Below are 106,878 nucleotides of genomic sequence, written 5' to 3' on the forward strand. Positions count from 1 at the left end.
GGTTATTTAGAAATCGGTTTTATATATTCGAGTGTGTGTGTCCCCACAGAAAATGCTCTAAGTGCATTAACTCGGCGGAGTGCTTCCACAGTACCGAGGCAAGCGTCGACTTCCGGAGCATTGCACTGTGGATAGCTATCCCACAGTTCCCGCAGTCTCCGCTGCCCATTGGAATTCTGGGTTGAGATCCCAATGCCTGATGGGGCTAAAACATTGTCGCGGGTGGTTCTGGGTACATATCGTCAGGCCCCCCTTCCCTCCCTCCCTCCGTGAAAGCAAGGGCAGACAATCGTTTCGCGCCTTTTTTCCTGAGTTACCTGTGCAGACGCCATACCACGGGAAACATGGAGCCCGCTCAGGTAACCGTCACCCTATGTCTCCTGGGTGCTGGCAGACGCGGTACGGCATTGCTACACAGTAGCAGCAACCCCTTGCCTTGTGGCAGCAGATGGTACAATCTGACTGGTAGGCGTCATCATCATGTCCGAGGTGCTCCTGGCCAGACATGGGCGCAGGGACTAAATTTGGAGTGACTTGACCAGGTCATTCTCTTTAGTCCTGCAGTCAGTCCTATTGAACCGTCTTATGGTGAGCAGGCAGGTGATATGGATTGCTAGCAGTCGTACTGTACCATCTTCTGCTGGACAGGGAAGAGATGAGGATGGCTAGCAGTCGTACTGTACCATCTTCTGCCGAGCAGCCATGAGATGTGGATGGCAAGCAGTCCTTCTGCACTGTCTGCTGCCAGCCAAAGATGTAAAAGATAGATGGAGTGGATCAAAACAAGAAATAGACCAGATTTGTTTTGTATTCATTTGCTTCCCTCCCTCCCCCTTCTAGGGGACTCATTCCTCTAGGTCACAGTGCAGTCACTCACAGAGAAGGTGCAGCGAGGTAAATCCAGCCATGTATCAATCAGAGGCTAGGCTAACCTCCTTGTTCCAATAAGAACAATAACTTAGGTGCACCATTTCTTATTGGAACCCTCCGTGAAGTCCTGCCTGAAATACTCCTTGATGTAAAGCCAACCCCTTTGTTTATTTTAGCTCCCTGAAGCCAACCCTGTAAGCCGTGTCGTCAGTCACCCCTGCCTGCGTCAGAGCAACAGCAAACAATCGTGCATCTGAGAGTGCTGTCCAGAGCAGTCACAATGGAGCACTCTGATGGGGCTAAAACATTGTTGAGGGTGGTTCTGGGTACATATTGTCAGGCCCCCGTTCCCTCCCTCCCTCTGTGAAAGCAAGGGCAGACAATCGTTTCGTGCCTTTTTTCCTGAGTTACCTGTGAAGATGCCATACCACGGCAAGCGTGGAGCCCGCTCAGGTAACCGTCACCGTATGTCTCCTGGGTGCTGGCAGACGTGGTATGGCATTGCTACACAGTAGCAGCAACCCATTGCCTTCTGGCAGCAGACGGTGCAATAGGACTGGTAGCCGTCCTCATGTGTGAGGTGCTCCTGGCCTCGTCGGCTGGGAGCGCCTGGGCAGACATGGGCGCAGGGACTAAATTTGGAGTGACTTGACCAGGTCATTCTCTTTAGTCCTGCAGTCAGTCCTATTGAACCGTCTTATGGTGAGCAGGCAGGAGATACGGATTGCTAGCAGTCGTACTGTACCATCTTCTGCCGGGCAGGCAAGAGATGAGGATTGCTAGCAGTCGTATTGTACCATCTTCTGCCGAGCAGCCATGAGATGTGGATGGCAAGCAGTCCTTCTGCACTGTCTGCTGCCAGCCAAAGATGTAAAAGATAGATGGAGTGCATCAAAACAAGAAATAGACCAGATTTGTTTTGTACACATTTGCCTCCTCCCCTGTCTAGGGGACTCATTCCTCTAGGTCACAGTGCAGTCACTCACAGAGAAGGTGCAGCGAGGTAAATCTAGCCATGTATCAATCAGAGGCCAGACTCACCTCATTGTTCCAATAAGAACAGTAACTTAGGTGCACCATTTCTTATTGGAACCCTCCATGAAGTCCTGTCTGAAATACTCCTTGATGTAAAGACACCCCCTTTGTTGATTTTAGCTCCCTGAAGCCAACCCTGTAAGCCGTGTCCTCAGTCGCCCCTCCCTCCATCAGAGCAACGGCAGACAATCGTTCCGCGCCTTTTTTCTGTGCGGACACCATATCAAGGCAAGCATGGAGGCAGCTCAGCTCACTTTGGCAATTAGGAGCACATTAAACACCACACGCATTATCCAGCAGTATATGCAGCACCAAAACCTGGCAAAGCGATACCGGGCGAGGAGGCAACGTCAGCGCAGTCACGTGAGTGATCAGGACATTGACACAGATTTCTCTGAAAGCATGGGCCCTGCCAATGCATGCATCATGGTGCTAATGGGGCAGATTCATGCTGTGGAACGCCGATTCTGGGCTCGGGAAACAAGCACAGACTGGTGGGACCGCATAGTGTTGCAGGTCTAGGACGATTCCCAGTGGCTGCGAAACTTTCGCATGCGTAAGGGCACTTTCATGGAACTTTGTGACTTGCTTTCCCCTGCCCTGAGGTGCATGAATACCAAGATGAGAGCAGCCCTCACAGTTGAGAAGCGAGTGGCGATAGCCCTGCGGAAGCTTGCAAAGCCAGACAGCTACCGGTCAGTTGGGAATCAATTTGGAGTGGGCAAATCTACTGTGGGGGCTGCTGTGATGCAAGTAGCCCACGCAATCAAACATCTGCTGATATCAAGGGTAGTGACCCTGGGAAATGTGCAGGTCATAGTGGATGGCTTTGCTGCAATGGGATTCCCTAAGTGTGGTGGGGCCATAGACGGAACCCATATCCCTATCTTGGCACTGGAGCACCAAGCTAGTGAGTACATAAACCGCAAGGGGTATTTTTCAATAGTGCTGCAAGCTCTGGTGGATCACAAGGGACGTTTCACCAACGTCAGCGTGGGATGGCCGGGAAAGGTACATGACGCTCGCATCTTCAGGAACTCTGGTCTGTTTCAAAAGCTGCAGGAAGGGACTTTCTTCCCAGACCAGAAAATAACCGTTGGGGATGTTGAAATGCCTATATGTATCCTTGGGGACCCGGCCTACCCCTTAATGCCATGGCTCATGAAGCCGTACACAGGCAGCCTGGACAGTAGTCAGGAGCTGTTCAACGACAGGCTGAGCAAGTGCAGAATGGTGGTAGAATGTGCATTTGGATGTTTAAAGGGTCGCTGGTGCAGTTTACTGACTCGCTTAGACCTCAACGAAACCAATATTCCCACTGTTATTACTGCTTGCTGTGTGCTCCACAATATCTGTGAGAGTAAGTGGGAGACGTTTATGGCGGGGTGGGAGCTTGAGGCAAATCGCCTGGCTGCTTTTTACGTGCAGCCAGACACCAGGGCGGTTAGAAGAGCACAGGAGGGCGCGGTACGCATCAGAGAAGCTTTGAAAACCAGTTTCATGACTGGCCAGGCTACGGTGTGAAAGTTCTGTTTGTTTCTCCTTGATGAAACCCCCCGCCCCTTGGTTCACTCTACTTCCCTGTAAGCTAACCACCCGCCCCTCCTCCCTTCAATCACCACTTGCAGAGGCAATAAAGTCATTGTTGCTTCACATTCATGCATTCTTTATTCATTCATCACACAAATAGGGGAATGACTACCAAGGTAGCCCAGGAGGGGTGGTGGAGGAGGGAAGGAAAATGCCACACAGCACTTTAAATGTTTACAACTTTAAAATTTATTGTATGACAGCCTTCTTTTTTTTGGGCAATCCTCTGTGGTGGAGTGGCTGGTTGGCCGGAGGCCCCCCCCCCGCGTTCTTGGGCGTCTGGGTGTGGAGGCTATGGAACTTGGGGAGGCGGGCGGTTGGTTACACAGGGGCTGTAGTGGCAGTCTGTGCTCCAGCTGCCTTTGCTGCAGCTCAACCATACACTGGAGCATACTGGTTTGGACCTCCAGCAGCCTCAGCATTGAATCCTGCCTCCTCTCATCACGCTGCCGCCACATTTGAGCTTCAGCCCTATCTTCAGCCCACCACTTACTCTCTTCAGCCCACCACCTCTCCTCCCGGTCATTTTGTGCTTTCCTGCACTCTGACATTATTTGCCTCCACGCATTCGTCTGTGCTCTGTCAGTGTGGGAGGACAGCATGAGCTCGGAGAACATTTCATCGCGAGTGCGTTTTTTTTTCTTTCTAAGCTTCACTAGCCTCTGGGAAGGAGAAGATCCTGTGATCCTTGAAACACATGCAGCTGGTGGAGAAAACAAAAGGGACAGCGGTATTTAAAAAGACACATTTTATGAAACAGTGGCTACACTCTTTCAGGGTAAACCTTGCTGTTAACATTACATACATAGCACATGTGCTTTCATTACAAGGTTGCATTTTGCCTCCCCCCACCGCGTGGCTACCCCCCTCAACCTTCCCCCCTCCCCATGGCTAACAGCAGGGAACATTTCTGTTTAGCCACAGGTAAACAGCCCAGCAGGAATGGGCTCCTCTGAGTGTCCCCTGAAGAAAAGCACTCTATTTCAACCAGGTGACCATGAACTATATCTCACTCTCCTGAGGATAACACAGAGAGATAAAGAACGGATGTTGTTTGAACGCCATCAAACATACACTGCAATGCTTTGTTGTACAATGATTCCCGAGTACGTGTTACTGGCCTGGAGTGGTAAAGTGTCCTACCATGAAGGACACAATAAGGCTGCCCTCCCCAGAAACCTTTTGTAAAGGCTTTGGGAGTACATCCAGGAGAAACGCGAATGCCAGGGCAAAGTAATCCTTTCACATGCTTGCTTTTAAACCATGTATAGTATTTTGAAAGGTACACTCACTGGAGGTCCCTTCTCCGCCTGCCCAGTCCAGGAGGCAGCCTTGGGTGGGTTCGGGGGGTACTGGCTCCAGGTCCAGGGTGAGAAACAGTTCCTGGCTGTTGGGAAAACCGGTTTCTCCGCTTGCTTGCCATGAGCTATCTACAACCTCCTCCTCCTCATCATCATCATCATCTTCTTCGTCCCCAAAACCTGCTTCCGTATTGCCTCCATCTCCATTGAAGGAGTCAAACAACACGGCTGGGGTAGTGGTGGCTGAACCCCCTAAAATGGCATGCAGCTCATCATAGAAGCGGCATGTTTGGGGCTCTGACCCGGAGCGGCCGTTCACCTCTCTGGTTTTCTGGTAGGCTTGCCTCAGCTCCTTCAGTTTCACAAGCCTCAGCTCCTTCAGTTTCATGCGGCACTGCTTCGGGTCCCTGTTATGACCTCTGTCCTTCATGCCCTGCGAGATTTTGACAAAGGTTTTGGCATTTCGAAATCTGGAACGGAGTTCTGATAGCACGGATTCCTCTCCCCAAACAGCAATCAGATCCCATACCTCCCATTCGGTCCATGCTGGAGCTCTTTTGCGATTCTGGGACTCCATCATGGTCACCTCTGCTGATGAGCTCTGCATGGTCACCTGCAGCTTGCCACGCTGGCCAAACAGGAAATGAGATTCAAAAGTTCGCAGTTCTTTTCCTTTCTACCTGGCCAGTGCATCTGAGTTGAGAGTGCTGTCCAGAGCGGTCACAATGGAGCACTCTGGGATAGCTCCCGGAGGCCAATACCGTCGAATTGTGTCCACAGTACCCCAAATTCGAGCCGGCAAGGCCGATTTAAGCACTAATCCACTTGTCAGGGGTGGAGTAAGGAAATCGATTTTAAGAGCCCTTTAAGTCGAAATAAAGGGCTTCATCGTGTGGATGGGTGCAGGTTTACATCAATTTAATGCTGCTAAATTCGACCTAAAGTCCTAGTGTAGACCAGGGCTGAGACTCAAGGAGCTCAATGTATTTAGCTTAACACAGAGAAGGTTAAGGGGTGATTTGATCACAATCTATAAGTACATGGCACAAGGAACAAGTATTTGATAATGAGCTCTTTGATCTTGTAGACAAATATTTAGCAAGATCCATTGGCTGGAAGTTGAAGCTAGACAAATTCAAATGGGAACTAAGTCACCGATTTTAAAGTGAGGGTAATTAGCCATTGGAACAATTTACCAAGGCTCGTGCAACTGATTGGGGTTTTGTTTTCATATTTCTTCCAGAAAACAGCACCTCTGCCAGCAGAGAGCCCCCTATCTCAAGGGCAGTGAATGGGCTCAGAATTTAGAGACTCACCCACACTCGAGACTCACCAGCTGCACATGGATAATCATGTTTAAGTATCAGCCTAAACTGGCTCTCTTTAGAATCTGAGCTCTGATAAATGCGAAGATGGTACATCTGCAACCACTTAAAATGAACAAGCCATTCCATTTAGCATTTGCCAGTCACAACTTGTTATAGTTAAGGAGATAACATTACAACCCTGTTTTTACTTGCTCATAAGTTACCAAAAAGTCTCAAATTTCCTCATTCTGCTCAAAAGAGAGTGATGAGAGAAAGTTTAAGGAAAAAACCCTTGTTGTTCTAGTCATATGAAGGTAAAGTTGAAGGTTGGAACAATCAACGTTCCAAGGCAGGGGCTTAGTTTTAACCACCACCTCAAATGACCTGTTGGCTAGATTATCGACACAGTAATTACTAGGTCTGTACTTCTTGTTCTCCACCAACTGCCACTCTTTTTTCTCCAGGCAAGAATAAAACCGGCCATCTTTGTACAAGGCATCCTTGATGGTCTCCCCTTCTGGGGCAAAGACACACAACTTGCTCTGGTCTTTAGCAAGCTGCTGGCACCAAAGAATTCTGTATCAAGCATTGTTCTCCCATCTACTGCCAAGAGAGGAGACATAAAATGTTATGCATTTCTTTCCCTTGCTCTCATACTGTCGGTGTCCCACCGCACCTATTTTCTGATTCAAATTCACTTTGTAAAATTTCATTTCAAAGTGGGAATTCTCAGGAATGTACTTGAGAGGCATCCCCAAATTAACATACCCCTCAATCCCTTTATTCCCCAGTAGATGCATCTCCTTGCCCTTCTCTTTTTTCATCCGAGCACAGATGTCTGGTAGCGCCGTCAGGGCTTTGTAGATGCTGTCATGGGTTCTGCCTTTCACCACATGCTCCTTGCCACCATCACCCAAGTTGACGGTGAATTCTTGCTCCTCTTCAGTGGATTTCTGACTGATTAAAAGGCTCTCTCTTGTCTGTCTCTTACTGGTGTCACCCAGAGGAGGTGTGCTGTTCACAGATCTCTTCCTTTTGGGAGGTGGGTTTTTCAAGGGAGAGTTTTGCTTATTCCTCTCATTGCGCTAAACAAAACAAAACAAAAATAACTGAAATAGCACCTTTCTGTGGGGACACCTGGTAAGGACTCCATCCCACTACTGCCCAAAACTCCATCCCAAAATTGTTGATCAAACAGCCCTCTGCCCAGCCACATGGAGCTACAGGTTCCTCACCCTACCGCCACCTAGGAGCAGCTGAGAGAAGGAACCATCAGATCCTCATGTGTCACTGTGACAGGACTTTTAAAAATAACAAGGACTTGGATAATGGCAGCATTTGAAACTAGTAAGAGATAAATGGGGACAAATGGGGAACTGTTAAGTTCTTCCATCTTTTGACAGGCAGCACTGGAGGAGTGCGTGTATATATATATATATATATATACACATTTATATCCCGTTTCAAGCCTTGCCCAGACTACAGCTAAGCTTTGTTTTGAGCAGTGGTCCCCAAACTGTGGGATGCACCCTCCCTAGGGGTCACAGAGGAACGTTAGGGGAGGCACAGTGGGACCGGGTATGGCCCAGACCCTACTCGGGGGGAGGGGTGGGGCAAGGAAGAGAGTGCCACCCACCCCAGCTCTGCCCCTGCCCCCCCGCCCAGCCCTCATTCTCTCTCAGTCCCCATCCCCAGTTCTGCCTTCAGCCCAAGCTCCTCTGCTGAGCCAACTGTGCAGTAAGGGGGGGGGCGCGCGCAGAGAGATTCCATTACTGGTAAGTGGGGGCGCAACTGGAAAAGTTTGGGCACTACCGGTTTTGAGTCTAAGCCAGCCCGGGCTCAAGGAATCCTCAAACATGGCTACAGATGTAGATTCTTGCGTGAGAAGTACTGTGAGATATAGGGAGTGGGAGAGCCACAGAACATGCTGAGGCAGGGAAAGGGACAAAAAGAATAAGCAGAAATAGCGTAACATCCAAGGTTGTTAAAAAGCTAGCACTGAGCGTGGAAAGACTCCAGCATTCAACTGCTCATTCCCTGTGCTGCTGGGACTGCCTCACTGCAGTGGAAAATAAATCTGGCATCCAAGAATCAAAGTACAGTCTGAGAACCACCTCAGTTCTTTAAGAACTCAGGTTTAATGATGACCTGCAGAGTAAGTTTAGAAAAATGGACTTCTGTTTTGCTTCCTTAGGAGTCACAAGGGCAGCCTGATTAGAAAAATAAAAAATGTAAAGTTCAGTCTTTCCTGGAAGAAATATTGGGACTCTTACAGCATGTGTATTTCAATTGCTCATATCTTAGGTGAAAAAACAAGGCTTCCTTTATCCAAAAAGTCAGTTATTTAAGTTAAGAATTGACAACAATAAAGGAAGGAATTTTTAGAACCCCTTTGTATTAATTACCTTTCTTTCATTCTCCTGGCTCTTATGATGTTCTACTTTCTCTAGTTTTCCAGTCACCACCAAGTTTTCCAACATAAACTGGATCTGAATTTATAATATAAAATAAAACAGAAAAAAATCTTAGGAAAAACCCTTCAGGCTTTCTTTATCATTTATAAAGGCACAAACTCATTTCTTCTTTTGCAACTTACTTAACAGTGCTTATGTACAGTTGAGAAGAAAAATGGAATAGCACAGGTGCAGGTGGTTAGGACTATGACAAGTGTCTTATGGGTGGAGGGGGAGAGTTACACCTCCTACTGAAGATCCAGTATAGACCCGTGTTGGAAAGAGGATACTGGGCTACATGGGCCACTAGTGTGATCCAATGTAGCATTTCCTGCATTCTGTGTGTGCATATTTTAGGAAGGGTGGCTGGTATACCAATCCCTCTTCTTGTAGGATGGTTACTGGGGGTTGTGATGGGGTAGCCCTGCTCAGAATAAGCCAATATTAATATACCGGAACATATTTCAGGATATTTCCATCTCTGCCCGATTTTCCATTCTGGGAGAGCTTCTTCCCATCAACTTGCTTCTTGGGTCCCATATTGACTCAAAGAAGATGTAACTGAGAACATGTAAAAGACAGTTTTCAGTGTCTGGAGACAGCACACTATAAAGGAGAGCACAGGGTATGTTAATAACAAGGTGTCTGTCTCTTGTGTTGCTACCTCACACTATTACCACCACTCTTTTGATATTTGGTGTTGAAAGCGTGAAAATGTGAACCCCAAAGGCTTATACCCCTCAGAAGACAAATAAAAAAAAACTGGGAGGGGTTTTTAATGTCATGATTTTTAAACCAATCTATGATTTGGGGGCCTGACACGCTGTCTGAATGTTTGCGGTTGGCAATATTGCTACCAAATCAGTTTGTATTTAAAGTTGATCTGAAAGGACAGATGATAGGTAAAGAAGGGGCAGGGGTGCTGAGGAGGCTCGCAAAGTTTATTTAAAGAAAAAATATATAAATTAAAAAGACTTGAAGAGCTGTGTGTAAGTTCAGAAGCTTGTCTGTTTCACCAACATCAGTTGGCTCCATAAAATATATTACAGTAACTCCTCACTTAAAGTTGTCTGGTTAAAGTTGTTTCATTATTATGTCATTGTTCTACTAGAGAACATGCTCGTTTAAAGTTGCACAATGTTCTAACATGTCCCCCCTCCAGTGCCTTCCACCCACCGGCGGGCCCCAAGGATCAGCGCCTCCCCACTCCCACTCCCGCCCCACACCTCCTGCCAGCTGCAATCAGCTGTCTTGCGGCATGCAGGGAGGCTGAGGCGGGGTGGGGGGAGGAGTAAGGACGTGGTGCGCTCGGGGGAAGGGGTGGAACTGGGCGGGAAGAGGTTGGGTGGGGATGGAGCCTTAGCGGAAGGGGTGGAGTGGGGGTGGGGCCCAGGGCAGAGCCGGGGGTTGAGTACCCCCAAGCAGTTTCAAAAATCAGTGCCTGTGGCCCCAGAAGCCTATGGCTGTCTCCAGCTCTGCAGGGATCTAGAGGCCCAGTGCCTCTGCGTTGTGCATCCCAAGTGTACCATGCAACCTGGCAGATTGGTTCCCTTAGGAGACGACTGGTCTCTCCAGCATCCCAGGGGGTAGGGGAGGGGCGGTCAGTGGCTAACTGGAGCAGGCATTTGTGTGATCTGCTGCTCAGAGGCCAGCAGAGACATCCCCATCAGGTGCTGCGGAAGGATGCAGAACAGTGTCTCTTCCTACATGGCACTTGCCTGCGCTATCATGCCCAAACCTTTGGAGCTTGCATGGGGAGGAGTCTGCAGGCCTAGGAGTGGGGGTATTGTTGGCCGACACCCTCACCAGAGCTCTGGGGCCAGAGGATATTCAATTACCTAGTCAGAGCTGTGAGTCAAACCGCATATGATGTCTTTTGTCTGGTGAAAGAAAATTTCCCTGGAACCTCTGCAGCCCCCGACACACAGGGACAGGCTACTTGGCATCGATGGCCACACGATGCTGTTTGCATAACAAGCTGTCAAACTATATAGACATTCCCCCGCCCCTCCTCACTCCCCAACTCCCGCCCCCTCTCCTCCCCACAACTCTCCCCTCCCCCAACTCCCGCCCCCACCACTCCCTCCCCCTCTCCTTCCCCCTCCCCCAACTTCTGCCCCCTCTTCTCCCCCCAAGTCTCCCCTCCCCCAACTCCCGCCCCCACCACTCCCTCCTCCCCCAACTCCCACCCCCCACCGCTCCTCTCAGCCCCACCGCTCGCCTCGCACGGGTCAGGGGGTGTCTCGTTCCCAGCCAGCTGAGTCCCGCTCAGGCAGCCTGCGCCCCACCCCACTCGATCCGTCTCAAACAAAAACTTTCCGCTTCCTCCCCCCGCGTCACGGGAGGGGGCGGGGCACAGTCTGTCCCGCCTCCTCCCCACCCCCACTTCCCCCCACCCCCTATATCTCAGCTGCGCCCCCCGAACCCCACCCCCACTGCCCTTCACCGCACATCCCAGCCACTCCCCCACCCACCTCCCAAATCCCCCTTCTTACCCAACCCCTCACCAATCCAGCCCCCCACATCCCAGCCCTCCCACTGTCCCCACATACCCCATCCCTGCTTCTCACCTGCCCCACCCCCTATATCTCAGCCCCTTCTCCCCGAACCCCACTCCCACTGCCCCTCATGGAACATCCCAGCCACTCCCCCACCCACCCCCCCAAATCCCCCTCCCTACCCAACCCCTCACTAATCCAGCCCTCCACATCCCAGCCCTCCCTCTGCCCCCACATACCCCATCCCTGCTTCTCACCTGCCCCTCCCCCATATCCCAGGCCCTTCTCCCTGAACCCCACCCCCACTGCCCCTCACCGCACATCCCAGCCACTCCCCCACCCACCCCCCAAATTCCCCTCCCTACCCAACCCCTCACCAATCCAGCCCCCCATATCCCAGCCCTCCCACTGCCCCCACATACCCCCATCCCTGCTTCTCACCTGCCCCACCCCCATATCTCAGCCCCTTCTCTGCGAACCCCATCCCCACTGCCCCTCACGGCACATCCCAGCCACTCCCCCCCCACCCCCACCCCCAAATCCCCCTCCCTACCCAACCCCTCACCAATCCAGCCCCCCATATCCCAGCCCTCCCCCTCCCATCAGTTCCTACTAGCTGTTATGATTGTAGGGGTTAAAAAACGCCCTCAAGAAGGTGACCTGTGAGTAATGGATGCAGAGAGCCCAAGGCAACAATTCGGAGAGATGTGAACAGCCCCATCCACCCTAGTTAGCTCAGATGCCCAGCAATGGTCATTTAAATGCCAATATTGGTAACTATTTCATTGTGTTGTAAAGTGACTTTGGTGCCACCAGGATGTTATGTTTGGGAGATGCCATATTATTTCCCCTCAAACAAGTAGCCAGCCTCAAGGAGCCCAGCAGAGACAATCCCCCTATCCAAGCCCCACCGAGGGGGAGCCAACCTGAAGGAGCCCAGCAGAGCTCAGAGATACACACAGTGCTGCTATCTGCTGTGAGCAGCATCTCATTCTGGCAACTCACAGGGGCAGAGCACACTGGAAGAGGCAATGCTGTAGTCCCTTGAAAATTAAAAATTACAAGCTGCCACTTTAAATTTCACAGGTCTTTCCTGGTCCTGCTTCCAGGGCAGGGGATTCTAGGGAAAAGTGTGATCTGTGTCTGTAGTAGTCAGTCTGCAGACAGACAGCCTCCAAGAAGGTGGGGTGAGCCATGCCCTTTAAAGGAGCAGCCTGGTTTGTTTCTCTCTGGTTTGGGGCTCTGGTGGGTTATTGCTCTGAATTCTAAGAAATAAAGGTGTGTTACCTTGCAACGTTCCAACAAGAGTCTTATGTTCTTTATCTAACTTCTCTGTGTATATGCCATAAGCATAAAAATCACCACCTTGTTTTTCCCAATCTGACCCCTGCAAACGTACCCAGCTTCAGGTCAGCTATTTCAGTGCACATCAATCCTATTTCACAACTCTCACAGCTATGTCAGCTGGCTGGAACCCCTCACAGCTCTGTGGATGACCCACAGTTCTGCCCTGCAGCCCCCCGGCTATTCCAGCTTTGAGCTCCCCACTCAGAAAGCTCTGCAGATGCCCCTTAATCCCAACCTGCATCCCTCTGCTATCTCAGCCCTGGGCTCAGCATACACACACTTCTCTGCCAATATACCTTCAGTCCCAACCTACTCTCCCCCTTCCCAGAAACAATGTGACTAAACTGTCTTTCCTCAGCAGTGAGTCAATTTAATGGGAGAAAGTGACAAGAGGCTGGAAGACCTCAAGAGGAATTGGAGGAAAAGACCTGGGGAAATTTGGCAGCATGTGACCTCCAGAAGAAGAAAGGGGAGTGTCCATGTACCAGCAACACAGATACAGGTAAGTAACCATTTTCATGTTCATGTTCAGCATGGTGTGGCCAACGATGCCAAGTAGCCTGTCCCTGTGTGTCAGGGGGCTGTAGAGGTTCCAGGGAAATTTTCTTTCACCAGACAAAAGACATCATATGCGGTTTGACTCACAGCTCTGACTAGGTAATTGAATATCCACAGGTACTAATGCAGAGAGTGGACTAGATGATACATCTGAGGGAAGGGAACAGAAGGAGACTCCGCCGATTGAAAGGCATGAGATGCACTATCCTAGGGTTGAGGGTTCCATGACCACCGCTCCCAAGAGAAGGTGGTGGTTGGGGACTCCCTCCTCAGGGGGACTGAGTCATTGATCTACCACCCCGACCGGGAAAACCGAGAAGTCTGCTGCTTGCCAGGAGCTAGGATTCACGATGTGACAGAGAGACTGCCGAGACTCATCAAGCCCTCGGATCGCTACCCCTTCCTGCTTCTCCACGTGGGCACCAATGATACTGCCAAGAATGACCTTGAGCAGATCACTGCAGACTACGTGGCTCTGGGAAGAAGGATAAAGGAGTTTGAGGTGCAAGTGGTGTTTTCGTCCATCCTCCCCGTGGAAGGAAAAGGCCTGGGTAGAGACCGTCGAATCGTGGAAGTCAACGAATGGCTACGCAGGTGGTGTCGGAGAGAAGGACTTTGGATTCTTTGACCATGGGATGGTGTTCCAAGAAGGAGGAGTGCTAGGCAGAGACGGGCTCCACCTAATGAAGAGAGGGAACAGCATCTTTGCAAGCAGGCTGGCTAACCTAGTGAGGAGGGCTTTAAACTAGGTTCAACCGGGGGAAGGAGACCAAAGCCCTGAGGTTAGTGGGGAAGTGGGATACTGGGAGGAAGCATGAGCAGGAGCGCGCAAGAGGGGAGGGCTCCTGCCTCATACTGAGAAAGAGGGATGATCAGCGAGTTATCTCAAGTGCCTATACACAAATGCAAGAAGCCTGGGAAACAAGCAGGGAGAACTGGAAGTCCAGGCACAGTCAAGGAATTATGATGTGATTGGAATAACAGAGACTTGGTGGGATAACTCACATGACTGAAGTACTGTCATGGATGGATAGAAACTGTTCAGGCAGGCAGGGCAGAAAAGGTGGGGGAGTTGCACTGTATGTAAGGGAGCAGTATGATTGCTCAGAGCTCTGGTAGGAAACTGAAGAAAAACCTGAGAGTCTCTGGATTAAGTTTAGAAGTGTGAGCAACAAGGGTGATGTCGTGGTGGGAGTCTGCTATAGACCACTGGACCAGGGGGATGAGGTGGACGAGGCTTTTTTCCGGCAGCTCATGGAAGTTATTAGATCGCAGGCCCTGGTTCTCATGGGAGACTTCAATCACCCTGATATCTGCTGGGAGAACAGTACAGTGGTGCACAGACAATCCAGGAAGTTTTTGGAAAGTGTAGGGGACAGTATCCTGGTGCAAGTGCTGGAGGAACCAACTAGGGGCAGAGCTCTTCTTGACCTGCTGCTCACAAATCGGGAAGAATTAGTAGGGGAAGCAAAAGTGGATGGGAACCTGGGAGGCAGTGACCATGAGATGGTTGAGTTCAGGATCCTGACGCAGGGAAGAAAGGTAAGCAGCAGGATACGGACCCTGGACTTCAGGAAAGCAGACTTCGACTCCCTCAGGGAACGGATGGCCAGGATCCCCTGGGGGACTAATTTGAAGGGGAAAGGAGTCCAGGAGAGCTGGCTCTATTTTAAAGAATCCTTATTGAGGTTACAGGGACAAACCATCCCCATGTGTAGAAAGACTATAAATATGGCAGGCAACAAGCTTGGCTTAACAGTGAAATCCTTGCTGATCTTAAACACAAAAAAGAAGCTTACAAGAAGTGGAAGATTGGACAAACGACGAGGGAAGAGTATAAAAATATTGCTCAGGCATGCAGGAGTGAAATCAGGAAGGCCAAATCACACCTGGAGTTGTAGCTAGCAAGAGATGTTAAGAGTAACAAGAAGAGTTTCTTCAGGTATGTTAGCAACAAGAAGAAAGTCAAGGAAAGTGTGGGCCCCTTACTGAATGAGGGAGGCAACCTAGTGACAGAGGATGTGGAAAAAGCTAATGTACTCAATGCTTTTTTTGCCTCTGTCTTCACGAACCAGGTCAGCTCCCAGACTGCTGCGCTGGGCATCACAAAATGCGGAAGAGATGGCCAGCCCTCTGTGGAGATAGAGGCGGTTAGGGACTATTTAGAAAAGCTGGACGTGCACAAGTCCATGGGGCCGGACGAGTTGCATCCGAGAGTGCTGAAGGAATTGGCGGCTGTGATTGCAGAGCCACTGGCCATTATCTTTGAAAACTCGTGGCGAACGGGGGAAGTCCCAGATGACTGGAAAAAGGGTAATGTAGTGCCAATCTTTAAAAAAGGGAAGAAGGAGGATCCTGGGAACTACAGGCCAGTCAGCCTCACCTCAGTCCCCGGAAAAATCATGGAGCAGGTCCTCAAGGAATCAATCCTGAAGCACTTACACAAGAGGAAAGTGATCAGGAACAGTCAGCATGGATTCACCAAGGGCAAGTCATGCCTGACTAATCTAATTGCCTTCTATGACGAGATAACTGGCTCTGTGGATGAGGGGAAAGCAGTGGACGTGTTGTTCCTTGACTTTAGCAAAGCTTTTGACACGGTCTCCCACAGTATTCTTGCCAGCAAGTTAAGGAAGTATGGGCTGGATGGATGGACTATAAGGTGGATAGAAAGTTGGCTAGATTGTCGGGCTTAACGGGTAGTGATCAATGGCTCCATGTCTAGTTGGCAGCCGGTATCAATGTTGTACCAATAAAATAAAAACCAGCAGGATCTTATTAAAGGGAAAAAGGCAAAATACCACATTTATTGTGAGTACAGAAAGAATCATAGTAAGCAGTTAGTTACAGCTGTAACATTCCATTCAATCTCATATTTATTCACACATTCGTTCATACACACACACACACACACACACACACAGGTTCTGCAAGGTTGTTATCATAGTTATCATATCATCTATTCGACATGTGTGAGGCCTCATCTGGAGTACTGTGTCCAGTTTTGGGCCCCACACTTCAAGAAGGATGCGGATAAATTGGAGAGAGTCCAGCGAAGGGCAACAAAAATGATTAGGGGACTGGAACACATGAGTTATGAGGAGAGGCTGAGGGAGCTGGGATTGTTTAGCCTGCAGAAGAGAAGAATGAGGGGGGATTTGATAGCTGCTTTCAACTACCTGAAAGGGGGTTCCAAAGAGGATGGCTCTAGACTGTTCTCAATGGTAGCAGATGACAGAACGAGGAGTAATGGTCTCAAGTTGCAGTGGGGGAGGTTTCGATTGGATATTAGGAAAAACTTTTTCACTAAGAGGGTGGTGAAACACTGGAATGAGTTACCTAGGGAGGTGGTAGAATCTCCTTCCTTAGAGGTTTTTAAGGTCAGGCTTGACAAAGCCCTGGCTGGGATGATTTAACTGGGAATTGGTCCTGCTTTGAGCAGGGGGTTGGACTAGATGACCTTCTGGGGTCCCTTCCAACCCTGATATTCTATGATTCTATGATTCTATAGTTACCAGCCTTAGAGTTGCTCATGCCAAGCCACTGGCCAGGTGGCCTGGACATGAGGAGGGAGCAGGGCCTTGTCAGATACTCATCTGATGCTCCTGGAAGTTGGTTTGCAGAATCAGACCCCAAAGTTCTCACTTTTTAGAGTCTATTTTTATAGGAATTTCTTCCTATGCCAGTCTATGGGAATTGCTTCATCATGCTGTTGCTGAATCAATCAGCAGATAGCACATTCCTGACGGCTCCGTGCTGCTAGATGTTATCTTGTTCTTTGGTTCTCCCATTCTTGAGGCTGTTGGGTGGATTCCAGTCTGCCCTCCGGGGGGTCCTCTGGTTATTTCCACTTGACGCCTTCTTCAGCCGATGGACACTGGATTCTTAGGCTGGCACCTCCCTGATCATTCAGTTATTATCCACACCAAGCATCCATCCACATACATCCTCTATCTCTATTTTAATCACAATTGTTAATACAACAAAAGGGCGGGGAGTCTCTGGGTGCTATTTCTGTTGTTCGAGTATTGCTTTGAGTCTCTCTCTCTGTGAATTGCTTTGAGAACAGACTCTGTCTTAGAATGTACTAACACAATTAGCAGCTTGCAAGTTTCACACATAGAGGGAGAGAAACAGTACCAAAAACCAAGAGACCTCTTAATTAGTAATACCCTGGAATTTAAACTCTGGGGAATCAAACTCATTTGTGATTTTAATACAGAACTTCTTTAATATGATCCAACATCAAGTGGAGTGCCCCAGGGGTCGGTCCTGGGGCCGGTTTTGTTCAATATCTTCATAAATGATCTGGAGGATGGTGTGGATTGCACCCTCAGCAGATGACACTAAACTGGGAGGAGTGGTAGATATGCTGGAGGGTAGGGATAGGATACAGAGGGCCCTAGACAAATTGGAGGATTGAGCCAAAAGAAATCTGATGAGGTTCAACAAGGACAAGTGCAGAATCCTGCACTTAGGACAGAAGAATCCCATGCACCGCTACAGACTAGGGACCGAATGGCTAGGCAGCAGTTCTGCGGAAAAGGACCTAGGGGTGACAGTGGACAAGAAGCTGGATATGAGTCAGCAGTGTGCCCTTGTTGCCAAGAAGGCCAATGGCATTTTGGGATGTATAAGTAGGGGCATTGCCAGCAGATTGAGGGATGTGATTGTTCCCCTCTATTCGACATTGGTGAGGCCTCATTTGGAGTACTGTGTCCAGTTTTGGGCCCCACACTACAAGAAGGATGTGGAAAAATTGGAAAATGTCCAGCGGAGGGCAACAAAAATGATTCGGGGACTGGAACACATGAGTTATGAGGAGAGGCTGAGGGAACTGGGATTGTTTAGTCTGCGGAAGAGAAGAATGAGGGGGGATTTGATAGCTGCTTTCAACTACCTGAAAGGGGGTTCCAAAGAGGATGGATCTAGACTGTTCTCAGTGGTAGCAGATGACAGAACAAGGAGTAATGGTCTCAAGTTTCAGTGGGGGAGGTTTAGGTTGGATATTAGGAAAAACTTTTTCACTAGGAGGGTGGTGAAACACTGGAATGCGTTATCTAGGGAGGTGGTGAAATCTCCTTCCTTAGAAGTTTTTAAGGTCAGGCTTGATAAAGCCCTGGCTGGGATGATTTAGTTGGGGATTGGTCCTGCTTTGTGCAGGGGGTTGGACTAGATGACCTCCTGAGGTCCCTTCCAACCCTGAAATTCTATGATTCTATGATTCTAAGTGGATGGGATCAGGAGCTTCACTGGCAGCAGAAGCCTGAGATATGTCCTATGCCGCAGCCACCACCATAGGACATAGGGTTTGAAGGCGACTCCATGCAATGAAGCTATCAGCTGGGATGTGGAGGGACTTCACTGCACCCAACTACAGCAGCTGCAAGTGCATTCCCTCCTGAGCTCCATGGACAGCAAGATGGCAAAGGGTGCAGGATCATCCCCTGTGCAACTGGCACTAGTGGAAGCATGTGCCAGGCTCCCTGTGACCCCACAACACCTGGCCTGGCTGGGGTCGTGGGGCTGATCTGGCTATGTGGATGCTGAGCCCTCAAAACCACTCTGGAGAGAACAGCCCCAGTGCTGTGCATGATGGAGGGCAATAGGTCAGAATGTAGAAGGGCCAGTGGGGCAGGGGTTCAGATCAGAGAGAAATGAGGGGCAATACAGCAGGAAGGAGAAGGGGGACTGGGAAAATTGCAGACCTGGTGAGATCCAGCTGATAGAGAGAGATGACTACTTGTGAGCAGGCTGCACAGACCCAGAACCAGCCCGTAGAGGTCCCCTCGGGCATAGAGTTAAGGATGGGTGGCTCAGTCTGTGTGGCCTACCCTAGATCCCCAGATCTGCTCACTGGCTGTGATTCCGCCTTTGTGATCTGATCCCTCTTTCAAAACAGATGTTTAAATGCTCTCTGGTATAAAAAAATTGGTTCCAGCAACCCAACCCCACCCCCACACCCAGTGTTTTCAGCCCCAGTGCCAAAGAGAGAGACCCTACAATAACAAATCAGTGTTTACAGCCCCAGTGCTGAACAGACATCCAACAAAAAACAAACCAGCGTTTTCAGCCCCAGCACCAAAGAGAGATCCTACAATAACATACCAGTGTGCAGGGCCCCAGTACTCCTATCTAGATGAACCTGTACTACTAACCAACCAGTGTCTACAGCCCCAGTGCTCATGAAAAACCCTACAATAACATACCAGTTGTGGTAAGATGAGGCCCTGAAACACAAACTCTTGTATCAGAGGCCTGGAATGAGACCTAAGGCCTGAACTAAAATAACGGTCAAGACTTTGCTAACATAAAGCAAAGTTAAGCTGTGAGCCAGAGGCAGAAGCTGGCAAGAAGGCGGCTGATGTTGCAAATATACACATACCTAAAAGGTACTAAGCACTAGTAATATACACATGTGCCAGGATGGTACCAGAACATTCCGGTACTAGCACATTCCACATAGATAGCAAGGAACATGCTGACCCATCCTAAAGACAGGGGCAGGAGGGTAATATGATGGATAGAGTTGTTTCGTTTGCACCAACATGTACAAGGTGAGAGGCGGCACTCCAACATGTAGAGGGGTTGCACCTCTATACGTCGGGAGTGATGTGTAACTTGTTTGTACCTGTGTATAAAAGCGTACCCCTGAAGGGTTGTCTTTGTCTGGCCTAGGGGGCAATGGAGAATTCTGCCCCTGGCTGAGCCGGTCCATTGTCAGGGGGCACATATTCGTAGTATGTCCTGTCATAGGCGCCAACTTCTCCTGGCGCCAGTGGGTGCTCACGCCCCCTGCCCCTGGCCCTGCCCTGACTCCACCCCTTCCCTGCCCCCATTCCAACCCTTTCCCCAAATCTCCACCCCAACTCCGCCCCTTCCCTGCCCCACTGGACTCCTTCCCCAAATCCCCGCCCCGGCCCCGCCTCCTCCCCTGAGCATGCCACGTTCCTGCTCCTCCCACAGCTTGTTACACCGTTTCGCGGCAGCAAGTGCTGGGAGGAGAAGCGGGGAAGGCGCACTCAGAGGAGGAGGCGGAGGTGAGCTGGGGAGGGGTGGGGCGGGGAGCTGCCAGTGGGTGCAGCGCACCCACAGAGTCAGCTCCTATGTGCCCTGTAGAGTCTGCGGGAAACTATTACTGTGCTTTGTTTGACAATACACCTGGCCGGGTGCCTTCATACCTTATCAGAGTCTGTGATAATTGGGGGTTCTCTCGGGGTCTGCTGTGTCAGCTATCTGCAGAGCCGGGGCAGCACACAGAGGGAACACACACATGCAGCTGACTGTTACCATCATTGAACAGATCAGAGCACCACACCGGTGATGTGTGATGACAGACACCAGTGGCCCAAGAACAAGTGAGTGACCTTCACAAGCCACTACGTGCAACCCCAGCACTCACAATTGACAATGTGATAACAAACCAGTATAAATAACTCAGTGAACTGGGGAGCAGGGTGAAACCTGGACAAAGGCTCCCTCTGAAATGGGGAAGCCCTAGAGCAATGGGATTTGTGTGTAGAGACAGTACACCCCTGGAGCTCTGACAAAGATGGGGAGCAGCCTCGGGGGTGAAAAGTGGGGTTAGGATGTTACCCTGGGCTCTGATAGGTATGCGGAGGCCCCCACGCATCCTGGGAAAGGGGAAACTGTCAGATCAGGAAATGGAACTAACTCAACCACCACCGCAAAGGGACTAGGAACCTTGATTAAATAACCTAGCCCTGCCCGCTGCTGGGAGAACCTGAGGGCGGGACCAGGAGCAATGGGTGCTGGGAGACCCTGGGAAGGCTCAGGGGCCAGTTCTGTGGTGTTCAGTGAACACTTAGGTGCAGATCCTCAATGGAATTTAGGCCCCTAACTCCTGCTGAAATCAGTGGGAGTTAAGCACCTAAATACCTTTGAGGATCTGGGCCTCAGTGCTTAAGGGGCTTGCCAGAGCTCTGCTTCCCGCTGTGTCCCGTTCCAGCTGGCTGTGTAAGAAAAGCTTCCCAGCACCCTACCCAGGTTTTCTGTCTGAGAAGCTCAGTCCTTAAAGGCACAGTGCCCAATAACACAGGTTCCAAGTCTGTTTGGTCCACAAGGGATCACGGGGGTCACACCAGGGCCTCCCAAGGAAATTCCACACCCTCCAGCTGTAGTAGAGAGAGAGAGAGACTGGAGCACCGGGCCTAGTGCTAGACCTGAGATCTGAACCAAAGTCAGCAAAAGCCAGGCTATGAGTGTAACCCTTCTGCCCGTCAGAGTTGGCAGCAACAAGGGCCGGGTTCAATATCTAGGGGTTCCATTCCAATAACACAATGCAAACCGGCTCGAGCTCCCACCCAGTGACCTGGGACAAATATATACCACCCCCGCTGGGCGCCTCCAAGAGGCAATACTTCCCCTCTCGCAAGCACATAGTCTGAGTGTAGCAAAAGTCTTTTAATAACAGAGAGAAACAATGTGGCATTATGTTGAGGAAACACCACCAACAGGATTCATAACACAACCCATGAGCAAAAAAAAACCCACCCCAGGCAAATTGGGGCATGCCCTTTTCCCTTTGGTTCTTGAGTCCAGCAACCCCAAATCACCCAAAGTCCCAAAAGTCCAATGCCCCAAAAGTCTCTGTCCCTGGTCAGGGCAGCCCCAGAGTTCAAAAGTTTATCTGCGGAGCTTTACCTTCCAACCTGGGTGGAAATGGGACAGGGGTAAGAGGCACCTTACGTGATCTGAAGCTGACCGCCCCATAGCTCCATAGTGGCGCTCCGCTCCGCCAGCCGCCCCACGAACTCCTTCGCTCAGCTGCGCTCCGCTCCGCCAGCCGCCCCACGAACTCCTTCGCTCAGCTGCGCTCCGCTCCGCCAGCCGCCCCACGAACTCCTTCACTCAGCTCCACAGCCCACAAGCAGCTCCTGCCATCCACACACTGCGCCGCATCGAACTGCTCCACAATATATCTTCAGGCTCCCCCACTACTTAACACAACACTCAGTGATTTCAGCTCTTAGGTGAATTCAGCTTATAATAGGGGAGCCCCAGTGCTGGTGCACTGTCAGCCCAAAGTGAGCTCAGCAGCCTATAACTAGACTTCTAACGAAATCAAAATTAGCTCTGATGTTCCACAGTGGAGAGAGGAGGAAGTGCAATTAGCATGTAAGGCCCCCACCAAGGGGCCCATGCCACCAAGTATTAATACTTGTCCCCAGCCTCTCTCCATTCACACAGTTTTGGAACCCATGACCCTTGCCTAGCGAGTGCTACTTAGTTGATGGTGAATCCCTCCATCATAACAAAAGGCCACATGCAGTTCCAAGCACAGTTCCCATAATCAGAGTAATAACAATTTATTCTTCCCTCCCCAATAACAGAGACACTGGGGATCCCACAACAGCCAAAGTGACCATTTGGGCAGCTATGGTCTCATTCTAGGCGTGGTGGGTGTGCCTATGCAAATGAGATCGGCCCCTGAAGTTCTTTTCCACAACTTGCCACACCTCACCACCAGATGTCAGGGTGGAGCTCATCCTGACTCTGCTTACATGAGCAGAAGTCAGGCCCTGTCATCAAGCAGACTCTTGCTTACAAGTTTGCTGTCCATTACATGAACTTGGCAAAGGCATGGTGAGCATTACTAAAATACAAGCACTCCCAAGAAGTACCAGGCACTGGATAGGGTTGGTAACATGCCAGGAGTGTAATACATAATTTGTTTGTCTCAATGTATAAAAGAGAAATCACAGGGGAGCACCTTTGTCTGGCTTAGGGGGCAGCAGACAGTCCCGCTGCTGACTGAGCTGAGTCCATTGTACGGGGCATACATGTAGCACGCTTCATTGGCAATAAACCCAGCCAAGTGCCTTCGCCACCGAACGGAGTCTGTGGTTTTTCTGGGTAGTACTACTGAGGACTGCTAAGCCCGCTCTCTGTGGGGTTGGTACAGCATACGGAGAGAGCACACATGCACACCATCTGACAACAGCAGCCAAAGCAGGGAGCACCTTTCACAGCTGCATAAGTGGCTTTGTGGGGAACTCCTCACCAACCCTCCCCGCTCCATCCTTCCTCACTGAAGGCGAGAGGTCTATGATCTAGACTGTGCAGAAAAGCCATGGCGGGTGGCTGATGTGCTCTCTGCTCTGGGGACCACCCTCTTTGCAGACCAGCAATTCACACACGCACATGTCTCTGAATCAAAGCCAGGGGAGATTGTTTTCATCCAGCTGCATCACAGACAATAGCCTGGTTGTTCAGTGGGCCATGGGAAGCCCTTGAAATGTAGCAAGAAGGTCAGGGGCTGTGCTGGAGAGAATGAGTGAGGCCACCGGACAGGAGGGAGGGTGAGCAATTTCCTGTGGGGTAAGCCTTAGAGCAGATCTGAGTTAACGATGCCACCTTCCCAGCCTGACCGACCCTCGGCCACATTCAGGCTCTGGCTGCACTGGGATGCTTTCACCTGCCACCCTAAAACAAAACTGTTGTTGTTCTGGGGGAGCAATTGCACAGTCATAAAAGAGATCTCCAGCTGGTATCAATCGGCCATAGCTCCATTGGAGTCCATGGGCCAGATCCCAGCTGGAGTCAATCAGTGAAGTCTGTTGGATTCATTGCAGCTGAGCTGCAGTGGAACTATGTTGAATTACACCAGCTGAGGATCTGGTCCCCAGTTTTACTTTTCTGTTGGAAGCTTCATTTTAGATCCCCCCGCTTCACACCTATGCATGCGCACACATAAATCTCCAGATAAACCCCCTTTCACCTTCAAATGTTTTTTAACCAAAGCTGAGCAGGGTCGGGTCCAGTGATGTGGCTCAGACACACCATAGTTGCTCATCAGAGTTTGGACAATTCTTGTACCACAGCTGGGCCACATCTTATCCACAAAGCCACTCAGCCTGCAGAGGATGTTGCTGACACGAGGCTCTCAGAAGGACTTTTCCCTCTCAGGACTCAGTGCTGCACTCACAATCTTTCCTCGACTTTTTTCAGTTCCAGCCAATGAGACTCTATCGGCAGCAGGAGCCAGACCAGTGGTGACAAAGTGTAAGAACAAGGCTACGCTACCATGTTAGGATATAGCTATTCAGGCCTGTCTAGAAAGGCCTATACTTTAAGAATTTAGGTGTATTCTTATCACTTAGCTAGTTATAGAGGTACAAAACAAGAATTAAAATCACTGTCTGCCTGTGTAAGGACCTTTTCTCACTGTGACAGTCTGAGGCTCTGTTCTTAAACTAAGGCCTTTGGCTAAGCAGCAGGGGCAGCCATAAGCTGGGAAATTTATGGTCACATCCTCACATTTCAAACTAGTCACATGGAAATAAGGCAATCTGGGGCTGTTAGAAAGGTGATTCGATTTATCACCTTCAGAGAAAGGGGAGAGCCTAAAAGATTTAAAGAAAACTTAGTTTGATAGCATCCTGCTGGCAAGAACTTACTTATCGATAGCTAAGCTGTGAAATCCTTATTTCTTTGTTGTTCTACCACTGTAGTCCCCACTTCTTTAGCCCACAGAAGCTTATGCTCAAATAAATTTGTTAGTCTTTAAGGTGCCACAAGTTCTCCTCCTTTTCATTTCTCTATTGTTTTTCTGAATAATCTCTGCCTGGTTCTGTGATTGTTTCTGTCTGCTGTATAATTAATTTTGTTGGGTGTAAACCAATTAAGGTGGTGGGATATAATTGGTTAGATAATCATGTTACAATATGTTAGGATTGGTGAGTTAAATTTCAGGAAAATGATTGGTTAAGGTATAGCTAAGCAGAACTCAACGTTTTACTGTATAGTCTGCAGTCAATCAGGAAGTAAGGGGGGGAATTGGAATTACGTTTTGCTAAGGTGGTGGGAATGGGAAGAGGGCCACAGGTAAGGCTCTGTGGTGTCAGAGCTGGGAAGGGGGACACTAAGGAAGGAAACTGGATTCATACTTGCTGGAAGTTCACCCCAATAAACATTGAATTGTTTGCACCTTTGGACTTTGGGTATTGTTGTTCTCTGTTCATGTGAGAAGAACCAGGAAAGTGAGAGGGTGAAGGAATAAGCCCCCTAACATACCACCCTCTGGTGTCTCTGCTAAGCCACCTCCAGCCCCCAGGACTGGAGATGGGGGAGGTTTGCAGGATGTGACCCCATGTCTGTTCCAGTCACAGGTCGCTGTGGAAAATACACTGTGTTTTTAGCTTGAGACTTTACTGAAAACAGCAGGTTGGAAGCCCACACAGGAGTTACCATATTGATTATTTTAGGGCTCTCTCACTGGACTATTGAGGGGCACCAGCAGAGCTGGGGAAGGGAAGCCAAAGGTTGGGCTAGCAGGGAGCTGTGGGTTGGGATTGAGGGGCACCGTTAGAGCTGTGTGTGTGGAGAGGCCAGGGCTGGGATAGCAGGGGGCTGCGGATCAGAATTGAGAGGCACTGTTAGAGCTGTGGAGTAGATCAGCAAGGCCAGGAAATTCCCCGGCAATGGCTGTCCTAGGGTCAGGCTCGTGCACCAGTCTGCCCCTCAGTGCTCACCTCCCCAGCAATTGTTTGCACCGCGTACTCCCTCTCTTGCCCCGGACCCAGGGCCTCTCACCCGCGGCCCCATGCAGCCATGTGCAAGGAAACCCAACTGCTCTTTCACACTAAGGCACAGCCCATGACCTCTGGGCCAGGCCTTGATTGTCTGCCAGAAAGAGGCAGCTGTGGGGAGGAGGGGAGCAAGGAAAGGGTGTGGTGCCTGGGCCCCACTCTGGACAGTCATGGGAGATATTACTGAGCAGGAGGTCTGCTCCCCAGGACTCCTCTTCTACCATGCTCAGCGCAGGAGAAGGGTAGAATTTTGCTAGCTATCCACGTCCCTTTAGGGCGCAGGCACTCCCACTTTGGGGCTTAACCCCTCCACAGGCAGAGCCCAGGGCGCACTGTGCTCAAGGTGGGCAGAGATCTGGGGCACTGCCCTAGTGGGTAGGGTCAGAGCAAGGCAGTGGACAACTGAGCCTGCAACATCACACCACTTTCCCATCTTCCTCCTCCCCCCTGCAGCCCTACAGGAGCCCCCCCATCCCCCTCAGCTGACATCAGCAAAGGGCTGCCAGATGCCTCCCCACCCTCTGCTTCCCAGCCCCACAGCTCTAGGTCTTCCTGCTCCAGGCGTGGCTGCTCCACACTGTGCAACTCTTTCAGTTTTGCTCTGGCATGGGGCCTCCTCAGCCTAGGGAAATTCCTCAGCTGGAAAAGCCAAGGCAGGCTGAGTTTGCAGCAGCCAGGGAATCCCCTTTTCTCTGTGTCCCAGCCACAGGCAGGTTCCGACTGGCCTATGATGGGGGCTGGAAATTCCAAGGACTGACACCAGTCTATTTTCATCTGCTCTTCAGGGGATGGTGCTGTGGGGAACTTTCTGAAAGCATCTGTGGCAGGGCTGGTGAGTGTGGATGGGCAGGGGAGTGTGTGGGCTGGGGATGCAGAGATCGTTGTGTTTTCGCTGGGGAACTTTTCAGGGGTAGGTTTCTCTTCCTCTTTTGTGGGGATGGTAAGTCAGATGATGACTCTGGTGACTTAGCTCTGGGCACGCCCAGAGGCCTTGCCTCCACGAAGGCCATTGGACAGTCTAACAGTTCCTTCTTTTTGGTGCACATTTAAAAATCAGAGACTTCCTGGAAAAGGAACCTCACTGGGGAAAGAGTCAAGCCAGCGTTTGGGAGAGAGAGGAGCCGGGAGAGAACACAAGAGGAGCAGGGGCCGCGTCCCACTGAAGGAAGCTCGGCTACAGGACGGCGCAGCCATGGTGCCTTGGCTCTGGGCTCTGCTGGTGGCAGCTGGGGTGGGCGCCTTGGAGGATGGCTTCCAAGCTTGCAAGAGGGCCCTGAACGTAAGTGTGCTGGAGGTGCTGCCAGGCGGGGGCTGGGACAACCTGCGCAACATGGAGGTGGGGCGAGTGATGAGCCTCAACTATTCGCAATGCCGCACCACAGAGGATGGCGAGTACCTGCTGCCGGATGAGGTGGAAGTGGTGCCGCTCCGGGAGAGCAGGGTGGAGGTGAATGCCGAGCTGATCGAGGACTGGCTCTCCTACACCGACGCTTTTGCCCACTCCATCAATGCTGAGGCCTCCTTCCTGGGCATCCTCAATGGAAAGTTCTCTTCTGGGTGCCAGGAGACCAAGACCCACAATGTCTATGACCAGACGGTCACCACCCGGGTGCAAGTGCGGCACCACATCTACTCGGTGAAGGCCCAGCCGGCCTTCACCCTCCACCCCAGCTTCCGGCACCAGCTCCTGGCCATCGGCAACCAGCTGGAGAACAACCACAGCCAGGCGGCCACGTACCTCGCTGAGCTGCTGGTGCTGAACTATGGCACCCATGTCCTGACCAGGCTGGAGGCTGGAGCCAGCCTTATCCAGGAGGACCAGGTCAAACTGACCTTCCTGCAGGACAAGGTAGCCGAGAAGGCGAGCATCACCGCCTCGGCCTCCGCTTCCTTTTTCGGTAAGGTCAACGTGGGGATCGGTGCCGCTGCACAGGTCCAGGATGAGCTGACCAAGAGCTATCTAGAAAACACGGTGGACTCGCGCATCGAGAGCCGGGGCAGCATGCCCTTCTACCCGGGCATCACGCTCCAGAAGTGGCAGGAGGGGATCCCCAACCACCTAGTGGCCATCGGTAGGGCCGGCCTGCCCCTGCCCTTCTTCATCAGCCCGGAAGCCCTGCCGGAGCTGCCGGCACCCACAGCCAAGAGGGTGACAGCTGTGGTGGACAAGGCCATTCATCTTTATTACGCCATCAACACCCACCCAGGCTGTGTCAAGGCCGACGCCAGCAACTTCAACTTCCAGGCCAACGTGGATGATGGCTCGTGCCTGGGGGCCAGCACCAACTTCACCTTCGGGGGTGTCTTCCAAGAATGCCGCGGGGTGTCGGGCCTGGACGGGGAGGAGATGTGCCAGCCATATAGCACCCAGAACCCACTGACGGGGGGCTTCTCCTGCCCAGAAGGCTTCACACCCATCCCGCTGCACAGCGAGGAGCGCACGGCCAGTAAGCCCCAAGCTGAGTGCCACGAGCAGTGCCACTCCTGCTGGCTCTTCTTCTCCTGCTGCCATAAGGAGTGCGGCGTCCGCTACTACTCCACCACGGTGCGCTTCACAGCCTACTGGTGTGCTGCCACCGGCCCTGTGGCCCAAGACTCTGGCTTCCTCTTCGGGGGGCTGTACAGCGCCGGGGAGGAGAATCCACTCACCGGGGCCCATGCCTGCCCATCCTACTTCTACCCGCTCTCGCTCTTCGGTGGGCTGAAGGTGTGCGTGAGCGACGACTACGAGATGGGCGCCCGCTTCGGCCTGCCCTTCGGTGGCTTCTTCAGCTGCCAGGCCGGCAACCCCTTGGCTGGGCCCCTGAAGGGACAGAGCCCTGGGCTCCTCCAGGATTTCTTCTACCAGGATTCTGACACTGCCTACCCCATGAAGTGCCCCCAGGGGTACAGCCAGCACAAAGCCTATCTGAGTGACGGCTGCCAGATCCTCTACTGCCTTCAGGCTGGGAGCCTCTTTGCCCAGCAGCTGGCTCCCATCAAGCTCCCGCCCTTCCTCCGCCGGCCGTCCCGCAATGTCAGCGTGGCCGAGACCATCCTGGTTCTGGGAGAGGGCAGCCAGGCCTGGGTGAAGCTGCAGGGCAGTGGACGCTGGCGGCCAGCCAATGTCACCGATGAAAGGGAGATGGCCCAGCTCTTCCAGGCTCAGTCCAGCGCGGGGCCCACAGGGGGCGCTGTGGCTGGCATCTCAGTGGCTGTGACGCTTGTCCTGGCAGCGGCTATTGCGGGGGCTGTCTATGGCACCCGGAGGTACAAGAGCAGGGGGTACCAGGAGGTACAGCCCCCCAGCCATCTAGCAGAAGAGCAAGGGACCTACGGATCCACCACAATGTCTCTTGGGACTAGCTCAGCCTGAGACCCTGGGAACTGGGCCAAGGACTCTCCCTGGGGTGAGTTGTGAATGGCTCACACCTCCTGGGTGAGGGGTATGGGGCGTGGCAAGGCTGGGGGAGCAGTAGCTTTTAATCACATGAATGCATTAGTGTTGCAGGCTGCGCTCAGGCAGCTCTCTGATGCACCCAGGGACGGTAGCGGCATCTTTAAGAGAAGCCCCATCTGTCTAGAACAGCCCTAGGAACCCCCTATCAACTGGAAGGAAGTTCCTATGTTTAGCGGAAGGGGGGCACTGTTCCACCCACCAACAGGGACAAAGGAAAGTAAGTGTCTACCAGTGAGAAAATCTCTCTCTTAAAGGGGAAGGGGCCACATATGGATCCCAGGATTGCCAAATCCCCAGGTTCAAAAATCATGAGATTGATTAAAATACTGTTTTGAGGGATTTGTTTTTCTTTTGTCTTCCTGGGGGTTGCCAGCGTTGTGGGGTCACGGTTCTGAGCACTTCCCTGCCACCCTCAGGGCTGGAAACGTTATTAAAAAACGAAAGCTGAGAATCTCAGGGACTCTTGGGCCTCCAGGAGCTGGGCCTTGATAAATGTACTAAATAGCGTAATGAAACCAGTGAGCGTTGGCCATGTGGGGATCCCGCCCGCCCCCACCATCCCAGAACAGCCTCTAGGGGATTCTGAGCCTGGCCAGAGACCTTCACCCCAGCTCAGAACTTCACCCTCTCTCTTGGGGCTGCCATTCTGCACAACAGCTGCCCACAAGCCTCTGCTGTAGGGCAGGGCTGAGCCTGCAGACACTTACAGCAATGCTGAGGTTCCAGATGGAGGAAAACTGGGCGGATTTGGCAGCTGGGGGGAAATTGTGGGATGGTTGGGATGGGGGATCAGGGTTACTTGTCAGCAGTTTACAGGAAGATTGGGACAGTGCTGGGGAGAGGAGGGGGTTAGGGGCTGTGATGGAGGTTGCATTTTGTGGGGGAGGGGGAGGTGGTGGGGAACAGAAGGATTTTCAGTTGCTTGCTGATAACCGGAGGAGGTAATGGCGAGGCGGGGGGGGGGGGGGATATGAGCGGCCAGTAACAGAAGAGCCATCAGCTTGAGGTAGGTGGCAACCAGCTATGGGGGCTTGGTAGGGAAACGGGAAGGGGGGAGTTTGCAGCAGGGGATGTTGGGAGACATGGGCCCTGGTGGGATGGGGGTGGGGAGCAAGTTAGCAAGCCTGAGGAGGCCAAACTGCAGCAGTCTAATGGTTAATGTTCCAGGCTCACCCCACCAAGCAGTTTCAGGGCTTTCATTATAGTTCTCTCTCTTCCTTTTATGTTTGGTTGTTTTTTCTTGTGTGTGGGCAGCAGGGACAAATGGATGCTGTGGTGTAATTTGGGGGTGGGGAGGACAGCTCAAACCCAATTACATTGCCATACACCCGCCCTTATACCTCTTCCCCCACAGAGTAGAGTGTGTGTGTCTGTCTGTCTCTCTCTCTCAAACCCGTCCTTGGGTCATGCATGGTTGGTTTTTTGCTAACCAAATAAATGCTGCACACATATGGATGTATCCCTTTACATTACTGCCCCCTGTGCTAAGGGAGGGTCTGACAGAGGCCCCAACCACAAGCAGGCAGCACAGGTCCTGGCCCCCTGCCAAACCCTTTCCAGGAGGCTGCACAGGCTAGTGGTTAGTGCTGAGAGCTGGGAAGCAGGAGTTTCCTTCTGGTCCCAGCTCTGAGTTGCTCAGCAGCCCCTTGACCACTAACCTTTGTGTCTCAGTTTTCCCCATTAACCATGGGGTGATACTTGGGCAGGGCTGTGAGGCAGATTCACTCCTTGTATTTGTAAAGTGTTTTGAGAGGTTGCACTGCAGAAATTTTCATCTTTTCCCCAGCACCCACCAGGGCAGTGATCCCTGTGAATATGGCACAGGGTGGAAAATTTTAGGAACCACTGTTCTAGGCTGACTATTCTGCATTCCCATGTGTAGACAGGGGACATGGTGGGCTAAGGCAGGCCCAGCACTGCGGTCCAGGGGAGGTATTAAAACCCCGCCCACCTGTATTTTCCCCACCTTCCTTTCCCCAAGCCACCAAAAGTTTTGTTTGGTACATTCCATGTCTTATTTCCCCAGTATGAAACAGCTGACAGCAATGATCTCCCCAAACTACACTAAACATTTCAACTCCTGCTAAGTCTAAAATATTGTATGTGTTCACAAAAACTAAACAAACCCCCCCAAAAACAAAAAAGTACTCTGTCTCTAACAAAAATTGGTAAAGCAATGTTTTGGGGAGTGAAAAAGCAAAATCATGATATGCCATTTAGGTTCAATTTCTTTCTGCATCTGTTTGTTACATTCAGGAAAATATAAGAAAACATTCTACAGGCCCAAACAAATCACTCCAAGATCCCCTCTACAAGAAGCAGAGATCGTGAAGTGAGATTGTAAAATTACAGAGCGCCAAGTTTCATGGGTCATTATTAAAATATCGCCAGTCACAGATTAAATTATTCCTTCTAATTTTTCGAAAGCAAAAAGCCAAAAACCAGTCAGATCTAGACCATCTCACATGTGTCAAAATATTTCATAGAACAGTTCAACCACATAGTACAAACCCAGCCATGGTAGAAGGATAGTGGTTAAAGGTGAGAGGAGGAGGAGGAGGAGGAGGAGAGTGGGCGAGTGAATGTGTGGCAAGGTGGTATGGTCTCTTTTACTTCTTTGTAGAAAAACACATTGGTAGCACATTGTAAGGGATGAAAACTAGAGAAAACCCTTTGTTAGTTACATAGATTTAAAGGCCTGAAAGGGCTGTTTTTCCATATAAAGAAACAATGCAAACTTTATTTTTCTGCTTGTGTTTTACCTTCCAAATATCAGGATCAAAGTGGTGTATCTGGTTGGGCACGATAGCTGGAAGGAAGGCGCAGATCTGGATTTCCAGCTCTCAGCCCTCAGTTGAATTTATTTTTAACAGAGCTCTTCTCTCCCACCTGTTTGCAAAGCGCTTGAGTTAAATGCATGCTTAAAACAACAACCCACAGTCTGGATAAAAGTCATTTCTTTTCATGCTTAATCTGGATCTTTCATGCCAGATCCTACCACTGTTCACCATCTGTTCAAGGAGGCAGTCAGGAAAACCAGGGCAAACGAAACAGAACATGCTTTTCAAGCCTTCTCTACACATTGGGAGGCTGCTCTTGCCCTGTCTCCAGAGCAGATGCAGGAGGGTGTGTGTGGGGGTGGGGTGGGGGAGGGGTATAGGCTGAGAACAGTCTTCCTGGGAGCCTCAATGGAATTTACTGAGGGCTACACCCACTTTGGGACCCTGAGGGTTGCCCAAAACAAACACAGCAGGGGTCTCCTGGCAGTTGCTCCTCCCTGTTCACAGATCCCACGTGGGAGTGTCCGACCCCAAAGCAGCCAGATCAATCAGTCCAGTTTTGTGGGTCACATGGTTAAGGGGCAGGACAGGTGGGCAGATCTCAGCTCCCCTCCTGTGGCTGATGCAAGCTTCTTGTGTGACCTTGCCCAATGCCATGCCTCAGTTTTCTCACCTGGAAAATGGGGATCAGAGTCTGGAAAGAGCTTAAGGTCCTAGCCAGACAGTTCTCACGGTTCAGCGAGCCAGCTCCTATAGCATCTTCAACCACCTGCCCTACGTCAGGCAGAATGGGTCAGCTGCTCACTTGACTTTCACACCCTTGAAGCATCCACCTCTGGGTTTTATCCTGGTGTCCATCACCATAGCTTCTGGGCATCATGTCAAACCAACAGCAACAGCACAGGCCCTAGTGGGTTTCATGGAGTATCTGCTGCAGCCGCACGTGGCCCCCAGCTCAGGAGCGCCACCAGTCTTGGGCCCCCGTCTCCCCGTTAAGCAGGAGCCATTACTTCCTGGTAGCTCTCCAAGTGCCAATACACTGGTTAAATGCAGCCAAGGCTGGGAGGGGCGGGAGAGGAGACCCCAACTTCCATGGTCGGGGGGGCAGTGAGATGAAGAAGCTTGTCTGGCCTTCTTCCCTTAAGAGCTCAGCCCCCGGTAGCAAGACCATCAAATAGAACAACTGTAATCTCAGGGCAGGGAACACGTGGTGCTAGGTGGGTACTCGGTGATGGCCTCAGCTGGCCTCAAACCATGTGGGAGGTGGGTAGAACGCCCTGCAACAGCTCCAGGTTCCTCCCCAGCCTTCTACCCTTCTCCCTCTGTCTCAGAGAAGCCCCCCATTTCCCTCTCACTGCCCTGGAAGACATTGCTTCCCGCCCCCCCCCCCAAGTAGAGATTTCACTCCACTCCCGCCTACATCCGATCTGCTCTGAGCTGTGTCTCCTTCTCATGCCTGCCTCCCCAGTGCCAGGGCTCAGCCTGAGCCCATGGCTGGGATCAGCTGCGGGGCAAGCTGTGTTTTCCCCCAGGAATTGAAATAGGGTGGGGGGGTCAGAGCTGATGAGGGGTGAGACCGTGAGGGTGAAGGGGGGCTGTATGGCACCATAGTAAAAACTGAAAAATGTTTCATGACCATTTTATTAGATTTTAAAATCATCACACAAATTAAAGCTGGCTACTCAAGCCTTCCATGAAGCACGACATCTACATCCTTCTTGGTTTCTTGTTATAATTTTGCACAACTCTTATTGAACTTCTTGAATGCAATGCATTCATCTTTGGTGGCTTCTCCGGTACTTCCATTCCTTCATAGAATCATAGAATATCAGGGTTGGAAGGGACCTCAGGAGATCATCTAGTCCAACCCCCTGCTCAAAGCAGGACAAATCCCCAATTTTTGCCTCAGAACCCTAAATGCAATCTGGTCCTGAAGCCTTTCCCCCCAGCCCCCAGCTCATCACTAGCTGTCAGGGAGAACTCATTTAGACTTTGCTTATAAATCATAATTTGAAATTATTAGGTTGGCCAACATCACTGAAATGAATGCTCTGACATGGTCATAAAAAACAAGAGCTGTATAAAGAAGCTAGTCTATGTTCATACTTTTCAAATCTATTTTACTTTTTCAGATACACATATTTTATGATACACGTTCTATGCTTTTAAAGTGTGTATTAATGTTTCAATTTTAATTCAAATTTCCAAACAATCACTGCATGTAACTAGTTCACAAAACTGTGGGGGGTGTTGGGGAAATTGGGGTGTGTGGGGGGGTAAACACCCCTGTGGGGGGTGTAGGGAAATCCCTGAGAGGGAGGCAGCTCAGTGGGAGAGGGAAGAGGGGGATCCCAGCTGGGACATATGGGGGATCCCTGCAGCAGCCCTGCCTCCTCTTCCCAGCAGGGCAGCCCCTGCCCCCACCCCTGAGGAGCTGCTCCAGGCTCCAGCCACTTCACAGCTCCCTCCCCACAGTGAGCAAATGGGGCCATCGGCTTCTAAGGTGAGAAGTGGGAGTCAGGAGACACCTCCTGTCCCCCTCTCTCCACACACATACCCTTCCCCACCCTGTGCTGAGCCACCCCAGAGCCAGAGCCATCCCACCTTCCCATCTGAAGAGGAGGGGGGAATGGACAGAGCAGGCACATCAGGGATTTGAGCTCCCCCACCCCCACCTGGCCATCCTGCCTCTTGCCACAGCAGCCCATTAGCCCTTTGGCACTGGCCAGTGCCCACTTGGTGCCTGCCCCCCCCCACGAAGAGCCAGCTGGCTTGCAGAGCTAGCAGGGATGGTTTGGGAATAGGTTCCGCCTATGGCCCAGCTGGCCACGCTGTCGAGGAGGCTGAGCGGGATGCCAGAGTCTAGACTTGGCCCTTGGGTGGCAGAGCACCCCTCCCCCCCTCGCCAAACCAGCTCTTGGCTTGCTGAAGGGAGGGGGGATGGGGAGGCCCCATCTACCCCAGTGGCAGGGAGGCAGACAGCCTCATTCCTTCTGGGACTGGTTCCCATGGGCAGTGCCAGAGCCCTGGCTGTGCTTGGCAACCTGGCGCAGGTCTCGCACGGACCGCACAGTCCAGTGAGCCAGCTCCTGCAGCACCTTCAGCCCCCACAGCTTCATCTCAAACAAGCTGCGATGGCCTGGGGCCGGCTGCCTCCCAGGCTGGCCTGCCGTGACTCAGCAGCGCCAGCAGCTCCTCCAGCTGGTAGGCCAGGGCCGCCACCTGCAGCAGGATGGACTGGATGGAGGCGTGGAAGTCCATGTCCAGCGGGGTCAGGTGAAACCCCTGCTCTTCCAGGACCTCACCCAGCAATGTCTGGAGTGCCCGGTAGGCCTGCAGGTTGGCGCCCAACCGCACAGCCACCGTCAGCTCGCCCCCTTGCTCCATGGCCGGACCTGGCACACCCTCCACTGAGTCCAGGCTGATGGTCCTGTCTAGCCCCTGCCTCTCCACCTGAGGGGGGAGGTTCAGTAACAGAAAGATCAGCCCTCCACTCTCCCCTATTAGCCCCACCCACTCCCCTCCCTTCTCCACCTCATCAGCTCCCCTTTTCCCCACACCATCACCCCAGAACCACCCACTCCACCTCACCAGCCCCCGCAGCCAAACCCACTCACTTGTCCTCACCACGCCAACCACTCACTCCTTTCCTCATAACCAGAACCCATGCCAGGGAGAAGAGAAATCCCAGTGTCACTGAGACAGACTGTACCCCAAGTTCACCCTTTTCACAAGACCATGATAAATTTTGTACAAAGTATGCCTTGTGAGATGGTATTTAAAAATCATAATCTGCTGAACATTATTGTCCAGGTAAAATGTGTGGCAACATTGTATGTAAAGTTATAAGATTCTACTGTGTAACATTGCTGTGATATGTTCCAGAGTTAGAAATGCAGGCCCAAACCAGTTCTACAGAGACAAAGACACACTGGCACCCCGGCCACGTGTCAGCATAATCAATTGGACAGTCACCTAGTTAAATGGCCATTCTGTGGCAGGAAGAAGGGTGTAAGCATACTTTACATATTGACAATAGGACAACTGGGAGCTTCCATGTAAACAGACTGCCTGTTGCCTGAACCCCAGTTAGAGGTAATCCTCCAAGAGGGGAGAAGGGTATAAGAATGGAGAGGACACACAACACAAATCACCTCTCTCCCCCACATCTCTACTCAGGACAGCTACAAAGCTTGAAAGACAAAGGAAACATCTTTGAACTGGGGGAAGGGTCCTGGCTGGGAGGCTTTTCAGCCAAACCAGACTGCTGTAAGCATATACTGAGAAAAATCTTTTGTTTTTAAGTTCACTCCATTTGTTAGGTATTAGCTGGTGTTACGTTTTTATTTTCTTTGTAACCAATTCTGAATTCTATGCCTCATTACTTGTAATCACTGAAAATCTCTCTCTTTCTTTAGTTAATAAACTTGTTTTATCTAAACCATTGTTGTTTGGATTGAAGTGTTTGGGAACATCCACTTGAGATAGCAGGGTCTGTGCATATCATTGTCCTTTGATGAAATTACAACCTTTCTATGAGCTTGTATCATCCAGTGGGTGTTGGGCTGTACAAGATGTACATTTTTGGTGAAAGGTCTGCCACTAGGAATTGGCTGGTGTTACCCTGTATGTAATTCATGAGTGGCTGGCCAGAGCAATCATGTAAAACAGCTGGGGGTGATTTTGTATGCTAAAGGCTGTGTGTGAACAGACCAGGAGTGGTGGCTCTCACATCAAAACAGTGTAAAAGGCACCCCAGGCTGGAGTATTGAGGGGAAACAATTGTTTAGCAGTCCAAATTGTACCCTGGGCAATGGCACAGTCACCAATCACTCGTACACCAAGGCAGACCACAGTAGGGCCAGTGAACGAAGAGGAATCTTTATTATGAACCAGCTTGCTACCATCATTGCCCTGGGCCTTGGCTGCTCCACATTGTCTGAATAATGGAGAACTGAGCAAGGAGGAGACAAGAGTTTGCAAAATTGTTGCTAGTAAACCCAGCAGAAGGGACAGAATAGCCTGCCCTTGGCCTAGCTTCTGCTGTTCTGGGTTTGCTTTAGTCAGCCCTTAGATGGGACAGCTAGGAGGTAGCCACTGGCCAGTGTTGTGTGTCCCTCTGTCTCTGATTCACAGAGGAGATGGGTCTGCTACAGTCTCTACCTACCCAGGCTGGTTCTTTAGCTGAAGATGTAGCAGGTCACGGGTTTAGCTCTGGAAGTCTCTGTTTCAAGGCCTATTGTCAGAGAAAACAGTAGCCAGCCCCTAGGTGCTGCCCATGGCGGTACTGGCCATACATACAGGATAGAGGCCTCTGAAAAAAATTTGTGGAGTGGTGCTGGATAATCAACTGAATAGAAGCTCCCAGGGCGATGCTGTGTCCACAAGAGGTAATGCAAGCCTGGGATGTACAAATGGACTCTCGAGGAGAGGGGTTATTTTACCTCTGTATTTGACACTGGTACAATCATTGCTGGAATACCATGTCTGGTTCCAGAGCCCACAATTCAAGAAGGATGTTGATAAATTGGAGAGGGATTAAAGAGGAGCCAAGAGAATGATTAAGGGATTGGAAAACCTGCCTTACAGTGAGCAAGGAGTAAGACTCCAGGAGCAAGATCTATTTAGCTTAACAAAAACAAGATTAAGGGGTGACTTGATCACAGTCTAAGTACCCACATGGAGAACAAATACTAAATAATGGGCTCTTAAATCTAGCAGAGAAAGGTCTAACAACGGCTGCAAGTTGAAGCTAGACAAATTCAGGCTGGAAATAAGGAGTACATTTTTACTGATTAGAGTAATTAACCACTGGAACAATTTACCAAGGGTTGTGGTGGATTCTCCATCACCGACCGTTTTTAAATCAAGACGGGATATTTTTCTCACAGCTCTGCTCCAGGAATGATTTCGGGGCAGTCCTCTGGCCTGTGTTTTGCAGGAGTCCGACTAAATGATCACGATGGTCCCTTCCAGTGTAATCTATGAATTTGGGGGTCACTCCTCTCCTAAGCAAGCACCAAACCAATGGAAAAGCAGAATTGCAGGAGCTCTGCAGGAGTTGCCCTCTAGAACTGGCTAGAAAATCCCTGCTGGAAAGCTCTCTGATGAAAAGTCAGGAGCATTCAAGGAAGGTGTGAGGATTAGGGAAACTTACACCAGGGCTTTTCCAGAGCTTGGCACCCCGTGCTCCTGTGATAGTACCAGCCCAGATCACCAATGTGCTGGTGGAAAGCGGATTCAGGACTGACGCAGATTCCATGAACCATCAGCACTGTTTCTTTCTCTAGCGGCGCCCACAAGGAGGTGCCATGCCTGAGGCACCTTGAATATTAGCATCCACCTTCCCCCCCACCAAGCTCTACCATCTGTTGAGAAAAACTCAAGGTCCTTCGCCTCCCCCCCCCAAACCTCCCACTGCATTTTGGGGCGAAGGGCAGGAATTTTAACCCATACCCCACCTGAATTTCCACATTGCCCACAGATGCGCATTCCCTCCCACGGAGACCGCTTCAACTTCTGCGCAAGGGAAACATGCGCCATGTCCTCTCTCCCTGATCCAGAGGGTGGTGATGAGGCCGTAGCAATCTCTATCTCGCTAGTTCAGTCCCCAGAAGGGTGCGCGTGATGCTTGCTTTTAAGCATTAGTCCCATTCTACCTTAGAGGTGGCTGTGTTTCTGCTTCAGGGGTGATAAAAAAAGAACAGAACCTGCACTAGAGGTGCAGTCGGACAAAGGAGAAGAGCCTGGATTCTCTGCAACAGGTGGAAGAGACATTGATTACTCATCTCCCTACCAACACGGAGAGGGGAAAAGCACAGGAGGAATTCAGTCTACACCCTACCTCTATGAGGCTGCACAAGGACTCTTTTGCTCACCTGGCAAATCCCATCCACTGGCTGAGCTGATTGACTGAATACCCCGCGCCCCAGCTCGTTATAAACCTGTACCCAACATGCATCCGTATCCAGTATGGGAAGATGACCTCCCTGTCTGGGGGTTGGGTGTAAACTAGAGCCACTCCCTTTGCTTTTAAAGACCGTGTTGGAGCAAGGTGCCACCGTGCTCAGCTGCCAGGCGAGATGTCGCAGTTTGAGCAGCTGACGGATCGGCCTAAGAGGAAGAGACTCACGTAGGACTCCAAGAGTCTGGCCACGTTGGAGCGGATCTTCCCAGCCAGGAGGATGGCGTGGCTGCAGAGGTTGTGGTGTTGGAGGGTCACAGGGGGTTGCTCGGCCAAAGCCGGCTGTCCCAGATGCAGATGGCAGCTAAGCCACAGAGCTCACACAGGGCTGTTTGTGCCACGGCCAAGCCAGAAAAATCCCTTGCTCAGCTCACACATTCCAGTTCTAGAGAGCATTAGTCACTCACGCGCCTCTCCCCCCCCCTCTTCTGTCTCTGAGGCCTGGGGAGAGACTGAACACATCTGCATTGGACAAAGGCAGATTTTTCATCTCTTACCATGTCCCTCCTCCACACACCTTCAAGTTGTCTGGCCCAGAATCAGTCTCCCACTCACTCCACCCTTCCTCCCCCACAGCCCGTCTCCCTACAGCTCTAGTCCACTCATCTGCAACTACATCCGTCCCTCACAACTTGTATGAGGGGTAGTCTATTTTTTGTCAAGGTCCAAATTTCTTGGTCAAGGTAAAGTCAAGGTCCAAACTCCAGAGAAAAGAATAAAAAAAGTAAATAAAAAGATTCTGGAGTCTGTTCAAAAGCATCTGGCAATTGGGAGTTGGCCCACGGTCCTATTGACTACCCCTGTTGTATACAGTTGCCAAATGGGATTCCTGATAATCCCTCACTGAGATGTGAGACGAAGCCTGATACGATCTGTTATTTCCTGCATCCTCCTGGTTCTGTCTGGGAAGTTCTCACTCTTTTCTATCACGCTGAGCCAGGTCTAGTGCCCATAACCCTCTTCCCAGACCTGTAGTCATTTCACTAGCTAATGTTAAGCAACGACAAATCACAGCCAGATAAATGAATATAAGAGAAAATAAGCATGCATGCTGCATCCACACTTGAATTTTCTTGTTCAGCAAAGGTGGTCTGATCAACAGCCAGAGACCACAACCATTACACAGGGACCAAGATTTGCAAATATAGGTATCTAAATAAGTGACTTGATTTTCCAAAATGCTGAGCACCTGATAACTTCCCATGGCAGTCCACAGGAGCTAGTGGCTGCTCAGCAGTTTGAAAAACCAAGCCATCCCTTTTAGGCTGGTTTTACAATCTTGGCCAGTGCTCCCCACTAGGTTCTTCTCCTGAGCCCGTCATTGCAGAGGCAAGGTATGTTTTCTATCACCATGGGCTGCTTCCCTCTCCTTGAGCTGAGACTGGAGAGCACCACTCACATTGTGGGAGCTCAGGCCCACAGCCCCCAGCTGAGGGCTCGCAAATCCAGGACAGCATGTGCAGCTCTGTTTCTGCACACCTGCAGGAGTTTATTTGCACCCAGATATGCACTTGGAAAGCTTGTCTCTCTCCTGAGATTCAAAGGGCCCCAATGCTTTTAGTGGTGACTGTGTCCTTCCAGGCAGAAGACAGCCCCTGCACACTCATGTCACCAAATAGCAGACAGCTCAACCCGATTTCCAGACTTTTGACCATGATGCAAACCCCTGATGCAAAGGGAGAAAGCCCCATCCAGCAGGCATGGTACTAGTGTCATCCATCCTTACCACCCACATCCCTGCTTATCTGCAGTCCTCTGGGAATTGAATCGGGTATTTACCCTGCTCAAATGTAACTGAAAACTAATGGCTCCCACACTGCTTATACATAACCATGCCCTACCCCTGTGATCCCAGGATAATCCACTACAACCACTGCAGACAAGCTGCATGCACCAAGACAAAACTTTTATTGTGTTTTCCTTTATACATTTATTTTGGTTATGTCTTACCCAGTTTAAGAGAAAATGAGTTGAAAAGCAGAGTATCCCTTTATTATTACATTTTACATTACCCTTTCCCCAAGTTGGGTTCAGGTAGCTACCTGGGCTCCCCCTCTCCCTGTGGAGATTGCTGTGGGACAAGACTTATAGCAATCAAAGGTTTGTCAGCTTATGCATCTCCTCTCCCCAGCTTCCCCCCCCCCGACTAGAGGGGTGTGCCAATGCAACAGCTGTGTTGCCACCTGGTGGCTACTGCAGGTAGTGCTGCTAAGCAGTATCAAGTTTAACCCCCCTCCCCATTGGCAGGTTTCATGCAAATCAAGGTTGTGTCCCCTGCCTCCCCTCCTGTCCCAGGAGCTGAAGAATGCCCAGCCAGCTTTCAGGAAGCATCAATGCCAGATGGAGTGGCAGCAGAGTGACAGCGGGCAGCTGACGCCCCATGCACAAAGCAAAAGCCCCTCTGCACAATTCCGTGTCCCGCTATCAAGGTTAAGCTTGCGCGGAAGAGGCAACTCCAATTGCGGAGAGTGCAGCTTACATGAGCGCCCACATTGAATACTAAAAGGAAGGGGTGGGGAGTGATGTTAAGTCAGTCACCACAAACCAGTTTACGTGAAAGGGGAAAGAAGCACTCTAAGCCCAGCTCCCCAACGTGCTCCCACCGCCGGAGAAAAAATAAATACATGGGGGAAAAAATACAAAAATGTTTATTGCAAACTACTACAATAATTTATTGAAGCAAACTGCATGCGAGTGGTGGGAGAGACATGGAAGGGGAGAAGCAGCAGGAAGGCATTGAGTGTCAGTTTTCATTTTTTAAACCCGGGGCTGGAAGTTACACAGGTCTCTCCTGCCCTGGAGGTTAGAAGGCTGTGTTTAAGGACAGAAACAATTGGATGAGACCAAAGGGGGAGGGAGGGAGGGAGAAAGGCTAAAACCAGGAGAGTGTGTGGGATGACAGCAAGGAAGTGACAGGGATAGGAAGGACTTCAGAGGTGAATTACCCACTCATTGCTGCCTGCTGGAAATGTGAGAAACTTTCCCTCTACTGGAGAAGTTGAGCAGCCCACATTCTTATTTCCCATGCTAGGTGACTGGGCTGCATCATTCTGTAGGTAAGTCATGGGGCAGTCTCCACAGCACGCTGTCTAGCTATTGCACCACCCCAGAGTGAGATTTCCACCCAACACAGCATTTTAGTGCCATCCTTAGAAATAAAAGGAAATTGATAAGGCTAAGTTCTCCTTTTAGTGTTCCCTGGAAGGCCCGGTCTACACCAGACTTCAAACCAAGTGATGGAGGGTTTCCACAGAGTTCCCGCAGAACTGGTCTGTAGCAGGGTCTGGCTGGCTGACCAGCTAGCCAAAGCTAAACTGCACCACAACAGCTTTTAATCATGCAAAGTCAGGACCTAGACTAGAAGAGTTTTGAACACAGGTGTCAGGAATTGGCCACAGCCATGCTGGCCAGCAAAACCACATATCTAGGGCTAGTTGAAAGCTCTCCATCAAAACTGGTTTTGAGCAAATTATTTAGTTCAATTTTCTGCAGAAAATTTCAGCTTCCTGCTCAAAATCCAAAATCATCAATTTGGAAATGTTAAAATTGTTTTGATATTTATAACTGAAATGAGACATTTCAACATTCCAAATGAAAGTTGGTTTGGTCTCATTTCAACATTAAAGCACATCTTCCTGGGCTGCTGCAAGTTGTAGGTCTGATGCCTTAAGCCCTCATTCCATTCTTAACTACTCATGTTCTCAGCTGGACTACATCTCCCATGATGCACCACAATCATGTCACTAGATGACACACAACCAATCAATCAGAAAGAGGGAAGAACATAGTGCATCAAGGGAGATTTAGTCTGACCAGGGAACCGAGCCCATAGGGTGACCTGCAGCAGCTCAGGTAAACAGTTTAATGTTGAACTGACCCAAACTGAAGTGAATTGTTTCACAATATGTTTGACATATGTGGGTCGACCTGACCAGAAACAAGACAGTTTGCTGTGATTTTTCCAAAAGATTTCAGCGGTCAGCCTGTTTCCAGTTTTCAGACAAAATCAAAACGTTCTGTGGTAAATTTCCAATGCAAATGAAATTCTTCTAGTTCGTCAAAATTTTCTGCAGAAAAACTCCATTTTCCAACCAGCTCTACAAACAAGTTTTACTGGCTCGGTGTTTAAACAGGGTATTGTAACTTCCTTCCAAACCACATTGACATGACCAAACAGATTCCTTGCTTTTTCCAAAAAGCAAACAACTGTAAGGTCACTGGGTCACTGCACAAAGTTTGACAACGGACAGAGCAAAGATCTGCGCTCAAAACTTAAGATACATTATGTCCTAAACCTTTCTGAGGGACAACAACTGTCTTAATTACAAGGCTATGCATGCCCATCTCTCGCTCTTCGGCAAAACCACACCACCATGTCTCATAGAAACAAAGAACATTTGTGAAAGCTGGCCTTGTAAGGAGCATGTGTAGAGGGAACACACCTCATGCTCTGTCCCCAGGGGTGTCCATGCAGGGAGACAAGTTGCCATTCCCACAACCAGATGTCAGTCAGTCTGCCTCTATTCAAATCAAGTGCAAGATAACTAAGCCCAGTTTCTTCCCCCTATAGCTGTATCTCTTTCAGGAAAGGAGAGGCAGAATTGGATAGGGAATGTGATATCCTGCACCACTTAGTTACACATCTGTCAAAAGACTGGAACAAGTTCCTTGGCTAACAGCGCTAATTCTTCCCACGGCAGGGAGTGAGGATGAATCAGTGAGAAAAAAGGGTTAATGCAAGGAGCTTGGAATAAACTGGGGAGGGAGACACACCACTATATAAGTTGTTTCTGCAGTTCAGAGCCCTAAACTAAGCTAGTCATTCCTCACCACCTACCCCACCCCAAAGCAAACAACTGCTCCAAAACTCCACAATACAAATGGAGTTCCTCCCATGGGGTCTATCACACTGACCTGTTTACAAACAGCTACTCGGCTTCCCTAGTGCTTTCTTCACCCTGATTATCTTTGTGGTGGGGATCAGCCCTACAGCTGCTGCTCCAGCATGGCTTACCCCTATGAGTTCCACTGATGTAAAGGAGCCCCCTCTGGAATAGCCCAATCCACCCCAAATGTAATTAAAAATACCAGACCCTCTGATCAATAAATAAGGACTTTCGTTACCACCACACAAAAACGAAACATGTTCAAAGTGCAAATGACTGTCACCAATTGGAGACTTCTCACTGCCTCTCCAACACAGGGCTCTCGTACAGAGCCAAGCCCCAGCATTTCAGCAAGCGAGCACCATCTGAGCGCCAGGGCGTGCCCTCTACTTCCCATCAGTGACAGAGAGGAAGGGTGTGAGAGGCGGGGACAGGTGCTGTTTTACAGCTCACCCTGCTGAGGGGCCCTAAAGTGCCAAGCCAAACTCCCAGACCCAGGAGGAAGAAGACAAGACTGCAAGGATCAGAATGCAGCAATGCATAGAAGTTGGGCAGAGGGAGTCCTAGGAACGAGAAGCTGGTCCACAGCCCAAACTCCTTCAAGTTTGCAAACAGGGATTTGTTGAGGAGCAGGGAAGGCGCCTGGGTTTGGGGTGAGTGAGGGCCTCTGGCTGCTTCCCTTCACTCGGAGAATTCCTTTGCTCTGTCTCCCTCCAGTAACTGTGGCATCCCTTTCTGAAAAGGGACAGGAGGACAGAGAAGGGGTCAGGAAGAGGGGGATGCTGTGATCCACACTGGAGAGGAGCAGGCCCTTCTCTTATTTACTAGTATTTTAAATTTGTTTAACTTCTCTCTCTTTTTTTTTTTTTAATAAGTTTCTCCATTTTTTCTTTTAAATACAAAGTCCGAGCTGTCCCAACAACCACGTGCTCCCTGCCTGCTAAGGTCCGGTAGAGTCAGAATCTTCAATCAGAACCTCTGTGGTGGCTCCCAGAATCTCTGTGTTCATGACCAGCCCTTCCGTGCTCCCGCTGCTACCGCCACCAACGAAGAGCTTGCCATCGGCCATCAGGCTCATGCGCTCAGCCCCACTGCAGTACGCCTTTGGCATCCCGTCGGGGTTCAGCAGTAGGCACTCGCCAGGAGCAGTGCTTCCCAGGGGGTCAGGGAGGAGGGGAAGGCCCTGGCCATCGGTGGGTGGGGCAATGGACTCTGGACTAGTGCCTAGGATGTCGGTGCTGGTGATTAGGGCGCCTGCATTGGCGGCTAGTGCTTCAGCAATAAGCACCTCTGGGTGGCTCTTGGCCTTATGTGCCACCACGCTGTCCTTCTTCTCAAACTTCTTGCCACAAATGTTGCAGGAGAACTGGTAGAAAGAGTCTGCATCATGCTTTTTCATGTGCCAGTTCAGAGAGGCCTTCTGCCGGCAGGTGAAGCCGCAGATCTCACACCTGGTGAGTGGGAGAGAAAAAAAGAAACGTCAATATGGGAACAGGTCACACAAGGAGGTGCAACAGAGAATGCAGGCATATGATTCTATGATATGAAACAGAATCACAGACAGGCACATGAGGCAGAGTCAGCTGTGGCCAGGGAAATGTGGCCAGCTGAAGGAGGAAGAGGCATATTTCAAAAGGCAAGACAATGCAGGACTATACTCACTGTAAAGGCTTCTCGCCTGTGTGGATCATCCGGTGCACAGCCAAGTTGTGGGAACTCTTAAATGCCCGGGCACAGTATTCACAGATATAATCCCTTTGATCTGTAAAGCAGCACACACATCTCATCTTAATACTTGCATCTGGATCAGAACCACATGCTTGGGTTGAAAGTCCACTCATCTGAAAGTTGCCCTATGACCCCACTTTTAATTTTGAAGGTTCTTGGGTGAAGCTACCTGAAAGTGAGGCAGCAATTTGAGTGTTAAGAACTGTCTGATCCCACCAGGACTAATGAAGGAGGAAGCATCTCAGGTAGAGCTGATGGGCTTGAATGGGAGTCCTGACCAATCCCACATGCTTGACAAGGTGAAGCTTGAAAAGAGCATCTTAAATGTGGAGAAAACAGGATGACACTGTTGCAAAAAGGCAACCTATATGCCAATAAAATACTGCTACAGTACAAACGCAGAGGCTTATTTCCACCTACTTGCACTGTCTAATGGGTGTGCACAAGCAATTCGACAGCAGTCCCAGCAGGAAGGGAATAACCACCAGCCACATGCGCTCCCTAGGTTAGACTCTTCCTCACCTCAGGAGAGGTGAGTGTTTTCCCCTCTCCATCCATCCATGGGATGATGGGTTGGATTCAAGTCTCCCCATCTTTCCCAGTACCTGTGTGGTGTTTGGCATGCCGTAGCAGCTGCTTCTGGAGCCGGAAAAGCCGTCCACAAGAGGGATGGGGACACACATATTTCTTCTTCAGCAGATGCTGGTATTTGATGTGATGCTAGGAAAGACGACGAAAAAGTTACAAACCCTCTCCCTGTCTGACTAAAGGAACTGCTGAAAATCAGATCCCAGGTTACAAGGTAAGTTAAGCAATGTGACAGACCGTAAGGGCTACAATCTACCTCCTTGTGCATTGCAGGAGAGCTAACAGGATGCAATTATACCAGGCTCTGAGGTCTGATGAAAAGCAGAAATCATAGAATCATAGAATATCAGGGTTGGAAAGGACCTCAGGAGGTCATCTAGTCCAACCCCCTGCTCAAAGCAGGACCAATCCCCAACTAAATCATCCCAGCCAGGGCTTTGTCAAGCCTGACCTTAAAAACTTCTAAGGAAGGAGATTCTACCACCTCCCTAGGTAACGCATTCTAGTGTTAATACAGGTGAAGAGGCACATACGGTACAGTTACAACTGGGCTGGGCTTAGCTTCATTACTTGTTACTGGCTAGTAATAACACCTAAAAAGAAAAGGAGTACTTGTGGCACCTACAGCTCACGAAAGTTCATGCTCAAATAAATTGGTTAGTCTCTAAGGTGCCACAAGTACTCCTTTTCTTTTTCGAATACAGAACAACACCTAGCTCTTCTATAGTGCTTTTCATCAGTAGATCTCAAAGCACTTTACAAAAAGAGGTCAGCATATTATCCCCATTTTACAGACAGGGAAACTGAGGCACAGGGAGGGAAAGTGACTTGCCCAAGGTCACCCAATGGGCCTCTGCCAGAGCTAGGAACAGAACCCAAAACTCCTGAGTCCCAGTGCAGTGCACCACCTCCTAAACCAGTGCCTCCCTTAGCAAACTACATTAAAAAGGAACACTGCAGTGAAAGATGAAAGAGTGGCAGCTCCTTGACCCCAGATCCAAACGAGTGGAAGAGCCTGACTGACCTGCAAATAGCGAGGGTGGGCGAGGACTGTGCCGCAGCCTTCCATCTCACACCGTACATACTGTATTGGAGGCTTCTTCCTAAGAAGTACATGGGAGAGTAATGCACAGGGAGGTTAGTTGGAAAATGTGAAGTAGATGCAGTACTAGATTAAACAAGAAAGCCATTGCAGTTCACCAAAAATGTGGAAGTGACATGGTCTCCGGATCAACCATCTTGTGAGTCAGCACATTTCAGCTTGTGCTCTCCCCTGTAGCTCTCCACCCCTAGGACTGCTCATGGGTTTTAGCCACGTGCTCATCACCTAAGAGATGACAGTGACAGAGCACCTGTAGCCTTATCATTGGCTTCTGCCATGCTACCGACCAACTCAAAATGACCTGACTGCAAGAATCCATCATGGTGGTTTTAGAGAGAGCTACAATTATTTCTAAACTATGCTCAATAAAAACATGTATGAAAATAGCTGGTTCTGAGGGGGTTCTCCACACAAGAAATGGAAAGGACTAAAATCTATAGTAAGGAAGGTGGAGAAAAGTAAGTCACACTCACCTTCTTTTAGGCAGCCGTGGGCTCTTGTCATCTTTTCTCCTCCTTCCCCTCCTGTGACAGGATTACAGAGATAGGATTAAAAATTATTCTCCTTTGCAAGGCACACCTGAGATGGAATAGGGAAGCCTTCTCCACATGAGCAATCCAGAGCACGGCTCTGTGTCATGGAAGAAATACACCATTTCAAAGCCCCAGAAAGTCTCAGTCGGGGGGGGAAGGGGGGGGGGAGAGCAGGGAATAGCTTCCACAGGCCTGATCCAAAGCCCACAGAGGTCAATGAGAGTCTTTGCACTTACCTCCACAGCCTTTGGATCAGGGTCATATAGCGTATATGACCTCAGATAACCAGCATCTATCCAAACTTTAAGACATGTTTCAGCCCCCAGCACGCTACACTAGAGGATCTCCAAGTGATAGGGGTTTTTCTTCCAGTGGGAATGTCCCACTCACACAGGGATGTTCCCTCCATAAGAACTATTAACAAGAACTTTGGTTTTTGTATTCTTATGCCACTAGAGGGTGCCAAACCCACCAATCCAGCTATGTTCAGTCCGCGTAGCTAGCTTCTATACCCACTGCTCTGGATCTCAAGCAGAACGAAGGGTTGAAAGATCAAAAAAGGTCCTCAGGAAATTGTGCTTTTTCCATCTGTTTTTCCCTGCAGCCAAGTATTCATGTCATATAGATCAATTATTTGTTGTGTAGCACTCAGAGGCCATCAAGATGCTAGATACCATATAAACACGTAGAAAAGACTGTGCCTGTACCGAAGAGCTCACAGAGAAACTTTAAAACATATATGAATAGTCACAAAACATTTCTGTGTAGTGAAAAAGAAATAAAAGCTGTTAACACACAGGCACCACAGAGAAGCAACGAAATCGGAGCCTGCACTGACAGTGGTGAAGGGTATGGCTTAGATGACCTAACAGAAGAGGTCGCTCTGATTCAGGATTCTCTGATGTGACAGTACCTGGGACCGTCAAGCTTCTCAATGACACTATCAAGTTTGCTCAGTTTATAGGAGGTGTTTTTAACTGTCCAGAAAACAAATTGGGATCTGAAAGTTAAGTAAGGTCCCTTTTGGCTTGTATATAAGCACAAGAGCTTCTGCTCTCAGTGAATGTTAATAGCCAAGCTAATCTACAGAAGCCAGCTCACTCTTCATTGCTATCTGCTCCGCACAGCTAACAGTCATAAAAAAAATAGCAAAAACCTTGTCTCAGAAAAGCAATCAGGTGTGACTTGGACACAAGAAGATTTGGAGTAAGACAGCTCTTTTGTGAAAGAGATATATTAAAGGATTGATATGATGTATGTCGTAAGAATCTTTTCCACTCTAATGGTGTTTTGTTGCTTTTCTCTCAGCACCCTCTAGTTTACAATAATCGAGCACTCAAGAATTGAACACTGTTGCTCACATGATTGTCCAACTGTGACGAAGTGGGGTTTTATTCACCTTGTTATGTTGTACGTGAGTCTTACTGTCCTATACTAATACTGTGTGTACCTCAGTTTCCCTGTTTACTGCACCGATACTGCCGTGGTGGGAATTGGGTGTGTGATTTTTACTGAGGCCCTCAGGACAGGTGAGGCTGCCCAGCTGTTTGCACCTATGTAATCTGAAACCCAGGAGCGGGGATATAACCAGGTGACAAAGAGAAGGAGGAGGAGCAACAAGGGGGTTGTCGGGAGGTCAGGTCACTGAAAGTCTGCATAGGGGGACTGGAAGAGGGGGAATTTAGGGCATCTGGCCCAGGATTTCCAAGATGGACTTGCCTGAAAGTCACTGATTTCCGTCATAGCAAAATCTATTCTATGCTGTGTTCTTGTTGATTGATAAACCTTCTGTTTACCGGCTGGCTGAGAGTCACATCTGACTGCAGAGTTGAGGTGCAGGGCCCTCTGGCTTCCCCAGGAGCCCTGTCTGTGCGGACTTGCTACGGGAAGCGCACGGCGTGCAAGGGGATGCTGAATGCTCCAAGGTCAGACCTAGGAAGGTCAAAGCTGTGCAAGCTTCTTGCTCTGGAGACAGTATGTTCAGAGAGAGGAGGCATGCTCCCCCAGAGTCCCGACTGGCTACATACAGAGTAGTTCCAGGGGCATTGACCCGGTGACTCCGTGACACCAACACACATCCAGACACAAAAAGCTTTAAGTGTGGTTCTGCTCTGAAGAACAACTGTATAAAAACGGCACCACCTTATGCAACAGACCTGCCTAAAGTAACTTGTTACTTCTGTTAACACTGCAGCACAAGCACATTTATAGCAGCGAGATGGATTCTTTCCTGGCTCACAAAGCAGAATTGTTAATAACATTGTGTTTGCTGAATTTTTATTGTTGGTGGTATGTGAGCTAGTAAGAACCCACAGGGACTGTTAGATCTCAGAATGAGCTCACAGGAATGGCATAATTTTAATTCCTCAAACTGAGCATATTTGATCTGGAGTCACTGAAGATATCAGGGAGCCACACAAAGCCAGGGTTTAGAAGAGTTACTTTTCTGAGGCCTACTGTACTTCAATATTAGAGTTGCAGAAATATAATCAACCACAGCTTAACAGATACCACAGCTGGGGACTAAACTCCACAAACAGCTGATTTTTTGGCAGTGTAGTCCAGCAGAGGGAGACCTGCTCTTCTTCCTCTCCCATCTAGAAGTTCTCTCGAGATTACGTCATGCTAGAGCAGGGGTCGGCATCCTTTCAGAAGTAGTGTGCCGAGTCTTCATTTATTCACTCTAATTTAAAGTTTTGCGTGCCAGTAATACATTTTAATGTTTTTAGGTCTCTTTCTAGAAGTCTATAATATACAACTAAACGATTCTTGTATGTAAAGTAAATAAGGTTTTTAAAATGTTTAAGAAGCTTCATTTAAAATTACATTAAAACGCAGAGCCCCCCGGACTGGTGACCAGGACCGGGGCAGTGTGAGTGCCACTGAAAATCAGCTTGTGTGCCGCTTTTGGCACATGTGACATAGGTTGCCTACCCCTGTGCTAAAGTGAGGCCTTGACTTAGACCAGCGGATCCCAAATTTATTGGTTCATGCACCACCTTCTTAAATTGTTGGGAAGTGAACTGATGGAACACTAAGCTCGCGTACCTCCAGTGGCACATACACTCCAGTTTGGAAACCCCTGAACCTAGATCAGTGGTTTTCAACCTGTGGTCTGCGGACCCCTGGGGGTCTGCAGACTATGTCAATTTCTAAAGGGGTCTGGCACTTCCATTCAAAATTTTTTAGGGGTCTGCAAATTCAAGGGAAAAAAAAGGTTGCAAACCACAGCCCTAGATGCATCCCAGCTGATTTCACTCAGTTGCTAAAGAGAAGAGCTTCTTAATGTTTAGCTGAAGAAGCCACAGGGCAAGGAAAACAATTCTTGAAGCTTCTGAGGTCTAAAACAGAGTGCTTGCAAGTTACTTTTATGTTTACTTTTTTTAAACAACGGGATCCTGCCTGCTTGTTGCGAAATTTTATTTGCCTCAAGACAATTTGGAAAAGTCTAGACAAACAGTGCATGGCAAGCAGGGGGCAAGCAGCATACCAGCCTTCTGAGTACTAACTGGCCATGGAGACCCAGGTGCCATGTACTAAAAGTTCCCTAGTGCATTCTGATTTACCCCACTTTGAAAATGGAGTCAATCAAAGTGCACTAGAACTGTTAGTGCACTGCAGCTGGGTCCGTGCAGCTGACTAGTGCAAAGGAGATTTATACCCTAGCTTGATACAAACTATTTGTTCATCTAGGGCAGTGGTTTTCAATCTTTTTTCATTTGCGGATCCCTAAAAAATTTAGGCCATGAATACTACGTGCAGTTCTGGTTGCCCCAACTTGAAAAAGATACATTAGAAATGGAAAACGTACAGAGAAAAGCTACAAAAATGATTAAGGGTATGGAAAATTTAAAAAGACTGGGACTATTCACCTATGACAGAGGTCTGTGAAACCATGGTGTGGAGAAAGTTAATAAGGAAATATTTACCCCTTCACAGGAATCACCTAATGAAATTCATAGACAGCAGGTTTAAAACAAACAAAAGGAAGTATTTCACATAACACAGTGTTAACTGGTGGAACTCATTGCTGGGGATGCTGTGAAGGCCAAAAGTATAACTGGATTAAAAAAAGAATTAGATAAATTCATGGAGGATAGGTCCATCAGTGGCTATTAGCCACAATGGTCAGGGATACAACCGCATGCTCTGTCCCCCTAAGCCTCTGATTGCCAACTTCTGGGACTGGATGACAGAGGATGGATCACCTGATGATTGCTCTGTTCTGTTCATTCCCTTTAAAGCACCTGGCATTGGCCACTGTTGGAAGACAGGATATTGGGCTAGATGGACCATTGGTCTTACCCAGTACGGTCATTGTTATGTTCTCTGCTTTCCCACATCCAAGCATGCCTGCCTCAGATATGAAAGAGAGGCACCTCTCCCATAGCAGTGTGTAAACAATACTCATGTCTTCCTGGATGCACATTACAGAAATAGATCGGACTCTTCCAGACTAGTTTCTTTAGGCAGTCTCTTCTGCATTGGGCTTAAAAATGAGCTAAGGAGCCACTGAATAACTGCTCCATCTAACATGGCTTCTAATATAGTTTAGATGACCAGCAAAGACAGGGCCAATAGAAATGTGTTTAAAAAACACACAACTTAAAAAAACAATAAGCCACTTTTCATACTATGCTGCCTCATCCAGACTGTCTGTTAACATGGCGTGGCCAGCCAATTTAGCTTGAACCATACTGAAATAGTGTTCTTTGATGCCTCCTTGCCCAGCAGAGACAGGATCTTAGAAGAGGTGATTCCCCAACAATGGTAAGGAATTTTGATCCTTTCATCCTACTGATTTCAATCACTTTTCAGGTGAAGGGGAAAGAACCACTCCTGCCTCCCACAAAACTCTGAGGGGAAGCATAAGACACTGGCCAGAATGCCTAGGCAAAAACATACATGCAGGAATAGCTGTTCCTGGAATCTTTTACTCACTTCCTGGGTGGCTCCTCATCTCCCCGAAACTCACTTTCTTCTTTCACCTCCACCTCCACTTTAATCTCCTTCTGTTTCTCTTTTTCTTCCTTCCCCTTGCCCGCTTTCCTCCTTGGCTTTGGAGCATCCCTGCAAAGATACAAATATGATACACTCTAGTACTCAGCAGAAATCCTCCATCTGTCTTAATGCCCTCTGCATTTACACTGCAACACCACTGCTCTCCCTCTCGCCCCACCTGAGCAATCCCTGGAAACTGCACAACTTTAGTAAAAACAATGAGGAGTCCAGTGGCACCTAAAGACTAAGATTTATTTGGGCATAAGCTTTCGTGGGTAAAAAAAAACTTCTTCAGATGCATGGAATGAAAATTACAGATACAGGCATAAATATATATTGGCACATGAAGAGTTACCTTACAAGTGGAGAACCAATGTTGAAGGCCAATTTATTAGCCAGGGTGGATGTAGTCCACTCCCAATAATTGATGAGGAGGTGTCATTACCAAGAGAGGGAAAATTGCTTTTGCAGTGAGCCAGCCACTTCCAGTCCCTATTCAAGCCCAAATTGATGGTGTTAACTTTTCATATGAATTGTAGTAACCATACCTAGTGCCTCCCCCTGTCATATTCCTTCTGACCTATGCTTTTAATTAAGGATGATGAGGGGAGGGAGTTCAATAGGCAACTTTGGACTCCTATACAAAATGTTACATACACCTCCCTGCAGAGACAGGGATATCTCAAACCAAGGTTCAGGGACAAGCTGGTAGACAGCGGCACTCAAACCCAAGTCACCTGAGCTGTTCAATAAGATAACTGTCCTGTTAGCTCTAAGCAGTGGAGACTCATCAATCTGGACTAAAAGAGAACCATCTTTCTTTCAAAATATATGCTATAGCTCGAATAAAGTTCTAGACTTGATGTAGATACTATGTGGAGAGGTTCTTTGGCCTGTTTTCTGCAGGATGTCAGAGTAGATGATCATAATGGTCCCTTCTGGTCTTGCAAACTATGCATGTATATAATCCAGCATACCTTTCTAAATGGGGTTTGTAGGTTTCGTCTCTTGGGTCATCTTTGAAGGGAATCTCTTCTTCACTGATCAGCATCTCCTCCTCTTCATCACTGCTATGATGGAGAAGGCAAAAGAAGAGGTAGTAGAACGGCTTATATATGAAATAAGTCATTGTATGACACTCCCTGGAATAGGGGAGGATATCCTTCAGCCAAGACTGTTTAGGGAAAATGAACAGACTATACAGAATAAGGAAGGGGACATGTGACACGACAATTTCCTCCTATATCCTGGCCAAAACTTATGGAATTAAGTTGAACCTTACTGAATTAGGTTTAAGTATCTTAGGAGTTCACCGTGTTGAAAATACACCTGTATTATTATGAAACATCTCTGCAGGGGGGGGTGGGGAATGGGAGGTGGGATGACTAATTGAAGTCAGAACCCCTCCCAGAGCTTACAAGGACTATCTGAAATAATGTGAATTTTTTAAAGTGGGTTTCCCAGGAAGTCCCTAGGGGGAGGTGTGTGCAACTGTAAACTCCTCTGGAGATGCACTGAACTCATGCACTGAGGGGAGAAGACCTTTTGTCTGCTGACCACTTATGAGAGGACAGATTAAAAGGCCCAAAGTGGATAAGAGAATGACTCTTAGATTCATGGGAGTCCTTGTTCTGAGTCAATGTGGTTATGAATTTGTAACCACTGGGGAAAAAAAAATAATCCTGGTGTGGTCTGAAGAACTGCCAGAGCCCTTGTTAGGGTTGGGGAATCTCTGGTAAGCTTGTTAGCATGCATGTAAGTTCTCCTATTGTTTTCATGTTCTAGGGAATGCTTTTAACTGAAGAATATATGTGGCTGCTTAGAAAGAGCAATGTGGTAACTTAATTGTGGCAGTGACATTGCTTACAACCTCTGAAGAGAAAGCCAAAGCGGCCTGCTAAGGCAGTCTGCCTTTGGGGGAAATTCAGCGTAGTCAGGGAGCTGTGCAGCCTGGGAATACCCCAGAGTTGGGAGGGAAAGCAATATGGGTCTCCTGCAGGAGAGATGACAGATAGGGAGCCAAAAGCCTGAGAGTGCGTTCCCTTTGTGGACCATGGAGGGGGACTAGAGATGCAGTTGCCCTGCACTGTGACAGTATGCAGAGACAGCTTCAAAATAGACCCTCTAGGTACAGCACATCAGACTCTGACTAAACAGCCTGATGGGAACACGAGCCTGCTTTACCTTTTCAAGATTTACTAGGCTCTAGCAACAATGGGCCACCAAGCAACCTGATTATAGGATCTATTGAAGAAGGAGCCCCATTGCTATGTAGTAAGCCTGGATAAAATCCACGCTGTATTATTTACATCCCCACACCATCACCTCGTCCTCTACGTCAGTGGTTTTAAAACTGCGGGTTGCAACCCAGTACTGGATCATGGAATGTAAGGCACTGGGTCACGGCGGCTCTGGTCAGCACCACCGACCGGGCCGTTAAAAGTCCTGTGGGTGGTGCTGACAGGCAAAGGCAGGCTAGTCCCTACCTGTTTTCACAATGTGCTGTGCCCCGGAAGTATCCAGCAGCAGGTCTGGCTCCTAGGTGGGGGGACCACGGGGCTCTGCATGCTGCCCCCGCCCCGACTCAGAGTTTGGGAGCGGGCAGGGGAGAGTGTGTCTGCGGGTGAGAGCTGAGCAGAGCTGCTTGCGCACCTCCACATAGGAGCCAGACCTGCTGCTGGCCACTTCCAGGACACAGTGTGGTCTGCAGAGCCAGGATAGGCAGAAAGCCTGCCTTAGCACCCCCACTATGCCACTGACTGGGAGCCGCCCAAGGTAACCCCGCACTCCAACCCCGTGCCCCAGCCCTGAACCCCCAACCCAGAGCCCCTTCCTGCACACCAAACTCCTCATCCCTGGCCCCACTCCAGAGCCTGCACCCCCAGCCCAGACCCCACCCCCTGCCCCAGCCCTGAGCCTCCCCAAACCGAGCCCCCTCCTGCAACCCAAACGCCTCATCCCTGGCCCCAACCCAGAGTCCTGACCTCCTCCTGCAACCCAACCCCCCCTGCCCTAGCCCTGAGCACCTCCCACACCCCAAACCCCTCATCCCAGCTCTGTTGGGTCACAGGGATCAATAATTTTCTTCAACCTTGTTGCCAGAAAAAAGCTTGAAAACCACTGCTCCACTTTATAAAGATGTCACCACCAATCCAGGGAAATGAGGAAAGATGCAAAATTGAATGAAAATGGAAACTGAACAGGTCCTTCCACAGAAAGCTCAGGATCCTTTAGATTGAAGAGTTATCACTTTGAATGGTTCCAAAGTTACCACATCTTTTCCCATAGCCTTAACCAAAAAGAAAAAGGCCCAAACCAGAGTATCCTACCTGATTCCAGTTGGAGACTGATGCTCTTCCGTGATCTCTGAAAAGAAAAGCCATTAGGTTTTTAATCACTGTTCACAAGGGACACAGACCAGACTGCAATGTGCATATACATTTGGAAGTATTTCTGCCAATCTTCAGCACTAGGATGTGCTGCAGTTTATGAGAATATGCTCAGGATAGCAAGGCACCATGCTTTTTGCCAGTGGTCTCTAATACATTGCTTGTGTTTTGGCACCAGTCTCCCACACTTAACTTATCAGCCTCAAACTGTCCTGCTGGCATTGTTCACACTTTAATCCCAATATTTCCCACTCCCCTAATTGCTACATACCATACTCAAGCTGATCAGTGTTTGGTTCTGACTTGCAGATGAGCTGCAGGGATCCAGTCTTGGACCTGGAGCTGCGTGAATTTTCTGTGTCACGTTGGCGAGCAGCAGCAGCTGTCCTGCTGCTGCGCCAGCCTCGGCCGGGCCTGGCTGTACTGACGGGAGACCCGTGGGTGAGGATGGTGGAAACCTCTTCCTCCTCCCTCTCTTCTTTGGGATCTATGCGGGAAACACACAAAACAATTCCTAGGTTAACAATGAACACAAACCCATCTCTACACTTTGCTGGCCATATCTCCACCAGTTTGTTGCTTATTCTATAATGGAGATGTCCCTCTATGTTCAGTAAGTGGGTGGAAGGCTGAGGATCTGGACTGTAACACTGCAAAGTGATACAGATAGGCTACAGGCCATATCCTTCACCTCACAGAGAAGAACTCTTTGCACAGCATATAAACAGAGTCTTATCACACTTTTCTACCCATAAAAAGAAAAGGAGTACTTGTGGCACCTTAGAGACTACCAAATTTAGTTGAGCATAAGCTTTTGTTTTTTGTTTGTTTGCTTTTTCCACTATATGCATCCGATGAAGTGAGTTGTAGCTCACGAAAGCTTATGCTGAAATAAATGTGTTAGTCTCTAAGGTGCCACAAGTGCTCCTTTTCTTTTTGTGGATACAGACTAACATGGCTGCTACTCAAACTTTTCTACCCATGTATTTTCTCTGGAAGCCATCCTGATCTCTAACTCAGACTAAAGAAAACAAAATAATCTGATGTTTTTAAAAATTAAGTTTCTCAAGCTAAGGCTCACATGAAAAAGACTTAACACAAAACCTGCCACACTGGGTCAGAAAAATCATCCATCTAGCCCAGTATCCTGTCTCTGACAGTACCAGAGCTTCAAGGTGAGTGTACAGAACAGGGAAATTTTGGAGAGATCCACCGATCTTCCACTCCCAGCTTCTGACAGTCAGAGGTTTAGGGTCACACAAAGCATAAGGTTGGGGTACCTGACCACCTTGGCTAATACCCATTGATGGGCCTATCCTCCATGAACTTATCTAGTTCTTTTTTTAACCCAGTTATACTTTTTGGCCACTACAGCATCCCCTGGTAATGAGTTCTGTAACTGTGCATTGTATGAAAAGTACCTCCTCCTGTTTGTATTAAAATCGCTGCCTATTAATTTCACTGGGTGGCCTGTGGTTTTTGTATTGAGGGAAAGGGTAAACAAAACCCCTCTATTTACTTTTTCAAAACCATTCATGATGTTAGAAACTGCTATCATATGCCTCCTTAGTTGTGTCTTTTCTAAGCCAAACAGCCTTAGTCTTTTTAGTTTCTCCTCGTATGGAAGCCATTCCATGCCCATGATCATCTTTGTTGCCCTTTGTCCTCAACCATCACTCTATAATTTATTATAAAGCACTAAAATAACAGATTTCAGTAAGCAAGTTTTATGAAAGACCTGCAAAAGTTTGGCCCACATTGAAAATCTTATTCATAGAATCCCCAAACACTGCTGTTTAAACTGAAATTTACACATTGCAAACATCGAAGAATCTGAGCTGAGTGAGACTTGCTGGTTTCTATGCAAAAACAAGCAACAACAAAATCACCTGTAACAATTTTAACAAGCCCTCACATTCTTAACCTGCATTTTCACTCCTTTATAACTACTACAAGTTGTTCCTTTTGGGCTGATGCATTTCAGATTGATCCCCATATGTAAATGTTTGGGAAGTCAATAAAACTGGTAGAACAGTTGTGGGAGCAACTTTCAGAAAAACCTTTTGTGCCCCAGTAACTCAAAGATTTTTTTTTTTCATTTCCCACTTGCCATCAGATTAGCCCCATTGAAGCCATGTGCTTCTTCACAATTAGTGAATCCTGATGTGCAGAAGAAACGAATTGCTGGCTATGCTCAGGTATTGTATTACTATTTTAGAACAAAGTGCAGCTCTCCGAGAGACCTGCAATCCAAATTGAGCATCCATCCTTTCCTTTTTACTTGTCCATTTTAGCTGATTTGTACGTACTGTCTTTTCTAGGAAAGTCTGGCAAAGCAAGTAAATAACCTAGCTAAGTATGTAATTTAGTTGCCCAACTATAAATACCTAAAAGTGTTTTCCATTTGGACCTGCAGAAGAGGCAGTCCTAATTTTGTAACGATAGGCCGAGACAGGATACCTGATCGAATTGGCCCTGTCAACACTGGTTCTCCACTTGTGAGGTAACTCCTTTCTCTTCATGTGTCAGTATAATAATGCCTGCATCTGTAATTTTCACTCCATGCACCTGAAGTGGGTTTTTTACCCACGAAAGCTTATACCCAAATAAAACTGTTAGTCTTTAAAATGCCACTGAACTCCTTGTTGTTTCTGTGGATACAGACTAACATGGCTACCCCCCAATACTTGACAGTTATTAAGTGCATCTCTCCCTGACAGTCAGCCTCTCTTGATATGAGGGCTGAATTCTAATAGGAAAACAGCAGCCCATATGCATGTGGGCGTGAAAACCATCAAAAGCACCATTCTGATATCTTAATTCAGAGTCCCAGAATTAATGAAGTCTGATGGGCAAAGTGAACCAACTATTATATCATTGTCCCCCCACCCAACCATCATGGATCTTCAATATATTCGTGTTCTTCTGCACTGCAACAGATTTGTCCAATAATTCAAGAGAGTCAGGTCTCCTGTGAGAAACCTGTGTTCCATAAGCACCAGCTGGGATTTCTACCAGGATGCTGTCTCTGGAGTCCCTATGTGAGGTATTATCTGTTATATCAGCCTCTGGCTAAGAGTGGTCTGATAAAACTTGAAGCTCTACTTCTCTCCAGATATTCGAAAAAGGCACTTACTGATTTCTCCTATTCCAGGGCCTCCTTCTTGTTGTAGAGGAGGTTTGTAGGAGTACTTCTCTACTGTATTCATTTTGCAGTCTCTTTTTTGGAGTCCTCCACAGATAATAGCTCAAATGCTTGTCTCTACTGCTACTCAGAAAGCTTTCTTGACAACAGCAGTACTGTTAAACTGACCTGATTCTTGACAGTTTCACTGCTGTCCAGAAGTAGGGAATAGCAACTGTGAAACAGACAAGTGTTGGTAACTTCACTCTGCTGCTGGTTAAAGTTTAAGCAGCAACACAATAGTTCCCTCTGCATCCTTAGGATACAGCCCCACAGAGAGTCATATTCAAAAGTCCCCACCTAGCCACCCAGACATAAGGTTGAGAAATACTTTTTTTCCTAAAAGGATGAAGACTTGGATTCTGCAGAAATTGTGGCTTAACACTTCCACCCCGACCAGGCAAAATTTCCCTTGATCTCCGGCAAGCGGATTTTTCAAGCCCCGCCGCCAATGGTTAGAATAAGTAATCAATGACTGGGGCTTAGACTGTATGAAGTATTGCAAGTTTACTGTGAAACAGTGAAAAAGATTTATCTGCTGCTCAGTTTATGTTAAGATCTCTAGCCCTATTCTGCTTTACTTCTGTCTCAATTCAAAACGCTCTCATTTTGGTGCAGTTACCAAACAGTCCCTTCATTTAAATACTTTAGGGGAATCTCAAATTATTCCATATCAAGTGCCACTTCTATATAAATGTTAACCCTTGTTCTGCTGCTTGAAAAATGTTTAACCACATTGTAGATTGGACGTATGTCCTACACATTTATTTGGCTGGCAGGCTAGCAAAAGCTAGTATTTTAAACTTTAATCCAGTGAATCAAGTTGAAACAGGCCTCAGAGTTACCATGTATAAAGTACACTCAAAACAACACATGTGGCAATTTCATGGCACTTGTTCAAAATAAAAAATGTTTAATAAGCCATTTCCTGATTTCTCATTTCCATACGGTCCTCTGCTTTGGTATCACTGTCTAGCAAATTCATTGCTCTTTGCATGTTAAGCTGGCTTCTGTACAGCCAAAACACAAATATTTGATGAATACTGGGAAATTATGATAAGTCAAATATTCTGTTTTATATTAAAAGCTGTTGTGAACTAATGTACATCTATTAGTTTAAAATCATTATAAACCCCAGAATTCACTATCCTGGATACATACAGAGCCATGTGTGTAAAAGTCACAGTTGTGTCATGCAAGGTGCAGCTGCAACAAACATTCAGCCTTACTAATAGATGAACTCAGAACAGATGTTCACTGCAATTCATCAGTCCTAAAGAAGAGATCCCAATGAACCACAGTAGGAGTAAGCGTTTTCTCCTCACAGTGCTTAGCCATTTCTGTAGAGGAAAAGAGTGGTTCTTTTGAAGAAGCCAGCCTTTCAATTCAGTATTCATGTGCCCCTAACAATTACAACTCTGCAATCAGTGTCTATAGATCTGAGAATCCTTTAAAGGAAAAAGCAGCACCTTCTTCCACTGTCATATTCTTGTCTAGCTCACATAACCCAATGTGTTAGAGGAAGCTATTACCTTTTCTCTGGAGGTGCTGCAGATATATTACAACTCCACCTGGTACTCCTTCTCTGCTTTGAGATTCACCTACCCCTGGACTGGGCCCTGGGCTACAGCATCCTGTGTATCAACCATGCTTACCAGGAAGGTCTGAGTGAGTTTGGCACCCATGGTTCTTCCCTTCCGGAGTCTATGACCATTTGTGTATAGTGACCAAACAGCCTTTTTAAACTAAAGGATTGTTTATTTTAACAGTAGGAACAAAGCATTTAGAGAAATTTTTTTTAAAACAAACAGTCTATACTCATGTTTAGTCTTACCCAAAGGCTTCCCATCTCCTGATGCTGACCTGGGCATTTGGTGACCTTCTTCAGACACCTCCACAGGTGCCTTACTTTGGTTCTCCTGGACAACTACCCCAAACACCTATCCTTGTCTCCTGACAGAGTCCCTTGTTTAAATTCTGTCTCAGTTTTTTTGGTTTCCAGGTCTTTCCCTATCCTGGCATTATCTCTTAAGTGTTTGCTGAGAAGCAGCTTTCATCTTGAGCCATTCCTCCCTTTCCACTTGTTTACCCTTACAGTCCCCTATTACAAATACATTCACATAGTAAACATCCCAATAATCAGGTCAACATACTGCATTTGTAATTTACTGAGTAGCTCCACTTCCATCACAATAACCATTAAACTGTTTTAAATATTACTACAAGCAAAGAAAATGCCATCCACTGAAAATAAGGGAGTTAGCTGCAAAGATTTGTTATGAAATTTTTATTGTTCCATGCCACGCTAACAAAGCGGACAGAGCTCTGGACATTCAGTGTTTCACTTCTCTCAACTGAATGCGCTCAAATAACCCTCCATACTCAATACAACATCTGCTGGGCATCATGAGTCCCAACTCTAGATGCACAAGGTAAACAGTTTTCTTCACTGTGCAAGTTCTGATTTTGGGGCATTTTTCACAGAGATCAGGAAGTCCTCTCCTTCAAACCCCAAATCATAGAGTTATTCAGTTTATTTTAAATGTATGTAAGGGTAGCTGAAGCAGCCAGATATCAAAAGGGTTAAATGCTAAAGTACTTCTGGCAGCCCTCCACTCTGCTATTGCTTGAGACAACTTTTTCCTTCTGAACTTCAGCTTTCTGCAGCATGGCAAAAAAAAAAAAAAAATCTAATTCCCACAGCTCTCATGACAATTCACTGGAAGGCAACAGTGAAATTTCCACAAGTTTAGTACACTCTCTTATCCATCAGTAGCGTACCATTGTCCGATACCAGCTTTTTCCTTAAGAGGAGTTTTCCAGGAGCTTGGTCTATCTACATTCTTGATCTCTTCAACCATGTCTAGTTGGCAGCCAGTGTCAAGTGGAGTGCCCCAGGGGTCGGTCCTGGGGCCGGTTTTGTTCAATATCTTCATAAATGATCTGGAGGATGGTGTGGACTGCACTCTCAGCAAAATTGCGGATGATACTAAACTGGGAGGCGTGGTAGATACGCTGGAGGGCAGGGATAGGATACAGAGGGACCTAGAGAAATTGGAGGATTGGGCCAAAAGAAATTTGATGAGGTTCAATAAGGATAAGTGCAGGGTCCTGCACTTAGGACGGAAGAACCCAATGCACAGCTACAGACTAGGGACCGAATGGCTAGGCAGCAGTTCTGCGGAAAAGGACCTAGGGGTGACAGTGGACGAGAAGCTGGATATGAGTCAGCAGTGTGCCCTTGTTGCCAAGAAGGCCAATAGTATTTTGGGATGTATAAGTAGGGGCATAGCGAGCAGATCGAGGGACGTGATTGTCCCCCTCTATTCGACATTGGTGAGGCCTCATCTGGAGTACTGTGTCCAGTTTTGGGCCCCACACTACAAGAAGGATGTGGATAAACTGGAGAGAGTCCAGCTAAGGGCAACAAAAATGATTAGGGGTCTGGAACACATGACTTATGAGGAGAGGCTGAGGGAACTGGGATTGTTTAGTCTGCGGAAGAGAAGAATGAGGGGGGATTTGATAGCTGCTTTCAACTACCTGAGAGGTGGTTCCAGAGAGGATGGTTCTAGACTATTCTCAGTGGTGGAAGAGGACAGGACAAGGAGTAATGGTCTCAAGTTGCAGTGGGGGAGGTTTAGGTTGGATATTAGGAAAAACTTTTTCACTAGGAGGGTGGTGAAACACTGGAATGCATTGCCTAGGGAGGTGGTGGAATCTCCTTCCTTAGAAGTTTTTAAGGTCAGGCTTGACAAAGCCCTGGCTGGGATGATTTAATTGGGGATGGGTCCTGCTTTTGAGCAGGGGGTTGGACTAGATGACCTCCTGAGGTCCCTTCCAACCCTGATATTCTATGAGTTATGTAAGAGTACCATAGTGCATCTGTATTTTAGCATGCTGGCTGACCAAAGAGTCCCAGCAGAAGAGAAAGACACTCCACAGACAAGTGCTCCTTGAAGTGAATGCACCAGAACATTGGAGGAAAAGGAAAGTGAAATTCTGGAGAGGTATCAGATACTGGACAGGAAAAAGACATAATTCATCATAAAGACCAAAAATGGGTCAAAACCTTTATTACATTTGTCTTCTGAAAAGCCAATGTAACTTGCTCCATTGTTAAGAGTCACAGTCTCCTGTGGAATCTGCAACTGAAGCTTTAGCTTGACTTCCAAAGTGCACCAGAAATGTATCATTGCTAAAACTTTTCAGCTGCTGTTAGCCAGTGACAATAAGCAGGTTCAATGAATCATGTGATGAGGGAAGAGTCTAAAACAGTATTTTAGAAGTGACTGATTCAAGGGATATTTGCACATTAGAACTGGCTGAGGACAAACATGCCAAGTCACATTCTGCTTAGCTTGGTGGGCTATTTTGATGGTGTCATCCCCATGCACCAGCTCCCAAGAGTGCACAGTTGAGATTCCATCAATTAAAAACAAAAATTCCAATCCTCCCTTAAACAGAAGGATGACAAGAGTCAGTGGAAGGGGGAGGGGTTAAAGAAACAGGCAGACAGGGAAGAAAAAGGAACGAAGAAAGTGAGTTTTAAGTTGCTCCTTTCCCTCAGTGTGGCATGGTACCTTTTCAGCAGCAGTTTGGGGACCCTTTCAACCACTATCACTGTAAGAACTAAAATGGCAATTGTTTAATTTGCTATATTTACTTTTTACAACAGTGTTGTTTTTTAATCTTGAATTGCTGATTTCACTGCCAGTGGAAGCTATATAAAGTTTGCAGACCTTCCCATTATAGACCCATTTTCAGATGTTCATGAACTTTTATTTATGACTCCTATTTAGGATAGGAGCATTTTATGCTCCACCTCAGCCCAAAGGTAATTTTGTTGCAAAAATCCATTTTTCTTTCTTTCTTTTTTTTTTTTTTTAAAGTTGCAACAGTATAACAAATATGCCATTTATCTATTTGTTTCCCACCTCCCCAGGTACAAAAAACCCGAACCATCTAAACTTGGTTTTTAAGTGAGGGGCAGAACCTTTGTTAAATTTTGAAAATTTCATCTTTATATTATGAGTGTTTGAAAGTGACATTCTATGCATACACCCTAGACAATCAGAAATTAACCTGTGTAAATTAATTAAGTGTAAATGAAAAAAGACTCACTTGTGCTTTAGAGTTTCAAGTGAGATATTAATCTGAAGACAAAACTGTATTAACATAAGTTAGCTTTCTGGGATGTATGTTTAGACTTTTAATTAGTACAATCACCTGACTATGAAGTTGCATTAAATACGATTTCACTCTACTGCTGTGGCACAGCTAGGAAATGAGGCTGAAAATGAGGCTAGAGTAAGCCCCTATTTCCTCTGGTTTGCACTTTAGAAACTTTTTGGATGCAACATATAGTGTATTTTAGGGAAGTTCAAGAATGAGTCTGGCTACTAGAGTTATTCAAGTCCAATACACTTTTTCAGGCTTAACTCATAGTTTAAATTTCAGTTTTCAAATCTGTGATGACTAACTCCTAATGAGACCAGTCATCATTCATAAGTAAGTTATAAGCATCTGAATATTCCAGTGGTCCTTAAGCTTCATTGCAACCGCAACCCCCTTCTGAGAACAAAAATTACTACACCCCACCTCTAACAGGTCAAATCCTCATACAATGTCCATACACGTACTTCACGTGTCCTTTTTCATTTTTGACTGAAAAATCCAAGGAAATCCCATCAATGCAGTGGTTCTCAGCCTGTGGGCCCCTTGCAGGCCAATCTGCACATAGCTACAGCCCATGTGACATCCTCAGGGCCATAAAGGTAGTATATATATTGTGTGGATGGGACCCACATAAAACATAGTGAGCTGCATATGTGAACCAGAATGATAAATAGATTGAGAACCACTGCATTAATGCAATGTGAAGGCTGCAGAGTTAAACACAAAGATATAGAAAATACAGAGTTAAACTACACACTCAACCATAAAGGTGACCTGCAAAGGAAATAAAGTGGCCTGAAGCCCCTTTTTTCTTCTTTTTGTAATGTACAAAGACTCAAAAGGTTTCCCAAGACGACTTTGGCTTGTTTTTTCAGTTAGAAATTTAGATCTTGTCCACACTGACAGACCATAGTAACTAGAGAACTATGACATCACAGGAGAACTGAGATAGGAAGGGATTTTTAGTCAGGTTGTTTTAAAATTTATCATCCCTTTAACTCCAATATGTAATGAACACTTGGGAGAAAAGATACATTTGTAATAAGATTTGCCATTCTTCAGTGGTAGTAAACAAGAATCTCATTAACACCTTAATTCTAGGCCTACGTCCCCACCCCTCTAGCAGTATACTCACCACTTCACCTAAGACATAAGCATATAATATATATCTGAGAGCCTCCAGCAAAACACAGAGACCAGACTTGATATTTCTGATCGTTCTAAGGTTAAAAAAATCAGACTGCACCCTTCTTTCAGGCCTTCATTATACATCATAAGCAAGGCTATGTTTTAGTCATGGGTATTTTTAGTAAAAGTCATGGACAGGTAACGGGGCAGTAAAGAAAAATTCACGGCCTGTGACACATCCATGACTTTTACTATATACCCCTAAGTAAAACTTGGGCCGGTGCAGTCCAGAGGCACCACAGGTGGTGGCCCAGGCCCGGCTCCCCAACCACTGCTGGCACGGGGAGGGAGGGGGGGGGGAGGAGAGGGGAAGGGAGGCATGCGACCTGGGACCCCCTGCTAGTACTGGGGGGAGGGGTGGGTGCCAAGCAGCAGTGTGTGGCCTGGGACCCCCGCTGACGCTAGGGTTGGGGGGGGTTGGTGGGGCTGGCAGGCTCCCTACCCAGCTCCAACCAGCATGTCCCTGCAGCTCCTAGGCAGAGGGACCAGAGAGCACAGCGCGCTGCTCCCGCCACATGCACTGGCTCTGCAGCTCCCATTGGTCAGGAACCGCATCCAATGGGAGTGGCACCTGTGGGCGCAGTTAGCGTGCTAAGCCCCCAGTCCCTAAAACATAAGAACGGCCATACTGGGTCAGACCAAAGGTCCATCTATCCCAGTATCCTGTCTTCCGACAGGGGTCAATGCTAGGAGCCCCAGAGGGAATGAACAGAACAGGTAATCATCAAGTGATCCATCCCCTGTGGTCCATTCCCGGCTTCTGGCAAACAGACGCTAAGGACACCATCCCTGTCCATCCTGGCTAATAGCCATTGATGAACCTATCCTCCATGAACTTATCTTGTTCTTTTTTGAACACTGTTATAGCCTTGACCTTCACAACATCCTCTGGCAAGGAGTTCCACAGGTTGACTGTGCAATGTGTGAAAAAATACTTCCTTTTGTTTGTTTTAAACCTGCTGCCTATTAATTTCATTAATAGGAGCTGCAGGGACATGCTGGTGGGAGCCCAGGAAGCCCGCCCCTGCCCGAGGTAAATGTCGCCCCACACACCAACACCCTGCAGAAGTCACTGAATCTGTGACAGACACACAGCCTTGATCATAAGTAAAAAAGGACAAACCCAGTTTTTAAAAATATCCTACAGGTCACCTTTAACTATTCCCTCTTGTTTCTAGCATTATAATACTGTCTTTTGTAGCCCCACTCTATTTCTCAAACAGAATAAGTCTTCTCTGTGCAACTTTAGAAACACAGATGTAGCAAGCTGTAGTACTGTGTACTGTAGTAATACAATTAGGAAGTATCTGTACACAAAGTAATTTCTGTATTAAATGCAAAAAAGTAACAATGCGAAATTAAAGTTGCAATATCAGGGCACTCAAGTCACACTCTGGAAAAGTTAACTGTCATATTAAACATCTTGTATGTTTCATGGAATACCTTAAGAATGCTATCTTTGGGGGGAGGAGGGTGCAATGAAAACGGGAAAGAATAGAAAACTGTACAAACATTGAATGTGGTTGTGATAACACTGGCAGAGCAACATTAACTTTGGGGATTTTGTGACTCAAGTGTCTGATCTTCCAAACTTAATATTGCATGAATGCTAGTTTCTTTTTCCAAAGGCAAAAAGAAAAGTAGGCTTCTTGTACAGTTTACAAGCACTAATGACTGAAGGCAAAGCATATGTATTTTGTGAACCAGTAACTGAGACCTTAGGCTACATACAACTGCAGAGAATCAATCATTAAATGCGAAGTTACCATCTTCACACATTTCCACTACAAGCACTTTGTCTTGAAGTTTCAGATATTCATGTCTTTTCCCCCCAAACTTAGCAAAGCACTTCCTGCTCATTTAAGGCCTTATTTACACATGTAAAGTTTTAAAGTTCAGCTGCTATTCCCTCCTCTCCCCCCCCCACCCAAATTAGCCCACACAGAAGAATCTTTCTTTTAGGATAAGAAAAGGACTTAAAAACAAAACGAACACTTTTCAGAACTTCTTACTGGTGAAAGGCTTTTACTCAAACTTTCCAAAACATTCAGCTTCTGGCAGAAACTAGAGGTAAAATTTTAGCTGAAAATATATCAATGACTAATGCCAGATCAATGGCGGGACAGGGTTTAGAAAGAAAGCTACTTTGTAACTTTAAAGGGGTCTTAAATAATAATAATAATAAACCCTGCATGACTGACGGGTTCAATGTATGAGGTCAATTTTCAATTCATAGATGATGGAAAAGCAAGAATCAAAATTTAATCATTAAATCTACAACCCAGTAGCATTTTAGTTAGAACTGCAGTTTTAACATTTTTTCATGAGAAGAATATCTAAACCCATGTGAAACTGCACATGAACTATAGTACACAGTTTGTCTAGAACTTTATGGATATTAGGTTTATGAAAACTGACAGAATTTAACAGCTATATAAAAAGGACTTACTAATTATACTGAAAAAAACAGTTAATAAAACTAGAGTAGTACTTGTACAAGAACATCTGAAAATACAATCATCCCATAAAATATATTAGGATTCTATTACAGTTGCATGATAAAGCACACAAGCCAGGAAATACAACAATTAAGGCTGACTTTGTAACTTTAACTGCCTTCTTATGTGCTAGTTTTGTATGTGTGATTGATATCAATCATGAAATACAATACACACCTTCTTCAACCTTAACCTTCACAATCTTGCTATCAGGAGCACATAGGCAGACCTTTGTGCCTAAGCACTGAAGTAAATGAGCCCATAGATACACATTACACTAACGTTTTTTATTCTTTTACCCAATACTAGTTTTACTGGCATAGCAATTCCTTATGTTTTTTATTGATAGTGTAAGTTCACTTGTTTTATTTTAATAATTCTGCCATCCCATGGTTCACCCTGCTGGTGTGCAATATCCCTTCTCCCACCCTTTGTAAACTCTGCAGGGTAGCAGTCAACTACTCCTCTACATTTGTGCAATGCCTAGCACAAATGAGGCCCTTATCTTGGTTGGTCTGGAGGCACTATTGATAGAAACATATTAAATAATTATAATAATTCTGTCTGTCCCATTAACTATACATTTTCTTGGCAAGCTGCAGCACAGATGCTTGCACCTCTAAGTACAATTCCAAGTATAAAGAGCTTTTTGAGCTAAACATTTTGATGACCTATACACTGCAGAAAATTTACACTTCTGCTCAGTTGAATACCTAAGATGCTTGTTGTATACATATGGTTTACTGTGTACTTTTCAACTAAGTGATTTTCATGAACTGTTTGTCTGTGTATGGCAGACAAGCAGTCATTACAAGATGCTGTACACATTTATCTAAATCAGTAGTTTTCAACCTGTGGCCCGCAGACCCCTGGGGATAAAGACTATGTCTAAGATTTCCAAAGGGGTCTGCACCACTATTTGAAATTTTTTAGGGGTCCACAAATGAAAAATGGTAGAAAACAACTGATCTAAATAAAAAAACCTATGTACAGTATTGTATTTAATAGTATGTGATAATTAAATACCACCATAATGCAAGTACATAAGGACGCACAGTTAAATTCCACATATAAACTTAATGTTAGCATTTATTGACTTAAATCTTTAAACATGCAACAGCTTCACTCTCCAGGACTTCAGAGGTCTGCTGGCTAGCAAAAACTGCCACTATACCATGTAAGTTACACAATCTGATACTGTTTGAATAGATGTCACCAAAATATTCTAGTCAACACATCTTAGGTGGGAGCCTCTCTCCTGCACACTCTGTGTGGCTGAGAAGGATGCTGGCATCTTCCTATACTATAAAGCTAAGGTGAAATAGACTATGGTAATTTCCCCAGCCCCAAGCATCCCTGTCAATGCACAGTAATATAGCTGACTGGACATTTCCATGTACTCCCAGGTTCACTCAGTAGAAACATGCAAGTGTATAGTATTTGTACTATCATAGGGTCTGGGGTCCCAGCCCTGCAGTAGAAACCCATTATGCTAGGTGCTGTTCAATCACTGAACATAGTTACTTTCATGCATGCTTTGAGCTACAAAAGGATTTTAAGAGGCAAAAAACTCAAAGCAAGTTTTCCTATCAAACAAGGCTAGGCACAGCTCTTCAGTTAGCTCTATTTCCATGCCAAATTTCAAGCTATCCATTTTGGCTTTAGGGCTGGTTCATAAAGAAAACACACAAGAATTTCAATATGGAGAATTTTCCCACTGTTTTCACATTCCAGGGCAGCTAAAGCATTCATCACACAAAGTTTAAAAACAAACTTTAGAAAGAGACTAAACTTGGGAAATTTCTATCGGAAACATGGAAAAGTTTCAGAAAGTTTTAAGTAACTGAAAAAAGTGACAGGCTTCAGAGTAACAGCCGTGTTAGTCTGTATTTGCAAAAAGAAAAGGAGTACTTGTGGCACCTTAGAGACTAACCGATTTATTTGAGCATAAGCTCTCGTGAGCTACAGCTCACTTCAGAAGTGAGCTGTAGCTCACGAGAGCTTATGCTCAAATAAATCGGTTAGTCTCTAAGGTGCCACAAGTACTCCTTTTCTTTTTGAAGGAAAGTGGAATCTTTAGGCCAACTTAGCATGATCACTTAAAAAAGCCTAAACATTTAATAGATTGGGAGTGACTAGATAAAATAATTTACATAAATGTTCAATTATGCTTCATACATTCAGAAAACAGCAATGATATTCCCATTACACATTCCAGCAACCTTAACTCTGACCTAGAAGGCACTAACTCAACGCACATCACTAGTTATGTTCTTTACATAGTAAAATGTGAACATGTATTAGTGGTATATACGCTAAATGAATTCATAAGAACACACTGCAAACCAGCACAGAATTAATTTACCGCTTGGTAGGTAGAAGAGTGACTTATTTTAACACCCAGCTGGACTGAACTCTGAAGAGGCCCCTGGTTTCTCCCTTCTTAAGGTCTTACTATACGCCTGGGATCTAAGGCTCATATTGCTTGTTAACATTGCATCTTACAATCCTTCCTTTTCCTCCTTGGCTATTTATTTGTCTGTCTACAAATGGCAACACAGACTACTGCCAATAGAAAGTTGCAGCACATCATTTGACTAGAGATGCCCCAAGGTTCTTTGGGCACAAATGCCGACAAATCGAAATTAAACTGAACGCTGCAGCAGAGAAAACTGAGCTGTTTGTGCATGTATACAGTCTCTGCAGTCTGAGTTTGCTGGGAGATTTTCCATTCTGTGAGGCTCTGTCCATTTCAGCCTGCCAAACACTACACAATACTTTGTTTTATAAACTGCTTCAAGAGGAAGAAGGAGTAAGCCTCTATCATACCCCTGCTCCACCATTGTCAGCCCTGTGTATCCATTTGTCAGCTTTTTGCACATAATGTTTCTACTCCTCCCATGCTGCCCCTTACACACTGAATGCTCTCCATGATTTGATCCACAAGGCCACTACATTCTCCTCCAAATCTCTCCTCAGTCATTACTGCTGCAGAACCTAGAAGAAACCTACTGTCATCCATGGAGAAGCAGATGGGGCTAGATGACAACATTTACAATAGAAGGCAAATACATATGCATATACAAATATATATATATTGGAATGCACCCATCTCCCTTTCAAGTGTCACACTAGGGCCTGATCCTGTATTATGATGTTCACAGAGACTGTTGAGAACCAGGGCCTTGTAGCTCTTCAGGTCCAGGACTATGTTTATATGGAGCCTACCAAAATGGTACCCCAATCTTGAATGGAACTCAATTAATTGCAATATTAAACACCAAACAAACAAGAAATGTTATCTTAAAATGGAAGATGCATCAGATGGAAGGCTGCCTTAGGAAAAGTCTCCCTTTCTCTGACACCACATGTTAATCATAAGGAACAAATCAGAATGAAGGAGGCATTCAGATCTTACCTTTACCAGCTACTTTATGCTCACATCTGAAAGAAATTAAAAGTAAATATAAGTGACAGATTTCTGCTGCCATATTACACAAACTAACGTTTAACCCCATTAAATTGGAAGGTGAGCTCAATTTCCAAACTGTGTGGGCAGTTCCTAGAAAAAAAATTAAATAAAGGTTCCCTTATCTTGAAATGCTGGTTTTTAACCACTTTCAAATAAAACTCCATGGCATCCCTCCCTCACTGAATAACATCTATGGCTTTCTTAGGGTGATACAAAAATGCTTTTCGAAAACCATCCTAACAAGAGAACTCTTACAGCTATAAAGGCTTGTCCACATGAAAAAGTCATACACGTCTATCCAAGGCATGAACTGAAGCCTCAACCAGTGCAATCTTCTCACACAGACAAGGCCTAAGAGTCTTCATGCATCTTTCAAGCCAGTGTACCCCTCCTCCCCAGCACTACGCAAGTATCTGCCAAATTATCACCATCTTCATTCAATGCCTTTGACTAGCAATGCAGTTTTTGAAGAATGGCAAAGGCTGCACTCTTCCAAGGAGAAGACCCTCTTGTATTGTGAGTGCACATGAACACAGAAAAGTGAAGTACAAGTAAATTATGATAAGGCTGAAGAACAGAGTCTCCCCGTCTCCCCCAGTGTGTGCGCGAGAGCGAAGGGGAGACCCAGAGCCGCCCCCCCCCGCCAGTATGTGTGTGAGAGAGAAGGGGAGATCCAGAGCCCCGTGTCTCCCCCCCGCCCGAGTGTGTCTGTGAAGGTCCCAAGTCTCCCCACCCCCACACCCGCGTCAGTGTGAGAGGGAGGCGATGTCCCGGTTTCTCCTCCGGGCCCGGTACTCACACGGGGCGCGAGGTCCCCTTCTTGCCCCCGGCTCCCTGCGGGGCGGCAGCTGCCGGCGGCAGCTCGGGCGGGCGGGCGCCGAGGCTGCTTCTCCGGCGGCGGGGGTACTCAGCCTTCCTGCGGCGGGACGCGGCGGCGGCGGCTCCCCCCACAGCCTCCCCGGCGGCGGCCCGGCTCCGCTCTCGGCCTCCCCTCAGCACTCGGCTGCCCCCAGACTCCTCCCCCTGCTCGGGGGCGGGGGCGCGTCGGCGGCCGACCGCAGCGGAGGGTGGCCCCTGGGTCTCCACCTGCTCCGCTGCGCCCCCCGGCAGCTCAGTCCCCCCCGGCATCGGGGCGGCGAGCGGAGGGGGCCGCGGCGGTTGCTCCTCCTTGCTCCTCCCCGACGGCGCACCGCCCCCCCCACCCTACGCAGCCGCGCCCGCTCAACTGCAGCCAATTAGGAGGCGCCGTCGGCTTCAGACTGGAAGCAAGACTCCACCCTTTCCCCGCCACCCACCAATCAAGCAGCAAGGGCTGGGGCACGCCACACCCCTCTCCAGAGCCGGCCAATCAGCAGCCTCACCTAGCTCAGTCCGCGCGCAGCTCCCTTTACCAATCGGCGAGCGCAGCTCCCCGGGAACGCGCGCGCTGTCGGTGTGCCCAACCGTGGCGCGCGCCCCTCCCCCCAGCCGATTAACAGTCGCGTCTCGCGCCCAACTCGGTGACCTTTTCACCCACTCTGCCCGGGAGCCCTTGTCGCGCGCGGCTCGGGGGAGGGTGGGCGCGCACCGCGCAGGCGTAATCGCTTCGCCCAGTCTCTGCTGTTACGATCGTGGTTCCTACCGCCCCCGCCGCAGCCTGGGCCCCTCTGGTCCCCCCGAGTCCCTGGTCCGTGGGAGAGGCCGCGAGGGAGCCGGTTGCCCCCGAGACCCTCCCTCTCTGGCTCCCACACCGTCCCCGCCACTCGCGGTGCCGGAGCGGGGGAGGAGTTTTTTTGGCTGTCGCTTCTCCTTTAAGAAAAAAAAAAAAAGCCCTGTCGGGCGGCGGGTGAAAGTCGGTTACAAAATGGCGGCCAGCGCAGGGGGGCGCGGCTTGCTGAACGTTTGTCCACTTCCGCTCCCGCTCGCGCATGCACCCTGGCTCCAAGGTAGGGCATTGTGGGAGTTGTAGTCTAAGAATTCAAAGGCTGGGAGTCGGCTCGTAGGAGAAATTAACCGGGAAGCTGCCCCGAAGGCTGCTGGGAAATGCTCCTCCTGAGGTCATCCTTGCGCAAGGTCTGCCCACTGGGGGCAGTGGTAGCTCCCAGAGCGTGTCTAACCTCCTTTGGCTGCAGTCCCCGGGGCCTCCCACCTGGTATCGTCCTGGGCACAGGGTTCATGTGGGCGGGGGAGGCAGCTTCCCCTGGCAGTGCCTGTGCGACGGGAATATCTTGGTGACAAATGAGCACGACTGCTGCGGCCTGGCCCAGGGCATGGGGCTCAACACTTGCACAATGGTGCCCTCGGGCAGCCAGCTCCACAGAGAGCACCTTCAAGCCCTCCAACAGCTGCTCTCAGAGAGAGACTCTCCTCAGAAGCTGGCCAATGGGGCCATGAAGGGGAAATCCACCAAGCACAGGCTTGAGCTGGCCTCTGCCACTGAGCACTAGCACTGTGTGTCAGCAATACTACCCATGCTGGTGTAGCACCGACAGACCCCCGTCGTTGGTGGGCGGGATCGAACCTGGGACCTCTGGAGCTAAATGCCAACTGACTGTTATCTAAGGCTGTAGAGCAAACTCATTAATCTCTCTCTCTAAGTGGTCTCAGTGCCATTAGGTGGGACAGAACACCACTCCCAGGAGGTGTGTGGGTTACACTGGCACAGGCTTGGCTTCCAGCTAGGCCCAGTAGGGCAGCTCCATGGAAGTGCCCCTTGGCAATATCTTTCAAGGCTCAGACCTCAGCACAACCTCAACGCTTTCCAGGTCTCAGCTCTTGCAGTAAATGGAACCAAGCTCTGGGTTGTGTGACAAGGCATCACTTCCCTTGAAGCGGTGTTAGGTGAGCACAAGAGTCAGTTAGCAGCCTTCAGACCTATTTCTGCTGAAGACCCAACTCCAGGCAGCTTTGTGCCAAAGTCTCCACTGTCTTCCTTCCGTGTAGGTTCAGGACAGGAAGACCAATCCAAAGAGACTCAATGGCAGCGTATGCTCTTGGACCTTCGGTTAATTGCTAAGGCTGCATTGAGAACCATCCTTTGTCCTCAGTTCAGACCCTTTGTTGAACTCCAGTGTGCTTGGGACACTTTTTGGACCAAATTTGACTTCTGCACCCCAAAAGCCAGCTCACTCATCACATGAAGCATTGGGTTAGATGCTAGTGCCTCCTGTGCAATCGTTATCAACATCCTTTAAGGCAGTGTCAACTATCCCAACTTCCTCATCAGTGTAGCATGCTCAGTCAACTGACTGGAAGCCAGGTGACATTCTGGGGCTGTTGCTGTGACACATCTGCAATAGATGATTCATCTGATATTGAGTACTTCTCTAGTGCAGAGAAACAGCAGGACAATTATTTTGCATTAGAAAAATCTGACTTTCCCCCAGTTTTTGAAAAATCTGGCTAAACTAGCTGATTTTGATTTGATTCTGCTGCAGGAATCTCCAAGGAGCATCACTGATAGGTACCTGGATCACAAGCCTCCCTCCAACGTTGTTGCCATGCCCTTGCCCACTATCTTGGACAAGCTGGTGAAGAGAGTATGACAGACACCTCACACTGCAGCCCCTGTCTCAGACCGTGAGAGAAAATACTTACTCTTTGAGGACACTGTTGGTTACAACTCTCAGCTCCCACATGAGCATATGGTAGTTGGGGCAGTGATGGTTAGAGAGACGATTGATCAAATGAATGGTGCCATGACCCAGAACCCTGCACTTTGATGCTTGGAACCATTTGGATAAAGCATGTAGCATTCTGCAGCCACAACTCTTTGTATTATGAATTACCAGATAAACATGGCCAAAGAGCAAGTTGAGCTTTGGAAAAAGGCTTCTACCCTGGCTAAGTCCCTTCTCCAGGATCAACACCAGAAGTTTCAAAATGAGGGCATGGACCTGACTTGGCATCAGGTCTGAGCAACATTTGATACAGGCAATACAATAGCAAGAGCTGCTGCCTCTGGAGTGGCCACTCATCAATCCGCTTGGCTCCAGGCCTCTGGCTTCCACCACGAGATCCAGAAAAATCATGAGAACCTACCCTACACAGGAGAGAACATTTTTGGGGAACAGGTGGAGGTCACTTTACAAAAGTCAAAGGAGAGGCAGGCCGCCCTGCAGCTTCTTAGGTTTGTGTACTGCTCCTGAGGGCCCCCACCCTCTGCTCCATGGGGGTCAGAAAGGGGAGGCTCCTCTTTGTAAGCCAGTTTTTACTGCCACATTTGGTTTCAAGGGTGTGCAGTACCCCTCTATGCAGGGTGCCGAACCTCAGAAGCAGAATTTGTAAGGTACAGCATCCCCTTTCTACAGACATCAAAAACCAAAGGGAATTTGAAGAATTCCAGAGCATTTAGCCAGCTAACCACTTTCAATAGCCTGGCAGGATCTTTGTTTGGTGGTAGCAGAGTTGATAGCCTTTTATTCCCAAAGGTCTCTGGTCACTTTGGATGCATAGATCCTGTTCTGTTCATTCTCCCTGAAGCACCTGACATGATACTGGGCTAGCTGGACCACTGGTCTGACCCAGTATGGTCGTTCTTATGTCCTGAGCATTGTTTGGTGAAGCTACTTTGTCAGGTTTTCAAAAACCCTCCAGCTTTCTTCCCTTGAGAATGCTCTGGGGTACCGTCTTATTATGAAGAGCTACTGCATAAAATCCAGTCCCTCCTGGAAAAGAGAGCGCTCGAGGCCATGCCATTGTATGAAAGAGGGAAGGGGCTTTATTTCTTGTGATCCCTAAATATCAAAAAGTACATCTGAGGACCCAAATCTGTATCGGGCCAAAAGACTTTAAGATAGTCATCCTGGAAACCATCCCACTACTTACAAGCAGTTACCTTCTGTTAGATGATCAGGACCTTGCAGAAGCTCTGGCTCTGTCTGTGCCAGGGCAGTTTTCTGGCTCCACTTGTGTCAGCAATGTTGGGAGCCCTTATACAGAGGATGGATCACTGGCATTTTTATAAGTAATCTGCAAAGTTTTTTCTTAGTTTGTTTATGTTTTCAGTTTGAGACTCATGGTCCATAAAGATCCACTTCTGTCCTCATTTTTTTAACAAAATCCTTCCTGTCACACATTTTGAAATTCAAAAATTTTCTCCCTCTCAAGGAAAATCTTAAGTGAGAAGCACTTAAGTTACAGTTATCTCTGGCATCACTGCTGTTTTCCAAGCAGATACAAATAACATGTCTTTCTCTAAAGGTTTGTGGGGGAAATTGACCAGTACAGCTATTTTAAAATAATATTCTGCTATAGCTGTTCTGGAATAACTCCCCCATGCGAATACTCTCTATACCGAAATAAGTGACTTCTAGAATAATTACTCTGTTCTGGTTGCAGAGTAATTATTCCAGAATAAAATCACTCATTTGAGAATAGAATGTCTACAAAGGGATGTTATTCCAGAATAGCTAAACTATACTGGACTAGCTCTGCCGATCAATTTCCCCTACCTAGATAAGATCTAGGAAAACACTTTCTACTTAACACACAGCTACATTGTCCCGCTTAAAGCTGTTACAATGCTGCCTCTCAGCAGATTGGGGGTGGAAAAAAGATTCAAATTGCAGCTCAGTAATTCACATGTCCATAGGATCTGTGATGTCTTTATTTTGCAGTAAACCAAGTTGCTTGAGCTGCTGAGGGCAAAAGGGGGTATCAAAAGGCAAACTTCAAGGAGGAATAAAAGACAGACTAAACTTCTTTTTGCCTTGTTTTTAATGTATTAGGACTTTAACACAGGCTAATGTATGAGAGTTAGAAACATTCCAAAGAGCTTTGTGTGTCACCTTTTACACTGTTTTGAATGTCAATTAAACCTACCTATAGTTTCATAACATGGTGTTATAAATGCCTACAGCATCTGATCTACACTACAGCTCCCAAAATTTCTAACATCAGTTAGACACAATAGGGACGTTTTTAGAAAATATCCCTAGTATAAACAGGGCCTTACTTACACACAGGGATACTTCTCAGCCAATGGATGTCTCTCCAAATTCATGGTAGGAAAACAACACAACCAATTTCATGTCTGGTGTTTGTTAGCACCTAATGTGTTGACATGAATGCTTGAGTAGTTGTAGCCTGTCTGCGCAGAGGGGGAATGCATGTGTTCTTCTGTTTAGACAATTGGCTGGTCAAGGTCACCATTCTGGAAAGAATCAAAAGATAAAACCACTGTTAGAGACACTAGATAGTTTAACACAAACCCCGGGGTACCAACTCATCCCCAACAGGAACCTACCCAAAACCTTCCCATCCCAGGATAGAATCGAAGGCAGTAGCAGCCTAGGAGAGAGGATATCATAGAATATCAGGGTTGGAAGGGACCTCAGGAGGTCATCTAGTCCAACCCCCTGCTCAAAAGCAGGACCCATCCCCAATTAAATCATCCCAGCCAGGGCTTTGTCAAGCCTGACCTTAAAAACCTCAAAGGAAGGAGATTCCACCATCTCCCTAGGTAACGCATTCCAGTGCTTCACCACCCTCCTTGTGAAAATGTTTTTCCTAATTTCCAACCTAAACCTCCCCCCACTGAAACTTGAGACCATTACTCCTAGTACTGTCATCTGCCACCACTGAGAACAGTCTAGATCCATCCTCTTTGGAACCCCCTTTCAGGTAGTTGAAAGCAGCTATCAAATCCCCCCTCATTCTTCTCTACTGCAGATTAAACAATCCCAGTTCCCTCAGCCTCTCCTCATAAGTCATGTGTTCCAGTCCCCTAATCATTTTTCTTGCCCTCCCGCTGGACGCGTCCCAATTTTTCCACATCCTTCGTATAGTGTAGGGCCCAAACCTCGACACATTACTCCATATGAGGCCTCACCAATGTTGAATAGAGGGGAATGATCATGTTCCTCGATCTGCTGGCAATGCCCCTACTTATGCATCCCAAAATGCCATTAGCCTTCTTGGCAACAAGGGCACACTGTTGACTCATATCCAGCTTCTCGTCCACTAGGTCCTTTTCTGCAGAACTGCTGCCTAGCCATTCGGTCCCTAGTCTGTAGTGGTGCATGGGATTCTTCCATCCTAAGTGCAGGACTCTGCATTTGTCCTTGTTGAACCTCATCAGATTTCTTTTGGCCCAATCCTCTAATTTGTCTAGGTCCCTCTGTATCCTATCCCTACCCTCCAGTGTACACTACCAGTTTAGTGTCATCTGCAAACTTGCTGAGGGTGCAGTCCACGCCATCCTCCAGAACATTAATGAAGATATTGAACAAAACAACTCCTTTAGGACTCTTGGATGCAGCGCATCCAGCCCCATGGACTTGTGCTCATCCAGCTTTTCTAAATAGTCCTGAACCACTTCTTTCTCCACAGAGGGCTGGTCACCTCCCCATGCTGTGCTGCCCAGTACAGTAGTCTGGGAGCTGACCTTGTTCGTGAAGACAGAGGCAAAAAAAGCATTAAGTACATTAGCTTTTTGCACCTCGTCTGTCACTAGGTTGCCTCCCTCATTCAGTAAGGGACCCACACTTTCCTTGACTTTCTTCTTGTTGCTAACATACCTGAAGAAACCCTTCTTGTTACTCTTAACATCTCTTGGTAGCTGCAACTCGAAGTGTGATTTGGCCTTCCTGATTTCACTCCTGCATGCCTGAGCAATATTTTTATACTCCTCCCTGGTCATTTGTCCAATCTTCCACTTCTTGTAAGCTTTTTTGTGTTTAAGGTCAGCAAGGATTTCACTGTTAAGCCAAGCTGGTCACCTGCCATATTTACTAGTCTTTCTACACATCGAGATGGTTTGTCCCTGTAACCTCAATAAGGATTCTTTAAAATACAGCCAGCTCCCCTGGACTCCTTTCCTTCCCCTTCATGTTATTCTCCCAGGGGAGTCTGCCCATCAGTTCCCTGAGGGAGTTAGTCTGCTTTTCTGAAGTCCAGGGTCCGTATTCTGCTGCTCTCCTTTCTTCCTTGTGTCAGGATCCTGAACTCGACCATCTCATGGTCACTGCCTCCCAGGTTTCCATCCACTTTTGTTTCCCCTACTAATTCTTCCCGGTTTGTGAGCAGCAGTTCAAGTAGAGCTCTGCCCCTAGTTGGTTCCTCCAGCACTTGCACCAGGAAATTGTCCCCTCACATTCCAAAAACTTCTTGGATTGTCTGTGCACCGCTGTATTGCTCTCCCAGCAGATATCGGGGTGATTGAAGTCCCCCATGAGAACTAGGGCCTGCGATCTAGTAACTTCCTTTAGTTGCCGGAAGAAAGCCTCGTCCACCTCATCCCCCTGGTCTGGTGGTCTATAGCAGACTCCTACCATGACATCACCCTTGTTGCTCACACTTCTAAACTTAATCCAGAGACTCTCAGGTTTTTCTTCAGTTTCCTACCGGAGCTCTGAGCAGTCATACTGCTCTCTTACATACAATGCAATTTCCCCACCTTTTCTGCCCTGCCTGTCCTTCCTAAACAGTTTCTATCCATCCATGACAGTACTCCAGTCATGTGAGTTATCCCACCAAGTCTCTGTTATTCCAATCACATGCAAGGGCTGGTGTCAGCTTGAACCATGCAACAAATATTGAGTCTTGTGGCTGCAACAATATTGTAGTGCCCATGGTACATGTCCATGTAAGAACACTTCAGCGGACCCTGAGATCCCAGTAGAATGTGAACTTTCATATCACATCCAGGTGATGGACTGTCTCCGGGCCTCTCTGGCCTGGTGGGGGTCTAGGCCCATTACTTAATCAGGAAGATCTTTCAAACTCCTGACTTTCAAACTGTAGTGACCATGTATTCATCAAAGCTGAGAGGCGGAGCCTATGCCTGCCAAGAAAACTCAATCTCTGTAGGAAGAAAGTCTACATGATAGTGTTTTGGAGACAGGCATTAAGGGCTTTCAGAGATGCCAAAAGGTGATCCCACTTCATATGGACAATAGATGGCTAAACTGTGCCTTAATGAGACAGTCATCATCCTGCCATTCTCTCCATGCCTTTAAAACCAATGAGGGTCGTCTTCTCCTACCTGCTGTTTAAAAGGGCCTTCTGTGGCAGATTCCATTAGGACTCTTCTAAAGGCCATAGCCCAGCCTTTTGCTTATTTTCACATCATTTCCCTTGGCATCCTTCTCACTAAGAAGACAATGACTAAATGGCTGATTACATTTGGCACTGCTGTGACCTGGCTTGAAGTTAAAGGGTCATATCAAGACTCAAAGATGATTCAGAAATAGATGTATTCGAAGTAGCCCCACAGGCCTTTTTTCATATTCGTACAAAGCACTGTTGCTTGGATTTGTCCTCTAGTAGGAATTGCACATGGTCCTCTACTCCCTTCAGAACTGGGTTGCAAAATAGGGCAGCCCCAACTATCCTGCCGTCTAGCGTCTTTGGGTCTTTCAGCACATCTGATGATCCTGTGCTGTATGCAACTTCCTGAAACTGAGGTTGTATCTGATGACGTGGGTTTTAGCCCACAAAAGGTTATGTCCAAATAAATTTGTTCGTCTCTAAGGTGCCACAATGACTCCTCGATAGTCTTGTCAATGTTAGTTTCTTCTTTGTTGCCACTGAAAGTCTGGCTGTGGGCATTTCCCACTTACCACGTATTTCAGTAACAAACATATAGCAATACTTCAAAGCTTCACATACAATGATAGAACAGACAATCCAACAGGACAGTAATGTTCAACAGATCAAGACTTTTTAAATGATACCTCTCATGGCGTACTTTTTACAAAACATATGAATATGGGCTTGCCAGGGTGCTATTCTGAGGTACAGAGTGTCACATCTGGGCCTTACATTTACACCTCCCGCCACCTTCAAGGGGTGCCCTCTGCCAGCCTGGGTTTGTTCAGATGGGCTGCGTAGAAACCTGCCATGAAGTTAGGGGAATGGACTTGAGACACTGGTTCACAGAATCGCTCCTCTGAGCCATAGCCCTCCTAATCTACAAGGTACCCCAGTGGTACCTGTGTTTGATTTTTCGAGTCCAACATCTTGTGGCTCTCATACTCCTTGGATCCACGCTGGAGGGGGTGGTGTTGGGCCTGGTGTGTGAAGGGGTTGTCCATGTAGGGTTTTAGCAAGGGTTCATGGAACATTGAGTGTATTTTGAGGGATCTTCGTAATTGAAGCCGCAGGATCACTGGTTTGATTATCTATGGCTCAAGGTATCAGTAATCCAGTTTATGACATGGCCTGTGTTTGTGGAGGTGTTGGGCTGGGAGCCACGCTTTTTCCCTGCTGGGGAATGCCAGGCCTTCCCGGTGTATCAGTGTATCGCTTGTAATCTTCCTTGGTCCTGTTCAGATATGCCTTCAGTTCTTCTTGGACCTGGTTGATCTGGCATACCCAGTCGGCAGCCACAGGATTGGTGAAGGTGACATGTATGGCAGGGGGACATGGGGGTGGAAGCCACAGTTTGCATAGAACACACACTGCCTAGATTTCAGAGCAGCAGCCATGTTAGTCTGTATTCGCAAAAAGAAAAGGAGTACTAGTGGCACCTTAGAGACTAACCAATTTATTTGAGCATAAGCTTTCGTGAGCGAGGTAGCTCACGAAAGCTTATGCTCAAATAAATTGGTTAGTCTCTAAGGTGCCACTAGTACTCCTTTTCTTTTTGCCTAGATTTCTTGGCTTGGACTGACCATCAGTTTATGGGTGATAGGCGATGGATATATAAGCATGAACCCGGAGCTAACATAGGGTTTTGCGCCAAAATCATGACAAAAACTGTGAACCCCAATCAGCTGTGACTGCTCCATGAGTCCATGAAGATGGATGACCTGAGTCACCAGGAGCTGGGCCGTTTCTTCTACAGGTGTGCAATAGGAATGAAGTGGCCATTTTTGGCAATTGGTCAATCATGGTAAGGACTACAATATGTCCGTTAGATACAGGGAGCTCGACTTTAAAGGCTTCCCAGGATCTGTATGACACTGTAGAAAAAGAAAGATGATCATGCTGCTGCGTGGGCCGAGGGGTGTGCTGGCCGCTGCTTCCTGCAGCCCTCATTGGCCTGGAATGGCGAACCGTGGCTATTGGGAGCTGCGATCGGCTGAACCTGCGGACGCTGCAGGTAAACAAACCATCCTGGCCTGCCAGTGGATTTCCCTGATGGGCCGCGTGCCAAATGTTGCCAATCCCTGCACTAAGGTATCACCACTGATGTATCAACACTGTTGCAAACATGATGTATCAACACTGTTGCACATTGTGATAAATCTCATAGGAAGTATGCCTTGTAAGGTAACATTGGAAAAGTTGTAATCTGTTGAACAATGTTATTCTGTTTATATGTATGTATTATCATTGTACATGAAGTTATAAATCTTTGCCGTGTGTTTGTACCTCAAACGTGTTCATGGGTAACACCCACAAGACAGATTTACATCAAGACCAGCCAGCCATGGCTGATGGGCCATTAAGGAGAATCAACTCTTCCAATGGACGCCTCCTTAGAACACACCGAAGAGTATATGGACAATGGAGGCTCAGTGACTCAGCAGGGCACATTGATGATGGGATCCTTGACTCCATGTTTGAGACAGTAACTTTTCATGCACATGGGCTGAGGATATAAATGGTGAGATCATCCCCTAACCTCTTTATTGCTCCACAACTCTGGACTATGATTTCTAACAAAGGGAAGATTTGAACAGTGAACTGAGGACCCCCAGTCTTTTGGGTGATCAAGAGAAACTTACTGCAAGCTAGCAGATTTAACAGCACTGCTATTATCCTGATCCACAAATTCTGAGATCACCTGTAATGTGAGATCACCTGATATGATTCATTTAATAACTTTCTTCTCTCTTATAATAATAAAACTTTAGTTTACTAAAGGATTAGTGACTAGCATGGTTTTGGGGTGAGATCCAGAAGTACATATTGATCTGGGGTGAATGTCTGGTTCTTTGGAACTGGAAGAACCTAATATATGTAATTTCTTGTTTTAATAATAATTTATCACAGAAATCTGGTTTGTCTGGGTGGTGCATGAAGGGCTAAAGGGCCTGAAGGGGACTGTCTATGACTGCATAACTAGTACAGTATTTTGGAAGCACACATTTGTTACTGGCTTGGTGAAATCTTATGGTAGAATATACCACCAGTTTTGGGTACATGCCCTGTTTTCTGGCAGTCTGACCTGAGATTGGTGCTCTTAGATGTGTCCCATATCAGGCAGCATGACAGTCTGGATGAGGTTTCAGAAGGCATTAGGGCACTGAGCAGTTTTGAGTGTGGCATCTCTGATAAGAATCAACATATGAGTGGATCATGCGCATTTGAGGCCACCAGAAGGAGTAGTTGGCCAAATGGAAGGTCTTGAGATGACCCAGATGATGGCTAACAGTGAATCATGTGACAACCATAGGGCCTCTAACTGAGTGGGTCCCAGCAGAACATACAAGTGGCCCTTGACATCCTGGACCTGGTGTTGCCCATGGTTTGCTGCCTCTAGTTCCTTGGGAGGGAGCTTCTTCCCTGCAGCTGAGTGGATCAGTGACATGAGATCTTGGGGAATCACAGCATCCAGAAAGTTCTAGGGTTTAAGAATGTGTGGGGCTCAGCTTGGGGGAGGGGAGAGGGGTGCCTTGGCTGGTGAGATATTCCTCTTCTTGGGACAAGGCATTAGTGATTTTGTTCTGGGCCCCCAATTGTTACATGATGGTGCAACTGAAGTATGTAAAGAGTAAGGCCCAGCGTAGCTTCCTCTGGATCAGCACCTTGGCTTGGAAGAGGTACTTTAAGTTCCTATGGTCTGTGTAAATCTCACCTGTACTGGGTACAGAGCACCCTCCAGACAGTAGCATGACTCTTTGAAGTTTGCTTTGATGGCTAGAAGCTCCTTATCTATAATTTTATAATTCTGTTGGGCTGGAATGAGCTGCTGTGAATAGTAGGTGCAAGGGAGGAGGTGCTGATGGGGACCACGTCTCTGGGAGACTATGGCCCCAATTGTTACATTGGAGGTGTTGCTCTTGATGACAGAGTCATGCCAGGTCAGGATGGGCCAGGAATGAGGTACTGGTAAAGAGAAAAGGAGGACTTGTGGCACCTTAGAGACTAACCAATTTATTTGAGCATAAGCTTTCGTGAGCTACAGCTCATGTCATCGGATGCATCCGATGAAGTGAGCTGTAGCTCACGAAAGCTTATGCTCAAATAAATTGGTTAGTCTCTAAGGTGCCACAAGTCCTCCTTTTCTTTTTGTGGATACAGACTAACACGGCTGCAACTCTGAAACCTGTACTGGTAAAGATCATCTTGAGTTGTTCAAATGCTCATTGTACCTCCCGAGACCAGGTGAAGGTGGTGTTTTTGCAAAGAAGTGCTGTCAGTGGGACAGTTTGGCCTGAAAACCTACAGATGAATTGCCTATAAAAGTTAGCAAACCCAAGAAAGCATTGTAGCTGCTTGATGTTTGGGGGTGGGTGGGGTGCCCAGGTCTGTTCCGCCTCCACCTTCTAGGTGTTCATTTGGAGTCCCTCAGAGGACAGAATGTAGCCCAGGAACTTCATGGAAAACTGGTTGAAGCTGCACTTTTCTCAGCTTTGCATATAGGCTATGTTGGCTGAACTATTCCAAGACCAACCAGATGTGCTAGGTGTGTTGCTTGAGATCCTCGGAAAAGATGAGGATATCATCTGGATAGACTACAATGTATTGGTCTAGGACAGGGATCGGCAACCTTTGGCACATGACCTGTCAGAGAAATCTGCTGGTGGGCTGGGCCAGTTTGTTTACCTGCAGCATCCGCAGGTTCAGCCGATTGCAGCTCCCACTGGCCGCAGTTCACCATTCCAGACTAATGGGGGCTGCAGGAAGCAGCGGCCAGCACATCCCTCGGCCCACACCGCTTCCCGCAGCCCCCATTGGCCTGGAATGGTGAACCACGGCCATTGGGAGCTGCGATCGGCCAAACCTGCGGACGCTGCAGGTAAACAAACCATCCCGGCCCACCAGCGGATTTCCCTGATGGGCCACGTGCCAAAGGTTGCCGATCCCTGGTCTAGGATGCCAGGGAAAACCTCATTCACAAAGTGCTAGAACATTGCAGGGACGTTTGTGAGGACAAAAGGCATTGCCAGGTAATTGTAGTGGCTATACCGGGTTCAAAAAGCTGTCTTCCACTCATCCCCAGTTAGAATCCAAACCAGGTTGTAAGCTCCCCACAGGTCAAGTTTTGTGAACCTTGTCCATTCGTACACAATCCAGTAGTTCCAGGATAAGTGGAAGGGGGTACAGATTCCTGATTGTTGCCTGATTGAGGGCCCAGTAATCCACATATAGGCGCAAGGTTCCATCCTTTTTGACAAAAAGAATCAGAGCCCTACCCAGAGAGGAAGATGGCTGGATGAAACCCTTGGCCAGGTTCTCCTGGAGATAGGAACACAGGGCTGTCAGCTCAGGTTCCATCATTGTGTAAATACAACCGAATGGCACCTTGGCAGTCATAATGTCAGTGTGATGGTAGGGTGTCAGCATTCTTCTTCTCGAAGATGTCGGACTCACTGTACTAGGGGACAGTGTCAAAGTCTACTCTGGTCTCATCTTTCCCATGTCCAGGGCCTGGTGTGTAGTGTCTTGGTTCTGGGGTTTGTTAGGTGGTGCACGTAGGCAGACTTGCTGGCAGAACTTGGAGCAGAAGCTAACCTGGCGTTCACACTGAAGGATGTGCAGATCATGAGTGCCCGCCACAAAATGCCAAGGATTATGGGAAAGTGTGGCAAGTGAATCATCCCAAACTGAAGCGTTTCCCAATGGTCCCAAATGGCAACTTCCAGAGGAACTGTCTTCTGTGTCACTGGCCTCATTGACAGGAGTGAACCATCTAGAGTTTCTACTAGGTTGGGGACCATTTTTTGTTGTACCAGACTATCCAAGGCTTGGACTGTATTGGCATCTGTGAAGTTGTCTGCTGCACCAGAATCCATCAGTGCCCACCATGGGGGAATTCAGTAATGCTCCCGTGGAACATGGAGGCAGACCTGGACTTTGAGGTGCGGGAAATGTTCACTGTGTCTGGAGTGTGCCTTGGTGAGGAGTAGGAGGGCTTATCTCAGGGCTTGCCCAGGTCAACCCCTTCTACTGGGCCTGAGCATGGTCATTTCCCAAACTAAGTCTTGCTAGAGCTTGTGATGGGCTGTTGACAAGAGTGTGGCCAGATCCTCCACAGTAGAAACACAGCCTGTGTTGGTGACAGCACTCTTTTCCTCAGAGGTCACATGGCAGCAGGTGTTATCCAGTTGGATGGGTTTGGGGTCTAGGTCAGAGACAAGTAAAAGGGATGCCGGGGGGGTGACAGCCCAGCTCCTTTCATTTCCTCATAAGGCATCTAGGTTGATTGAAACCTCCACATGAGCTAGCTCATCCTTAATCTCCTTGCATAGTCCCCACCAGAACTGGTAGAGCTGGGCTGCTTCGGTCCACTCAGTGTTGAAGACTAGTTGCCAAAAGAGACCTGTATAGGAGAAGACCAATCCCTGCCCCTCCTGGGGTTTGCACAGGGCTGGCTCCACCAAGTGAGCATGATGGGGATCATCAAATATGGCAGAAAATGCTTGAGGAACGCATCCCATCAAGCAGGGTAGGGCTTGCTCATTTGAACAGGGGTGAGGCTCAGTCCAGCGCATCTCACATCAGAAGGCTAATAAGTTGCTTGGTCAGTGGGGTAGGACCAGGGGTGGAGCAGAAACAGCAGGCAGCACTGGCTAATAAACCCCCTGAATTTTTGATTTTCACCATTAAAATATTCTGGGAGGGGGCCTGGGGTCCTGAGTCCAGGCACGTAGCCACAGCACTTGCCTGGAGTGTAGTGTTCTTGTCCCACAGCCATACTTCCTGTGTAGCATCTGGTTATCTGCAGCAAGCTGTGCCAGTTGGCCACACACTGCCATGTTTTCATCATGGAGCTGGGTGGATTGCCTGCACGGAGCTTGGTTCTCTGTTGCGACCTGTGATACTTGGGCTTGCAGCGTGGGAACTGCTTTCTGGGAGTAGTCAACCCATTAAGGAGTCTTCAGTACCCTCTGGAGTATGCCAGAAAGGGAGTGCCATGCTGCCTCCATGCTCCCCCAGGATAGGCCTTCATCATGGGCTAGGTTGGTCCAGACACACTAAAGGATTAGTGACTAGCATGGTTTTAGTGGGGGTGGTCCAGACAAACTGTCAAGATCCTTACAAGGACAGTCAGGACCAAAGGTAGAAACAGGGTCAAACCTGAGGTCAAGAATAGCGGAGAAATTAATAGTTAAGTTCCAGGCTGGGGTTAATACCAAGGATCAGAGTCCGAGTCTGGTTTCTGAGTCAAGGTCAGGAGGTGAGGTCGAAATCAAGCCAAGGTTGAAGTGAAGATTTCAGGAGCTGAAAGCAGGAATGGTCATGTCAGCTACAGAAGATCCCCACTGTTGCCTGGACACTGCGTGGAACAACCCTTGGGTTTATATAGAGCAGGGTCAAGAGCCAGGAGGCTGCAGCCTGTCGGACTCCTTGAGATGGGGCTTCCTGGGGTCTGTGTCCTCAATGGGCTGTGGGTGGTGAAGTTGTTTTGGGGCGAAGGTAAAGAAGGTAAAGTTAGGGGGGAGGGATAGCTCAAGGGTTTGAGCATTGGCCTGCTAAACCCAGGGTTGTGAGTTCAATCCTTGAGGGGGCCATTTAGGGATCTGGGGCAAAAATTGGTGATTGGTCCTGCTTTGAGCAGGGGGTTGGACTAGATGGCCTCCTGAGGTCCCTTCCAACCTATGATTACAGCAGCTGTTGGGTGGCAGTGTGGAGGTGTTCACTGCCTGGTAGCTTTGTAGGCCTGGGTTGGAGTCCTGCTGGGCCTTGTACCATTGGGGACGACAGCTGAATGGAGCTATGACATGAGCAGCCATGGAATGGTAGAGAGACTCGGTTCCATGGCATTTGTGAAGGGTGGAGCTATCCCAGGAGTGGGGTGGAGATTCCATAGCAGCCAGAAAGTGACAGCTGAGCAGGGGTGGGAATGGAATGCTGGGGTCTGAGGCTGTGGTGAGGCTGAATAGTTTGTGAGGGGAATGCACAGTTCTCTGCTCTAAGTTCAATTTTCTCCTCTCCATTCAGCCCCTGGTTGCTGTGCATCTTAAGGGATTACCTTTCCCCCACCTAAAACCCTGTTCTTCCCCGGGCTGGGAACTTGAATAGGGGCTCAGGCCTGGGATCTCATGGGGGAGAGAAACTCATTGCTTTAGACTGGGGTGAAAAGTTTAGAGCAGGGGATTGGGTAGCATTTGATCTGGGAACGAGGAGCGCTGATTGTGCTTCAATGAACCATTCATGCACTGGGTTTTGAGGGGGTTGCTGGGTTGTTGTACGGAGTTGTGGATGACTCTAGCACTAGATCTCAGGTAAGGATGGTCATGACACTAGATTGGGAGTGACCTTGATCTTGGGGAACCCAGGGTCCAGGATTAAGAGTGCCTTTGGCCCTAGAGCTTGGGGTTTGGAGTACTGATTCAGCAAGCACTCTAGCATTGTATTGGAGGGGACCAGAGCCTTCGAGGGTGGAGGCTTAAGCTCCAGGTTTAATGTAAAATGACTAGATAAATTTGAGATACATTTAATAAAGTCACACTGAGTGTTGGGGTGATGTTTGAGCTTCAGGGCAGAATTTGGTTTCAGAGCAGAATTGGCTTCAGGGCAGAATTTGGTTACAAGAGTCATGAATTTGACATTCCCTCGTGCCCCTTTCTTATCCACAGTCTCAGCTCATTATCTATTCATCCCTATTGCAGCAAATTGTACATACAGCTCAGCGTGAAGAGGGAGTAAAATCAGGAAAGCATTTTTCTGAGATCCTAGTCTTTCTTGTGGTGCTACCCTGACACCCAGTGGCTAGTTCAGGTAATGCAAAGTGCATTCCCTGTTAAAATGCAATAAATAGAATAAATAGTATGCACTGCTCCTCCTACTGACCTGGAACAATAAAATGAAGAAACATTTAGGGAGAGGGAGGTAAATTGTTCTTGTTAACTTCTGAGGATAGGACAAGAAGTAATGGGCTTACATTAAAACAAGGGTGGTTTAGGTTGGATATTAAGAAAAACTACCTACTTGTCAGGGTAGTTTAGCACTGTAATAAATTGCCTAGGGAGGTTGTGGATCTCTGTCATTGGAGATTTTTAAGAGCAGGTTAGATAAACACCTGTCAAGGATGGTCTAAATGATACGTAGTCCTGGCATGAGTGCCGGGGGTGGGATTAGGTGACCTCTTGAGGTCCCTTCCAGTCCTACGATTTTAATGTAAGCAGGGTCTGAATGAGCTCTCCCCTGACAGCTAGCTAGGAAGCTGAAAGGCTTCAGGACCAGTATCCAGCAGACAGAGCTGTGCTGCCAAAGTGGTCAGCTCTGGCTGATGTTGGGTTACAAATCATGTAAGTACTGAATGCAGGGGTAGTGAAATGTTATCAGTGTTGTTATCTTTGTTGTATGAGTAAAGGGAAGCAGAATTGTGCTTAGCCTGTCCTGACTGAGCAAGTCATCTTCAACTGAAATTAACTTGCTAAGCCAGGGCTCCAACGCCAGACCCCTGTGAGGGTAAGAAAGGGTGGGGACAGATGTCCCTGCCAGGAGGTGTGGGCTCTATCTCAGAGCCCCAGGCATGGTTTAACCTGCCCCTCCCAAAGATGGAGCTAATTAAGGCTTCACGAGCTTTTTGTTTTGTAAAGTGATCACTAGAGCTGGAATCACTTGTTGTGGGACAGCATTTCTGCCCAGCCTGCATCAGCAAGGCAGTTCTCCCACTAAGAGATGACCATCACTAGGAGCTGGGTAAAACCTCAAAAGATTGCAGAGGTCACAGCAGAGAGGTGGGAGCAGAAGGGGACAGACGGGTGGGCTGGCCAGCAAGGGTGGCCAGCGGAATGACAGCTGGTGGGGTGGCCAGTGGAGCAGTGAGTGGCTGCTGGGGTGGCCAGTGGAGGGAACGGCAGCTGGCAAGGTGACCAGTGGAGCAGTGAGTGGCTGGGTGGGGCGGCCAGTGGAGGGAATGGCAGCTGGCGGGGCGGCCAGTGGAGCAGCAAGTGGCTGGGCGGGGCAGCTAGTGGAGGGAATGCCAGCTGGTGGGGTGGCCAGTGGAGGGAATGGTAGCTGGCGGGGCAACTAGAAGAGCAGCGAGCAGCTGGGCGGGGTGGCCTGTGGAGGGAATGGCAGCTGGCGAGGCGGCCAGCCAGGGCAAGTGCTCAGATAGCAGAGGTCTGGGTGGTGGGCTCACACAGATACACCTCTGGGTCCTCATTGAACAATCACTGTGAGTGGGGTCTGGTGAGGGAGCAGAGAGGGGCACAATAAAGGAACTTCAGTTTGTAGAACTCCAGAGCATGAGGCAGAAGACACTACTCCACGCACTCTGGGGTGGGTGTTTTGCTCACGGTTTTATGTTTATGAATCCTGCTTGCAGCATTTTTCCTAAATAATGTTGGGTTGCTTCCCTCCCTTCATTAAGTTTCTTTTTTACACTCAAACTCTGTGCTTGTGAGAGGAGAAGTATTGCCTCCTAGAGGCACCAGGAGTGGTATGTAATTTTCCCAGGTCACTGGGTGGCGGCTTGAGCCAGTTCTGTGCTGTATTGTTGAAAAGGAACCCCTAAATATTGAACCCGGCCCTGGTTGCTGCTGACTCCACCTAGCAGAAGGGTTACACTGTGATAAAGTTAAACTGCCCACAGTGGTCAGTACCGTTGCCCAGAGTTATCTGAACCCAAAGCTATGGTAACTAGTCTCTAGTTTTCCAGGCAGTGTCAGAAAATATCAGTGGGGGACACAGCTCCTCCATCTGATAAATGATTGGTATATACAAGAGTGCTTTCACCCCAAAATCCGTTTTTTTATTGAGTACAAAGCACACATGAAAAATAGCAATAATCTAGAGCACCCCAAGCTATAGTTAACCAAAGTCTGAGATGGCATTGAGTGATTCAGTAGCAAGGTTCTGGCGGCCAGCCTTCCTCCTAGCGGCTGGGGAGATAGATGTCAGTGTCTCCTTGCTCATAGAAAATCCAAATTTTTCCAGTTCTCTCAGCCTCTTCTCATAAGTCATGTGCCCCATGTTAGGATATAGATATTCAGGCCTGTCTGTAAAGGCCTATATTTTAAGAATGTAGGTATATGTTTATCATTTAGCTAGTTATAGAGGTATAAAAGAAAGAATCAAAATCACTGTCTGCCTGTATAAGGGCCTTCTCTCACTGTGCCAGTCTGAGGTCCTGTTCTTAAGATAAGGCCTTTGGCTAAGCAGTGGGAGCAGCCATAAGCTGAGAAGCGTACGGTCATGTCCTCACACATTTCAAACCAGTCATATTGAAATAAGGCAATCTGGGGCTGTTAGCAAGGTGATCCGATCTATCATCTCCAGATAAAGGGAAGATCCTAGAAGATGTAAAAGGAAATTAAGTTTGATAGTTTTCTCTTTGGTAAGAACTCACTTATCAATAAACCCTTAAAACAGAATCATAGAATATCAGGGTTGGAAGGGACCTCAGGAGGTCATCTAGTCCAACCCCCTGCTTAAAGCAGGACCGATCCCCAACTAAATCATCCCCGTCAGGGCTTTGTCAAGCCTGACCTTAAAAACCTCAAAGGAAGGAGATTCCACCACCTCCCTAGTAACCCATCCCAGTGCTTCACCACCCTCCTAGTGAAAAAGTTTTTCCTAATATCCAACCTAAACCTCCCCCACTGAAACTTGAGACCATTACTCCTTGTTCTGTCATCTGCTACCACTGAGAACAGTCTAGATCCATCCTCTTTGGAACCTCTTTTCAGGTAGTTGAAAGCAGCTATCAAATCCCCCCTCATTCTTCTCTTTTGCAGACTAAATAAGCCCAGTTCCCACAGCCTTTCCTAATCATTTTTGTTTCCCTCTTCTGGACTCTTTCCAATATTTCCACATCCTTCTTGTAGTGTGGGTCCCAAAACTGGACACAGTACTCCAAATGAGGCCTCACCAATGTCAAATAGAGGGGAATGATCACATCCCTCGATATGCTGGCACTGCTCCTACTTATAAAGCCCAAAATGCTGTTAGCCTTCTTGGCAACAATGGCACACTGTTGACTCATATCCAGCTTCTTGTCCACTGTAACCCCTAGGTCCTTTTCTGCAGAACTGCTGCTTAGCCACTTGGTCTCTATTCTGTAGCAGTGCATGCGATTCTTCCATCCTAAGTGCAGGTCTCTGCACTTGTCCTTGTTGAACCTCATCAGATTTCTTTTGGCCCAATCCTTTAATTTGTCTAGGTCCTTCTGTATCCTATCCCTACCTTCCAGCATATTTACCACTCCCCCCAGTGTAGTGTAATCTGCAAACTTGCTGAGAGTGCAATCCATGCCATCCTCCAGATTGTTAATGAAGATGTTGAACAAAACCAGTCCCAGGACCAACCCTTGGAGCACCCTGCTTGATACTGGCTGCCAACTAGACATGGAGCCATTGATCACTACCCGTTGAGCCCGATGATCTAGTCAGCTTTCTATCCACTGTGACGGGGTAAGGCCAGATGGCTATAGAAAAGTAGTGGGAGATAGATATATTAGCTCCAGCCTAAACAAATCCCTGGTACTAGGATAAGTGAAATGGCAGCTGCTCCAGGTCAATTAAGACACCTGGGGCCAATTAAGAACTTTCCAGAAGGCAGGGAGAATGCTAGGTTGATTGGGACACCTGAAGCCAATCAGGGGCTGGCTGAAACTAGTTAAAAGCCTCCCAGCCAGTCAGGTGGGTGTGTATGTCCGGAGCTGTGGGAGGAAGTTGCGCTGTTGGAGAGGCTGAGTAGTACACACCATATCAGGGTCAAGGAAGGAGGCCCTGAGGTAAGGGTGAAGTGGGGCTTGAGGAAGTGAGGGCTGCTGTGAGGGAAGTAGCCCAAGGAATTGTACACGTCATGTTTCTAAAAGGTCAGCTACAATAGCTGATACTATTAGGGTCCCTGGGCTGGAGCCCGGAGTAGAGGGTGGACCCGGGCTCCCCCCCACCTTTTCCCCCTGATTAATCACTGAGACTGGGAGACAACAGAGACTGTGCAAGGAAGGATAACTTCTCCTCACCAGCTTCGCTGGCTTATGATGAAAATGGCTCAGTAGACTGTGACCCTTGTCTCTAGAGAGAGAAGGGTTATGTGGAGGGTCACAGTGATCCTCTGAGGCTAGCGAAATCCACCAGGAAATGTGGGACCCACGGAGGCAAGGACAGAGCTCTGTCACACCACCTTATAGTCCATTCATCCAGCCCATACTTCTTTAACTTGCTGGTAAGAATACTGTGGGAGACCGTGTCAAAAGCTTTGCTCAAGTCAAGGAACACGTCCATTGCTTTCGCCTCATCCACAGAGCCAGTTATGTTGTCATAGAAGACAATTAGGTTAGTCAGGCATGACTTGCCCTTGGTGAATCCATGCTGACTGTTCCTGATCACTTTCCTCTCCTCTAAGTGCTTCAGAATTGATTCCTTGAGGACATGCTCCATGATTTTTCCAGGGACTGAGGTGAGACTGACTGGCCTGTAGTTCCCTGGATCCTCCTCCTTCCCTTTTTTAAAGATTGGCACTACATTAGCCTTCTTCCAATCATCTGGGACCTCCCCCGATCGCCATGAGTTTTCAAAGATAATGGCCAATGGCTCTGCAATCACATCCGCCAACTCCTTTAGCACCCTCGGATGCAGTGCATCCGGCCCCATGGACTTGTGCTCGTCCAGCTTTTCTAAATAGTCCCGAACCACTTCTTTCTCCACAGAGGGCTGGTCATCTCCTCCCCATGCTGTGCTGCCCAGTGCAGTAGTCTGGGAGCTGACCTTGTTCATGAAGACAGAGGCAAAAAAAGCATTGAGTACATTAGCTTTTTCCACCTCCTCTGTCACTAGGTTGCCTCCCTCATTCAGTAAGGGACCCACACTTTCCTTGACTTTCTTCTTGTTGCTAACATACCTGAAGAAACCCTTCATGTTACTCTTAACATCCCTTGCTAGCTGCAACTCCAAGTGTGATTTGGCCTTCCTGATTTCACTCTTGCATGCCCGAGCAATATTTTTATACTCCTCCCTGGTCATTTGACCAATCTTCCACTTCTTGTAAGCTTCTTTTTTGTGTTTAAGATCAGCAAGGATTTCACTTTTAAGCCAAGCTGGTCACCTGCCATATTTACTAGTCTTTCTACACATTGGGATGGTTTGTCCCTGTAACCTCAATAAGGATTCTTTAAAATAGAGCCAGCTCTCCTGGACTCCTTTCCCCTTCATATTATTCTCCCAGGGGATCCTGCCCATCAGTTCCCTGAGGGAGTCAAAGTCTGCCTTTCTGAAGTCCAGAGTCTGTATTCTGCTGCTCTCCTTTCTTCCTTGTGTCAGGATCCTGAACTCGACCATCTCATGGTCACTGCCTCCCAGGTTCCCATCCGCTTTTGCTTCCCCTACTAATTCTTCCCTGTTTGTGAGCAGCAGGTCAAGAAGAGCTCTGCCCCTAGTTGGTACCTCCAGCACTTGCAACAAGAAATTGTTCCCTACGCTTTCCAAAAACTTCCTGGATTGTCTATGCACCGCTGTATTGCTTTCCCAGCAGATATCGAGGTGATTGAAGTCCCCCATGAGAACCAGGGCCTGCAATCTAGTAACTTCTGTTTGTTGCCAGAAGAAAGCCTTGTCCACCTCATCCCCCTGGTCTGGTGGTCTATAGCAGACTCCCACCACGACATCACCCTTGTTGCTCACACTTCTAAACTTAATCCAGAGATGCTCAGGTTTTTCTGCAGTTTCATACTGGAGCTCTGAGCAGTCATACTGCTCTCTTACATACAATGCAACTCCCCCACCTTTTCTGCCCTGCCTGTCCTTCCTGAACAGTTTCTATCCATCCATGACAGTACTCCAGTCATGTGAGTTATCCCACCAAGTCTCTGTTAGTCCAATCACATCAGAATTCCTTGACTGTGCCAGGACTTCCAGTTCTCCCTGCTTGTTTCCCAGGCTTCTTGCATTTGTGTATAGGCACTTAAGATAACTTGCTGACTGTCCTGCTTACTCAGTATGAGGCAGGAGTCCTCCCCTCTTGCACTCTCCTGCTCGTGCTTCCTCCTGCTATCCCACTTCCCCACTTACCTCAGGGCTTTGATCTCCTTCCCCCAGTGAACCTAGTTTAAAGCCCTTCTCACTAGGTTAGCCAGCCTGCTTGCGAAGATGCTCTTCCCTCTCTTCATTAGGTGGAGCCCATCTATGCCTAGCAATCCTTCTTTGTGGAACACCATCCCATGGTCAAAGAATCCAAAGCCTTCTCTCTGACACCACCTGTGTAGCCATTCGTTGACTTCCACGATTTGACGGTCTCTACCCGGGCCTTTTCCTTCCACAGGAAGGATGGACAAGACCACCACTTGCACCTCAAACTCCTTTATCCTTCTTCCCAGAGCCAAGTGGTCTGCAGTGATCCACTCAAGATCATTCTTGGCAGTATCATTGGTGCCCCCGTGGAGAAGCAGGAATGGGTAGCGATCCGAGGGCTTGATGAGTCTTGGCAGTATCTCCGCCACATCGTGGATCCTAGCTCCTGGCAAGCAGCACACTTCTCGGCTTTCCTGGTCAGGATGTCAGATAGATGATTCAGTCTTTATAGATGACTTTATAGATGACTATGTCTTTATAGATGTAGTTGTAAAATCCTCACTTCTGTATTGTTTTGTCATTATAGTTCCCGCTTTGCTATTGTTTATTTGCATGGTCTCTGTCTGGTTCTGTGATTGTTTCTGTCTGCTGTATAATTAATTTTGCTGGGTGTAAACTAATTAAGGTGGTGGGATATAATTGGTTAGCTAATCATGTTACAATATGTTAGCATTGGTTAGGTAAATTTCAGTAAAATTATGATTTATAAGCAAAGTCTAAATGAGCTCTCCCTGACAGATAGTGATGAGCTGGGGGGAAAGGCTTCAGGACCAGATTGCATTTACATTCACACCTAATTTACCTAGGTATCCAGCAAATAGAGCTGTGTTGCCCAAGTGATAAATTCTGGCTGGGGTTGGGTTACAAATCACTTGAATGCGGGGGGTAAAGAAATGTTGTTCTTATTGTATGAGTAAAGGGCAGTAGAACTGTACTTAGCCTGTGCTGATTGAGGGCATCAAGAGAGAGGGTGGGGGCAGGTGTTTTGCTTGATGGTCTGCCTGAGTCACAAGTACGATTTGACCTGCCCCTCTCCACTGTTTAAAGACAGAGCTGATTAGGCTCAATAGAGAGTCTTTTGTTCTGTTAAGTGACCGCTACAGCTGAAATCCCTGATAATCAGGTCTAAGTGCTTAGAGCTGCTGTGGGACAGTGTTTCTGTGGAAGAGACGGCCCAGTCTGCACTAGCTGCAAGGTTCCCTCACTGAGAGCTCAGCTGAAATCACTGAGAGCTGGTTGGAACCTCCAAGAGACCAACTTGCAGAGGTCACAGTGGCAGGTGGCAGCAGAAGGTGATGGCGCAGGGCCACTGGCAACAGAGCGATGGGGTGAACAGTGGCACAACGAACAATAGTGGCCAGAGCAAACAGTGAGCAGCTGGAGGAATGAGCAAGGTGCCTTCTTGCCCCACACCTGGGAGGTGAACTGATGTGAAAGCACCTCTGAACTCTGAGTCTCCACTGACCAAGGACAACACCGGTGAGTGTTAATGAGGCTGTTACACAACACAGTTCATGCGAACAAACATGGCCGTGGCATCGTACTTTCTATTTAAGCAGGAGATACCATACACTGCAAACTGGAGGCCAATGTTCAGGGCATTGTCTCTTGTTCATCCTGAAGTTGAACACTGGTTCCGAACAAGACCAGCAAATGCTCACTATCTTTCTGCAAGAAACTCAAAAGACTGGCTAGATGCATGTGGTGCAACAGTGAAAGAGTCAACAGTTGAAAAAGTGAAGAACTCTCTCACCACAATCAAAAAATTTGCATACATGGCTGATGAATGCACCAATGCAAATGGTCATCAAGTACTAAGGCATTGTGTACGTTATCTTGATGTCAGTGGTAGGCCAGTTGATGCATTTCTAGATGTTCAAGTTATAGAAGACAGATTGGCTGTGTCGGTGACAACCCACATCTTAGAAGAGTTAAATGCTTGTCAATTGGACTCCAAACAGATGGCTGCTTGTGCATTTGATGGAGCTCCAAACTTCTCTGGAAGACATGGTGGAGCACAAGCTTTGCTCAGAGAAAAGTGTAACCCTCGTCTCTCCTATACACACTGCAGAGGCCATATACTCCAACTAGTGCTAGTACGAGCTGCAGACTCTTCAAAAGGCATTTAAAAAGCTATAAATTTAATGTCTTCATTATATTCTTTTTTCAGCAAGAGTCCAAAAAGACTGAATATCTTGGAAAATATAGAAGATACACTGGGACTGAAGTTCAAATTAGTCCAACCTGGGAAAACCCTCTGGCTTTCTCATGAGCGATCCTTGGCTGTCGTCTTAAAATTACTCCAGCCATTATTACTGGCTTTGGAAAGTATCTACCAAGATGGGATGGATCTAAGTCGTGAGGCCGGGGGATTACTTTTGCTACTACGTTCAGAGAAGACTATCGCCATTCTCTCTCTTGTAAGTCTGGAAGAAGCAAAGACTTCAGTCCAGAAGTTGACTAATGAAGGCATTTATATTGAATCCTTAAGTGAAGAGGACAAGAAGTGTTTGTTAAGACAACTGAAAAAGTACACAGACTTGATTCTTAAAAATCTACAACAGCAACTTCTAGATTCTACTCAACCTCTGCGTAGCTTTTACAGATCCCTGTCTTATAAAACACCGACAGTTGAGTGGAGTGAGACGCTACCAGCAATGGGCCTGCCATGTACTTAGGACAGAATAGAGAATTTGAACACAGAGTGGAATATCATATGACGAACGAATGAAGATTTGACTTCAACTTTTTTAACATCACTAGTGGCTCGACCCGATCTTTATGCTATGTTTCCTGGGCTGAAAGAAGTAGGAATTCATCTCTTGCTACTCTCAGTCACAACAGCTACAGCTGAGCGTTCTTTTTCATCATTGAATACGATTTTGTGTTTTGAAAGAGGTCGCCTTCTGCCTGATCATGTGAATGAACTAATGAGCATAGCAATTGAAGGAATGGAAGTACCGGACACACAAGAAGCCACCAAAGATGAATGCATTGCATTTAAGAAGTTCAACAATAGAGTTGTGCAAAATTATAACAAGAAAGCAAGAAAGATGTAGACGTCGTGCTTCACAGAAAGCTTGAGTAGCCAACTTTAATTTGTATGACGATTTTAAAATCTAATAATATGGTCATAAAACATTTTTTCAGTTTTTAACAGCCCTCCTTCACCCTCACGGTCTCACCCCTCATCGGCCCTGACCCCACCCTGTAAATTTGAACCACCCCACCCTCCCCAATTTCAATTCCTAGGGAAAACACTGACTTAATTGTATACAGGCATGGGCACAGTGCTGGGTGCATCCCTTGGATGGTCCATGGGTGATACCCCAAACAGGGGCACCAGCACCTGGTGGGGATGTGGAGCAGGGTAGGGGTGTGGAATTGCTGGAGAAATAGTTGGAGCTGTTCATGGGGCATTTAAGGTTGCAGAACCCTGAACTTGCTCCCAATCAGCTACCCCAGTTTCTGGAACAGGCAGATGTGTAGAGGCAGATGCATCAGGAGGGAGAGCCAGTCCATGTTGTTACTGCGGGGGATCAGTACAAGGTGGAAAGGGGTGGGTCAGCCTAGAGGGGAGGATGTAGAGGGAGAGTTCGTGGCTTTGTGGGGGTATTCAGGGATGAGCGGGCAACTATAGAGCAATAGATCCAGAGACTGCAGGCTAAACTGACTACCCAGGATCTTACCAGATCAGGGGGAAAGTGGCCCCGGAGGCCAGGGGACTGGGACTGCCTGAAATGCCAGACACACAATTTTGCTTGGAGACAGGAATGTGTTTGATGCCAGGACCCCCGGCCCCCCTGTGAATGAGTGGGCGGGACAGAGGTGGGTGCTGCAACTTAGGGACGCCCTGGGAGGCATCCTGTCCATGTTCTCAGTTTAGGATGGGACGCATCTGGTCACCCCATGCTCCGGGTGCAATAGAAGGGAGTCTGAGGGATTTTTTGATAGACACTGGAGCAGCTATCAGCTTAACCACATGGGGCCAGAGGAGGCCCTCAGAAGGAAGAGTGACAATTGTAGGAGCAATGGGAGGAGAGACACAGTTAACAGGAGGTGGGGACAGATCAAATTAATCTGGGGGGAAGGGGAGATTATATGGGATTGTAATGATATGTGTAAGCAGTGTCAGGATGAGCTCCACCCTGACATCTGGTGGTGAGGTGTGGCAAGTTGTGGAAAAGAATTTCAGGGGCCGATCTCATTTGCATAGGCACACCCACCACGCCTAGAATGAGACTATAGCTGCCCAAATGGTCACTTTGGCTGCTGTGGGATCCCCAGTGTCTCTGTTATTGGGGCAGGAAGAATAAATTGTTATTACCCTGATTATGGGAACTGTGCTTGGAACTGTACGTGGCCTTTTGTTACGATGGAGGGATTCACCATCATCTAAGTAGCACTCGCTAGGCAAGGGTCATGGGTTCCAAAACTGTGTGAATGGAGAGAGGCTGGGGACAAGTATTAATACTTGGTGGCATGGGCCCCTTGGTGAGGGCCTTACATGCTAATTGCACTTCCTCCTCTCTCCACTGTGGAATATCAGAGCTAATTTTGATTTCATTAGAAGTCTAGTTACAGGCTGCTGAGCTCACTTTGGGCTGACAGTGCACCAGCACTGGGGCTCCCCTATTATAAGCTGAATTCACCTAAGCGCTGAAATCACTGAGTGTTGTGTTAAGTAGTGGGGGAGCCTGAAGATATATTGTGGAGCAGTTTGCGGGCCGGCTGGCGAAGCAGTTCGACACGGAGCAGTGTGTGGATGGCAGGAGCTGCTTGTGGGCCGTGGAGCTGAGCGAAGGAGTTCGTGGGGCGGCTGGCGGAGCGGAGCGCAGCTGAGTGAAGGAGTTCGTGGGGCGGCTGGTGGAGCGGAGTGCAGCTGCGCGAAGGAGTTTTGTGGGGCGGCTGGCGGAGCGGAGCGGAGCGCCGCTATGGAGCTATGGGGCGGTCAGCTTCAGATCACGTAAGGTGCCTCTTACCCCCGTCCCATTTCCACCCAGGTTGGGAGGTAAAGCTCCGCCGATAAACTTTCGAACTCTGGGGCTGCCCTGACCAGGGACAGAGACTTTTGGGGCATTGGACTTTTGGGGTTGCTGGACTCAAGAACCAAAGGGAAAAGGGCATGCCCCAATTTGCCTGGGGTGGGGTTGTTTTTGCTCATGGGTTGTGTTATGAATCCAGTTGGTGGTGTTTCCCCAACATAATGCCACATTGTTTCTCTCTGTTATTAAAAGACTTTTGCTACACTCAGACTATGTGCTTGCGAGAGGGGAAGTATTGCCTCTTGGAGGCGCCCAGCGGGGGTGGTATATATTTGTCCCAGGTCACTGGGTGGGGGCTCGAGCCGGTTTGCATTGTGTTATTGGAATGGAACCCCTAGATATTGAACCCGGCCCTTGTTGCTGCCAACTCTGACGGGCAGAAGGGTTACATTTTTGGGGGCTCGTCCGGGATCGCCTGGGTCAGTACCCCTCGCAAGCACCTGTTGAGTGATCCACTACATTGGGAAACAATTTATATATTTTTTTTTGTTTGTGCTTATATTTTGAGGAAATTACTGTTTGTATAATGGCTAATATGTCAGGTTTGTTGGGCCCTGGCTCAGCAGCTTCTAGCTCGGAGGCTGCAGCCTCGGCTGATGATTGGACAAAAGCTCTGGGGCAAATATTGGAAAAGGTTGTGCTGCCCCATGCTGAGTCAGACTCTTGTCGTAAGTTAAGATTATTTGCTGGGGAGGAGGAGTTTGAACCCTGGTTAGAGCATACCACTGAAATGCTGCAAGAGTGGGCCGTACCAGATGCAGAAAAGCGAAGATGCCTTATAGAGAGCCTTGGCGGCCCAGCATTAGATGTGATTCGCACCCTGAAGCTCATTGACCCTGGGGTCAGTGTGAAGGACTGCCTAGAGGCCCTTGAACACAACTTTGGGAGCGTAGAGGGCCCTGAAGACAGCTACTGTAAGTTCCTTAATTCCCGACAACAAAAGGGCGAGAAGGCTTCAGCCTACATACAGAGACTGGAGAGACTGCTTCAGAGAGCTGTCATGAGGGGAGCAGTGACTGCTGAGCAGATGGATCAGACCAGACTGGCTCAAATTGTAAGAGGAACTCAGTATCAGAACCCGATTCTACTTCATCTCCGGCTAAGAGAACGACGGGAACATCCCCCAAGTTACTCCCAGCTGATAAAAGAGGTCCGAGAGGAGGAAGAAAGGCAGGCTGCCAGTGAGTTTTGGGAAGCCCAAACATCGGAGCCAGCCAGCACAACACCACTGCAAATGGCCAGTGTACTGATGGTGAGCACCAGAGAGGAACTTGCCCAACAAATGCAGGTCCTGACGGAATGGATAGCTGAGCTGCAAAGTACCGTTGACCGAGTTAAGACTTCTAGGAATAAGAAGCCTCAAACTGTGGCGATTGAGAAGCCCGCACTTAGAGCCACCATCCCCCCCAGGCGAAGGGGGAAAGGTCAATTCTTCTGCTACCGATGTGGTCAGGATGGACACAGTGCTGCCAAGTGCCGTAATGAAGAAAACCCCTCCTTAGTGTATGGAAAGCTGAGGATCAGTTGGGAGAGATCCGGTAGCTGCCAGAGGGTCTGGGGACGGGGACCCCCCAGGTCTGCAGGATTTGAAGATTCCCCCAGAAAAGACTGTCCAGCTGGGATCCCTGCAGGACTGATAGGGCCTCGAGCAGAGGTCATGGTGAGGATCGAAGGGGTGGAGTGTAAAGCAGTGCTTGACACTGGATCTCAAGTGACTATTATATTTCAGTCATTCTACCAACAGATGCTTAGGCACCTGCCTATACAGCCACTGACTGGCCTTGGCCTATGTGGCCTCAGCATGGATGAATACCCCTATCAAGGGTATGTCATAGTGCACCTGGAATTCCCAGAGGAGGTTGCTGGGGTGAGAGAAGAGGTAGACACAGCTGCCTTAATATGCCCTGACCCTAAAGGGACTTCTGATGTGTCTGTGCTGATAGGGACCAACTCCAGTCTCTTCAAGGTACTCGCGGATTACTGCAGAAGGCGGGCTGGGGACCAGTACCTGAATACCCTGATGATCCATACGCTTTGTGCTGAAGCCTATAGGAAAATTGAGAGCGCTAAAAGGGACACATCTGAGCTACCGCTTGGGGCACTGAAGTACGCGGGCACAACCCCCTTAGTAGTGCCTGCAAGGACGGAGCAAGAAGTGCTTGTCATGAGTACCTGTCTGAAAGGCAGTAAAGGGACGTTAGCAATGATAGAGCAGCCGATGGGAGGAGAGCTCCCTGAAGGAGTGCTGGTCCCCAGTGGAGTCATAACCCTACCTGCTGAAGCCCAGGAAAGGGTGACTATACTGATTGCTAATGAAACGAGTCGTGATATTTTTGTGAAGCAAGGACAAAAGATAGCAGACCTCTTTGAGCCTGAGTCGATTGTAAAACCCCAGTATGAAACTCCAGTTCCGGCAATAGACCCAGCAAAGTTTGACTTTGGAGATTCACCAGTGTCCGAGGACTGGAAAGATCGCCTGAGGAAGAAACTTTGTGAAAGATCCAAGGTGTTCTCACTGCATGAGTGGGATGTGGGATGTGCAAAAGGAGTAGAGCACAATATCAGACTACATGACTCTCGACCTTTCAGGGAGAGATCTAGGAAGATTGCTCTCTCTGAGATGGAAGATGTGCGACATCATCTTCAGGAGCTGGCTGCGAATGGCATCATTACAGAGTCCCGCAGCCCATACGCCTCACCCATCGTGGTAGTCCGCAAAAAGAATGGGAAAATCCGGATGTGTATTGACTACCGCACCCTAAACAGCCGTACGGTGGTCGACCAGTACACTATGCCTCGAGTGCAAGACGCCTTAGACTGTTTGCTGGGAAGCCAGTGGTTCTCTGTGTTGGATCTTCGAAGTGGATACTACCAGATCCCTCTGGGAGAAGAAGATAAGGAGAAGACAGCCTTCATCTGCCCATTAGGGTTTTATCAGTTCGAACGCATGCCCCAAGGGATTTCTGGAGCACCTGCCACCTTTCAACGTCTCATGGAGAAAGTTGTGGGAGACATGAATTTACTGCAAGTGTTAGTTTATTTGGATGACCTGATTGTGTTTGGAAGAACCTTAGAGGAGCATGAAGAAAGACTTCTTAAAGTGCTTGATAGGTTGGAGGATTATGGTCTGAAGCTTTCAATTGACAAATGCCAGTTCTGCAGAACCTCAGTGAAGTACGTGGGTCACATTGTGTCCCAAGAAGGTGTGAGTACTGATCCTGATAAAATAGAAGCACTCACTACATGGCCACGTCCAAGTAACTACAGAGAACTCAAGACCTTCCTTGGATTTAGTGGCTACTACCGCAGATTTGTGAAAAACTATGCTACGATTGTAAAGCCTCTGAATGATCTTACCAGGGGACATCAGTCCAGCAAGAACAAATCTAAGTCCAAGAATAAGGGGAGGTCCCCAAAGCCTCCTGTGCAGAGACACAATGGCCCCTTTGCACCATTTGGGCCACGGTGGGATGAGAGATGTGAAAGGGCTTTTCAAGAAATCATTACTTGCCTAACTCATGCTCCAGTCCTAGTTTTTGCTGACCCAAGCAAACCATTTATCCTGCATACTGATGCCAGTTTGGAGGGTCTGGGAGCAGTCCTGTACCAGGAAGTGGAAGGCAAATGTAAACCTGTAGCCTTTGCCAGCCGAGGATTGTCTGATAGTGAAACTCGCTATCCCACCCACAAGCTGGAGTTTTTGGCCTTGAAATGGGCCATCACTGAGAAATTTCGAGACTACTTGTATGGTGCTCAGTTCCAGGTGTGGACAGACAACAATCCACTGACTTATGTGTTAACAAGTGCTAAGCTGGATGCTACAGGGCAGAGATGGGTGGCCGCCTTGGCTAGCTATGAGTTCAGCATTCAGTACCGATCAGGGAGAAGCAATGTAGATGCAGATGCATTGTCCAGGCGTCCGCAGGCTCCAGAAGTTGCTGTGATACCCACAGATGGAGTGAGAGCTATTTGCAGTGTGAGTCGCCGAGAGCCAGAGGCCCGTGAAGACTTTCAGGGATGTGTTGCAGAAGCTTTGGGCCTGCCCCCTGAATGCATGCCTTCTGCTTCGGTGAACTATATTGCATTAGACCAATCTCCTTTGCCCATGCTCAATGCGGCTGACTGGCAAGAAGCCCAGCGGCAAGATATTGACATTCGTGATACACTACTTGCCAAAAGGGAGGGGCGAAGCCCAACTGCGGTTGTCCCACCTAACCCGGAGGGTAAACTACTATTGAGAGAATGGACCAAACTAAAACTGATTCAGGGAGTGCTACACCGAATGACCACTGACCCTTTACAAAAACAACGAGCACAACTAGTACTGCCAAAAAAGTACAGAGCCCTGGCCATGAGGGCCCTGCATGATGACTTTGGGCATTTAGGGATGGAGAGGACCCTGGAACTTATTCGTAGTAGGTTCTATTGGCCCCGAATGGCTGAAGATGTTCGCAGGAAATGTGAGACTTGCGCTCGATGTGTTCAAAGGAAAACTCTGCCCACAAGGGCTGCATATCTCAAGAACATCACCAGCAACAAACCTTTGGAGTTGGTATGCATTGATTTCTTGTCTGTAGAGGTAGACAAGAGGAATGTTGGAAACATTCTAGTAGTGACTGACCATTTTACACGGTATGCACAAGCATATCCCACACGTGATCAGAGGGCCACCACCGTTGCTCGAGTATTGTGGGACAAATATTTCTCAGTCTATGGATTCCCGGCTCGGATACACTCTGATCAGGGGCGGGATTTTGAGAGTCACCTTCTGAAGGAGGTGCTGAAGATAGCAGGAATTAAAAAGTCTAGGACAACGCCTTATCACCCCCAAGGTGATCCTCAGCCAGAGAGGTTCAATCGAACCCTATTAGATATGTTGGGAACTTTGCGACCAGAGCAGAAGGCAACCTGGAGCCAGCATGTCGCATTTCTGGTGCATGCCTACAATGCCACAAAGAACGATGCTACGGGAGTCACCCCATATCTCTTGATGTTTGGGCGAGAACCAAGATTACCCATAGACTTGTGCTTTGGTGTATCAGAGGATGGAGATAGCTATGAAACTCATCAGCAATATGTATCCCGACTAAGAGAAAAGCTGCGGGATGCTTATCGCTTAGCTACCGCTGCGGCTCGGAAGAACGCAGACCGCAACAAACATCGATATGATGCTAGAGTGCGTTCGCAGGAGCTCCAGCCGGGGGACAGAGTCCTGCTGCGAAATTTGGGTATTGCTGGCAAACACAAGATAGCTGACAGATGGAAGGCAATACCTTACCTGGTGATGGAAAAGCTGGGAGATCTGCCGGTCTACAAGATCAAACCTGAAGACGGTCCAGGGCAAATAAAGACGGTGCATAGAAACCTTTTGCTCCCTGTGGGGGAATTGGTAAGCACCCCTTGTGAGATGGGCCACGGCAGGGCCGCCGGGCAGAACAGAGGTGCTAGACCAAAGTCGCCATCCAACACAGACAGTGGGCCCCCTGCAGCTAACTTACCCCTATTCTGCACATCTGAGAGTGAGTCTGAGGAGGAAGACACAACCCTGGTGTATCCTGGGATGGAGACAAGATTTCAGTCTCGATCAGCTGAACCAAACGAGAGTTTTCCCTCTTCCGCCCTAAACCCAATGGCGGAACTATTTAGGCCCCTTTCTGATACCCCGGTGCTGCTGATGAGACCCCCCTGTGATGACACACACAGCTTATTGGACAATGGGGACAGAAGGTAGAGGATGTCCTGGGCACCTTGGACCCTCCAGCGTTAGAACTAGGAGTGCAGGGGCCTACGCCAGTAGCCGAGGGACCCTCCAGGGAAGCCTCTCCATCCGTCACTCAAGAGGATGTTCCCCTTACTTCGGCAACAGAGATTCTCAATAGACGAGACAGGGTGATAAGACCAGTGAAACGGTTAACTTATGATGCACCTGGGGTGACTAGTGAGGAGCCAATACATTTAGCACACAGGCTTGTGGAAGCTAAAGTGGGCTTCCTGAGGCCCTTTGGAGGAAACCAATGAGTTGGTATAAAGGGAGTGTGATTTGTCGGGACGACAAAGTCTCGGCTGGGGGGAGGATGTAAGCAGTGTCAGGATGAGCTCCACCCTGACATCTGGTGGTGAGGTGTGGCAAGTTGTGGAAAAGAATTTCAGGGGCCGATCTCATTTGCATAGGCACACCCACCACGCCTAGAATGAGACTATAGCTGCCCAAATGGTCACTTTGGCTGCTGTGGGATCCCCAGTGTCTCTGTTATTGGGGCAGGAAGAATAAATT

General features: G+C 48.1%; 3 protein-coding genes and 1 pseudogene across 10 annotated transcripts; 1 reads left to right on the forward strand and 3 right to left on the reverse strand.

Annotated features, from left to right (window-relative positions):
- Nucleotides 1–3,554: 3,554 nt before the first annotated feature.
- Nucleotides 3,555–10,877, reverse strand: LOC311521875 (uncharacterized protein). Of its 6 annotated transcripts, XR_014711991.1 has the most exons (8): nucleotides 10,778–10,877; nucleotides 10,395–10,518; nucleotides 9,010–9,117; nucleotides 8,509–8,592; nucleotides 6,872–7,188; nucleotides 5,326–5,424; nucleotides 4,788–5,229; nucleotides 3,555–4,198 (listed from the first exon to the last, which is right to left on the reverse strand). XR_014711991.1 is itself a non-coding variant. In XM_084630552.1 (6 exons), exons 3-6 carry the CDS (start codon nucleotides 9,094–9,096, stop codon nucleotides 4,141–4,143), a joined length of 546 nt encoding a protein of 181 aa, XP_084486678.1. In that variant the 5' UTR covers nucleotides 9,097–9,117; nucleotides 10,395–10,518; nucleotides 10,778–10,877; the 3' UTR covers nucleotides 3,555–4,140. The 6 variants fall into 6 exon arrangements, 2 of the variants coding, with proteins under 2 accessions (XP_084486678.1, XP_084486677.1); XR_014711990.1 differs by lacking the exon at nucleotides 5,326–5,424; XR_014711992.1 differs by having other exon boundaries at nucleotides 4,788–5,424.
- A 15,634-nt stretch (nucleotides 10,878–26,511) lies between these two features.
- Nucleotides 26,512–29,277, forward strand: LOC311521504 (macrophage-expressed gene 1 protein pseudogene; annotated as a pseudogene). Its single transcript has one exon. The product of its transcript is annotated as a macrophage-expressed gene 1 protein pseudogene (transcript).
- A 4,710-nt stretch (nucleotides 29,278–33,987) lies between these two features.
- On the reverse strand, nucleotides 33,988–35,159 carry CNTF (ciliary neurotrophic factor). The gene is given in 2 exon segments (XM_084631362.1): nucleotides 33,988–34,882; nucleotides 34,884–35,159. Coding segments are annotated over 2 exon segments (402 nt in total). The 5' UTR covers nucleotides 35,117–35,159; the 3' UTR covers nucleotides 33,988–34,713.
- A 6,166-nt stretch (nucleotides 35,160–41,325) lies between these two features.
- Nucleotides 41,326–73,246, reverse strand: ZFP91 (ZFP91 zinc finger protein, atypical E3 ubiquitin ligase). Of its 2 annotated transcripts, none has more exons than XM_084631559.1 (11): nucleotides 72,240–73,246; nucleotides 71,387–71,412; nucleotides 56,192–56,407; nucleotides 55,861–55,897; nucleotides 53,509–53,598; nucleotides 52,472–52,600; nucleotides 47,471–47,521; nucleotides 46,920–46,998; nucleotides 45,913–46,027; nucleotides 45,242–45,341; nucleotides 41,326–45,030 (listed from the first exon to the last, which is right to left on the reverse strand). In XM_084631559.1, the coding sequence occupies exons 1-11, from the start codon at nucleotides 72,566–72,568 to the stop codon at nucleotides 44,520–44,522; spliced, it is 1,683 nt and encodes a 560-aa protein (XP_084487685.1). In that variant the 5' UTR covers nucleotides 72,569–73,246; the 3' UTR covers nucleotides 41,326–44,519. The 2 variants fall into 2 exon arrangements, with proteins under 2 accessions (XP_084487685.1, XP_084487684.1); XM_084631558.1 differs by having other exon boundaries at nucleotides 53,509–53,601; nucleotides 72,240–73,245.
- Nucleotides 73,247–106,878: the final 33,632 nt, after the last annotated feature.

Source organism: Lepidochelys olivacea (assembly GCF_965140295.1).
Source record: "Lepidochelys olivacea isolate rLepOli2 genome assembly, chromosome: 6".
NCBI lineage: Eukaryota > Metazoa > Chordata > Testudines > Cheloniidae > Lepidochelys > Lepidochelys olivacea.

Coding starts and splice junctions, on each gene's coding strand:
- ZFP91 (XM_084631558.1), bottom strand. CDS start 72,568: ATGCCGGGGGGGACTGAGCTGCCGGGGGGCGCAGCGGAGCAGGTGGAG. Junction 55,898..56,191: donor CACTGATCAGCTTGAGTATG/GTATGTAGCAAT, acceptor TTTTCTTTTCAG/AGATCACGGAAGAGCATCAG. Junction 53,602..55,860: donor CAGTCTCCAACTGGAATCAG/GTAGGATACTCT, acceptor TCTCCATCATAG/CAGTGATGAAGAGGAGGAGA.
- LOC311521875 (XM_084630551.1), bottom strand. CDS start 5,403: ATGCAGAGCTCATCAGCAGAGGTGACCATGATGGAGTCCCAGAATCGC. Junction 4,199..4,787: donor AGGCGGAGAAGGGACCTCCA/GTGAGTGTACCT, acceptor TTTCTCCACCAG/CTGCATGTGTTTCAAGGATC.